This window comes from Bufo gargarizans, chromosome 1, assembly GCF_014858855.1.
Source record: "Bufo gargarizans isolate SCDJY-AF-19 chromosome 1, ASM1485885v1, whole genome shotgun sequence".
In the NCBI taxonomy this organism is placed as follows: domain Eukaryota; kingdom Metazoa; phylum Chordata; class Amphibia; order Anura; family Bufonidae; genus Bufo; species Bufo gargarizans.
Genome location: NC_058080.1, coordinates 382902388 through 383046566, shown reverse-complemented (window position 1 = coordinate 383046566; position 144179 = coordinate 382902388). Strand labels below are relative to the sequence as shown.

Genomic DNA, 144179 nt, shown 5'->3' with positions numbered 1-144179 from the left:
AGAAGTGGCTTCTTTGCTGCCCTTCTTGACACCAGGCCATCTTCCAAAAGTCTTCGCCTCACAGTGCGTGCAGATGCGCTCACACCTGCGTGCTGCCATTCCTGAGCAAGCTCTGCACTGGTGGCACTCCGATCCCGCAGCTGAATCCTCTTTAGGAGACGATCCTGGCACTTGCTGGATTTTCTTGGACGCCCTGAAGCCTTCTTAACAAGAATTGAACCTCTTTCCTTGAAGTTCTTGATGATCCTATAAATTGTTGATTGAGGTGCAATCTTAGTAGCCACAATATCCTTGCCTGTGAAGCCATTTTTATGCAACACAATGATGGCTGCACGCGTTTCTTTGCAGGTCACCATGGTTAACAATGGAAGAACAATGATTTCAAGCATCACCCTCCTTTTAACAGGTCAAGTCTGCCATTTTAACCCAATCAGCCCGACAATGATCTCCAGCCTTATGCTCGGCAACATTCTCACCTGAGTTAACAAGACGATTACTGAAATGATCTCAGCAGGTCCTTTAATGACAGCAATGAAATGCAGTGGAAAGGTTTTTTTGGGATTAAGTTAATTTTCATGGCCAAGGAGGACTATGCAATTCATCTGATCACTCTTCATAACATTCTGGAGTATATGCAAATTGCTATTATAAAAACTTAAGCAGCAACTTTTCAAATTTCCAATATTTATGTAATTCTCAAAACTTTTGGCCACAACTGTATATTGAAAAAAAAATCATCTTAAAATTCAAATTTTTGCACTGACCACCAAGTCTAATAGGCGACACTTCTTGAATCTTGACAGATCACTTTTCAGCAGTCATCTCATTATCACAGGCAAGATTAGAACAGATTCACCATTCACAGTAGGTGGTATGACAGCATATCTACTCCCTCCTGACCTCTGCACAGCTTCTGTCCATTGCGTCTACGGCTCATGTGGCTGCTGTAAAGTACGTTTCTAAACGCTGTCAACAGTTCAGCCAAGATGGCATCCCCCATGATCAGGAAACGGAATTAAAAAAAATAATGACAATCAGAAAATAAAAACAGATTAGAAAAAAGGATATATGTGTCATTATAAAATATAGGCGACATTCCTTTTGAAGCAGATTTTAAGCCTCAGAATTTAAAAAACAAACAATGAGGGGAATTTATAATTGTAGGTGTATTTGAGGTTAGTTTTTAGACTGGAGCTGCCATGTGCACCTGCAACAAACTTATTAAAAAAAAAGATGCGCAGTAATAATACATTTGGGAAAGCGCAATTTGGTTGTGCTTATTGAAAAGTATCAGCTGATTATCTCTAATCCATACAGCACTAGATAGCTGAGTGCACCCAATCTAAGCTTTTAATTGAGTATTCTTTATCCCTGGGATCCTTTCATGCTCCAATGGGAGCAAGATCTTCAGGCCACATTTACAACAGAGCAATGGAAGCAGGCCTTTAAATGGTCCACTTGTACCTCTGTGTGTTAACCAAAGAGGTAACTCACCCCAGATATAGCTCACTGTACATCGTGCTGCTCTTGCATACCTGGTGGTCTTGCCCTAAGGTTCCTTTCTGGAGGGAAATAGTCCAACTACTTTCCCATATTACGCAAGGCTAACTAGCCCCAGATCCAGCTTTGGCTCCGTTACATATAGAATTATCTGATATACCTCACCAGTTTAGATGGACATGTCCTTACTGCCGCAAGAGTATGAGGAAGTCCACTGACCCTCCTACACTAAGCTATTACCACTAGGGTGGATCTACATCTGCTAAACACTCAACTGCCCTATCTGAGAGATGGCTCCCCTGGACACTGTAGAGAAATGCTTCTGCCCGCATCCTTCCAAATGCTTTTAGGTCATCATTGTTATTCAAATTTGGAGTGTACATCGTTTGCTGTGCACACATCTAATTGACCGATACTAAGATGTACCATGTTTAGAGTTACCGCTCTGACCTACGTGTCAGATTCATGCTGTAAAATGTCATTTTATTTACATGTCTGTTGGTCACCCAACTTGGGCTACTTTCACACTGGCGTTTTGGCTTTCTGTTTGAGAGATCCGTTCAAGCGGTCCAAAACGGATCAGTTTTGCCTTAATGCATTCTGAATAGAAAAGGATCCGCTCAGAATGCATCAGTTTGTCTACGTTCCGCTTTGAAGGCGGACACCAAAATGCTATTTAAAGCGTTTTGGTGTCCGTCTGACGAAACTGAACTTTTTGAGTTCTGGCGTGCAGGGCTTGATTAATTCCCCCAATTTTTCTATTTACTGACAGTAAACATCTTGAAAAAGGTAAGAAACAGAAAAAGGTCTGGGTACCTTGTTTAACAGGTTTCCATCTATTGTAGAATTTTCAGTGCAAAATTGGAAAACTGACATTCCAATGACTTGCTGGCACATTAGGCTCCAGTGAGCATTCTCCAGCTACTAGCACCAGACCAGTCATTTTTAGTTTTTACAATGGTTTAAAAAAAATAAATAAATAAAAAAATATATATTTACTCCATTGGTCGTCTATCACCCTCTGGACTTTCATGCATAGTGCACTCACTTCCCAATTCTCCCTCTGCTTCTTCTTCCTCTTTGCTAGGATACCTTACAGCACAGTATGAAATGGGAAGCTAGAACTATGCAGCAACTGTTCTAGGAGCTTCGTGCCGTTTTCATTACAAACTTATCGGAGCGCTATGTGATCCATTTATGGCATAAGTATTCACATAAGACTGAACCACCTGCACCAAAAACTCACCACCTTTATAATAAAGGAGGAACACAATCGTGGTCAATGTTGTGCCGAGGGACAATCTATTGCTACAACACAAATGATGAAGTTTAATAATGGAGGAGGGTGGCGCGTGGAATGGTTTATCCTTAAGTTAGTTTTTAACTCAACGACAGAGACTAAAATAAAAGCTAAAGAGTAAAATATTTGAAAAAGGGTTATTCCGGTTATTAAAAGAACAGTGGATAACTATTAGATAGAGTGTCCTAATGCTGGAACCACCACTGATCACAAGAACTTGTACTGTGTGGCCCTTGGAGCATCCCAAAATGGACAGTGTGGCAGGTCTAGCACATGAACTTCTCTATGGGGAGTTCCTGAGCAGTGTACTCTGCTGTCTGCGGAACTTCTGTAGAGAAACAATGAGCGGCAGGGCGCATGCTTGACCTGCTACTCCATTCATTTTGGGGAGACTCCACTAGGGTACCCTTCTCATTATAAATCAGTGGGGGTCCCAGGAGTAGGACCCCCAACCAATCTAACAGCCACTATCTTGTGAATAGGGGATAACTTAACTGGAATACCCCTTTGACATCTGGGTGCGTCATGAACTAGATCCATACTGCAGCCAATAATGTTCTATACGTGCACCTAAAAAAGCTTTCATTCTTCTGCAAAGGCTTTCTACAAGATTTTGGAGCGAAGTCTGTGGTACTTTTTAAGGTTGGACACTGATGTTGGATGAGAAGGCCAGACTCTGTCTTTGTTCTAGCTCATCCCAAAGGTGTTCGATGGGTTGAGGTAAGGCCTTTTGCACAGACCAGTCGAGTTCTTCCACCACAAACTCACCCATCTATGCCTTCATGGACCTTCCCTTGTGCACTGAAGCAGTCATGCTGGAACAGAAAAGAGCCTTCAAAGTGTTCCCACAAAGTTGGAAGCATAAAATAGTCCAAAAAGTATGACCATGCTGAAGTATTTAGCTTCACTGAAAGGGAATCTAAGGGGCCTATGCCAACCGCTGTGAAACCACCCCATAGCATTATCCCTCCTACAACATTTCACACAATGCAGTCAGGCAGGTAACATGCTCCTGGCATTCCCCAAACCTAGACTCCATCAGACTGCCAGATAAAGATGCACGATTCATCTCGCCACAGAACACATTTCCACTGCTCCAGAGTCCAGTGGCAGCGTGCTTTACACCACTTCATCTGACACTTGGCGATGTAAGGCTACTTTCACACTGGCGTTTTGGTTTTCAGTTTGTGAGATCCGTTCAGGGCTCTCACAAGCGGTCCAAAACGGATCAGTTTTGCCCTAATGCATTCTGAATGGATAAGGATCCGCTCACAATGCATCAGTTTGGCTCCGTTCCGTCTCCATTCTGCTTTAGAGGCGGACACCAAAACGCTGCTTGCAGCAAACGGATCCGTCCTGGCACACAATGTAAGTCAATAGGGATGGATCCGTTTTCTCTGGCACAATAAAAAATGGATCCGTCCCCATTGACTTTCAATGGTGTTCAAGACAGATCCGTTTTGGCTACGTTAAAGAGGTTTTGCAGTTTGTTTAAACTGATCATCTATCCGGAGGATAGATCAGTAAACAAACTGCAGAACCCCTTTAAAGATAATACAAACGGATCCATTCTGAACGGATGCATGCGGTTGTATTATCTGAACAGATCAGTCTGTGCAGATCCATGACGGATGCGCACCAAACACGAGTGTGAAAGTAGCCCAAGACGTGCATGCAGCTGCTCAGCCATGGAAACCAATGCAATAAAGCTCCTAGGGCAGTTTTGTGCTGAGCCCTTAGAACTCTGCAGTTACTGGGGGAGATTTAACTAAACTTATGTTAAAAGAGGGCATCAGGTTATTTTTTTTCCCCCATCTTATTTTGTCCACAGTTGCAAGTCTTACAAGAATTGCATCATGATGTCTTTTTTCTTTACCAGGCAAGAGCTGCGCTCCCCAATCTAATACTGTTGCAGGCCCTTCCAGGATCACATGTCGTACATTGGGCACACTATCCTAGCCTGCTTTCAACCCACAATGTAGGGGTGGAGGTGGGTTTGCATCTGCATAGTCAGGCAGCCTTGGGCACTGTGAGCTTTCTACGCTTCAGGCACAACCCTCTAAAGAGTCTTTTTTCTTTTAGTCCCCTTTTCATAATGGACATTTTTGATACATGGGATAAATGGGTTATGGTTGCTGAGGTGGGGGGGGGGTAAAAGCTGCAGTACAGCATGAGGTGGCATTTACATTTAAATATTGTATGCCCATTTTACTTTAATTTTTTTAGTTTGCCGATTTCTCATAACTGGGGCTGACATATAAGGCTACTTTCACACTCGCGTTTGGTGCTGATCCGTCATGGATATGCACAGACTGATCCGTTCAGATAATACAACCGCATGCATCCGTTCAGAACAGATCCGTTTGTATTATCTGTAACATCCGTTTTCCATTGTGCCATATTGTGTCAGTGAAAACTGATCAATCCCCATTGAGTTACATTGTGTGTCAGGACGGATTCGTTTGCCTCCGCATTTGACCAGAGAAATGTCCTAGGCGCAAGAATCAAATCAGTTATGGCCTTGTTCAATCCACGTAAGCGCTTATGTCAAACATGAAGCTATAGTAAAAGTGTATATAAGCCTAAATCCCCTTCAGTAAAATGCTTTTATTAGGTGCATCAACATCCAGTAATAGGACACGTTTCAGCGCAGCCTGAGCCTCTCAACTGTAGTATATTGAGCAAAAAGGAAAGGTCTTTTAGCAACAAGTACATAGTGTGAAAACAATCTGAAAATTGTAGGACTTCTGTTCCACAGCTCAGCCCTGGGATGAATGAGGCCCCATATGCAAATTATTTCACGGCTTATATTGAAGATATATACACACACCAGACAATAAATACATGAAATATGCAAAATTATGGAAAATATTCACTGATAACACATTTTGCATGTGTGGTGTCACAAGAGACCCCCAACAGCTTTGACAATATTGATTCCATTTGGCAAGACTTAACCCCTTCTTACAGCTTCAATGCAAAATTAAATTTAAAATTAAATATGGCACCCGATAGCGCCATAGCCGCCGGATGCCTGATGTTTTGAACAGCAGGCACCCGGGACTAATTGATCGCATACGTTTAACCCAAGACGCCGTGATCAAAAGTGACACGGCATCTGTGAGGTTAAAAACCGGGAGCAGACGCTCCCAGCCGTGCACTGGCTCCCCCTAGCGAACATTGGGGGAGCTGGCTGTATTGTTTGGCAGCCTCAGTACTCCTGAGTGGTACAAGCCTGTGGCAGGGCTTTATAGGGACCCAGTGTAATCCTCACAGATATCAATGTTAATGCATTGGTGTCTGATTGCTTGTTAAAAGTTCACTAGGAGAACTATTAAAAAGTGTAACATTTAAAAATCTAATCAAAATTAAAAATACATAAACAAAACTAGTACCTCAGAACCGAAGCAGAGTTCAGTTTCAAGTTTTAAAAATACACTAACAAAAGGTTATTCAACGAAGTCACTTGCGACTTCACGAATAGCGAACTTTGGCTCATTGGAGCCCATACATTTTAATACTGTACGGAGACAGACCTCCATACAGTATTGAGCCGAAGTTTAAGACACCATAGAATTAATAGCATAGAAAATTAAATTTGAAAAACAGGTAGAATTAGAACATCTGTATATAAAGAGGTTTACCCTAAGACAACCGTAAATAAAGCTTTAGTGACTACTCACCTATATGAACATAATACGCTGGTCAGGCCAGCGGCTGACAAAACACGATTTCTTCCCAATTTAGTCAGATAAAATCAGGGCTGCAATTTGTAAGAACTGGTTCATGATCAAATCCGATAAGATACTATCAGAAGGAGCGGTGAGAAAACCTATTCTCTTTCCAGAGACGCAAAAACCTAAGTGACCAAAGGGAAAGGTCACTTTTTAAAAAGGAGAAAACCTACATGGTTACGCCTCAAGCACACGGCCGTGCCGCTTTTTTGCGGTCCGCAAAAAAACGGAAGCAGCTCGTGTTGCCTTCCGCAATTTGCGGAACGGAAGCTGGCAATATAAATGCCTATTCTTGTCCGCAAAGTGTGGACAAGAATAGGACGTTGTATTTTAAATTTTTTTTTTTTTACGTGGCCGCAGAACGGAGCCACGGATGCGGACAGCACACTGAGTGCTGCCCAAATCTTTTGCGGCCCCATTGAAGTGAATAGGTCCGCATCTGAGCCACCAAAACGGCGTGCATGAGGCCTTAAACCAAGCAGTACGGCAGGATGATTATAGTTGTGGAAGTTGTCCATGTCGCCCTTTAGTGCAAAAATAGAGGTTAGGACCCATTTTATATACAGTATGTGATCAATCTATTGTTTTGCCCAGGGCTGTGGAGTCTGAGGCAATTTTGGGTACCTGTATTTGGAGTTGGTAAAAAAATTAACCGACTTAGACTAGATTTAAATTGGAATAAAAATAAAAAAAAAAAAAAAAGTTTAAATTCCATAATTACCATATTTCGCCCTATAAGACGCACCTAGGTTTTTGAGGAGGAAAATAAGAAAAGAAAAAAAAAAAAGAAGAATAATTTAACCAAAAGGTGCGCTTTTAGTGGGTTTTGAACTAATGGTAGTCTGTGGATGGCACTGTTATGGGGGATCATCTTATCTTATGTATCATCCATAGATCCCCCCCCCCCCCCCCCCATAACAGTGTCCCTGTGTAGTGAATGGGGGCCAGCCTCTGTTTCTGTAATGGCAGCGGGGCCCGATGCCTGCTTCATTCATAAAGTGGGCAGAGCAGGCGCGTGACGTAGCGAGCTACGCGTGCCCACTCGGCCTCCTGACTGCCAAGAAGAAGTAGTAGAGCGCTAGATTTAAGATGATTGGAATACTTTAACAATACCCACAAGTTAGATATGATTACCGTATACATCAGTAAGCGGGGCCCGGTGTAGTTGAAAACGGTGACTGCAGTACAGAAACAGATGCCGGCCCCCAGCCCCTCCTCCCTCTCAGCCTATTCGCCGGATGGTCGCAGCATTCGCCCCATAAGACGCGCTGCTATTTTTCCCCCCACTTTTGCGAAAATACGGTACTTCTCTACTGTAAGAATAAAGGCCAATGCATGCAGTGCGTCACGTTACCGCAAAACTAACACGTTAAGTGACCGTGAAGAAGCAGGCTTTTCATATGCTTCACTATATGGCACGCAACGCACAGTTAAGGAGCGGCAATACTTATACTTTCCATTGTGTTGTGTTCTGATGTTATAGGGAACGCAACGCCCATGGTTAGCCTAGTCTCACTTGTATAAGTGAAGGGAATGGATAGTCAATAGTTCAAGACTGAAGCTGTAAACCATTTGAAAAACTGCTGTCATTCAGAGAAGGCTATAAAAACTTGTAAACTCAGATTGTTAGCTTAAACTTTAAACATGACTATGGGATTCTACTAGGGAAATCATGTTTTACAATAAATGCCCCTTCCCCGTCCTGGATCCTCCCACTGCCCATCTCCAGCAGAAGATCAGCACACAAAGGAGAAGGCAGCAGCTTCCTCGCCAGTAGTTCTGTGGTAATGACATGTATGTTGCCTTTCTTTCCTTCAAGGAATGTATAAAATACATTTGCATATTAAATACAGAGGAGTCGGGGTCAGGCAGTCGGAAGTACCAAAAACTGAGTCGGAGCATTCATCTACCGACCCCACAGCCCTGGTTTTGCCTGTGTGGATTTTAAGTGATAAAGCATTTTTTTTGTGAAATACATGATCTACGTAGTGATTTGTCCATGCACCCAAAGGGCAACCCAGCACATGTTCATATTGGATTGATAAATGTCACTGGAACTGGGTTTATAAGGAGAATGATTTGAGTATATGTTTATGAATATTTCCTTTTATGAAGGTCAAGGGAACGGCCGATTATTCTAATATATTTATTTCATGTTAAAAATAAACTGTTGTATGAAGATGGAACTCCAGTTACAGGAAGAAAGTGCATGGCACAAGACAGTCTGTCATCTGGAGCCATGTTTGCATCCACCTCGCTATACTGACATGTTTTAAACAACGAAATAAAGGAAACCTCGTGTTACAGACTGGCGAGTGCCATGCTGTTCCTCCTCCGTTATGTACCAGCCATCTCTCGTATAACCACTGAGCGCCCTGGATTTGACAGGGAAATCTGGGCTCATTAGGTGATCCGTGTACAATGTGGATCTACTTTTGAAGTACACTGAAAGTAAAAGGTAGTAAGGGGGGTAACTTTTTCTTTTACCCAAAATGAGTAAACTAAAAATAAAATTCTTGGAAGGTGTCCATAGCCTTTAATAACCCCTCATTGACTTGCAATAAGAAAGCTGGACATTTAAAAGAAATTGGTCCAGGCAGACACTGAAGGCATTTAAAAATTCAGAGAAAAACTTTCATAGCTTCTTGTAGAAATGAGATATTCCACAGTCGATGTTGAATGCAATGCTTAAAAAGTAATCAAAAGGGGATAGCCTTTACAACCTGCATACATTGTATTATACCTCTGAGTCCACAGAGGTCAGCAAGTGCCATGCAGCCTTCTTGTATGTGGGGGAGACAATCCAGCATGCAAAGAACCATATAAACACAAGCCCACCAAACATTGTTGCTAACCTCCTCCTCACAAAATCTATATAATATATATTTAAAATACATAATAATTGAGCAGAAAACACAACGAAGGAGAGGAGGGGACACTAAAATGGTACTACTACACAGAGAAGTCTTCTGGATCCATACATAGAAAACCCAGGAACCAGAATATGAGAGGGCCCTTAGGTCTCTCTCATAGGGCTGTGGCAGCAGCATACTGACCATTACATTGTATTAAACAGTTTTGTAACTTACCTGTATGTGGTCATTTATTACTTCCACCTCTATTACAGCCATTGCAAACAGCCATCCCCTCCTAAGACGATCACCTGTGGTACGGTGGACATCTGCCATCCAGCAGTGCCACTTATGGCTCTTTCACATAGTCCAGCACACCAGGTGCAGATCTTTCGAGGCTCCACTCTGGTTTTGGCTCATAGTCACTGATCAAACACGGATTGTGTGAAAGTGCTCTTATCTTTACAATTCAACCTGTGGACTTCTATTACTGGATGTTAATGCTCTAAATGAAAGCATGTCATGGCAGAGGAGCATGTGCTGGGATTTAGGTTTCTATTTTGACCAGAAATGCATCCTTTCCACGTCTACTGCCCGAGAAGCAACAATCTTTACTATAGTAACGGCAGAGACATCTGATGGAAACTCCAGCGGGAAGAGAAAAAAAAAATTAAAAATCACGCATTACATGGTTTTTGCTGCAGAAAAGCCAGTAGATTTCACCCTCTCCATTGAGAAGGGTGAAATCCACACGAGTAATCCCCCGTATAAAATTTCAAAAGCTTTCCTGCAGTTTTTTTTAATGCAGCATCTGGATCAGCTGTGTGGCCTCAAAGTAATTATTCTTTGAGTATACAGTTGATACAGCATTTTCATCCCTCTTTTTGCAGTACGCTTTGTAAACCTTGGTGACCATTCCTACCATGAACCCATTTAGAACAAAGTTATGGACTTAAAGCCAACACAGGGACTCCGTTAAAGTAGAACTCCCACAAAAATATATATTCTCTGACCTGTTAGAAAGGTGCCTGATGTAATCTGTAGTGAATGTAATCTTCTCATCAGTGACTGTGTTTGTGAGTTATAACCTCCCTTCTGATCCTCTGCTGTGTCATGTGACCAAATCTCTGATGTCCAATTGACAGGACAGGAAGTCAGTTACTTCTCTATTCGCTCCTATGAGACTGACATTAAGGCTCCCATAGGAATACATAGAGAAACTGACTTCTTGTGCACAAATAAGATGCCGTGTCAGTTGGAGCCTGATCGTTGGTCACATGACACAGCTGAGGATCAGAAGGGAGGTTATAACTCACAAATACAGACACTGATGAGAATATTACATTTTACACCTTTCTAGCAACATTGTTTGCGGGAGTTCTTCTTTAAGCAATTCAATTTAAACCCCCCTCTTAAATAACACCAAACTGTACACAATTTGTATTTTTTTTTTATTATGGTTTCCACATTTATATCACAATTTGTCCACTGATAGGACCAAAGTTAGCAAAGTTGCCCTCTTCTGCATATCAGAAACACAGAAGTCTTACTGTACATTCAACTAAGGCTTTTGTTTCTTTTCTTTTTGTTTTATTTTTTGCAAAAAGAAAAAAAGAAAAGAAAAAGATCACGTTTTTATCATGGAGATCCCGTAAGGCAGGTTACATCTAAAGGAATGATAGCAAGTATGTTTAAGTGTGTGTGGTTTTTATCTTCCCAGCATACAAGCCGGCCCTCTCTGTATTGTGTCTGAATAATTTGGAAGCTAGTAGCACCATCCATCACCTTGAAGTTTTGGAGGTGAGGGTCATTTGAAGAACTGACGTGACAGGTTAGGACCTGAAATCAATGAAAATAAAGTAATAAAATTTGCTTTTTAAAAAAAACACAAGGTCAATACCAAATCCAATTCAGTATTGGGATTCTGAACACAGTGGTTAGCAGCAGCTTTGGGATTGGTTTCTCACAATTACAGAGGCTTGTGGGATGTTAACGCAAATCATCTTTACAGAAAAAAGGTAAAACGTAGCGGGGGGAATGATTTTAAGACTCTTTCCCTGCCCATGACACAGGGACCAGTTGTGATGCTTGGAATCGCACACTTCAATGTGCGCCTCTACTTGAGACGTTTACTGTCAATTATATATATTTTTTTTAAGTGGAAATAAAATCTAAAAAAGGAAAAAAAACAAAGGAAAAATTCAAATAAATAAATGCATACTCTGTTAAGGTAACTTACTCTCAACTTAATTAAATCCTCTTTCACATAAGTTTTAGGTACCTGTCTCACATATATATATATATAATTTTTTTTTTTTATTCCAGCCCTTTATCAGATACCGGAAAATCCACTTTTTTGCATTTGAAAGGGTAGATTTGAACTTAACACTTGAATTTTTCACAGATTTTTTTTCTTTTATTACAGCCAACTATACAGCCAAGCTATAGGAGTTTCAAAACTCCAAACTTAGCCCCCCTTTGCACACCCTTCGATTGCATTTCTTGACCCTCTTCTTTAATCCTTTTAGTAAACCGGTAGCAGCATTTAGCACAAAAGAACGGGTGCGGCAGACTCATGGGGGAGCTCCGGCAGGGAAAGGTAATTCCCAGGATGTAGTGGACACAAAGCTTCTCCTCTTCCAGGTGCTCTACTACCCCACCCTCCACATCCCTTGAAACAGGGAACTCCTCTCTCACTTAAATCTTCCATGTTGAGCAGTGGTCGCCAAGCGACCCGTGGTTTGCAGTGACAACCGCAGATATGAGAAAGCAGATTTGGGACAGGTGCTCAGTCGAGGCAGACATAAGGCAAGATGTTTAATCTACCATCATCACCATGTGGATCCAAGGAGATGCACTGCGTCCAATCATACCAATTGCCCTGTGTATCATGACAGCCATTGACACCAGGCCAATGTTGATCATGTAGTCTTTCTACGTCCGCACTAGTTACTTCCCTGTTTTTTCCAGGCAGGTCACTAGGGAGGGCAAGTGGCACTAAAACATGAGTTTTTCTAGCTTCTCGCTTAGTGCATTCCTCCTGTTTTAAATATTCAGACATATAGTAATGTGCACTCTGCGTCTGTACACCAGAGGAAGACAACAAGCTGCTCTGCCGATTGAGATAGGACTGGATGATCTCATTTCGAGACAATTCCTTCCAGTTTGTCTGCTCAAAAGGACTTGGCAGACAGAGTTTGGGGTCCTGTTTGTCGGTCTCAGTCCTGTGCTGTTCTGAGGGGGCTGAACTTTCATTCTGAGCTGGATCTTTGTGTGTCAAGGGTTTTATTTGCCCAGTCATGAAATCAAATTTTAACTTCCGATCCTTTTTTACTCGTGTCTGTTTGCTAGTCCCATCTGTACAATACCCTTCTTGCTCACCCCGATTACGAGATTTCTTTTTCTTTCGACTATCTGAGCCAGATGTAGCATCATCGCTGTCCATTTTGGAGGGCTCTGGTGAAAAGCCACTGTGTGGTGTTTGAGGGTCTATATACGGTTGACTGCTCCTTGACGTGTGCTGTTGCGTTATCCTGGGAGACTGCTGGTGCCAGTCAGCAGGGAGTGGCTGCTCCACTGATCTGTGAGGTGAAGAGTTTGCCATTTCGCTTTTGGGAGATTCAAGTCTTTTTGCTATGGCAGGAGGTGTAGCAGGGTGCCCAGGGGATTGATAAGAGGGTGCATGTGCAGTGTCCACACCAGGCAGCCTTTGAGAGGGGCTGGGCGCAGAACCCTTTGGTGCATATGTGGTGTGCTGCCGTGCCACTAGCTCTGCTCTAGTGCCACGAGGGCTGAAAGAGGAACAGCGGGGACTACGTGGCTGATGAGACTGGGCATCTTCTAGCGCTACACTGTGCTGCTGCAGGACGGCCGCTTTCAACAAAGAGGAAGTGCTTGGGGGTTTTACAAGTCCAGGGGAGTTGGTGTGAGGCCGGACAGCATTTACAGGGATCTTGCTATGCTTATCATTCTCAGTCTCCAGGCGGTTAGTCTGTAAGCTGCCATCAAGTGCACCAGGCAAACTTTCAGGGGGACTTCCACCAATTCCATTTGTAGGTAGAGGTGAGGAGTTTGGAAACAGCTCATGACTAGGTTTGGCCACTTTGTTAGCTGGCCCCTGGGTACCTTCTCGAACATCTCCCTTCCTCTTTCTGTTAACCAACTTTTCAGTCTTGGGAGAATGTGCCTTCTGGATATCATTCCGGATTTTGAAGTCCTGAACAGGTTTTCCACTCAACAGTACAGCTGGGGTCGTCTCTCCCTTACAGTTGTGGGTACCACCTCCATTGGCAGAACCAGGTGGATTTGGAGTGCCCCTGGCAGATTGCTCATTCTGTTGTACGGGCTCGATGAGCTTTTGCCAGCTACGCAGCAGTTTCTTTGCACGCTTGGCAAGCTCCTCATTGCTGGTCTTTTTCCGAACATCATTGATTAATTTTCCTAATCTTGTTTCCTGTATAATAAATAAGGAAACACACATTAGAATCTCCAACCATGTTAAATGTGCAAGTGCATTTAAATGAAAAACCCTTAAAGTGTCCCTCCAATTCAATGTTCCCACCGAATCTGATATCAGGTGTGGAAAGGCTCAGGATACACGCTGGGCTTTAAACATGCCCTAATAACCTTGGTACAATGCCCAGGGACTTGTGCATGGGTCCTAGTGACTAGAGTAGGTCCATGCATGGCACTCAAGGTTTTGTATAGTTGCCTCAACAGTAGGGATGAGCGAACTTGTGTTTGAAGTTTGGCGTACAATGTTTGGGTTATCTAAGAATCCCGTTATGGATACTTACCACCATAGGTTATGGTCTGTGGTAGCGGAATCCATAACGGAATTCTTAGATAACCCCAACCTTGTACGCTGACCTTGAAACAGAAGTTCGCTCATCCCTACTCAGCAGCTATACAGCCCAGCACTAAACCCAAATCCCTACACTCCCAGTCAGATTGGCCAGGGAAACTGAACTGGAGGAACACCTAGTGTACCAATAAATGCAGAAAAGCTCTGCAACTTCCAAATTCCTCTACATTTTTGAGATCACTACTTGCTTTCAGTAAAGGAAACGTTCCCATTCAGAGACTAGAATGTTGGCAAGCCTTGGTCCACATTCACACCTGACGTTTACACATATTGCATGCCTGTCCAGCACTGTGTTCTATGGGATCATTTCTGGAATTTCCTACATTACTCTGGATGTCCTATTGCACTAGAAAAACAAAACAAAAAACGCAAGTTTGTGCTTTAAAATGTCCTCCCATTTCTGGCTATGGATGCTGGACCACCGCACAAAGAAAGGTAATCAGCCGTGTCGAGCTCAGGCATAATACTACTGGTCAGGAAAAACTAATATACGGGACCCAACCAATACACCATAAGGGGTAGGTTAACATTTGTTGCAGTAATTTCTGTAATTGTTCTGATGCTGCAGCATCAGGCTCACAGAACAGTTTCTTTTGCTTGAACATTTGTAACTTATCTGCCAAATAAGAAAATAAACTAAGGGCTTGTCAAAATCTGTTGCATATAGCGCACCAGAAATCGCTGCAGTTTTTAACCTTAGAGGCTGAGGACTCACTTGTGGCTTCAGGTGTGTGGACAGCCGCCACCTGAAGCTGCAAGTGCCTCCTTGGTCGCGGCTTTAAACTGCCGCCCTATGATCTTAAACGTTGTCTCCCATTGGAAACAATGGGAAGCAGGCCTAACACGACAGTCAGTGAAATTTTGGTGCAGTGTCTGCACCAAAATTCCGCTGGCTCCTAACATTCTCACCATCCTCTGAATGTTAACATTTCTTTCATTAACTCACAGCAGGCAGAAATCTTACGGATCCGTCTTCAAATGCTTTCAGTACACTTGCGTTTTTCCGGATCCGGCGTGTAATTCCGGCAAATGGAGTACACGCCGGATCCGGACAACACAAGTGTGAAAGAGGCCTTAATGCGGTCTCCGTTCAGCGCTGAAATGTATTTCTTCCAAAGTCATGCAGGATTTCAGTGTATTAATTTGGTATTCATTTCTGCATCTTTAATAACATTTGGTACCGAGGTAGCAAACCCGACTTCAGATTCTGAATTTTAAATTTCAGAAAGGAGTATCAAATTAATTCACCAAAGTCTCACGCAACATCGGGTGGAGTGAATTTTGCCTACACGGGGGCAATACATTTTAATGCTGTATGGAGACAGGTCTGACAGCTCTAAAACCGAAGTATGAAGAAATCGACTGAATCTGAAGCTTGAGTCGCTGAAGCCTACAAGTTACCTATTCTAAAGACTTGCATGCTTTCCTACATGTCTGCCATCGGGGTATTGCTGGGAGGTCATTCAATAGTCAGCTGACCCTTTCTTAATATGAAGGTAAGTGGTCACAATTGCTCACACATGCAAGTAAGGGATGAAACTTGGGTGTGTAATTTGGAGTACCACAAATGCCAAAAACGCCACACCTACCTCCAGTGCCTCTTTGGTAATAGGAAACTTCTCCAAGCTGGAGATCACTTCTAACACAGCCACCATGTTAAGAATCTGCAGAGAAAAAGTCTGACATCAATCCACAGATTTTAAAAAGTAAAATCCCTTAGGGTACTTATGCACACAGTGTAGATTACAAGCAGATTTTCTGCGCGGATGTATGTTTGGCAAACCCGCAGCGTAAAGGTATTCCTTCCCATTACTAGCGCCGATCAGCACATTCATGTTCCATTAAAAATGCCATTTAACATACTGGAAACCAGAGCAGGAGGAGCTGAGCAGATTGATATATAGTTTTATGGGAAAAGATTCAGGAAACTACCTTATTCATTGAAATATCTTCTCATTCTGGGATTAGGAGTCCAGTGGGCGATTTGCCTGCGCATACATACTTACTATAAGTTACAAGTTATACTGAAGCCATTCCCACAACTATATATCAATCTACTCAGCTTCGCCTGCACCATGTTTAACCCCTTGACACCTAATGCCGTACAGCATTAGCATGCAGGGAATGTATGGAGTGGGCTCATGTGCTGACACTCCCCAGCAGTGACCAGAATCTGCACAGTGAAATTGTGGGGCTCAGATCGGTCGCCATGTCCCAGTCCTTAAGGGGTTGTAGACATATTTCCTTTAAAAAAAAAAAAAAAAAAAAAAAAAAAAAAAAAAAAAAAAAAAGAGAGCCCGTCACCTCTCCAGAGACTCCTCATAATTCTGGAGCATCTTCTCCTGTGACTATGGTTTGCTATTCCTCTATTGCTGCAAGAAGTTTACGAATAGGGGTACAACTGTGTGCTCCTAGTTGGGTGGGTGACACTGGCAGCAGTGACTTGACAGTGTCAGACTTTGCAAAAACACACCACCCCAATTGGTAAAACCAAGGTGTACATTTATCCATAACCTTCTAGTAGGATTAAACGGGTTGTCCAGGTTCAGGGGTGAACCTGGACATATCCCCATCTTCACTCCTCTGGTCCCCCTGAAATGAGCATCAGCGCATTTCACTAAAGATGGCCATGTGTAATATACAAAGGCTTCCAGCCCCAACTATCACTGCTGTGTAACCGCCAGTACTGACATCTCCGAACATGTCTCAGTTACAGAGTATCGGGCAGAGAGCGGCACTGCCTGCATTCTCCACTGACGGTGTCAGAGCTCCAGACTAAAAAAAATATAACCAGGAGCCATTGGCTCCTAAACTAAAAAATTTAGGAGCCAAATTCAATTTTTTAGTTGCCAAAATTTTAAATGCATATAATAAAAAAAAAAAGCACTTGACAGAAGATAAGACACAGGTCACAGTAGTGAGCCACCACTACATACCAGTACCTCTCACATCCAGTGACATCTTTTGGGGGACAAGGTGACTAAAAATGGCGAATTGCACGGTTTTGAGTTTTTTTTCCCCTGTTACAACCTTCACCAGAGCGGAAATATATATTTTTTTATTCTTTGTAAATTTTTTATGTACAATTGGGAAATGGGGCTTTTTAAACTTTTAGTATTTTATTTTATCTTTTTATTTAATAACCATTTCCCCCCTTAGGGGCTATAACCTGGATCTTTTCATCCCTTGTCCTATTCACCCCGATAGAGCTGTATTAGGGTGACTAGGACTTCACACTCACCCTGCTGCCCTGTGCATAGTACACACAGCAGCTGGGAGCTTACCATGGCAGCCAGGGCTTCAGTAGCGTCCTTAATATGTTTTACATTCATTGGTGGTACAGTGGCCACAGCTCCTCCCCGCTATTTCCCCATTGTGGCCGTGGCTGTGCTAGTGTGGCTCCACTGTGCTAGTGAAGAGAACATGGATCATGCCATGTTCTTTAACTGATACTAGGCTGCGCAGACTAAAAAGTCTTGTCGCCATCGGCAAATTTGTAGGCGCATTGGCGACCGCTTGTCGCCATCTGGAGCCCCGAGTGTACAGTAATGCAGAACGCTGCAGCTACACTCCTGTGCATCTGCCCTAGTTAGATCAGGAGAGGAGCAGGGCTGTAGCTGTAATCCAAACATTTTAAAGACAGTTTTGCATGGTCACTACATAGGGGTTGGGGAGAAGCAGAACATATGGAGCTTTTCTCATCAGCAGTAATGTGAATATGAAATTATTCTGCCAGGTTCTTTTCCTACGAGTGCCCTGGAGGCGAAGAGTCAAAATCAAGTGCTCGTTTTCTCTGACTGACGGCTGTAGCACAGGGCACTGCACAGTGAAGCTCCGCCTCCAGTGCACTGGCAGAATAACTGATCATATTCACATTACCACGGATAATATAAACTGTACAGAAACTACCTTTGTACTGCTCGTCCTCATCCTTCACCCAGTGCTGCAAGCAGTTTTACATGGACAAAACTGCTGACCGATTTCCATTAAAACTACTAACAAATTCTAACAAGTGAGAAGTGTTTCCAGTGAAATTAGGCACAAAGCTAAAGGGAACCTCTGTGTTCCCCATAATTTAACAGTTCTATAGCACCTTTCTAAGACCATCCGTCCCTCTATAAGGGTGCTGCCACACAATCAGGTTTTTTATGCAGTTTTTGTAGCCAGAAGTTGTATCCATCCTTTATACTTTCTCTGTTATGATCCACAACCAATTTTGGCATCAAAAAGCCTGAACGTGTGACAGCACCCTTACTACTAGAATTATATGAATAAACTGGCAACTGGGCGATACCAGTTGGAGGGACATCCATACAGTCTCACACAGCCCAGTCAGTACCGACTGCTCCTTTGTCAAGGGAAATTGGTAACGTCCAGAGGTCAATCTCTTCATAAAGGTTTGGGAGCGATAACAGGAACAAAATGCCCAGTTCTGAGAAAATACATCTATTAAAACATGTCGGCAGGTCTACTAATTTGGAGTAATTTGGCAAAGATATAAAATTTTTTTTTTTTATTTCTGTGCCACAGGAAGGTTCTGTCACATGAGCCCGCTGGACACTTAAGATTTTCTTCGTTTACAGAGGGCACCAAATCGTTCGAAGCAGCCTGTCTGCTGAAAAAATGGATTACATGCGGATGTGTAACTAATGCTGTGCATTACCCATATACCACCCGGTATAATGCCAGGGAAGGATATGGTTAATCCTACTCAGGACACTGCACTTAGTCTGTTTACAGTGCAGGGCCTGCTGTCCCATCATGCCCTGGGTCCGTCCTCTATAAATAGTGAGCTGAATGCTATTCATAGGAGCGCGGGTCAGGTTATAAGTGATTAGCACACAGAGCAGGGACGCTACTCATGTCCTGCAGACACTACGAGGACCCTACAGACATGACTCCCCAGAAGGAGAACAGCCCGCTACCGCCTCCTGTACATGCAGTCTGCAAACCCTGCCACACAGCTGGGCACGGGCATCAGTGAACAGCTCGTACCAACAACCCAACATCGACTGATGAGGACGGGGGAAAACCTACTAGAACCCGCAAGAAAGGGTGACAACCTGAAGAATGACAATGTCACTAGAGGGCCCGAAGCCACAAAATCCCATCAGGAGATACACTTACAGAAAGAAACATACTTCAAGTCTATACAGTAGACATGCATGTAAATAAAGTGTAAAGTATGGAGGACTGATTTATAGCACGGCTAGGTAACATTATGAAAATGTAAAAATCCTTAAAACAGCATTTTACTGGTAAGAGTGTGTGCTCTGTGGCATTTGTGGATCCGCAATACACAGGCACCATTCCGTGTGCATTCCGCATCACGGATGCGGACCCATTCACTTCACTGGGTCTGCAGATGCGGAACGGAAGCAGGGAACGAAACCCTACGGAAGCACTACGGAGTGCTTCCATGGGGTTTCATCCCGCACTTCCGTTCCGCAAAAAGATAGAACATGTCTTATCTTTTTGCAGAAAGGCCGGATCGCAGACCCATTAAAGTGACTGCCCCACACGTTTGTGTGCAAGAGGCCTAAGAGTGGTCTGAAATGAGAAAAATAGCTCTTTATCCCCATAAACTAACATCTATCCATGACTCAAGTCCAATAGACTCAATCTCTATTTTCTGACGTGATTTTTTTAAAATCTATTTCCTGAACACGATTACGGGGGCGGTCATCTTGCCTGAGCTATTCCGATTAGCAGTTAGAAAGTATAAAGAAAATTGCTTTACAGCAGCCCCATGGGCCATAGACAATGGTCAGGAGAGGACCTCATTGACTTACATGGGACAGTTTTCTAGACATGCTCTATGACCAGTGCAGAGGTCATTGTACAAGGAAAGAATAGATAAGATTTGACAATCCGCTATTGTGAATGGTGGATTCTGGCTTACCTGGCATTCTAATCCTGCCTGTAACGATACCACCTCTGTGTACAGATAAGCAGGTAACTGCAGTAAAGTGATCTGTACAAACCAAGAAGTGGCGCCAATTATTCTTAATGGCCAGTGCAAAAACTGCAGGATTTTATGTTTAGTTTTATGTTGAAATCTATACCGTATATTGACATGGAGAATTAAAAATAACCACCGAAAATTCTTTAAAATATGTTAAACATAAAAACACGATTTAAACAATAGGTCCTTTTCTGATGACATTCCCTTTAAGGCTTATGCATTATGGCCCCCAATGCACGTAGACTATCCTTGTGGTTAAAACAGATGTATGCAGATCCATTCAACTTGAATAGGTCCGTGAACCATTGGCACAACAAAATAAATAAAATAAAAAGTAAAAGGAGCAAGTTCTATTTTTTTGTGGTGCGGTGGCACAGAGTGAAAACAAACGGAAGCGTTCCGTAACGCTTCTATTCTGCACCTTCCGGATTGCAGACCCAATTAAGTGAATGGTTCCGCATCCGGGATGTGGTGCACAAACAGCCGGTGCCATGTTTGAGGGCTAAGATACGGGCCCGGCCAGAGCACATTCGTGTGCATGAACCCCTAAAAAGGGTTTTCCCATCTGGGACAATTAAAGGGCATCTGTCAGCAGATTTGTACCTATGACACTGGCTGACCTGTTACATGTGCATTTAGCATGTGAAGACATCCATGTTGGTCCCATGTTCATATGTGCCTGCATTGCTGAGAAATATGATGTTTTAATGTATGCAGGTGAGACTGTAGGAACAATGGGAGCATTGCCAATACACCTAGAGGCTCAGCTCTCTCTACAATTGCTGCGCCCTCTCCACTTTGACAGGGTCAGGCAGAGATGACACCACACCTAGCCCTGTCAAGGTGCAGCAAGAGCAGAGTCTCTAGGTGTACCGGCAACGCCTCCATTGCTCCTAGAGCCTCATTTGCATACATTAAAACTTTATTTTTCTCACCAATATGAACATGGGACCAACACAGATTCCTTCCGCTGCCAAGCGCACATGTACCAGGTCAGCCAGTTTCATAGGTACAAATCTGCCGACAGGTGCCTTTAAAGCATATTAATAGGGTATGCTATAAATGTACAATAGTTGCGGGTCCCACCTTTGAGACCCATACCAGTCAAAAATGGGAATGTGGTCCATGTGTAGCCAGCCCATATGAGATGTCTGAAAACAGAAAAGCACCTGCTCAGCTTTTCCTGAAGTCCCAAAGCAGTGAATGGAGAGGATGTGTGGGCGCATGCCCTCTATTTACAGCGGGTCCCAGTGTTAGAAAGCACATTTATGGCATATCCTAATATAAACTGTGTGGTGTATGCCATTAGTCACCTTGTCTCCCCTACACACAAAATTTGGATAAAGAGAAAAAAAAAAAATAATAATGGTCTAATTAAAAACTAAAGTCCATCCCACAAAATCAAGCCCTCACACAGCTCTTAGACAGAAATATAATAAATAAAATTATAAAGTTATGGGCTATAAGAATATGCTTTGCAAAGAAAAGTTTAAAAAAAAAAAAACTTTTGGAAAAGTAGCAAGACACAAAAAATACATAAATTTGGTATTGCCGTAACTGTACTGACCCACAGAATAAGGTAGTCATGTTATTTTTAGTGCACAGGGAAGGCTGCAAAAATAAAACCCCCAAAAACTTGGTAGAATTTTATTTTTTTGCAATTTCACCTCAAATAAATTTTTCTCCCCGTTTTCAAATACAAACTATGGTAAAATAAATCATGCCATTAAAAAAACAAAAACAAAAAAAAAAAAAACACAATAATACAACCTTCTGCATCCGTTATGAACGGACCCGATATGCTGGCCATAGACTTTAATTATGACAGAATGCCTCCGTGGAGCATGCAGTCATAGAATTCCGTTATGGTCCGTGGTAACAGAATCCATTACAGGATTCTTGGATAACCTAAACGCTGAACTTGCAAAATTGCAAGTTTGCTGAACACTAGTGGTGACCTACAAGTCAGACCAACCCCATAGAAATCGTTAACTACAGACAGCCTTCACAGGTCAAATCATTGGTGCAAGTAACAGTGATCGATTTATTCCATCCAAAGTAATGTAAAGACGCTGGCCAACGTTTCGGTCTAACCTAGACCTTGTTCACGGCCTGCTCTTCAAAGCATATAACGAGCAAAAATTAGTAACATAAAATTCATTATCCAAACATTATATACATGATGCCATAGAAATACATTGAGGACAAATTGATAATCGTCCCCGGAGACGATAGTAGGGAATAGTAACATAAAATAATTCATGATGCCATAGAAACACATTGAAAACAAAAGGATAATCCAATATTAATAGTCGGTGTGGTCGCTATGTTTTATCCATACATCATACCTACATTTAGCCTACAGTATATAAACTAGGACCAGCGGCTAGTCTTGTATTACATTTCACATATCGACATACTCAAATGTCTTTGGTCATTTGGTGTGTTTGGTCTTCATTTCATTACCTACTATGTTCCTAGTGATATTCTGCAATCTGGCCTTACTATTCCCTACTATGGGCTCCGGGGACGGTTGTCAATTTGTCCTCAATGTATTTCTATGGCATCATGTATATAATGTTTGGATAATGAATTTTATGTTACTATGTTAAGTTTTGCTCGTTATATGCTTTGAATAGCAGGCCATGAACAAGGTCTAGGTTAGACCGAAACGTTGGCCAGCGTCTTTACATTACTTTGGATGGAATAAATCGATCACTGTTACTTGCACCAATGAATTGAGTGCCGTGGTTTTGACATTCGACCTATTGAACTATTTACCACTGAGCACCACTTTATCGACGAGGAGTGCCAACCAATTCCCCTTCTACCTTACTGTATTGCACCCACATACAGTGCTGCCCATAATTATTCATACCCCTGGCAAATTTTAACTTAACGTTACTTTTATTCAACAAGTAATTTTTTGATGGGAAACGACATAGGCGTCTCCCAAAAGATAATAAGACGATGGACAAGAGGCATTATTGTGGAAAAATACATCTCAGCTTTTATTTACATTTGAGCAAAAAGTGTCCAGCCCAAAATTATTCATACCCTTCTCAATCAATAGAAAAGCCTTTATTGGCCATTACAGCAACCAAACGCTTCCTATAATTGCAGACCAGCTTTTTGCATGTCTGCACAGGTATTTTTGCCCATTCATCTTTAGCAATGAGCTCCAAATCTTCCAGGTTGGAGGGTCTTCTTGCCATCACCCTGATCTTTAGCTCCCTCCACAGATTCTCAATGGGATTCTGGACTCTGGTTGGGCCACTCCAAAACGTTAATGTTGTTATCTGCTAACCATTTCTTCACCACTTTTGCTGTGTGTTTTGGGTCATTGTCATGCTGAAATGTCCACTGGTGCCCAAGGCCAAGTTTCTCTGCAGACTGCCTGATGTTGTCGTTGACAATCCTCATGTATTGCTCTTTTGTCATGGTGCCGTTTACTGTGATTAGGTTCCCTGGTCCATTGGCTGAAAAACACCCCCAAAACATTAGGTTCCCACCACCATGTTTGACAGTGGGGATGGTGTTCTTTGGGGTGAAGGCTTCTCCTTTTTAATGCCAAATGAAGGAAACATCATTGTGACCAAACAATTACTTTTTGTTTCATCTGACCATAACACAGAAGACCAGAAGTCTTCTTTGTCCAGATGAGCTTTTGCAAAGGCCAAGTGAGCTTTTGTGTGCATGGTCTGCATCCGTGGAACCCAGCAGTGTGCAGTGTCCGTTGGAGTCTGCCTTGAGACATTGCCACCAGCAAAGCCCTGATTCACCAGGATGGCCTTGGTGGTGATCCTTGGATTCTTTTTCACCTCTAACTATCCTCCTGGCCAGCACAGGTGTCACTTTTGGCTTCCGACCACGTCCTCTTAGATTTTCCACAGTGTTAATAAAGCTGAGAAATGTTTTTTTCCCACAATAATGCCTCTTGTACATAGTCTTATCTTTTGGGAGACACCCATGTCATTTCCTGTCAAAAAATTACTTGCTGGTTAAATAAAAGTAACTTTAAGCTAAAATTTGCCAGGGGTATGAATAATTATGGGCAGCACTGTATACCAAACAACACCAAAGACTGTACGCAAAAAGACACAGAGGGAGATTGCCTTATTTGCCCATAGCAACCAATCAGATTTCACCTATCATTCTCCAAAGGAGCTCTAAAAATGTAAGCTGGAATCTGATTGGTTGTTATGGACAACTAAACCAGTTTTAATAAATCTCTCCTTGTGTGCCAGACTGCAAAACCACAATGGTTTTGCACTGTGACTATTGGCCGCGTGGTTTGGAAAGTTTTAATAATCTTTTCCCATAAAACTTTATATCAATGTGCTCAGGTCCTCCTGCTCTATAATATGTTCCCTGCAGATAGGAATGCATTATATCCTACTGTCAAAAGGAGAAGAATACCACTGCACCGCAGTTGCACGCAGCTAATGGTAGGGGCAGTCAGTAAGGAACTCTCACTTTGACTGCTCTCCTCCTCCTGCAACTGTGCCACCCGTTTCCTCAAAGCTCCAGTACCAGAGATGGCTTGCGGCATCAAGTTTCAAGTTCTCAGCTGGAATCTGGGGCCACCAAGTGCTGTAAGCAGAGCTCAAGGTGTCCAAGAATGGGCATGTGCCAAGTTCAAAGACAATGCCAAGGACATGGCTGGGAGAAAGTCAATTACACTTCACAGCAGGGCATGTATGTGTGGACTCTGATGTGACCATGTGTTCTACATGATGCTGGGCTGTATTTTCTACTTCAATGGATAGGTCTAGTGCAACTGAGGTGCACTTTGCGCTACCGGGTGGTATTTTACACTGCACTACAGCATTTGGTGCTACGAGGTGGTGTCATATTTGCAGTATGGGGGTATCAGAGTGGCACTGCTGGGAGTAATATGAGAGCTATGCAGTGGTATTTATTTGGTGCTGCTATGGATGGAATACAACCACTATACAGTAATATTTGTTCGCTGGTTAGTAGGTCTGAAAAACCCTGTTCTAGATTATCCTAGGCGTGTTGCAAACTCATTACGTTCTGCCCGACGCTAGCAGAACATACTTAGGCCGATTGTTGGCCTAGTGAACACACTTGTCAGTGTAAATTGGCGTGTTTTGATTGTATTAGTCTAAATTGTAGGACTGACTTCAAAGGTGTCCACTTTTTGGATAGCGATAACATATCAACTGGTCAGAAAACCAATATCAGATCAGTGGGGTCCAACGGCCTTAAGCCCCAATTAGCCGGAAACATTACATTGGATGGAGCCAGAAGCAGAAGGTGCGGTCCGCCACGTAGGCATATTGCAGCTCAGCTCCCAATCACCTGACAATCTGATGCCCCAGGAGCCCAGGTAAGTGTACCAGGCAGGCTGCTCCTTGTATGCATGTGTCTTGCCCATGCGTGACCATTGGAAACCTGTTATATTTTCCACATTCAGAGGAGCTGGATAAGATAGTTCCTACTGCCTCTAGGAGCTGGAAAGAGGAGGGAGAATCTGTGGAACTACAGGTCCCAGCCAGTACTTCACATCGGTGCACGATTGATCTGTGGTATTTGCATTTACCTCAAGTGAAGATAAGTGCTCGACTTTACGCGGCCCGATTCAAAGTGAATGGTTGCTACGATTGTTCATCCCCCAATTCAGTCTGCACATTGTTGGCAGCACATTCCCCATTAACACAGGGCAACGTGCTACTGGCAAGCAATGATCTTTGGTGCCACGTGGAGGAGGCAATCACCTTACAAACAAGCAGGTGGGGTGATAAGCCACAAGCTTGGACTAGGCAATGATCGGGAACAGGCATTTTCCCTTCCCCATTTTCAGTCCATGTAAAAAAGCCTGCCTCACGATTACCTAACTGAAGGAATAGGCACTTTACATGGATAACCAGTTATTTATATGTTGACGTGTGAGGTCCAGGCCGGCCACAGCTCATTGGGTCATAGTACGGGCTTCTTCCCATCCGCTTTTAGCTTTCTGATCAATCAGAAGAACAGAAACACAAAACGGATCCGTTATTTTAAGCATCCAAAATCGGTTTTTATTGAACCACAGTTGGGAAATGTGGCCCCCATACAGACGGCGGTGATCTACAAGAAAGGTGCTGTGGTCTTACTACTTCAATATTAAAATTCCCTCCCAATAGCTTTGCATGGCTAGTACAGATAGAAATACTCTTATGGTGTACTCATATGGCCATGTTAGTTTGGCCAATCACGGATCTGCAAACATGGCTGTGCGCAACCCCTATCGTGGACTTCAATGGGTCCCCCATCTGCAAAACGCTGCCAAAGTTAGAACAAGTCATGTTTTGTGACGAGGTCACACGGAAGGAACCTAAATAGGTCCAAAATTTGATGACAATTCATTACATACCTCTCCGAACTATTATTCCGATCTCCATACCCTCCCCCTTCGCATAACCAGAGAAATTGAGGTTGTCTCCTGAAGACTACCGCTGTCAACTGAAGCTGGCCTCGTGATCAGCAGTTATTGTTGGAGGAAGTTGTGGGGGAAATCTGGCATTACAGACCAATTACATCATAAATGGAAGGGCAGAGTGTGCCAGACTCGCAGGAGGAGTCCCCTTCTGATGCCCAGTAGAATCCACGCTGGTAAAAATAAGCGCCAACATGGCATGGGAAAGTCTCACCTGCCTTCAGCCATTTTTGAAGAATTAACACAAACACACAGCCCAGCAATGCCTACAGTCAATATAAAATCTATGAAGTTTCGAGGTCGAAGGCGGGGGGTACTCTGGTGGAAAATGAACAGGTCACTGGATAGTAAGGCTAGTAGCCACAGCTTAGAAAAAAGAAAAAAAAAAACAAAAAAAAAACTGCTCATTTCCAGGTTTGAAACGTTTTATTATATTTCTACGTGCACCAAATATTCATAAAGCAGACAAAAGCAACAAACAGGCGACAGACATCACACACAACTTCAAGAGACTAGCGGCCAGCACTATGCACATCAACCAAGCACCCACAGACTGGTTAATACATGCTTGCGGTGCAGTTTCCGTTTCGTCCGAACTGGGCACTGCGCCAAAAGAGGCGTGAAGTAAACGACAACTCTACAGATGAAAAACCCACACCATAAATGCAAAATGTACACAGGCAGAAAGTCAGGAGGTTCCCAGCAGCAGACATGGACTACTCACGTGTGTTCAGTGTAGCAGTGACTTGGCGAAGTGTCTGGTACACAGGAGGCATGGTTACTTGGAGTTCCTAACAAATGATCCAACAAGCAGTCCTGCATTCCAGGGCAAAGGTTTCCAGGGAGCCAAACAGCAAAATTAAACTACTGCCTAACCACACAGCATGAGTGAAGCAAGACATCACCCTAAAGCATCACCATCTCAGGACGTCAAAGTGAAGTTCTGATCAGCAGGGGGCAGGTGAGACCCACCTACCAATCATTGTGCGCTCTGTGCCCTTCAGAAGTGATCACATAACTCTTTAATGGGGCAGGGTTAGTTGTATACTGGCACAGATGTTCTGTGGCAAACTAGTCTGAGGAAAAATGTGCCCTTACTGCATGCCATCTACTTACAGGTAGGTGGGCAGTGTACTGCACTCGTGTGAATGGCACAAGGCTGCAGTAGACAATGATGAGGCTATAAGGTGCTCAATGGGGCAAATAGACAATGACAGCCACTATTGAACTTTAAAGGGGTAATCCAGTTGGTAAAAGCTATCCCCTAGCCACAGAATACGGGCTCATGCACACAAACGTATTTTCTTTTCGTGTCATTTCAATGGGTCCGCAAAAAAAGAAAAAAAAAAAGAACTTGTCCTATTATTATCCGCATTACGGACAAGAATAGTACTGTTCTATTAGGGGCCGGCTGTTATGCTCCGCAAAATACGGAATGCACACGGACGTCATCTGTATTTTTGCCGATCTTTTCTTTGTGGAACGCAAAATACATATGGTCGTGCCCATGAGGCCTAAGGGATAACTAAGATGGGCGGGGTTCCTACCACCGATCACGAGACAAGAGGCCTCGTACCACCTGCTGCTCCCTACACCTAGATCTCACAGGGCTGACTGCCTGTATGGCTCCACGGTAAGGAGTTGAACAGCTACATGGGTTTCGTGTCCATGAATTCTTAAATTGGTGAAGTGCATTTGGAACATCCAGAGTTCAAATGGATCACTCCGCAGTTTTTAAATTTAAGAGAACTCCAGCCCCATTGACTATAAAGTCGTAGTTTTATTCCGGCCGCCTCTCAGCATGTTTGCCGTGCTGCGGCCGAACCTCCTGCCCGCCCCCATTATATTCAATGGGGCCGGAGCGGACTTCCAGTGGCACGATGCATTAGCGGCATAACAGAGCCAGCAGGCTGTTCCCCCGGCACAGCCTACCAGAGAAGGATGCTGCTCGTGTGGAACTCTGTGATGACCACAATTTCTGGACTGAACGCTGCTCCTCTGACCCTAATGACTTAATATGCTGTGAACTCCTGACCGTCTGTGGGGCTACTGAACTATAGTCGCACGTTGCCCTGAGTACAGTACAGTAGACCCACAGTCAAGAGGAGCAGGGTTCAGTCTGGGAAATAAGGCGGAGTGTTTTTCCCCAGACCAAACATGCTCATGTAAAACTGGCCCAACTGCATCAAATTACCTTTTTGTCAATTATTTTTATGAGAGATGGATGATGTGATTTTCAAGTCTCATAAGAATCATCTTAATGCATCTTGACGCATACAATGCATTTCTCATGAAAGAGTCAATGGCAGAGACTGAAGTCCACATGGCAAGTATATGTAATTGCATGAAGTAGGGCTGGCTGGACTTTACCCTGCTTTCCCACCTGGTACTTTATTGGTACCACATCTGAGGAGGTTCCATGTAAACCAAGCTGGTACCATGAAGGTCAAGTGAGCACACTGTTGACTGGTGACCGTTTCAAGAGAACAGTCACTCTGGCTTATCACAGTCAGCTGTACATACCACCAGAGGTCGTAATGACAACAGTACAAGCGTTAGACACCTGTTCAGGCCATTTTACTCTCACACGTATTAATACACATTACACTTTTCCTGACATTCATCAGGTACCTGAAATTACAGCAGAGGGCTTTGTTATTGGTGGATGTGGACAGGCTGCCGGTGTTCTGCCAGATTCCTATAACTTGGCAGAATGCGGTAGCCGTAAGCAACGCGGCCGCACCAGAATCAGCTGGAGGAGGGTGTGTGTGGACCTGCGCAAGCGCAGATCCACTGGATTCGTAAGAATAATTGCAACGCCGTGGGTGAAGCACCGACTTCACTTGCATGCGCGAAACCGTACACCGCGCATGCGCACTCAGCTCTGTTATGTGGTGACCCCACCACCCAAATATCCTGCACTCAGCTCTGCTATGTGGCTGAACTGCTCCAGATGATGTGTTGAATTGTGTTCACGCGTGCGCACTCAGGGGTAGGGAGATCTGATGGAACATTTTGCACTGAAAAATCTACATACCCGCACGGTGGTGTACGGTTTCGTGCATGCAAATGAAGTAGGTGCTTCTCCCACAATGGTGCAATTATTTTTACAAATCCAGTGGACCCTCCAGCTGATTCCGGTGCGGCCGCGTCACTTCCGGGTATAGCATTCTGCCAGGTATAGGAATCTAGCAGAACACCGGACCATACGGCACACCGCTCTGAAGGGAGACGTGTGCAGTCTGGCGGAGTAAGCGGCCTCCTAGCGGACGTTAATGTTGTACAGGGCGTCTGCAAAGAATGCAGGCAGGCTGTTATAGCCAAGTGATAAAGTACAGGGAAGATCCACTATAATGGACTGGACTTGATTACTTGGCTTATTAACCCAATCCTGGAGGGAGTAGAGTGATGTTATTTACATGGGACTGTATGTTGGGAAAGCTGACAGGAGAGCTATTATTTAGACTAGTGGTGGTTCCCTGCATGAATACCCACCTCTTTGTTGTTCTGCCATTAGCTGAACAGAACAATGAAAATTACGAAAGCAACAGATCGTGTACATAAATCACCCGAACACACTCCACTGACGATGGGATCCGTTCATTTTCTATTCAGGATTCTGTCTTATTACCAAAGACCTGCATACAAGGCTTTTAGGTAGAATCTGACAGAGGCCCCAACACAGATGTAAACAAGTCCTTAACATTACGTAGGCCTACGTATTATCTATTTGAAGTAGGGCTCTTGCACACAACCGTCGCACTTTGTGGTCATGTTCATTCTGCGGAAGGGAACAGCCGGCCCCTAATAGAACAAACCTATCCTTGCCCGTAATGTGGACAATAATAGGACTTATTCTATTTTTTGTGGAACGGCCATGCAGACATGGAATGCACAGTCATTTCCGTTTGTTGTGGCACCATTGAAGTGAAAAAACCCGGAACGGACATAAAAATAAAACCCCAGTCAAAAATGGTAAGAGTAGTTTCACTCCGTAGTGTGACCTCTGCATACTACGGCTCTCAGCAGCCCTATCAAAGCATACCCTTCATCAGACCCTGAAAAGAAGGATGCCTGAATAAAGCCCTTTAAATTCTAGACGTCTATGGGGCCCTAGTGAACCTCAGCATGACGCCAATTTCATGTCTGCCAGATTCTGCAAAAATACAAGACAAAATTAAAATTGCCATTAGGGCTGCAACGATTAATCGATGTAATCGATTATATTCGATAACTGGATTCGTTGTCGACGAATCCAGTTATCGAATAATCGCCGATTCGTTGCTATTCGGGCGGGCGGGCGGTCGCTGCATCTTTATTTTACCTTTTTACAATGACGCTCCCGCTCCTGTAACAGCCAGGCAGAGCGGACGGCGGCGTAACGTCACTCACTCACGTGACACGCCTGCTCCGCCTCCTTAAAGATGCAAGCATCGGGGCCGGGGCTGTTATGGGGAGGGGGTGGGGGGGGGAGGATCTGTGTATGGCACTGCTATGGGAAGGGGGGTCTGTGTATGGCACTGCTATGGGGAGGAGGGGGGGTCTGTGTATGGCACTGCTATGGGGAGGAGGGGGGGTCTGTGTATGGCACTGCTATGGGGAGGAGGGGGGGGTCTGTGTATGGCACTGCTATGGGGAGGAGGGGGGGGGTCTGTGTATGGCACTGCTATGGGGAGGAGAGGGGGGGTCTGTGTATGGCACTGCTATGGGGAGGAGGGGGGGGGGGGGGTCTGTGTATGGCACTGCTATGGGGAGGAGGGGGGGGGGTCTGTGTATGGCACTGCTATGGGGAGGAGGGGGGGTCTGTGTATGGCACTGCTATGGGGAGGAGGGGGGGTCTGTGTATGGCACTGCTATGGGGAGGAGGGGGGGGGGGGTCTGTGTATGGCACTGCTATGGGGAGGAGGGGGGGGGGGTCTGTGTATGGCACTGCTACGGGGAGGAGGGGGGGGGTCTGTGTATGGCACTGCTATGGGGAGGAGGGGGGGGGGGTCTGTGCACTGTTATGAGGAAAGGGATCTTAACAGTGCACATATCCCCCTCTCCATAACTGCGCCGTCCACAGATCCCCCATAATAGTGTCGTCCACAGATCCCCCTCTCCATAACTGCGCCGTCCACAGATCCCCCATAATAGTGTCGTCCACAGATCCCCCATAACTGCGCCGTCCACAGATCCCCCTCTTCATAACTGCGCCGTCCACAGATCCCCCATAATAGTGTCGTCCACAGATCCCCCATAATAGTGTCGTCCACAGATCCCCCATAATAGTGTCGTCCACAGATCCCCCATAATAGTGTCGTCCACAGATCCCCCATAATAGTGTCGTCCACAGATCCCCCATAATAGTGTCGTCCACAGATCCCCCATAATAGTGTCGTCCACAGATCCCCCATAATAGTGTCGTCCACAGATCCCCCATAATAGTGTCGTCCACAGAACCCCCCATAATAGTGTCGTCCACAGAACCCCCATAATAGTGTCGTCCACAATTTGTTTTAATATGGCCTTGGAACATAATTTTTCAAGTAAGATCATATAAACCTCTCTGTTTTGTAATTTTGTCGTTTTTCCCGATTAATCGTAGAAATTAATCGGCAACTAATCGATTATTCAAATAATCGTTAGCTGCAGCCCTAATTGCCATATTCCATTAGGTGCCATGCTGGCAACCTATCCTCCCCAGAAGAGGCACCATCCTGCAGCAGGTGCCCACAGCAAACTTCTAGGCACATCAGCTTCCTGGCACGTGGGGCTCATCTAACTGTAGAAAAGCTACTACTGTTGAGATTTGAGTGAGGGCTAGACAACGATCTGTATCGCCATGTGGCCACATGGTGACATCAAGAAAAATACAATCCCTACAATGCATGCCACGATAGACGCAGGGTCATCTAAGGTAACAGCAACTTCACCAAGAAGCTTACAACTGTGATTTACGGTGCGCCAATTTGCAAAACACGCTTACCGGCCCATGTGCACACCACATCGTTGACTTCAATGGGCCTGTGCTCCACATGTTGTGGCTATGTATAGGACATGTCCTATCTTTTGAGGAGCTGCCACACACAAGCACACGGAACAGCTTCCATGCCCAACGATGAATGTCACTCATGTCCCAGGCAAGGTGAAGACCTGCATACAAAATGCAAGCATCAAGCAAATGCCATCAGATTATGGACACCAATGGTGCCTGATGGATCTCACTGACTTGTAATAAGGGTTGTCGCGCTCCCGTCAGCTCTGTCACCTCCTCATCCTCTTGTTTTTAAGCAAATAAGGTTTTTCGGTGCACAGGACAACTGACTTCCTATGTAGCATCGCTACCAGCTCTCATGGACTGACAATCAAACGACATAGGGGGAACCTGGATGACATTATGGTGGACCATGAAACAGAGTGATCCTGCCCATAGAGCACTGAAGACTGCATTCTCAGGACAAGATTTTCACATGAAAGGTATGGTCATGTTTCTGGGCCGGGACCCTTCATATCAATATCCCGTAAAGTACAGGATCTCCAAGTTGGGATGTGCTGGATACAGTGAACTACGGAAGGATGTTCCTCCTCCAGATTTCATAACGTCAAGGTAGCCTCATGTCCCCGCACATGACCACAGATTGTCCACCTTCCAAGGTTACAGCAGGACAAGTCCACGAGAACATCCATCGCTAAAAACACCCAGCCATGAAACTGGAAGGGCTCCAGAATCATCCAAATACTAAAAGTAACCAGGCCATGACAGGTCCATCCATAAGCCGTATTTGGGTTAATCTGCTCCTATGTACAATACACAGCGCTCCCCACCCAATACTAGTAAAGCCGAGCCCCCACTAAACAGACACAAGCAGGCTGCACAGTCTGGTGTCACCAAGATTGGACGGGATTACAGGGGTCGCGCGCGGTCCCCTAAGAGAAGCTGCGCTCCACTTACTGGTCGTGTTCTCCTGCCCCGGCTGTCCATGTGTCTGAGGCCAACTTGTCGCATCTGAGTAAGGGCAGCATTTTACAGGTGGTAAGGGGGAAAAAAAAGTTAGCGGTCTGGCCACTTGGGGGGTCCCACAGATGCTGCATACCCAGGAGGGGCCCCTCTTTCAGAAGCATGCATGTGACATCACCTCTTGGTCTCCTCCTCCAAGGACAAGCCGCTTATGTCTGGCCACAAGCAGGCCGAAGCCTCGGTCTTTCCTGAAAGTTGGAGCCCGGCGCTGACAGCGTGTGCTGCTGAGGGCCTGGGCCTCATGTCTCCCCACAGAGTAGGCAACAAGTGCCCGGGCCGGAGCCTCACACGTCCGCGGGACCCCCGTCTCTCCCGTCCTGTCACCCCTTCACATCAACGGCCGGCTGTCAGTGCCACTTACCGTACAAAGTCCCAGCTACCTACCGGACGGCGCCGGTCACACAGCGGCAACTACTCTGCCCGGCCGCCTCACACTACACGCTGCCCTCCTTCATTCCGGAGCCTACGGCCGCTCGCGACAGCCCACACCGGTCCCGCCGCTCTAACGGCTAGCCGAAGCCTCCCGGTGAGCCCCTCCGCCGTAGCGCCACATCCCACAGCCTCCAAGCCCCAACCCCGGCACTCACATTGCTGTGCTTATCGATGGCCTGCATCAGCCTCTCCCTGATCTCCCGCGGGGATACCGGAGCCGCTGTCATTGCCTCTGTCCGGGGATCACTGCGGAGGGCGGCGCGGCATGTTCCCGGGGAGGGAGGGACACAGTGGCCTGGGCACCGGGAGCGCAGGACACCGGAGACTCCCAGGCGCGTCTCTCCTGCTGGAGTGGAGCGACCGGGAGCCCCGAGGCACGACGGGAAATCCGCCGCCGCACGCTTTGTGACGCCACTGAGGCGACGTCCTTGCGTCACAATTCCTCTGGGCAGCACGCACGTCGCGTACGGACGTAAGGACGCACATCTCCCCTCCCCCAACAGGAAGTGTTTGGAGCAGCATGTAACTGCTAGTTGGATAGTGCTTAGAGTGCATGGGTTCCTCCGAGGTTCGGGTCACGTGAGGAGATCATGTGACTAACTTTTGGTAAATTGGTGTGTTTTCCGGGTCTATGGGTACTTTTTTACTAGGTATTCTGTGCGTTCTCGTGCGTGTGAGGTCAGGGGTTAAGTGGTAAACATGCGTTCTGAGGATGAGGATGTTTATTATTATTATTTTTGGAGGGGAGGGTTTGTATTTTCGTACAGGCCCAGACACAATGCTGGCAGCAGTCATATGTTAAACGATATGACACCAGTTGTGTTAAAGCTATGACAAAAATAATAATAATTATATATATATATATATATAACCATTAAAAACATTTTTTATGCCAACTACATGATGTTACAGCCAGGTTCAAAGCCCTTTCTCAGAGGTTTGTCATGGAGACCTGCTGTGAAAAAAAATAGCGCCAAACACAACTGTATCCGTTCTGCGGTCTGCAAATCGCAGATCCACAAAATGTGGATGCTGTCCGTGTTCCATCCACTTTTTTGCAGACCCATTGACTTTAATTGGTTCGTGGTCCACATTTTTCAGCCTAGTATAGGATATATTCTATCTTTGGACATACAGATGCGGAAAGCACACTTCCATGCAAAAAGACAGAATAAGTCCTCAAAAACAATTGGTTCACAAATAAAATGCGGATGCAACACGGACTGCATCAATGCTTTGTGGATCTGCGGACCACAACATGGTTACAATGGTGTGCATGTGGTCTAAATGTACAGACTTTCATCATGCATACGGCATGGCCTGAAGTTTCTAGACCAACACTAATGATCAGCCTCAGACTTCGGTCATATAACTAAGTGGTCACATCTTACCATATAAATAATATAATACTAATAATATTTATTTATATAGCGCAACCATATTCTGCAGTGCTTTAATATGTTTTCTATTATTGACCATACAGTATGGGGCTTAAAAAAAACTACCATATTAAGGACATTTAAGAGGAACTTTCATCTGTTTTACTTATAGGAGCTAAAAACCTGCACTTGCGGGGTACCCCCCGCTGATGCTGCCAGCTGTTTTTTTTTTTTTTTAAACAAACATCACCCCCTACTCCCCGCTGCGACCTCCTGAAGTTTTTCGCGCTCAGTATGTTAATACTGAGCATCAGTACAGGGAGGAGGAGACGCCAGGGTTTCTTCATGGGTGTTTCCTTCTCCTTGGCTATGCCGCGATCCAATCACAGCAGAGAGCGTCACAGCCAGGGAGGGTGGCAGCGTCAGCAAGTACAGGTATTTAACTCCTATAAGTAAAACAGATGAAAGGTCCTCTTTGTCTTAGGATACTTTTACACTGGCGTTTTGGTTTCCGTTTGTGAGATCCGTTCAGGGCACTCACAAGCGGTCCAAAACGGATCAGTTTTGCCCTAATGCATAATGATAAGGATCCACCCAGAATGCATCAGTTTGGCTCCGTTCCGCCTCCATTCCGCTTTGGAGGCGGACAGCAAAACGCTGCCTGCAGCAAACGGATCCGTCCTGACACACAATGTAAGGCCTCTTTCACACGACCGTTTTTGCGTTCTGTATACGGAACCATTCATTTCAATGGTTCCGCCCAAAAAATGGAATGTACTCCGCATGCATTCCATTTCCGTTCCGTTAAAAGATAGAACATGTCCTATTATTGCCCGCAAATCACGTTCCGTGGCTCTATTCAAGTCAATGGGTCCGCAAAAAAAGGGAACACATACAGAAATGCATCCGTATGTCTTCCGTATCCGTTCCGTTTTTGCCGAACCATTTATTGAAAATGTTATGCCCAATTTTTTCTATGTAATAATTACTGTATATGCCATATGGAAAAACCGAACAGAATCTGAAACACAGTGGAAACAAAAAACGAAACAACAGATCCGTGAAAAACGGACCGCAAACCACTGAAAAAGCCATACGGTCATGTGAAAGAGGCCTAAGTCAATGGGGACGGATCTGTTTTCACTGACAATCTGGCACAATAGAAAACGGATCCGTCTTCCATTGACTTTCAATGGTGTTCAAGACGGATCCGTCTTGACTATGTTAAAGATAATACAAACTGATCCGTTCTGAACAGATGCAGACGGTTGTATTATCTGAATGGATGCGTTTGTGCAGATCCATGACGGATCCGCACCAAATGTGTGTGTGAAAGTAGCCTTATTTTTTAAGCATCATTTAGCAACTGATTTTGCACCTGTTTTGGAGGCATTTGCGCCTACTTTGAGTTTAAGACTCATTCAGAAGTTTTCAAACTTTTGCACCTATTTTCCAACCTATTTATGTAGTTCTGCCTTATTTTCCACCCGATTTAGACGTAACAACAGTCTAATTTCTACTCCACCCCAGAGCTGGTGTACTTTTCTGACTCTGTTTTGAAGGGTGAGTTGCACCACATTTTGCCTACTTTCATGGAGATGTGTGACAAATTTCAGCTCACTTGTGCCACATTTTCACACGCCCTGCAAAAAAGAAAAGTGGCTGGTCCTATTTTGAAGTAGGCACATTATACCACCCCAGTAGAGCCAAATACCACAGAGCATCAAAATACTGCCCCAGCAGCACAAATAACTAAAAAAAAAACTGCCCCTCTGTGGGGGACAGCACAAGCTGCCAGGTTCTGTCCTCCTGCTCCAGTTACCTTAGGATAGCAATACAGTTAAATTCAGAAGGTAAGCGTCAGATCATTACTTAACATGTCTGCCGGTTGCGTGGAGGGCTTAGGAGGCCCCCTGGCATCGGCCCACTGGAAAGTTTTCCTGTAGGGTCTATGGCCAGTCCATACCTTACTGTACGTGTCCCCAGAGGGATGGTAACATGGACCTCTGTGCATGTTATCAATCCCCCTCTCCCCCATCAGAGAGCTTACTTGCCCCTGATTGTCACATGTGGAGGGTCTTTTTTTCCAGAAATGAGCTGAATGCTTCATCTAATCACTCCTCTGTATCTAATTAGGTCATTCATTGATGCCATGCCCTAGATATTTTCCAGCATCCAGATCACAGCGGCAAATTGCACCAAACACAAAATCAACAATAAAGTTTTCATTTTACACTGTCAATAACCGATCTATACTGTAAAATATGAAGACCTGTTACATGCTGCTGTAGTTATAGCAACTATCACCAGACAGGAATCCAATATATTTATTTCTTTTATAAGTCTCCAAAAATAATTTCTGACAGTTTCTCACTGACTGTTGCCATAAATGATGATTTTCAATTTGTTTATAAAACTACTGGTATCACAAACGAGGGTAAGCTGGGCTCCGTTGTACAGGGGCAGCCCTTAAGTATAGGGGATTTTTCCTTTGTGGTTATTTGTTTCTCCATAAAAGCTCATTCAGTCACACGAGGCTCGTGCATCAGTTATGTAAAATTGGATTTTTTTTTTTCCTTAAAAAAAGAATTCTGGAAACTTAAAGTAGGAGCAAACCACTGGTACCAAATAGCACCCCATGTTTAACAGTGTCCCAAAACCAAACCCCCTTTTTACATCTGTAAACTTGTATGGTATTTTTTTGTTGTGAAAGCTGGCAGCCCTAGATACAACCCATACTATAAACTTAATACATTATTTATGGGTCACAGCAAACACACCCAAAAAATTTAACTGAATTGCAGTTTTCTATTAATCTCACCTATAAAAAAACAAATAAAAAGCTATTAAAAATGGTATCAATAAAACCTATAAATCATCCTACAAAACAAGCTCTCGCTACATTAATTATTATTATTATAGTTAATTTGGGAGTGGGGTATTATACCATAGTACTATTTATTTGTGGAATCACTAGGGCTGTGTCAGAGGCTATTTTCTATGCAGATTTGAGAAGCGTTAACATACAGTCCTGATCAAAAGTTTAAGACCACTTGAAAAATCCTATTTAGCATGGCTGGATCTTAACAAGGTTCCAAGTAGAGATTCAACATGCAACAAGAAGAAATGGGAGTGAGAGAAAACATTTTTTGAACATTCAATTTAATGAAAACAACGAATAAACTGAAACAGGCTGTTTTTCAGCTGATCAAAAGTTTAGGACCACACCCCCCCCCAAAAAAAAAAAAAAACACTAAACCCCCCCAAAACAAAAATCCAACTTCCAAACATGAACTCAGTAATAAGCAGCTCCGCCGTTATTGTTTATCACTTCCAAAATTCGTTTCGGTATGCTTGATGCAAGCATTTCCATGAGGGGAGTGGGATCATTTTTCCAAGTGGTGAAGACGGCCACACGAAGGCCATCTACTGTCTGGAACTGTTGTCCATTTTTGTAAACTTCCCTTGCCATCCATCCCCAGAGGTTCTCAATTGGATTTAGATCAGGGGAACACGCAGGATGGGCCAAAAGAGTGATGTTATTCTCCTGGAAGAAGTCCCTTGTCCTGCGGGCATTGTGTACTGTAGCGTTGTCCTGTTTAAAAACCCAGTCGTTACCACAGAGGAGGGCCCTCAGTCATGAGGAATGCTCTCTGCAACATCTGGATATAGCCATCGGCCGTTTGGTGCCCCAGCACTTCCTGAAGCTCCATTGTTCCACTGAAGGAAAAAGCACCCCAGACCATTATGACGCCCCCTCCACTGTGGCGCGTAGAAAACATCTCAGGTGGGATCTGCTTGTCATGCCAGTAACGTTGGAAACCATCAGGACAATCAAGGTTAAATTTTTTCTCATCAGAGAATAAAACTTTCTTCCACCTTTGACTGTCCCATGTTTGGTGCTCTCTTGCAAAGTCCAAACGAGCAGTTCTGTGGCATTCAAGGAGACGGGGTCTTCGAAGACGTTTTTTGTTTTTGAAGCCCTTCAGCCTGAGATGCCATCTGATAGTAAGGGCCTTAATTTGGATCGAGGATCGTCCAGTGTCTTGATGGACAGCCAATTGGATCCTCCGGCTCAGTGCTGATGACATTTTTTGGGGTCTTCCACTTGAATCCACATCTTTGCACAGATTTGGCCTTTTAAAGGCATGTGGTCCAAAAATTTGGATCAGCTGAAAAACAGCCTGTTTCAGTTTATTCGTTGTTTTCATTAAATTGAATGCTTAAAAAATGTTTTGTCTCACTCCCATTTCTTCTTGTTGCATGTTGAAGCTCTACTTGGAACCTTGTTAAGATCCAACAATGTAAAATATGATTTTTTGGCCATTTTTCAAGTGGTCTTAAACTTTTGATTAGGACTGTATGTCAAGTAGCATAGCATTTAAAAGAAAGCTCCCTTCTCACGTAAAGCAGTGTTACTAGTTTACATATTTGTTACCATGTTCAAAACATCTGTAAAGAGTCAAAATTTTAATTAGTAATTATGGCTATTAGTCCTTTTATAAGACTGACCTGTCAAAGCCCGAGTCAGCGCTGCAAGAGAGATTAGTCAGATGCTGCACGCTGCCCCTGCCTTGGGGGGATATTTGACAGGTTTCTTTCCTATGCGCATCAGGAAAGAAACTTCTCAATCATCGTCCGGTGGCATCAATCTCATCTCTCCCATGGGTTAGTACTATAAAAGTACTGAATGTCATCACAGCTAAAATCAGCAGGTCTGTCATTACACTATGGTGTCCTCAGTGACCTGTTACCAATTATAATTTATTCACCTTTAAATAAAAAAGAAAAATTTAATTGCATTGTACTTATTTAGGCTAAACAATAATTTCTTTAATAGGTCTTTGCCATCTGTTTTCAACTGGTTGTCTTCTGCAGCCTGCATCTTACCACATACATTCCAGGCTGCTCTGTCCCCTTCACAGGGAAATCCATCAAAGGAGACGTGTAACCCCCCCATTATCTCCTCTTCTGAGAGCTTACTCATTTATGCTGAATCCTGACCATTTATAAGAATAAACCAGTTTTAAAAATCTAACTTTTATTGTTCTGATGTGTCTAACAACAAAAAGTAGCAACTCAGCAAAGTCCTAATTAAAAAATATTCTATAGTTTTAAATCCACATCTATGCGTCTCTATGGTTACAGACTACAATTCCCATGTAGTCTGATCCTGCACTCATACACCATTCCATCAGCCCAATGCTTTTTCGTAACATACATTCAGTATGCAGTAGATTTCACTCAATGAATCTACGTGGTTTTTCTGTACATTTACTGCAGTGTTTTTCATGGCAAATCTCCATGAGTGAATATGGTCTTAAAAATTGACATGCCTCACAGCTTGGTAAAAGTGTTTAAAAGTGGACTTTCTTATTAATAATATTTAAACACGGCCATAGCCATTATTTGCAGTCTGCCGCGTGCCTTCCGCGTTTTGTGGAATGGAATGTCCGGCCCGTATTTGATCAGTCCTATCCTATTCCATAATGCGGACACGGACAATAATGGGACATCTTCTACATTTTTGCGAGTGTAACGGAACGGACAAACTGAATGCTGTCCTCATCTTTTGCTGCCCCATTGAAGTGAATGGGTCCACATCCAACCAGTACAAAATGCGGACAAAAACAACGGTGGTGTGCATGAGCTCTAAGGGTGTTCAGGGTGAAAAAAAAAAAACCACACATCTGTCTCCTTTCTTTTAACCCTTTAGTAACTGACATGTTTTGGGCCTTAGTGACCAAGCAATTTTTTCTCACTGTCACATTCCAAGAGCTATAACTTTTTTCCCCATCAACATAGACATATGAGGGCTTTTTTGTGTGTGTGTAACAAGTTGTAGTTTTTAACCACCATTTTTTGGGTACAAACTCTTACTAATTAATTCTGGGGGTATGGAAAAAAACACCAAGTACACCATTGACTTTTCAACACTGACTTCCAATCATAAATAACATTATAATTGTATTCTCTGGGTCAGTACAGATATACTAAATATATATATGTTAATCAGACTTCAGCTCACAGCCCCAGTCAGACCCCCAATGTTAATAAGACCTCAGATCAGACCCCAATGTGAATGACCCCCAATCAGATCTCAGATAAGAGCCCTATGCGTCTCTTATCAGCCCCCATGCCTCTCATGTGTGCCCCCATGCCTCTCATGTGTGCCCCCATGCCTCTCATGTGTGCCCCCAGCAGCCTCAGAACACCGCCGCTCCTCACCGCCCACGCTCTTCAATCCTTCTGCTGTCGGCTGTGCTGTGAACTGGCGCGCACAGCGTGAGGTCACAGAGCGCCCTCATGCTGTGCGCAGCCACTGCACAGCCCAGCGGAGGACCAGGAAGCGGCGAGTACAGAGCCTCATCGGTTCCCGGTCCTCCGGTGCTAGCATTCGCCTCATAAGACGCAGGTCCCGAAGTGGTGTATATACAGCACTGTGTATACAGATCAGGAAGCGCTATGCCGGGAGAGTGCAGGAGTTGTCGGGTCTTCCATAGACCACGATCAGCCCTGCACTGAGGCTGTACAGCCTCTCTGGGGGATGTATTTCCGCTGTTACTTGGGCTACTATGTCAGCCCCAGTTGCAGGAGAAATCAATAGTGGAAAAAAATAAAAAATAAAATTAAGTTAAATGTCTCCCAGAAGTCTTTTTTTGACCTTATGGGGAACACAAAGTGTAAAATAAAAAAATTAAGTGGTTTGAAAAAATAAATGTAAGAAAAGTTTCACAGTTGAAAAAAAAAAATATAATAATCCCCCCAAATCAGTTATTTTAAAAATGTTAAAAATAGAAGAAAAAAAATAAGAGACATATTTGGTATCACTGCATCCGCAACGACAGGCTCTAAAATAATATCATATGATCTACCCCATCAAGTAAAAGCCGTAAAAAAAAAAAATTGCACCAAAACACAATTTTTTTGTGAGCTTACCTCCCAAAAAACAATTACAATCAAAAAGTCGTATGTACCCCAAAATGGTAGCAATAAAAACTGCACCTCATCCCGCAAAAAATGAGCCCCCCACCCAAGACCATAGCCAGAAAAATAAAAAAAATGGCTCTATGAAAATTGCAACACAAAAACACGATTTCTTTCTAAAAATGCTTAGTGTAAAATGTAAAAAAAAAAAAAGAATAAAAAAATAGACATATTTGGTATCACCGCGTCTGTTACAATTGGCTCTACAAAAATATCACATGATCTACCTCATCAAGTGTATGGTGAAAAAAAAAAAAATGCCAAAACAGCTTTTTTAGTCACCTGACCAAAAAAAAAAAAAATCTATCAAAAAGTTGTATGTACCCCAAGATGGTAGCAATAAAAACATCAGCTCGTCCCGCAAAAAACAAGCCCTCACAGAAGACTATAGCCAGAAAAATGAAAAAAAAATAAAAATAAATGGCTCTAAGAAAATGGCAACACAAAAACATGATATTTTTTTTTCTAAGAATGGTTTTTATTGTATTTAAAATGTAAAAAAAATAAATAAAAATTTTGTATCGTTGCATCCATAATGACCAGATCTATAAAAATATATATCACATGATCTACCCCATTAAGTCAACGGTGTAAAAAAAAAAAAAAAATTGGAAAAATAACACCAAACTGCTTTTTTTGTGACTTCACCTCCAAAAAATAAGATAAAAAGCAACCAGCCAAATGTACCCCAAAATGGTGCCAATAAAAACTACAGCTTGTCCTGCACAAAATAAGCCCTCACACAGCTCATTCAACAAAAAATAAAAAAGTTAGCGGTCTTAAAAACCATGACAGAAAATTCCATGTTAGAAAATCCAGATGCTGCTCCTTCCCTTCTGAGCCCCGTCGTATCTCCAAATAACAGTTTACGACCACAATTGGAGTCTTACGCTGGGTTCAGACCTGAGCGTACTTGAACGTACGCTCTGTATGCGCGATTGTACGGGCGTTTGCAATCGCGCATACAGAGACAAGCGAACGCCCATTGTCGCGCGTTCCCGCTGAAGTCTATGTACGGGAACGCGCGACAAGACGCCCCAAAGAAGCTCCTGTACTTCTTGGGGCGTCGGGCGTTTTACAGCGCGATCATACGTGCTGTAAAAACGCTCAGGTGAGAACCATTCCCATAGGGAATCATTGGTTCTTGCCTGTTGAGCATTTTACAGCGCGTAGGAACGCTCTGTAAAACGCTCAGGTCTGAACCCAGCCTTAGGCCTCTTTCACACGGGCGTTGCGTGTGAGGGCCGGACAAGATGCGGGTGCGTTGCAGGAAAATGCGCAATTTTTTCACGCGAGTGCAAAGAGTTTTAATGCATTTTGCACGCGTGTGAGAAAGAGCGGCATGTTTGGTACTCAGATTTTATTATTTTCCCTCAAGCCACATTTTAGTAAGCATTCTGTATTAAGAATGCTATTTTCCTTTATAACCATGTTATAAGGGAAAATAATACAGCAAATTGACTTTTATCAACTATTACTTACATCATCTCCTAGCAAACATGTGTGAAAATTACTTGCTTGTGATTTTCACGCAGCTCCATTCATTTCTATGAGGTCTGCGTTGCGTAAAAAACGCAGAATATAGAACATGCTGCGATTTTCACGCAACGCACAAGTTATGTGTGAAAATCACCGCTCATCTGAACAGCCCCTTTGAAGTGAACGGGTCCGGATTTAGTGCAAGTGCAATGCATTCACCTCACGCATTGCACCCGCGTGGAAAACTTGCCAGTGTGAAAGGGGCCTAAATGAAAAATCTGCAAAAAAAATAAAAAAATAAAAATTTAATTTAGCAATTTCACCTCTCTATTCCTTTAATTCCTATGGTATACCTAAAGGGTTAACAACAATTAAAAAAATAGTTTTGAATAGTTTGAGGGGTGTCATTTCTAAAATGGGTTGGTTCTATTTTATGTAAGCCTCACAAAGCGACTTCAGAACTGAACTGGTCCTTAAAAAAGCTGACTAAATTCTAGATTGCTTCTAAAATTCGAAACCTTCTAACGTCCTAAAAAAATTAAATTACATTACCAAAATTATGCCAACATAAAGTAGACATATGGGTAATGTTAAGGAATATTTTATGAAGTATCACTATCTGTCTTAGGCCTCATGCACACGACCGTATGTATTTTGCGCATCGCAAAAAACGAATCCACAAAAATTCCGTATTTTGCGGAACAGAACAGCTGGCCACTAATATAACAATCCTATCCTTGTCCGTAATGCAGACAATAGGACATGTTCTATTTTTTGGCGGAACGGAAATATGGACATATGGAAACGGAATTCACACAGAGTAACATCCGTTTTTTTTGCGGACCCATTGAAATGAATGGTTCCGTATACAGTCCGCAAAAAAAAATAAAAAAAAATGAACGGACATGGAAAGAAAATACGTTCGTGTGCATGAGGCCTTAAAGTATAACTGTCATTTTTTGGGGGGAGTATTGGATTGTGGTGATTAATATCACCTTGGTGGCCCTATTTTAACTTTTCACTGTGTATGTAATTACCCCTTAATTCCACATTTGTGTTCCCTGTACTGCCTACTTTTACCTATACTGTTACCTAGGGTTGCTAGGCATGGTCCGTCTATGTGTTGGAGGACGGAGGACGCAGAAGCAGGCTGCGTGCAAGGTCAGATTACTGACAGCCGGGGACTGTAAGTAAATGATTAAAGCCAGGTCCTCCCCAGCAGCTGATAACAGTGCCTGGGCTGTGTGCACTTCTCCCTGTCCCTGCGCTTGGCGGACGCTCCCTCACTCAGCAGACTGGGACAAGGCAGAGCCGAAGCAGCGCAGAGCAGGGAAGGGAGATCTGCCGTCTGCTCAGTGTATAAATGAAAGCAACATGTGGTAAGAGGACCCCTTTGTGCAGGAGATTAACCCTTTAGGGTGGAGGGCTCTGGTTACTGACACTTTTGGGGGGCTATTATTACTGGCTAGTGAGGGCAGGCTGGGATTAGCCTCAGGGTGAGGGCAGTGGCGGCCATCTTAACTGAATAGAGAAATTGCAGTTTTATGCAGACTGGTTGCTAAGGGCTGAATCTTATTAAATATGGGGTGAGTCAGTCTAAGGCTACATTCACACGTCAGTATTTTCCTATATCCCGATTTTCGGTCCGTTTTTTGCGGATCCGTTGTACCTGAAAATGTTTCCGTATGTCATCCGTTTTTTGCGGATCCGCAAAAAACGGAAACATGTATAAATTTCAATAATCAAATAAAGTTTTGAAAAAAAATTGAAAAAAATAAATAAAAATTTGTTATGTGTTTCCAGGAACGGATTCCGCATAAAACGGATGACATACGGAATGACATCCGAATGTCTTTCGTTTTTTGCGGATCCATTGACTTTGTATTGTACCAGGATCCAAATTTTGCGGAAAAGAATAGGACATGTTTTATATTTAAACGGACATGCGGAACGGAACAACGGAAACGGACAGCACACATTGTGCTGTCCGATTTTTTCCAGGACCCATTGAAAATGAATGGGTCCAGATCTGGTCCTGATCTGTTCTGCAAAAACGGAACAGATCAGGAAAGAAAAAACGGACGTGTGAATGGACCCTAATAATAACTGATTCTGGAATATCATGTTATTAGTAACTACATATATGAAAATTGAAATTAGGGTCTAAGTGTGACAGTTATACTTTAAAAGCAGAGAGATTCCAATTTAGAAAACAGTGAATTTTTTCATATTTTATAAATAAAAGGTAAAACATATTGACTCAAATTTACCATTAACATGAAGTACAATTTGTCACGAGAAAACAATCTCTGAATGGCTTGGATAAGTAAAAGCGTTTGAAAGTTATTACCACATGTCAGATTTGCAAAATTAGGCCTGGTCAGGAAGGGAGTAAATGGCCCGATCTAGAAGTGGTTAAATCAATGTTTTTGCTTCGCCACATCCCAAGATCCTTAACTTACTATTTTTCTTTTGACAGAGTTGTGGTAAGGCTTGATATCTGCAGGTTCACTTTTTATTTTTATTGTTACCATTTTCGGTACATAAAACATTTTGATTGCTTTTTATTAATTTTTTTTACTTTTTGGTCAGATAAGCAAAAACAAGCAATTCTGTCTTTTTTATATACTGTGCTCACTACAGTATAATTAACATGTAAGCAAAAAACTGTTCTGAAATAGTGTTATTTTTATGACATTCGCTGTGCAGGATACATTATGTGATCATTGTATAGTTTGAAACGATACAGATGCGCCAATACCAAATGTGGTGGGGATTTAATTTTTTCCATTTTTTTCCCCCATTTAAAAAAACTTTTTCAGAGTAGAAAGTTGATTTTTATTTTGTTGTTGCCATTTCTCTGACTCTAGCCGTTAGAGCAGTTGGGCTAAACCTGTACTGCTGTAAAAAGGCTTACGGTATATGCAGGTTCAAAGCCCAATAGTGACCACTGTAAAATACTTCTGGGCAGTCACTAATGGGTTAACATTTGAGATCACTGACTTGTAGCATCGTAAGGTGGACTTCTTTTATAAGACAAATACATAAGACATGTGGAGTAATGTCGGAAACATAAAATGTATGACATCAATGCACGGAAACAAACTAGTTGTGTCCTGGCATCACCATTTACTGCCATCTTCAGGAAGACCTTCACCAGTGGTTAAGATATGGGAAATGTTGGTGCTTCTGAAATACACTTTCATATATCACTTGTATATATCATATCCGTTACTGGCAGCAGTTGAAAATACTATTATATTTAGCAATGGCCAGAAATTCCATATATTGTCTCTATTGATATTTTGGTGCTAATGTCACGGAATAGTCCAATATAGAAATCTACAGATCACCATTATCTGGAAAGAAACTAGGCGGAATGATATCTATGGAGTCTGAGGGCGAGTATCGGAGCTTGTTGAAGGTTATAGGGTTGAAAAATCCACATATATTCCTTGGTCCACAATGATTATTTAGGAACCAAACAACCTGAAAGGAAGAAAATAAGAATTAAAAAACGGATGTGTAATATATGTACCGGTATATATACAGTATACACACACACTACAGATGAGCAAATCGATTCTTACGGGTAGGGTGTCTGGCCCGGTCAATTATACAGCAGGTGGGCGCTTCTTACCTGTGTGGACAGTCCCCCACAGGAGAAGTCTGACTAATGAGACTAATTGATTCATTAGAATCAATTTGCTCATCTCTAATTTACACATAGTGCATCGCTGTGCCCAGAAGCCATGGGGCTTGTAACCTGGCTACAAAGCGAAGACGTATAATTTACAGTAAATTACAGGATGGCCGGCTTTTGTGATTGCCATTAATGACAGGAATCAACTGATTGGATAAGGTAAAGCGGTGAATATATTTTACTTCCTTATATAGCACTGACATATTCCGCAGCACTTTACAGACATCATCATTGCTTGCTGTCTCCAATGGAAAAAAAAAGTCTGTTTTCACATTAAAGGGGTTATCCAAGCTTTATAATGACCTCCAGAATGCCCGGGACCATCTTCTAGAGCAGGGGTACGCAATTCGGACCGTGGTTGCCAGCTGTCCGGACCCCTGCAGTGGGCCCTGGGTGCCGCAGCCCAGAAGCAATGAGCACTTCTAGCAATACAGATGGAAGTGCTCATTGCTGGAGCGCTGGGAGCTGCGGTCCTGTCACTCACCACTCAGCTCCTAGCGCTCCTCCCCTCCTTCAGGCCGGCGGTGCTCTGAATGGTGAAGCAGGAAGCCTTCTCCCCGCTGCACCATTCAGCCTACAGGCACAGATTGCGCTGCTGGCATGTGTGGGCGGAGCCTGTAGCACAGAAATCTGCATAAGCCCCGCCCACCCAGTGCTGCAGAGCGATCCGTGTCTGCAGGGGAGAGAGGACTGTGAGCTTCAGGAACGGGACAAGGTGAGTTACTGTGTGTTGTTTTTTTTTTTTGTTTGTTTTTTAAACACAGGGGGCACAATGGGCATTACATATGTAAAGGGGGAACAATGGAAATGTCTACTCTGGAGGGGGCACAATGGGCATTGCTAATGTGAAGGGGGCACAATGGGCATTGCTAATGTGAAGGGGGCACAATGGGCATTGCTAATGTGAAGGGGCACAATGGGCATTTCTACTCTGGAGGGGGCACAATGGAAATTTCTACTCTGGAGGGGGCACAATGGAAATTTCTACTATAGAGGGGGCACAATGGAAATTTCTACTATAGAGGGGGCACAATGGAAATTTCTACTATAGAGGGGGCACAATGGAAATTTCTACTATAGAGGGGGCACAATGGAAATTTCTACTATTAAGGGGCATTTTTACTGTGAAGGGGGCACAATTGGGATTATTACCATTAAGGGGGCACAACGAGGGCATAACTACTGTGAGGGGGCACTTAAGGTATTCAAACTCTGTGGGGAGGAACTAAGGAGGCATCGCAATGTGTCAGGGGCACTAAGAAGCCTCAATGTGTGGGGGCACCAAGGGATTACTCTGCTGTGAGTGTGCACTTAGGGGTATCATACTCTGTGGAGCACTAAAGGGATATCATACTGTCTGAGGGAAATTAAAGGGGCATCATTATTGTAAGGGGGCACTGAAAGGACATTCTTACTGTTCGGTCAGCAGAAAGGAGATTCGGTGGGCTTGGAGATGTGGATTATTGTAAAAAATAATGCAGCGCTACACGCCAATGGTGTTGTCCCTCCTTAAATATTTGTTTTGCAGCTCGGACCTTCATCCTACAGCAGACTCAGGTATATGGAACTTTACAAAAAGTACTTGAGTACCCCTTGCCCTAGAGCATACTTGCCTGCTCCCCGGCACCCACATCCCTCCAGATCCCTGCATGGCCACCGCTGCATCTCCTCGTCGTGCTGATCAAAACATCCAGGACAAGGGTAGCAGCCAATAGCAGGTCGCAACGGTGACCAACCTCCCTAGCATCGCGGGTGATGCAGCTGTGGCTGTGCTGTGTCGGGGAGCAGGCAAGTATGCTCTAGAGGAGGGGCCCAAGCATTCTGGGGGTCATTATATGGATTGGATAACCCCTTTAAATTAAGCTTTTAAATTGTGTCCCCTTATCTGTTATGGTCATTTTGATATAGGGTGTAATTAAAAGATGACATTACTGTATGTCACTGGCCACAAAATTGTAAATATCTGGAGGAAAGTCAATAAATCTCTGTGGGGAGAGTTATCAAAACTGGTGTAAGGGAAAACTGGCTTAGTTGCCCATAGCAACCAATTAGCGTCAACCTTTCATTTTTCAGGGCCCCTCTGGAAAATGGAATCTGGTCGCTATGGGCAACTAAGCCAGTTTTTCTTTACACTAGGTTTGATATATCCCCCTGTAGGTGTGTGTTGGACCATGTGGTCCGAGTTGTGAGGGGTTCATCTCTTGGCCAGTATAAAGTGTTACATATGACAGCCAAGCCTGGTTTCCGTTGCCTTTTAAAAAATAGCAAATTGAGTTTTGTTTGAAGCATAGCGCTCACCAACCAGTTAAAATCTCCACTCTATTGAAGCATCCGGATAAATCTAGGCCGACGACCATTTGCTGACTGCACTATGGCCTAGATTTATCCACATCTTGTACGGCCTGAAGTGTCAATAAAGTGGAGATTTTTTTTTTTTTTTTTTTTTTTTTTTTTTTATAATCTCTTTATTGAAATGAGAATTTCCATGCAGTACACATGCAGTCAGCAAGTCATAAATGGCATTTCGTTACAAAACATCATTTTACAACTAGATGTCTTTACATGGTTACATGTCATTTCTTTGCTCGTACAAGTTTACATCATGCCGTAAGCTTGAATCTCCCTTATATCTATCTATGATTCCAGCTTCCCCAATCTATTCGCTAATTGCGCTTCCAGATACCACTTAGTCAGTTTGAAGGGGGCCATAAGTTCCTTCCATTTTTTGATAAATCAATCGTTCCTCATCTTGTTCTACCTCTAATCTTTCAAGCTATAGTACATTCCTCATAGTCCCTACTACCTCATCCCATGACGGCACCTCAGCTTCCAGCCAGTGACGTAGAAGAGATTTATTTACGGACATTAATAGAATATGTACTCCTCCCTTCGCTACCACAGCCCCCAACTTCTCCTCTTCCTGTTTTTTAGGTATGTAATGAAAAATACATTGAGGTGTTAGTCCCACTATCTCTCCCCAGATCTCCTTTATTGCCTCCACTGATCTTTGCCATAGCTGTTGTACCTTTGGGCATTCCCACAAAGCATGAAGAAGTCCAGCTTTCGGGAGGACACATTTGGGGCACTGCCATAGGTAGTGGGCAGGAGCATCCCGGTATGATAAATTAAAGGCGTACGTCGCCCTATGCATAAGCCTTAGTTGTGTCTCTCTCCATTGTTCGTTGTAAACTGCTCTCTCACTAATTCGAGGCCTTCTCTCATTTTTTTGGCTACGTTTTGGTCTTTCAGTTCCCTTTCCCAGGGCTTAAAGGCTCCTTTTACCAAGCCTATCATCTGAATGTTATGCAACTTTTGATGCAATTCTGAGAGGGACATGTGCGTGCCATCTCTGCCCAGTAAAGCCGCGAACCACGCAAGCCTTTCCGGGTCACCCAAAGAGCCTGCCTGTACTTTGCAGTAGCTCCTAATCTGCTGGAAAGGGAGATAGTGCGCGTCAGTTAGGTCATACTTTCCCTTCAACTGTTCCCATGACAGTAATTGATGGCCATTGGTTTCCATTAAATCACTGAGTTTCGTAATGTTTTTATTCCTCCAGCTTTGGAACAAAATGTTTTCCCTGCCCTGTGGGAACGCAGGCAGCGACCACAATGGCATCCTGGGCGATATATAGTAGGGAAGTCCATAGATCTTCCTAATCGACTTCCACGCCATTATGGTGTCTTTTAGCAAAATGGACGGTCTGATAAGTATGGGGATATCTCTTAGCCTTGAATGTAATAGAGCTTTTAAGTTCCCCAGGCCGGCCAGTTCCTGCTCTATAGTAACCAGTCCCCCACACCCAATCCCTTACATGTCGGAATAAGGCCGCTAGGTTATAATGGCGAATATTTGGCATTTGTAGCCCTCCTCCCTTAAGCATTGTCAGTTTCACATAAGCAATGCAGGGTCTTTTAGTTTTCCACAAGAAGCGGTTAAAATCCCTCTGCATCCTCATAGTATCTGAATGTTTTAGTAGTAACGGAATCGGTTGAAGCGGATAAAGTAACTTCGGGAAGCTTATCATTTTAATTAAGTGTGCTCTACCGCACAAGGACAAGGGCAACTTCTGCCATTTTTCCAATTCGCTCTTTATCTTTAGGAATAGAGGGGGGTAGTTCAGTGTATAGATTGACTGCGGGGTGCGTCCTATTTTGATACCCAGGTAAGTTATATAGTCTTTCTGGATTTCAACCCTAGTTTGTATATGACGTTTCTGGTAGGTACTCCGTCCCAAGAGCAACAGTTGGCTCTTGTCTACGTTAATCTTATGTCACCTTGGCATATGCGATTAGTGTATCTAGAACCCAATCTAAATGAAGCTCTGGAGCTCCTAGGTATATCAGGATGTCGTCCGCAAAACAACTCACTTTCAACTCCATTTTACCCACTGCAATTCCTTCAAAGGTATCGGATTTTATCAACAATCTCGCTAGGGGTTCCATTGCCAGATTAAAGAGCAATGGAGACAAGGGACACCCCTGTCGCGTGCATTTGCTGAGTATAATAGTTTTAGATAGAAAGTCCGGTACATAAACTTTCGCTTGAGGATTTTCGCATTGCGCCTTCAAGTAATTTCTAAAGTAGCCCTCGATATTGACCTTATCCAGCACCATATCGAACCACTGCCAGCGATTATCGAAAGCCTTCTCGGCATCGATTGCTAGTAGCGCTGGTTTGTAATCACTTTTACTAGTTTTGTCAGCGCTTAAAACTGCTAGGACCTTACGAATATTGGTAACCGATGACCTACCCCTCATGAATCCCACTTGATGCTGGCCTATTAACTCAGGCACACATATGGCCAACCTATTAGCTAAGATTTTGGATAGAATCTTAATATCCTGGTTAATTAAGGATATTGGCCTATATGCGCCCGGCTGGGTTAAATCCCTTTTTTGGAAGTATCTTTATATAAGCTACTTTGCCCGTGTCTGGCAGACCCCTCCATTCATGATGGTATTAAATAGACTAGTCAAAGTCGGGGACAACTCCTGATTCATTACTTTATAAAATTCCGCGGGGAACCCATCGGGGCCCGGCTCCTTGCAGTTCGCAAGAGTTTTTATGGTCGCCACTAACTCCTCCTCACTTATGACGCGATTCAGCGTTTCCAACACATCTATAGAAAGTTGTGGCAGGTCTACCTTAGCCAGGAGGTCCTTTGCTCCCTGGGTATCAAAGGGGTCATTAGTATATAACGTCTGGAAAAATCCACCCAGTGTTTCTATTATATCCTTCGGTTGGGTACACAATCTTCCCGACTTATCTTTTAAGGTATGTAATGCTGACTGTTTGACAAACGGGCGAGTTAAGTTGGCCAACAAACGACCTGCTTTATTGCCATGGCCAAAAAATTTCGCCCTTTGATAATCTCCAAACCATTTTTCCTGTCTCTCCTGGTGGTAATCAAAATTGTGTTTAGCGGTTACCCAGAGTATTTTATTGGAGTCTGTGGGATTCTGCAGAAAATTTGTGTAAGCCTCCCGTACCTGGATAGTAGCCTCTTCATACTTTTTCCTCGCCTCTTTTTTTTTTTTTCCCCTATCGTGTGTGACATTATACGACCTCTTAGTACTGCTTTGGCCGCATCCCAAAATAGAGCCTGATTGGTTATGTGTTCTGCGTTATCTTGTGCGTATTCCCACCACCACACTTTCATCTTGTCAATAAATTCCTTGTCCTTGGACAAGTGCTGAGGCATTCTCCATATATATTCCTGTCCCCTGGGAACAGTATCCATGATCTCCATAACCACTGGGGTATGGTCAGAGATTAACATGTCAGAAATCTCAACCATTTTAACGCTGGTTAACAATCTTGATGACGCTAAAAAAAAAATAGTCAATCCTTGACCATGATCCCTGGGCATGTGAGAAGTGGGTGAACTCGCGGTCCACTGGGTGGTGGTACCGCCATACATCCAACAAACCGGTGTTCTGTATTAGGAGGGAGTAATGTCTGGGCACGACCCTGTTGTTGAATTACCCCAGAGACCCCTCGTTTCCTATCCTCCTGCTCATTATGTACTCTATTAAAATCTCCCGCCACCATTATCATTTGTGAATCTTCTTTCAGAATATCCATCTCTAATCTCTTATAAAAGTCTGCCTGGGAAGTGTTGGGGGTGTAGACGTTGTGTATGACCATCTGGCCTGCGGGAGAAATCTATACACACACCCATCCATCTCCCCTGCTTGTCCGTTGACGTGGACTTGATATCATATCGTAAACGTTTATGCAACAGGACAATGATTCCCGTCTTTTTGCCCACCGAGGGCGATCCCATTACCTGTCCCACCCATAATCTTCGCATCCTCCAAAAATCCGCCTCTTCCAAATGGGTCTCCTGCAGAAATGCTACATCAATATTGAGTTTTTTAAGATGGCGTAAAACCGCCATATGTTTAGCGGGGGACCGGAGGCCTTTAACATTCCATGTGGCCACTCTCATAGTTTTTTCTCTGTTTTATAGATCTCTGCAGGAGAAGCCACTCGGAACAGACAGCCCCAGTATCTCACATAATGTCGCCGAGGCATCATAACCCTAACCAGTCCCAGCTTAGTGTTCAAACCCTCCCTACCCTCCCCCCCTTTCCCCCCAACCCGTACCCCCCTATCCAAACCCACAACATTAACATCCATTCTGTTGACTTCACTTTTTTCGCACATCTTATAGTGTAGCTGTTGTCGCTACAAACATTTAACTGACTCATTGGCAATCTTCCACATCGCCAAACCCTCCAGCCCTGTACTACTAGGTATAACAAGTAACTATATATTCTAATATGAATAAACCATGAGTCCACTGTAATCTCACGTGTCCCTTCAGGGAATCCCGGTCAGAGTCTGCCAACACACAGTGTTGTCCGCCCTCATTCAGGATCAGCCTCCTGCTCCTCCGGTCCCATGGGTCTGGACACCGATCTTCCTAGCTTCTGTCTGGACCCTCTTCCTCTGGTCGAAGCTGTGGATCTTTGGGAAAGTGGGGGGACCATATCCGAACATAACGGATCCGACTCCAGTGCCTCCCTCGCTTCTCCTGGAGAATGAAAGGTGTCGATTGTCCCATCCTGGCGAAAAATCCTCAACGTTGCAGGGTATAATAAAGCAAACTTGACTTTATTCTTTGCCAGTGAGGAACAAATCAGAGTGAACTCCCTCCTGCGTTTCGCTAGATCAGCGGAGTGGTCACTGAATAATAAGATTTAGTTGCCCCGAATCAGTAGGGGTTGCGTGCTGCCCCTGAATTTCGCCAATATGGCCTCTTTGGCAGCATAGTTTAGGTATTTCACTATCGCAGCTCTAGGTCGCGTGTTATTGGAGTGCCCTCCCGCAGACATCGGCGGTCCCAGACGATGCGCCCTCTCCACTGTGCATGTGCCTCTCAGCCCCAGAGCTTGCGGTATCTCTACCTCACAAATGTCTGCCAACTGGTTCAGGGGAATCGATTCTGGCAATCCGATTATTCTTAGGTTGCTCCTTTGGGAGCGGTTTTCCAAGTCGTCGATCTTCTCCTTCAAATACTGGTTGTTGCGTAGGAGATCACTGATGTTGCTTTGAGCTTTTTCCAGCTCTTCCTCAACCAGCATTAACCTCTGTTGTACTTCGGTGATTTGACTGGGAGGTGTGTTGCGCCACCTCTGATTGTAACTGCTGCAAGGCCGATGACACGGTAGCCTCCAGTGAAGCTTTAATATCCGGGGCCAGGAGTTTGTCCACTTCTATAGCCATAGTTTTACACAAAGAAGTTAAATCTTCCTTCGGATCTGTACCGCAGTCCACCTCTTCCGAACAGGAGGCTTCCGCACTCCTGTGTGTGGATTGAGAAGTCGAGCGGGTAAGTCTTTGGCGTTTCTCGTTTGACGGCGCCATCTTGCCCCTGGTTCTCAGCTCCTACCTTGACGGGAGTGATGATTGGAACTCTTTCTGAGAGCCGCCTCTGACCATGAATTTCTCCATGAGTTAACCCCAACACTCCGAAGGGCCTCTGAGGGTACTTTACAGTCCCGATATGCGGCGGTTCTCCGAATTTCGGGCCGGTCGAGCAGAGCACCTTTCACTAGCGGCTATCCGTGTGCGCGCCGGAACCGGAAGTCAAAGTGGATATTTTAACAGGTTGGCAAGTGCTATGCTTCAGATTTTCTGGATGAACTGGTTATATATATTCTATGCATAGGGCACTACCATTCCTATATGGATGCAGGGGTGCGAGTGTATCGCAGTAGTGTCAGCTCCTATTGCTTATTGTTACAGAACAATCTGCTAGTTAATATTCTAGGTTCTCCTTACCCTAAATTAATTACTGACCAGAAATAACCCATGGTTATGACTAAAGAAAATGCTAGGAGTTTCTGAATACTGAACCAAAGGATGAAGGTACAAAACATGAGTGAAACCATAAATCAGGTCAGTAAAGACTAAGGGCTCATGCACATGGCCGTTCCCGTATTGCAGTCCGCAAACTGCACCCCGTATCACGGAAACAATCAGGTAGGTCCGGTGTGGATGGAGGAGCGCTAGGGAGCTACATGTTCTATTTTTTGCGGTGCAGATGGATCACGGACCCATTCAAGTTGAATGGGTCTGAATCTGTCTGAGGAATCCGCACGGATGTTGCCCGAGCCGTGTGCATGAGCCCTAAAGGAGAGATTAATCATAACTGTCTCTTTGTGCACTGGTCTTGATATCCCCTGCACTTCCAGAGGATGCATGTAATTTATGACAAGGCACATAAATCCGGCACATCTGTCAGCAGTCCATGTGCTTGAACAGAAATCTATATTTATTAGTAAAAGGGCAACAAGTTGTTTTTTTATGGTTTGTTTTTTTAAATTTGCACTTTGCGTGCCTCATAACATTATTCAAGATCTTCTGGGGGTGGGGGACATTATAACAATCTTTTTTATTTTTTATTGTGGATTTCTCCTGTAACTAGGACTGACTAGCTCCAGTTACAGGGGGAATACAGCCCCTGGATGGTTTAACAAGACGGCTGAGCCTCACTGCAGAGCTGATCTGGGTCTGCTAAGACCCAGTAACATGTGCAATTAAAGGAGAAACAAAAGTCATGTGATTGTTGGGATCAGAGCATTAAGTGGTACTGCCTAATACCTTATTGGGTGCTATGTAGGGATGAGCAAACTTCAGTTTTTGAAGTTCGGGCTTATTCCGAATTGCGTTATGGATGCAGTTACCACGGAACATAATGCAATTTAATGGCGGAATTCTTAACGTAATGCCTTTAGAAGCATTCTATTATGCATTCCGTCATAATAGAAGTCTATGGCCAGCATAACGGATCCGTCCGGTTTCCATTATGCAGGAGAGGACACTAAAGGCATTCCGTTATGAACTCCGTCATTTAATTGCGTTATGGTCTGTGGTAACGGAATCCATAACGCAATTCAGCGTACACCTGAACTTCAAAAACTGAAGTTCGCTCATCTCTAGTGCTGTGTATACAGAGGCAGAGAAGGTACAGCTCTGCCTTTAAGCTAAGCCCGGCTTTCACCGAGAAGGAGCTCCCAGCATCTGCACAATTAGAGTGCAGCTGCCATCTCTGTGAGGACATTCAGGAACATCCTTGCATAGGTAAAAACGGACAGCCTGGACATATATAGTATACGGGTGGTCTGGTACAGAATAACAATTTATCCATACTTACACAATCATACAAAACATCATAAAAATGTTCCACATGGCGATAAAAATCCTGAAGTAGCGTAAGCTGAGCAGAAATTCTCGAATATTGTCACCTGAAAAAAAATACACCAAACTGTTAGCTGAGGTGGAACTCAACACACACATTATGCAGTACCATCAGGTAGGCATCTGATTAGCTCCAAATTTGTTCTGCAAAAGGAAAATGGCCCCAAACATACTGCCAATGTCACTAAGACCTTTCTTCAATGTAAAGAAGAATTAGGAGCCCGGAAAGTGATGATATGGCCCCCACAGATCTCTGATCTCAGCATCATCAAGACTATCTGGGATTACATGGAGAGGCAGAAAGATTTGAACAGACCTACAACCACAGAAGATCTATGGTTAGTTTTCCAAGATATTTGAAACAACCACTCTGCCAGGTTCCCTCAAAGACTGTGCAAGTGTATCTGGAAGAACTGATCCTCTTTTGAAGGCAGAGGGTGGTCACACCAAATATTGAAGTGATTTAGATTTCTCTTTTGTTTATTCACTTTGTAATTTTTGTCAACAGATAATGATGGGGACGCTTCAAGTTAGAATATACTAAGAACTGTGTACATAACTGCCCCCTGCTGCCTGGCAGCACCCGATCTCTTACAGGGGGCTGTGATCCGCACAATTAACCCCTCAGACCCCCCCTCCCTCCCCAGTATTAAAAGCATTGGGGTTAATTGTGCGGATCACAGCCCCCTGTAAGAAATCGGGTGCTGCCAGGCAGCAGGGGGCAGTTATGTACACAGTTCTTAGTATATTCTAACTTGAAGCGTCCCCATCACCATGGGAACGCCTCTATGTTAGAATATACCATCGGATTGGAGAAAACTCAGATCCGATGGTATAATAGGGACTCCTGACTTTACATTGAAAGTCAATGGGGGACGGATACGTTTGCAATTGCACCATATTGTGTCAACGTCAAACGGATCCGTCCCCATTGACTTGCATTGTAAGTCAGGACGGATCCGCTTGGCTCCGCACGGCCAGGCGGACACCAAAACGCTGCAAGCTGCGTTTTGGTGTCCGCCTCCAGAGCGGAATGGAGGCCAAACGGAGCCAGACTGATGCATTCTGAACGGATCCTTATCCATTCAGAATGCATTGGGTATGAACGGATCCGTTTGGGGCCGCTTGTGAGAGCCCTCAAACGGATCTCACAAGCGGAACCCCAAACCCAAGTGTGAAAGTAGCCTAACTTTACAGCATTTTTCCAGACCTGCCTAAAACTATAATCTTGCAGAGCTGATCTAGAGTAAGGCAAATAAAAATTCCTTCCTAGCTATAAATAAGAATAATGTACTGGATCAACTGGTCATCTCCAGGAATCCAGAACACACAAGTCATTGTTTGCTCAAAGAAATGCATGCTTATACTTATCACACCCTATGCTTGTGCAACAGGGATGCCATACTTCAACCCCAGGGTGTTTTGGATCTTCGGGACCTGACACAATTAGCCATTTTGATATGTGTTCGTTTAACAGCTGTTACTTTTTAATTTGTACAGCTATCAACATAATTTTTGTGACTTTTTTTAATGACTTCAGGGACATCATGTGCAAGCATGTGTGACCTCTGAGGCCACAGAAAGGCAGACGCTTACGCATTTTAGGCAGATACCACCTTGCTTTATGACTCCGGACCTCATCAGCCTAAAACGCGTAAGATCCTGATGTTGTGTGTCATTATGGGAACATTAATAAAGCTGTGATTTGAATGCAATATTATCCTTCTGTTGTGTTCATGCAAGGACCAAGTAGGCTCCAGCATTGCTTCAATTCTGACCCAAACACCAAAATTGAGGGACCAGGAAGGATTCATTTAAGAATGCTGACTAGCAGCAAAAGGATCTCTAGGCGCACAATGTACAAAGCCTGCATTGGTAGGTGGTCTAGCCAGAGGAACAGAGGCCAGCAATAGCTGGGAGAGAAATAATTCCACACCTCTGGCATTTCAGTCACATGGACATGCTTACATACAAGGCTGCATTGCTTCCACCTCGGAAAGGTCTGAAGAGCAACATGGATGTTGTCTTGACTGCACTTTACCCCAGGCCAAATGTGCATAATAGGATAAGCATGAAGCACAGGTTTATCAGAAAAATAAAGTGATTACCATCCCCTCATGAGTAGACGGGATAGGTTCCCAATAGGATTATGCTAAGCATGCTTACATCTTATCTGTGAGCATCCACTTAATGCTGCAAATGAAAACCACTTTTCAGCTCTTTAGCCAGATGCAGAAAGGTAGCCACAACCAGGGTTGCCAACCGTCCAGAAATTTCTGGACAGTCGTAAAAATAGGCGGCTTTTTTTTCCCGTGTCCGTAATAAAAAATAAAATAAAATGTACACCGTGGTAATAGTCATAATTTCCATCAATGACATAGAAAGATAGAAAATACGATGTTCAAGTTTTCCTGCGTCGTATGTAAGGGACGCAAGACGCGTCCACTGGTTGTTTCAGGACCTGGAAGAGTCCAGCGCATTCACAAGCTTTACCTGCAACCCCTGTCTCCAGCCAAGTTCCTTCCAACATCTTCAATATGTACTATGAAATCTTGCCTGCTAATGTAATTCTAGATGTACAGTGCATTGTTAGTTGGGATTAAGGCTACATCCACACAGCTGTGTGATGGCTGTTTTTAGAATCAATTGAGGTCAATGGGGCTATTCACATGACCATTTTTTTTTATATTTTTTTTTTAACAGCCAGTGAAGGCCAGACAGACCCCATCGAAATCAATAGGGCGGTTTTTAACAGGAGTTTAGACAGGAGTGCACACGTCTAACAACTATGTTAATCACAGGTACACTAGGTCTTTCAGGAGTTAAATTAGTAATAATTGTAAAATTAATACTTACCTCATCCACTTGCACGCACACTCGCTCTTCACAGGATGCAGCAGGACCTGACATTCCCAGCATGATGACATCACCACGCTGGGAGCACAGCTCCTGCTAACTCTAGTGCAAGTGGATGAGGCAAGCATTATTATTATTTTTTTTTTTTTTTAGCACAAGCAGAATGGGGTTAAAGTAGGGAATACCGTGAGCCACTATTGGGGGCATTAATAATAATAGGGGGCACTAATCGGGTGTAAATCATACAGGTGGCGCTAGTGGGGGATTTGATGTTCAAGGGGCACTGCAGGGGTTGGGATAAAACCCAAAAAAAAAAAAAAAAAAAAAGTCATTACAAAGACTGACAGAAAATTGTTGAAAAACGGCCATGACAGTGTCCATTTTTCTAGGCATTTTTTCCACTGCTGTGTGAATGTAGCCTAACGGTAAGTACTGACAGCAATCTGTCCGCACAGGACAGGGATCTGGCCTGTTTCTGGCCAAATTCCAGCACTAATGCCAGAAACAGGGAGGATCCCCCCCGGGTCCCATTACAGTCAATAGGCTCCGACAGGGAAAGGTAGTATCCGGCTATGCAGGATACCATGAACTAGCCCTACAGTTCCATATAATTACTCAGCTTTCTCGGGATTCTGAATGACAAATCTGTCTGGCTGTGCTGCAGTTTAGAGGATTTGTCATGAGATTCTTACCCGGCTTTTCCAGGCACATACTGTAGCTAGCAAATCCAGCTGTGTATTCTATAATACTGGGGATCTACCAATTCATAAGTAGGCTGATCTGGCATTCTGCAGTCTGGAAAAGCGGAGTAGCAATCTCAGTGAGGCGAAGATGTGGTGAATCCATATCTATTGTGTGAATCTATTATAAACGGTACTCGTCTGTTGTCACCAAGGCAGTTTTACAGTGTTTTCACCCAGCTTTTCCAGGTCTGGTTATATGAAGGGATTCGTCACTACATAACTGGGTAAATTTGGAATTCAGGATCTGGGAAATCTGGGTAACAACCTCAGCAGAGATGTAATAGAGGCCACACATTCTGTATACACTATGGGGGTCATTTACTATCAGATATACACCACCTTTCTGGCTTATATCTCTTGCAGAAGCCACAATCTGCAACTTTTCCCCACTCATGCCAGGTCTAAAAAAGGAAGCAGTTTCTCAACAGCTGGAGTGCAGTAGGGTTGCATACCCCTGCCTTAGTGTACTGTCGACCAAACATGCTGATGACCTAATGTGTATGGGAAGCTCCGGACTCTCCCAGACAGATGATGTCCAGGAGAGAAGGATCGGGTGAAGTAGAGATTTTCGCTCAATCATTTTATTCTTCCAGGTGATAAGCCCCACCAGAAGTGTCTCTCTCTATTGACAACACATTTTCCCAAATCGTATGTGTATGTGCATGGGTGTGTCAGCTGAAAGCTATTGCATGTGTACGGCCAGCTTTACTACTGGGATCTCCTTGTTGAGTTCCACATATTGTATTTTATTAGTGAACATTATATATCGTAAGGGATCGCTCTCTCAGGGGGTCACAATCACACACTTCTCCTCTGACAACGGGGTTCAAGTCCAAAAGGTGCTTTATTTTGGCACTTCAGCACCATCACACACATAAACATAAAAAAAATAAACACCTGCCCGTCTGGGCTCTACCTAATACATGTGTTGCCTCTACCTCACCTATAGAGTGACGTTCACACACGGGATTAGATCCGGCTTCCTCAGCCATATACGGTCCAGCAGACTCCAGGCCGTGACCACACCAGCACCCTTGTGGGGGGGGGGGTCCATAGTCCTCCCGACTCTGACCGCCCGACCCTCTTTCCGTAGGCGTCGCTGGGCCCCCTAAACTTCAGGCTTTACAAAGCCTCATGGCCCCTCAGCCCTCCTGCCTGAGACCACCTAGAGCCTCTCAGGCTTCCTCAGCCTTTCTCCCCCCAAGTCATACACAGATGGTTGTTTTATCCCGCCTTCATTACAGCAGCAGGCCTCACCTGCGATCACCTCTGGCAAAGGACAATACATGTAGTGGAAGGGTGTGGACTGGCAGATCCCATTATCAAACCTATCCCCCAATCCACATAAAATCCAGCCCATGACAACATCTAGACAAAACGGTCTCAGCAAACTACACTTTGCTGAAACCACTGCAGCTTTCTGAATTTCAGTTCTTTCACCCAGCTGAGGTGGGATATACACGCCTCCCAGCCATTATACTGTACACATCACTATAAAATATATATATATATATATATATATATATATATATATATATATATATATATATATATATATATATATATATATATATATATGTATATGAAGTCCTGAACTCATGGACATCACCAGACGCTGTGTTTCTTCCTCCTTAATGCTCTGCCAGGCCTTTACTGCAGCGGTTTTCAGTTGCTGTTTGTTTGTGGGGCTTTCTGTCTGAAGTTTAGTCTTTAACAAGTGAAATGCTCTGATGCAGTGATGGTGAACCTTTTACAGACCGAGTGCCCAAACTGCCACATAAACACACTTATTTATCGCAAAGTGCCAACACAGCAATTTACCTTGAATCCTACAGTCCAATATAGAATATCTTCCATGTACTTTATCATTTATCTACAATAGCCTGCCTGCATTCAGTGCGCCCTGCGCTGCTGAATGACAGGAAAAGTCTAAAGCATATTGGTACACCATAGACTTTTTCCAGGGTGTTGGTGCCCACAGAGAGGGCTCCGAGTGCCGCCTCTGGCACCCGTGCCATAGGTTCGCCATCACTGCTCTATTGGGTTCAGATCAGGTGACTGACACTACTTTCACACTTGCGGCAGAGGATTCCGTCATGCAAACTGAGGGCATTTGTCAGACGGATCAGGATCCTGAGCCATAAGACAAATGCATTGAAATGACGGATCCTTCTCTCCGGTGTCATCTGGAAAAACGGATCCGGCATTTATTTTTTTCACATTTTTTGCAGTCTGAGCATGCGCATCCGTTTTGCCGGAACACTCGGCATTAATGCATGTCAAAGGGAAAAAAAATGAAAACCCCAGAATTCATCCGGCTGCTTCTGTCCTGTGTCACATCATCAATAAACACTAGGGACCCAGTGCCACTGGCAGCCATGCATGCCCAAGCCATCACGCTGCCTCCGCCGTGTTTTACAGATGATGTGGTACGCTTTGGATCGTGAGCTGTACCATGGCATCGCCATACTTTCTTCTTTCCATCATTCTGGTAGCGCTTCATCTTGGTTTCATCTGTCCAAAGAATGTTCTTCCAGAAGTGTGCAGTTTTTTTTAAGTCTAGCTTTCTTATTCTTGAGGCTTATGAGGGGCTTTCACCGTTCAGTGAACCCTCTGTATACTTTCATGCAGTCTTTTCTTTATGGTACATTTGGATATCGATAGGCCTATATTCTGGAGAGTGTTGTTCACTTGGTTGGCTGTTGTGAAGGGGTTTCTCTTCACCATGGTAATTATTCTGCGATCATCCACCACTGTTGTCTTCCGTGGGTGTCCAGGTCTTTTTGCATTGTTGAGGTCACCAATGCTTTCTTTCTCAGGATGGACCAAACTGTAGATTTTGCCACTCCTAATAGTGTAGCAATTTCTCGGATGAGTTTTTTCTGTTTTTGCAGATGCATGTTTCACCTGCATGGCGAGCTCCTTTGACCGCATGTTTACTTCTCAGCAAAATCTTCAAAATGCAAGCACCACACCTCAAATCAACTCTGGGCCTTTTATGTGCTTAATTGAGAATGAAATAATGAAGGAATTGCCCACACCTGACCATAAAACAGCCTTTGAGTCAATTGTCCAATTACTTTTGGTCCCTTTAAAAACAGAGTGCCGCATGTAAAGAAGTTGAAACTCCAAAACCCTTCATCTAATTTATATGTGGATACCCTCAAATGAAAGCTAAGTCTGGACTTTTTTATGTCCATTATATAACTATAACTTGAATGTGTTTTAGTAAACAGGTAAAAAAATAAAAAATCGTGTCAGTGTCATATATATATTATGTATTATTATACTGAACATTTTATCATGTGCTATTGAACAAGGAATTTTGGCACACTTTTTGTTCCCTTGGTGTTTGGATGTCACATATCTGCACTTTTCTGTGTGGCTTTCACAATGGTGTTATATTTCCATGTGTGGCACAATAACATGATCTATCAGACATACCTGCTGACTTCTGAACTACATACTTATGTACAGCTCCCTGGATTTGGTTTTTATGTTTTCATCTGATAGTATTATTTTCAAATAAAGTGGTACACTTCATTATCTTGCGGTATGTGCACTGTTTATGGGTAGGCTGTGTATTTAGTTATTTAAACAGGCCAGGCCTAGCCAAGGCCTTCTCTCACCTCTATAGAAGGCCGTACACCTTCGATGCTTGGCTGAGCATGCACATATTCTCAATGGGCTTATTTTCCTTGAGAACAAAGCATCTTGCAAGTTAAAAATCCAACATGCCCAAGCCTTTGTATCCCAGACATCAAAGGAAAGTCGGGACCCCTTACACCAGACATATTAGATTTCGGCAGGTTCGGCTGACATATGGCCACCTTTAGACTTTAATGAGGAAACTACTATTCCCCTGTTTGATCCTGGTTTTTAGAAAAGCTTCTAGTCATCAAAATTTCATTAAAGATTGTAAATTACCATATAGTTTATCAAAGATGCAACAGTTAAAGTTGATTATTAGTACATTCATAATAGGCTATGTTAATGAATGCGTAACCTATTGTAAAAGAGTACACCGTCCAAAAACATAAATAAGTATTAGTCCCGGCCAAACGTGAAACTGGTATAATAAACGCTCCACCAGGAACCGAAGCAGTGTCACGTGGTTCGGTGAGGTGAGAAATGCTTCTGCTTTTATTTGGAAAAATCCCCTTAAAACAAATGGAAGCTATTAGTCTTTCAAATCCAAACAACATCTAGATATTATCACTGGGCAATTTCCAGCCCTGTACTGCGCGTGCGCTGAGCCCACTGCCCTGAGATTTCAGGGACAAGCTTGAGTACATCTACACTGCATTGCCCAGTTATTCAAAGTTGTGGGGGCGAAGCCTGTGTGCAACGGCAACGCGAACAGAAATGAATGATTGCACTTTATTTCAATTAATAATTAGTACATAGGATATTTTGTGAGCTAGTACACACCTGCAGTGGCCTCCGAAGGGTCATCTCCAAATCCCTGGGATTCTTTTTTCTTTCTGTGAAAGAAATTGGTGCAAAAACATTAGGTGTTAACATCAAGGTAAATGTCACTATTTTGTCAGAGACCCTCAAAACATTGTGGTGTATGGATATTAGGCTAAGTAGATAACTCTGCTTTCACAAAAAAGTTCAACAAAGTGGGCACATTTTTAAGCGGCCGCCTTAGGACGCACCCTGGGGGAGGGCGGAAAAATGTGACATGGAGGGGGAGAAATGTGACATGGGGGTCTGATGGCCGACATTGGGGGCTGATGGCTGGGGGATGATGTCTGACATGGGGTTCTCATCTGAGGTCTGATTAACATTGGGGGTCTTATTGGGGCTGTGAGCTGAGGTCTGATTAACATTGGGGGTCTGACTGCTGGTCTGACCTGAGGTGTAATGGAATTTTTTTTTTTCCTCTTATCCTCCTCTTAAACCTAGGTGTGTCTTAGAGGGCGAAAAATATGGTCCTTAAACCAGCCATTGTCTGAAGCAGAGAGAAGATACCAGGACCACACAGAGGAGAAGCGTGGGGGGCAGGGGGGCGCCAAAATGTAGCTTCGCTTGTGTTGGCAAAAATCCTTGCACCGGCCCTGATGAGAGCCTGTAGACAAATACACCATATTAGGCTGTATTCACACGTCCGCAATGTGTTTTGCGGATACACGGAGACACGGATCCGCAAAACACGGAAAGCGGCAATGTGCGTTCCGCATTTTGCGGACCGCACATTGCCGACATAATAGAATATGCCTGTTCTTGTCCGCAATTGCGGACAAGAATAGGACATGTTCTATTTTTTTGCGGAAACGGAAGCAAGGATGCGGAAGTGCGGATCCACAAATGTGGATGCGGACAGCACATTCCGTCCCCATAGAGAATGAATGGGTCCGCACCCTTTCCGCAAAATTGCGGAAAGGATGCGGACCCATTTTGCGGACGTGTGAATGGAGCCTAAAGCACTGGCCCTTAAATGCAATGTTCATTTGTCCTTCAGCAGATCATGCCATGTGTTGGGGAAGATGGCACTTCTACAAACACAATTCCCTAGAGAAAGCTCACCAGTTCTAAACTGTTGTAAGCAGTGTTCACCTAGATTGGTGAATCTGCTAGATCCCAGCAATCGGACCCCCATTGATGTGATCCTGCACACTGACATTCCATTCAAAGTCTATGCGACTGACTTTGAATGAAGTGATTCCACCGATCCAGCAGTTATTCACCAGTCCAGCAAGTGAACGAGAGAGGAAGGTGTAATTACACTGCACCACCACTACACTAAAGAGAAAGCAGCCCCTTTAAACAGCTGATTGTTGGGGTGAAAAGAGTCAGACATTCGCCGATCTGATATTAATGACCCATCAATCCTGAGGACAGGTCATCAATATCAAAAAATCTGAATGTAACCCCTTTCAGACGAGCCAGTGTCCCGTCCTGAACTTCCAGCACTGCCAAGGTTGCATTGCATTAGATTAATGATTTCCGATGCTGTGTGACCCTTACAGTTCTGGAATGTATTGCATAACACTGACATAATGCTGTCAGTGTTATCTTATACATTACAGACCTCTAAGGATGTATCTTATACATCTGTGCTCCTGATGGCTGGCTCTCAAGCTGTGCAGCTGCTAGAGATATTCACCTGGGCTTGTTTTAGAGCGGACAATGTAAGCTTTAGAAGACCAAGACTGCACCACCTGCCACAATACATTGGGAGTTACAGCCCTTGGAAACGGGTCCCAGTGAGAGCTGTATATGGCCTCACGCACACGACCATTGTTGTGTCCGTTGTTCCGTTTTCGGCTAATGCACCGTTTGTCATCCGCGTCCGTGAAAAATATTTTTTTTCACGGACAACGGTTCGCGGACCCATTCAAGTCAATGGGTCCGTGAAAAAACACGGAGGCACACAAGATTGGCATCCGTGACCACAATGTACATATCCCTTAAAAAACTAAGTAAAATCCAATTAACACACCATATACTATAATGCTTGACCTATCAAAGCTGATTCATAAAAAATAAAAATAAAATGGGAGATAAAAATACTAATATTTATAACCACTCTCAATATTAGTTTTGTATGTAGTGTGTGGACGACAGGCTTTCAGACGGCTGGTATAATATCCAGTTGTCCGTCAGCCGCACAGTACATGCCAATACTGGAATACCCACCATGGTGGTAATGGAACCAACCAATAATAGCATTTCCTTAACCTCTATATATGTTCATCCATAGATGTTACATAGGCTTTCTCTTTAGTCCGCTGTGATACTTAGTAAGCGAAGCAGGGTCAGTAATCCTGTGGTTAAAACACCTATAGTGTGTCTGGAATTAGAGATCAACCCCAGAATAACCGCAGAAATAAATGTCCAGTTGGTGGTTAACTTGAATACACTGTATAGGTTCTTGTGCAACAGTGTAATAATCATGTTTCAAAGGAGGTATCCGTTCTCAGTTGAATATTAGTGTCATTAGAACAGAGCGTCTACCTACCGCTATAGCGTGGCGTGCCACATGGCGGTAAGTTACAGGATGTTGAGTGCCTATATTAATGTAAGGTGATTGGGTGAATCATAACGGTAGTACACCTAACCCATATCAGTGAACGGGAGAGCCACCTGGGCATATATCTATTGTAATCAGGATTACAGTTTGTATACTATAGGGGAACAGATTATCACATACTACTTACCTCCCAATAAATGCATGCAAAAGTTGGTTGCTTAATTCCTGTGTTTTTTTGCATTTCGTAAACGTATGCAGCACTGACCATCTACATGTGGCATGTGTGAACAACTCACCTCCCGCACTATTTTGCAGTCTATATTTTATTTGCATAAGGTCTATTCTAGAATACACATTTTAGTAGCAAATATTACTATTTATTAGCACAATTTGAACAATCACTGTTTGCTGCAAAGTTGCACGAAGTTAGTTGTGTATTAATTAGTGGGTTATATTTTTATACACTGCACGTTTTCCACTCTCAAAAAATGTAGACTATGGTAACATGGCACCTGTTTGCCCTATGCAGTGGATGATGACCACATACTATGCGGCCTCTGTTCCGGGAATATATGATATTTGTACAGCTAAATATATTATTTTGACATAGTTTTTATGTGTACAATTCTGCTTGGATGTAAGCTTAAGTGTACTTTCACACTTGCGGCAGGACGGATCCGACAGGCTGTTCACCCCGTCGGATCCGTCCTTCCGCTTTTTAGTCCGGAGGCCTCTGACCACGAACTGCCGTACTGCGCCGGAGCGCCACCCCGACCCTATTATAGTCAATGGGGACGGAGCAGCGTTCCGGCGAAACAGCGGAAGGACGGATCCGACAGGGTGAATAGCCTGTCGGATCCGTCCTGCCGCAAGTGTGAAAGTACCCTTAGGCTACTTTCACACTGGCGTTTTGGCTTTCCGTTTGTGAGATCCGTTCAGGGATCTCACAAGCGGTCGAAAACAGATCAGTTTGGCCCTAATGCATTCTGAATGGAAAAGGATCCGCTCAGAATGCATCAGTTTGGCTCCGTTCCGTCTCCATTCCGCTTTGCAAGTGGACACTAAAACGCTGCTTGCAGCAAACGGATCCGTCCTGACACACAATGTAAGTCAATAGGGACGGATCCGTTATCATTGACACAATCTGGCACAATAGAAAGCAGATCCGCCCCCCATTGACTTTCAGTGGTGTTCAGGACTGATCCGGCTTGGCTATGTTACAGATAATACAACCAGATCAGTTCTGAACGGATGCATGCGGTTGTATTATCTGAACGGATGCATTTCTGCAGATCCATGACGGATCCGCACCAAACGCGAGTGTGAAAGTAGCCTTAGTTGGAAATGTTTGGATACATTTTTTTTATTCCTGTTTGTCACAAAATTACCTGAAAGTGGACATGGTTGTCAACAGTCCTTCAAGGAAACTGCAATCATCAGGCTTTGGGGGTGCACTTACTTTTTAAGAAATGCAATCCCTGTATTTTATAGGCTGCTACTTGTTTTGTTATTTTATTATTCCAACTTAGGGCTACTTTCACACTAGCGTTTTTGCTAGATCCGGCAGGGTTCAGCAAAAACGCTTCCATTACTGATAATACAACCATCTGCATCCGTTATGAACGGATCCGGTTGTATTATCTTTAACATTGCCAAGACGGATCCGTCATGAACGCCATTGAAAGTCAATGGGGGACAAATCCATTTTCTATTGTGTCAGAGTTAAACAGGTCTGTCCCCATTGACTTACATTGTAGGTCATGACGGATCCATCTTCCTCCGCATCCCGTGACAGAAAGAAAACCGCAGCATGCTGCGGTTTGCTCTCCGGGTACGAGAACGCAACCAAACGGAATGGAATGCATTTAGGAGCACTCCATTCTGTTATGTTTTGTCCCCATAAACAATGAATGGGGACAAAACCGAAGCGTTGTTTTTTTGCATTGAGACCCTATGACTGATCTCAATACCGGAAAATAGAAACGCTAGTGTGAAAGTAGCCTTAAAAAATCTGATTTTTAATCTTTTAAATGGTGGTGATTTTATAAAGATATGTGCATAAAATGTCACCCCTAAGTCGTATTTATGAAGTCTGCACATCCTGAACCTTGAGTTGGTGTGGTGCATAAAACTTTCACCCACTAATCTCAACTTTGCAAAAAAAAATTCTAATTACATCTTGACACAGTTACATGATGGGGTCTGTGTGTATAAAGGACTGAGTGGCATTTTGACAATGTCCTAACCTCTCAGAAAATATATGGGTATGGGTATTGAGGAAGGGGGGGTATGATTTTTATTTTTTATTTTGTAGTTTATGTTTTATGTCAAAACGGTGAATCTTTTTCTGGCTACCATAGGTGCAAAATGTCCAAACACCCCTGGCAACAAAAGGGTTAATGGAGAGTAGTAATTATACAGTCAACTCAGTCAGCACTAGACGCTCACAGAATCAGTGGGAGTCACACATCTGTGCTACATCAAATCAATAGTTTAAAGCAGGCATGCTCAACCTGCGGCCCTCCAAGCTGTTGAAAAACTACAACTCCCAGCATGCCCGAACAGCCTACAGAAGGGTATTGTGGGAGTTGTAGTTTTACAACAGCTGGAGGGCCGCAGGTTTAGCATGACTGGTTTAAAGGGTTTTCTCATGTGAGGCCTACCTACCACATCGCGACATGCCAAAATCCTACACCAACAGGAATATGTGAGCGGAGACTCCTTATCTACAATTTAAGCTGACTGCTTACCTGACTCCCCATTAACAATACTGGAATGTTTCCACAGTCCCAAAGGTGGATTTGCCTGGCCCAATTATCTGGAATGAACGTTCCTATGAAGCTAGTTCCCAATAACCTGCCCGTCTAAAGGTGATGCAGATCATGACGTTCATCGGGTGAAATGATCAGAGGTGCGGACGCCTCAATCATTGTTCCCGGGCAGGAGATTGTGTAGTCTAAACAGCACTCTCTTGCCCAGCGATCGCTCAGCCTCATACTGTGAAGGTGATCGCTGCACGTAAATGCAGTGCATCACCTCCACTTAAAAGGGGTTGCCCAGGTTCAGAGCTGAACCCGGACATACCCTTATTTTCACCCAGGCAGCCCCCCTGAGGCTAGCATTGGAGCATCTTATGCGCCGATGCACTCCCTTGCCCTGCGCTAAATCGCACAGGGCACAGGCTCTTTTGTTTTCAAGAGCACACAGCCGAACGGGCACTTCCGCCCGGTAGTGCGTTCGGTGACGTCTCCAGCTCTGATGGGCGGGCTTTAGCACTGCCCTAGCTTTTTTACTGGCTAGGGCAGCGCTACATCCCGCCCATCAGTGCCAGTGACGTCACGGGGGTTCCTGGCAGCCCCATAGAGAGCCCATTTAGCGATTTAGCGCAGGGCAAAGGAGAACATCGGAGCATGAACTGCTCCGATGCTCAAGTCAGGGAGGCTGCCTGGGTGAAAATGGAGGTATAGCTGAACCCGGACAACCCCTTTAAAGAGCAGCTGACTGTCGGGAAGGAAGGAATATGAAAATTTTGTATGCAGATGTATGCCACGGTATTGACAGTCAATCCATTAAATGGCCATTCCAGGCAAATATAAAAAGGGTGGCAGTGGAATATAAATGGTGTAAAAAAATAACACAGCCCATACTGACCTCAGCAAACCCCCCGCTGTCGCCATTACAATGTTGCCCAGTTCCTCGCTGTGCTCCACTTCCTGGTGATATCCCGACACAGCAGGAAATGGCTGGGAATGTTGCTCAGCCAATCAATAGCTGAGGTGGGTCATCACTGTAGCCTGTGATTGGCTGTGCAGCATTCGTGTCATTTCCTGCTGTGTCGGGATATCACCAGGAAGTAGAGCACAGCAAGGAACTGGGCACCATTGAAAAGTACTAAAACAACATAAAAACTATACAAGTTTAGCATTGCTGCAAAATAAGGACATCATGTCATTTTAAGCTTAGTGCACAGTACACAGTAAACCCCAAAAATCTTAGAATTGTGTTGTTGTTTTTTTCAATTTTACTCCACAAAGAATTTTATTCTTATTTTCCAAAAAAAGACAAGGTAAATTAAATGGTGCCATTAAAAAAAATGCATCTTGTCCTGCAAAAAATAAGCTTGCATATGGCTATGTGAACTGAAAAATAAAAAAGTTATGGCTATTGGAACATGGGAAGGAAAAATCCAAAACGCAAAAATGAAAATTGGCCCGGTCTTTAAGTGATTGAGTTTTCTGGTAAATAATATTATTACCTATTAACAGGTCACACTGGCGGAGGTCCGAGTCCTGGCACCCTCACCGATTAGCCGTTTTGGGAAGCGGTGGTTCTTACCAGAGTTCTGGCGAGTGTGGCGACCTCCCTGATGCTCACCTAGCGCAGTGATTTACATTGTATAGTGGCTGTGCTTGGTATTGCAGCTCAACCTTATTGTCAGGACCCCGCTGATCTGATATTGATGACCTATCCAGAGGATTCTCCGTTCCCGCTTAAAGGGGTATTTCTATCAGAGACATTTGTGGCAAATTTTCAGTAGAACATCAGGTGGAGAGAAGACCGGAGCACTCAATGTCTTCACAATATGCAGTTTTAGTCACCAGGCATGTGATGTTTTGACTCCTAAAATTCTCTCAAGCTTGAGAAAGACTCTTAGGGCCGCTTCACACGAGCGGATGCCTTGCGTGGCATCCGCTCCGTGACAGAGTGCCAAGACCCGCTGCAGACTGCAGAGGCACGGAGCAGTAACATGACTGTTAATGCTCCGTGCCTCTCTGTGATCTCTTTACTACGAAATCACAGTTGTCACTGTGATTTCGTAGTAAAGAGATCACAGAGAGGCACGGAGCATTAACAGTCATGTTACTGCTCCGTGCCTCTGCAGTCTGCAGCGGGTCTTGGCACTCTGTCACGGAGCGGATGCCACGCACGGCATCCGCTCGTGTGAAGCGGCCCTTAGGAGTCAAAACGTTGCACGGTTGGTGAATAAAACCCTGCATATTGTGAAGACATTGAGTGCTGCGGTCTTCTCTCCATCTTATGATCTCTTGGAACTCGACGGGCTAGGGTTTAACACTGCGGGCACCGCCATGGATTGGATCTAGTAAAAGTAAATCTGTAAGTGGTGCTGTCTCTCCCTCAAACAAATTTTCAGTAGAAGCCATAAATGTCTGATGGGTGCACGTTCCACTTCTAGGACTTCCACTTAGGCCTCTTGCACACGACCGTATGTATTTTGTGGTCTGCAAAAAAACAGATCCGCAAAAATAAGGATGACATCCGTGTGCATTCCGTATTTTGCGGAACGGAACAGCTGGTCCTTCAACGAACTGTACTATCCGTGTCTGTAATGCGCATAATAATAGGACATGTTCTATTTTTTTGCGGAACAGAATGCACATGGAGTACCTTCCGTTTTTTTTGCAGACCCATTGAAATTAATGGTTCCATATACGGACCGAGAAGAGCACACACATACAGCCACCTCTCTCCTTATCTCTTCCTCTCTACAATGGCAGAGAGAAGTCTCCAAACATGAGGGTGCCAGAAATCGCTTGGTGGGCACACAGAACAAGGGCTTGTGGGGCTCTTTAATAAAAAAAAATGGATTTTTTTAATTAGAACAAGATTTCTGCTGTCGCTTTTTTTAACCTACAGTAAGTTTAGACGACAAGTTTACCTTGGGATGTAATATTCGGTACTTTCCACAATATAATTTTATCAAACAAAACCGTTCCTGCCCGCAAGCGGGACAAGTAATATTGGACACTGACGATGCAAGTCCCACATTTTATGGTGTAAAGCCCACAGCCGGCTGATAGCAGTGACCCTTCTGGTTGCCCTGCTTTATCTGATATCAGGTAGCCGGTATTTAAAGGGGTTGTCCAGGATTTGCGCATATTTAATAAACAGCGTAACACTCATCCACAGGTTGTGTGTGGTATATTGCACTTCAGACCATTCATTTGTACTGCAAACCAGACACAACCCATGGACTTCAAAGAGCAAAAGATCTAGAGGCTTAAAGGGGTTTTCCAACACTTTAATACTGATCAATTATCCTCTGGATAGGTCATCGGTATCTGATCGGTGGGGGTCCAACACGTTGGGACCCTGGCAATCAGCTGTTTGAGAGGGGAGCAGGGCTTCTCTCAGCTTTACCTACACCAGTGACGTCACATTCATCCATCACGTGGCCTAGGAGCAGCTCAGCCCTATAGAAGTGAATGGGGCTGAGCGCGATATCAAGCACAACCGCTATACAATGTACGGTGCTGCGCTTGGTAAGTGGCGAGAAGGCAGCGGCGCTCACAGGCACACCTCTGCCTTCTCAAACAGCTCAGCGGCAGGGTCCTGGGTGTTGGACCCCCACCGATCAGATACTGATTACTTATCCTGAGGACAGGTCATCAGTATTTAAATCTCAGAAAACCCTTTTAAGGGCCATCTATGAGGAGAACTTACAGTTTGAAGTTCAGCACAGCTCCGGCATTCACCAGCAGTGTCCTGTCAGAGGAATGAAGAGAACACAGGTCACGTAATACATCATAAAAGCTCATATTCTGGTCAAGTCTAATAAGTCTATAATACAAGAGATGAAGGGTCTCTTAATAAATAAGGCACATCTCCGGCATTCAGAGCGCCAGAAACTCAAATCTACGCCAGCTAGGGGCTAACTTGAGAATAAGGGTCCATTCACACGTCCGCAAAATGGGTCCATTCGTTTTCAATGGGGCCGTAATGTGCTGTCCGCATCCGCACTTCCGTTCCGCAAAAAAATAGAACATCTCCTATTCTTGTCCGCAATTGCGGACAAGAATAGGCATTTTCTATGAGTGCGCAGGTGATGTGCGGTCTGCAAAATGTGGAAAGAACATTGCCGGTGTCCGTGTTTTTGATCCGCAAAACACATACTGACGTCTGAATGGACGCTAACTTACTCCTGTTTGTGACGTAAGTTATAGCAAATCTGGCGGGCAAATGAAGCCCCGCCCCTCCCATAAAAACCTCACCACTTCTCTTACTGATCTGGAGTTACAGCCTTTATTATAGTCCAGAGCTGCTTCCAACATTCTTCAGGCTTCAGAGCTGAAATCTCCTGCAGCATTTTTTGTAGCTCAATGTTTGCACAGAGCCTGCAGTGAAGTGTCATCTTTTCATCAGGTATTGTGCAGTAATCTGGAAACACTAAGGGCTGTTTCACACGAGCGGATGCCGTGCGTGACATCCGCTCCGTGAAAGAGTGCCAAGACCCGATGCAGACTGCAGAGGCACGGAGCTTTAACATGACTGATAATGCTCTGTGCCTCTGCAGTCTGCATCGGGTTTTGGCACTCTTTCACGGAGAGGATTCCACGCACGACATCCGCTCGTGTGAAACAGCCCTAAGGGGGCCATTTATCAAACTGGTGTAAAGTAGAACTGGCTTAGTTGCCCATAGCAACCAAATTAGATTCCACCTATCCTTTTTCAAAGGAGCTGTCCAAAATGAAAAGTGGAATCTGATTGGTTGCTATGGGCACCTAAGCCAGGTCTACTTTACACCAGTTGATAAATGACCCCCTAAAGGTATGCACACAGTGTAGTTTTTTCCCCACCAAAATTCACGCGTTACTTGCAGATTTTGACATGGATCTGCACTGAAAAGCCACATAAATGCTGCACTGTGTACATGGGATAAGAATCTCATCTACTAGCTGGTTCTGTATTCCCCTGCAGATTTTCTGCACCGTGTGCACGTACCTAGCCCACTGCAGGATCAGAGCTAAGCACTGGGCGTGCCATTGTCAGCGCAGCACTGAGAACTGTAACTGTGATGGGGGGCAACCTCTAGTTGTTATCTAGAATGATCCAGTCACTGACAGCAAGCAGAGATCAGCTAGATTCACATCTGGAGAGGAGGTTCAGATTTCGGCAAAAAAAAAAAGGACAAAGGTACGGGACAATGCTGGTAATGATAGTCAATGGGATCCGACAATCGCTGTGCTGTGTCTAAAAAACTGGACACGGCACTGCTGAGGCCAGTCATTGGCAGCAGCAGCACATGCCTGGCTGTGATCCTGAAGATGGAGGAAGGGGAGCCTGCCAGAGCACTTTAGTTACATAATTATTCCCCAAAAACCCTTTAAGGATATTTTGTACTCCTTTTTAAGTGCTCTACACACCAACATAGGGAATGCAGAGGTGGAAATGAAGCAGCCATGATGACAGTGTAAGCAGATTACGTCATCACAACAGCACTAAGGTGACGTAATACGTAGACGAGCGTCCCTGTCTGCTCGCGTCCACACGCCCGTTCTTACCCGAACAGCAATAGGTCCCCGATCATCCTGCCACAGCAGCAGCCAGCTCACCGGTAAACACACGCTTCCGCTTTCCGGCTGCCGGGGGAGGAAGGCAGCCAATCGGCGTCAGAGCCTCAACAGAAATGGCTGCCGCTGACACGGAGGGAGGAAATACTGAGTGTTATCTACGGGGACTGTTCCCACTCTGGCCTCTAGAGGGCAGTGTGCGATAGAAATTTCCCGATAGGAAACCTTAGAATCAACAGCCAATCGGTTTACTGCTTTCTGTTCTAAAGGTGGAATCTGATTGGTTGCAGCAATAAAGATGAATGATGTCACGTGTCATGGATGCCTCACAACACTCACTTTTGTGGCAGTATTTCATGAGAATTATAGGTCTATGCAACTTGTATGAGGTCTAATTTTTACCAAATAGAACTACAATTGTCAATGAGTTGTGTGAGGTATTGCAGCCCAGCACCCTTCACTTGAATGAGGCTGAACTGCAATACCAGACATGCCCTATGGGCAACAGTGGCGCTGTTTCTAAGGGATAGGCGCAAACCTTCTGATTTCAGGCAAGCATTTTTATTAATGCACGTACCCGTTTTTAACCCCTAACTGATGCCGCGATTTTCCTTTGTTGATTAATAGCATTCTGAATACTATTCGGCATCGCCTTCTGTCTTTATCTTAGCTGTGTGCAGTAACAGGACCTGTGGTGACGTCACTCCGGTCATCACATGATCCATCACATGATCTTTTACCATGGTGATGGACCATGTGATGGACCATGTGATGACCGGAGTGACGTCACCACAGGTCCTGTTACTGCACACAGCTAAGATGAAGACAGAAGGAGATGCCGGCTGCGCGATCAAGTGGATTAAGGGGAGTTAAATTATTTTTTATTTATTTTCTAACCCCTCCAGCGCTATTGTACCATTCATACTGTATTCAGAATGCTATTATTTTCCCTTATAACCATGTTATAAGGGAAAATAATAATGATCGGGTCTCCATCCCGATCGTCTCCTAGCAACCGTGCGTGAAAATCACACCGCATCCGCACTTGCTTGCGGATGCTTGCGACTTTCACACAACCCCATTCATTTCTATGGGGCCTGCGTTACGTGAAAAACACAGAATATAGAGCATGCTGCGATTTTCACGCAACGCACAAGTGATGCGTGAAAATCACCGCTCATGTGAACAGCCCCATAGAAATGAATGGGTCGGGATTCAGTGCGGGTGCAATGCGTTCAACTCACGCATCACATCCGCGCGGAATACTCGCCCGTGTGAAAGGGGCCTCGTTCAGAAGGCTGCAATAGAAATCAAACAGCTCTTGTGATGTCGCGGCATGGGAGCCGTTTGGTCCCCGGGAGCTCAGCGCTGACAGTATTTGACCTCTAAGATGCTATGATCACATTTGACCACAACATCTTAGGTGTTAAAAGTCCATGATTGGCGTTTCTGCCGATCATGGACACTGCCAGCAGATGTCTGTTGTGTAAAACAACAGGGACCTGTTGGCTATGGCGCCCACTTAAATCCTGGGTGCCATCTTTAAAGTCTTGACTTCTGCCGTACATCTACGGTGAGCGTCGGGATGGGGTTAATTAAAAACTCAATGCAGAATAAGGCCTCATGCACAAGACCGTATGTATTTTACGGTCCGCAAAAAATACGGATGACGTCCGTGTGCATTCCATATTTTGCAGAAAGCAACAGTACTATCCTTGTCCGTAATGCGGATAATAATAGGACATGTTCTATTTTTTTGCGGAACAGAAATATGGACATACGGAAACGGAATGCACACGGAGTAACGTCCATTTTATTTGTGGAGCCATTGAAATGAATGGTTCCATATACGATTCGTAAAAAAACTGAACGGACACGGAAAGAAAATATGTTTGTGTGCATGAGGCCTAAGGCATGAAATTAGAGCTCTTTGCTTTTATTCCTAACATATGTTTGTTGGAAATAAGGGAATTGCTTTCAAGGGGTTCTCCAGGCTTTAAAAAAAACTTGGCTTCCTTCTGCCCTGTTGTGGTAAGAGTTTGATCAGTACTTACCCCACCGCAGGGGCGCCGATTCCACTGTGTTCACATTGACTGCGGTCTGTTTCACTACGTTCCTGACTGGATGTGTTTTTATGCACAGTAAGGCCTCATGCACACGACCGTTGTGTGCACCCGTGGCCGTTGTGCCGTTAGACGTTTTTTTCTGCGGCTCCATTGACTTTCAATGGGGCCGTTGAAAACTCGGCTTGTGCACCGTTTTTACACCGTGCCCGTGACCCGTGTTTCTAGGCCGTGAAAAAAATATGACCTGTCCTATTTTTTTCACGGCCAACGGTTCACGGGCCCATTCAAGTCAATGGGTCCGTGAAAATCACGGATGCACCCAAGATTGTCATCCGTGTCCGTGATCCGTGTCCGTTTTTTCCTATCATTTCAATGGCAAACTTGACTTAGAATTTTATTTCATTTTTCATGTCCGTGGATCCTCCAAAAATCAAGGCAGACCCACGGAAGAAAAAACGGGCACGGATCACGGTACAACGGAACCATGTTTTGCGGGACGTTAAAAAATACGGTCGTGTGCATGAGGCCTAAATGCCGCTGAATAGGAAGACTCGAGAACACATCCCGTCAGAACCCGAGCGGAGGAGACTGCAGCCAGTGAAGACGGTGTAATTGGCAACCCAATGGCGGGTTGCGTAATGACCAACCTCACTTCCCACAACAGGGCAGAAGGCGGACAGAATTTTTTTAAAAGCCCAGAGATCCCCTTAAAGCTGCAACCCAGCACAGTTCAGTATCTGCACTGTATTCTTCAGTTGATATCTGCCTTCTTGTTGGGGTAAATAAATTCAGGAGGTTATGCTGGCGCTCTAGTGCCACCTATTGGATGGCTACCCTATAGGTCACTGTCTGATGGAACAATGGCTTGGGCAATAAGCCTAAACCAGACTCTTTTCCATAAGGATATGAAAAACACCTATCTGCAGGCAGCTTTTTGCACCTCGTCGGTGCAGAATACTAGTTTGGCTGGGTGAGAGGCCTTTAATGTGGGTCTAGGGCAGGGATCAGCAACCTTTGGCACGCCAGATGTTTTGAAACTACAACTCCCAGAGTGCTCAATGCACTTCTATGGAAGTTGTGAGAACAGCCGATCATGTTTGCATGCTGGGAGTTGTAGTTTCACAGCAGCTGAAGTGCTGAAGGTTGCTGATCCCTGATCTAGGGGAAATACTTTGATTACACACGCAGTATTAGGCTACATGCACACGAACGTTGTTTGTTTCCGTGTCCGTTTTTTTTTTTTTGCGGATAGGATGCAGAACCATTCATTTAAAAAAATGCGGACAGCACACCATGTGCTGTCCACATCAGTATGTCCGTTCTGTAGCTCCCCCCCCAAAAAAATAGAACATGTCCTATTCTTGTCCGTTTTAGGCATTGTTACAATGTATCCGCCCAAAAAAACGAAAGGCATACGGTTGTCATCCGTTTTTGTTTGCGTTTTTGCAATTTACGGACCGCAAAAACATTCGGCCGTGTGCATGTAGCCTTAGTAAATTGGTTTCATATGTATTCCTACAGTTTGCTTCTGTTGTTTTCACAGTTGACGCAGTAAAAAAAATAAAAGACTGTAAAGCCTCTTTCACACGAGCGATGCGGATTGTGTCAGGATCTGTTCAGGAAAAAACCTGAAGGTTTTGCACACATGTTCAGTCAGTTATGTCTGCAATTGCACTCAGCGTTTCAGCTTTTTCCATGTGGATGCTATCAGTTTTTGATGCATTTTTCACGCATGTGAAAAAAATGAAGACTAGCAATCGACATCTCCTAGCAACCATCAATAAAAAACGCTTTGCATCTGGATGTAATCCGTTTTTCATGGAAGCCTCATGGAACCAGAGCTGCTTGAAAACACAAAATATAGAACATGCTGCAATTTTCCCTGAATGCAGAAATGATGCGTGAAAAACGTGTGCATGGACCCATTAAAATGAATGGGTCAGGATTCAATCCACATGCTATACATTTGCTTCACGCATCGCACCTGGATGGAAAACTCGCTTGTGTGAAAGAGTCCTAGGCCTTAAATGGGCCATGCACATTAGATATCTGCCAGCACCAGAAAATGTTCCAAACACTCCACATAGTAGACATAGACTCATCTCCCCACTTACAAAAAAATACCGCACCCAGATTGACATGTCGGATTGCTGCCAAACTCGTGGTGGTCTGATTAGACATATGGTCTTGCCACAAGAGGGTGTAAAATTGCTTCCCCTGCTGCCCTATAAAAAGGTTCTTAGAGGCTACTTTTGGGTGGAGTACCTCCTCGTTAGAGATTGATGACTACTAGACATTGCCTCTATGACGAAATCAAAGATATTTGCCCAGTTAAAAATGTGGATAGAATGCGGACCCATTCATTTCAACGAGTCCGCAAAAAAATGCGAACAGCACACCGGGCAGCCTTAGGCAGGGCTCGATAGTTACGCAGCATTTTTCCTAAATGAAAACCATTGCAGTCTATGGTAGACGCAATTTAATCTCATGTTCAGGTTAAAAATAAGGTAAACAAATATAATTTAATATTTAAAAAAATTCAAATCACCACCTTTTCATGTTTTGTATATAAAAATAAATAGCTAAATAAGTGGTGTTTGCATGTCTGAAAATGTCTAAACCATCAAAATATAAAAGTATTTATGCGGTTAATTGTATAATGGGAAAAAAAATCTAAATGGTAAATCACCATTTTTTGATCACTTCATCTCCTAAAAAAATTGAATAAAATGTGATAAAAAAAAGTCATACTTACCCCAAAGTAGTATCAATAAAAACTACAGATCACTCTGCAAAAAAAGAGCCCTTAGGGTACTTTCACACTAGCGGCAGGACGGATCCGACAGACTGTTCACCCTGTCGGATCCGTCCTGCCGCTATTTCGCCTTGCTGCCGAACCGCTGCTCCATCCCCATTGACTATAATGGGGACGGGGGCAGAGAGGCCGCTGGACTAAAAAGTCGGACATGCACTACTTTTAGTCCGGCAGCCTTTCGCTGTGCTGCGCAGGAGCTCCGCCCCCGTCCCCATTATAGTCAATGGGGACGGAGCGGCAGCAAGGCGAAATAGCAGCAGGACGGATCCGACAGGGTGAACAGCCTGTCGGATCCGTCCTGCCGCTAGTGTGAAAGTACCCTTACACAGCGCTGTAGATGGAAATATAAAAAGATTGAGGGTGCCAGGATATGACGAGGCACATCTTTGTACATAGCAGATGTGTTTTAGGGTACTGCACACATTTGGGAATTGCTGTGGAAATTTTCTAACACAATTCTGCAATAGTCATGCAGATTTGTCTGCTGAATTCACCTGCGGAGAAAAGGCATACTGTGGAAAAATGTAAGAAAAGAATACCCCCATCTAGAGTGACTCAATTTGCGCAATTCAATTTATCTATCAAACAGAGTTCTTTAGCTGTGAGGGACTTTCCCCGCTGCCAAAGAATTGATTGATAATGTTGGGCATCTCGGCTGACACTGACAATCTCACGACTGGCCGCTGCTCCGAGTAACAGCGCAAGCGCAGAAGCTCTGCTTCCTGTGCTAGAGCAGTGACTGTTTATGTTCCGCTACCTGGAAGTGTAAATGGTTACGGAGCTGGAACGGCACAGCTCTGTACTCCATATAGTAGCCATTCTCAGATACTACAGCTGATGCTCCTATTCAAATGAATGGGAGCTGAGCTAGAGTACCTGAGAATAGCAGCTACACAGTTTCCAGAGCTGTGCTGTTCCGGTTCCATACCAATTTTTTTTCTAGTGCCTACAGCTGCCGCCTACCATATCTCATTAGCATGTTGGTCCCAGAAAACCCCTTCTAGGGGTTCTCATGAAGACAGAAAGCCAAGACTACTTTATCTGTCAGAGGAGAGAGTCACTAACAAACAGCAGATCATACTCTGGAGCAGTGTTCCCCAACTCCAGTCCTAAGGGCCCACCTATCGGCCATGATTTGGGAGTATCCCACACAATGAAGACCTGTTGTAAGTCCTGATGCATTAATTATATCACCTGCCAGTCATGTTTTCAGGATATACCTAGTATTGAGCAGGTGATATAATTAATGCATCAGGACTTACCACAGGTCTTCATTGTGTGGGATACTCCCAAATCATGGCCGATAGGTGGGCCCTTAGGACTGGAGTTGGGGAACACTGCTCTAGAGGGCTTGAGTTATCCATATATTTCTATATTGCTGTAGGAGGAATGCATAGCTGATGACAACCTCCCCCAGCAAACTAACTGTAATGACCGGTGTCACACACAGGGAGGAAAACAGGGAAAGCCCTGCCTAAGGGAGAGGGAACGGTCGTGACCCCTAACTCACCTTACGGCTGGCACCTGACTGCCCTGACGTCCCTAGACGGGTTCCTCACCCGTGCGGCGATCACGTGCCTAAACCCTGGCTTTCCCTGAAATGAGCCCTAGATAGTGAACGGGCCGGTGGGATCGCTAGTCCTCACCACTGCACTAAGAGGGAAACACCAGGGAGAGGACAGACAAACACAAACACCCAGGTGGACGACAACAACTGTCCACAAAGGTCCAACAGGGATCCGGAGGGTAGCGTTCTGAATCAACAGTCAGAGAACGCAGCAACACAGCTCCAGTGGGTCAGGATAGATGTCCAGGCAGGAAGCTCTATCTCTGGCAACCAGAGAAGTGTGAGAGAGGAATATAAGGAGGTTTGGGAGTGCTGGACAAGGAACAGCTGAGGAGAAGGAGCTACGGATCCCTGAGTGAGCCAAAAGGGTTTGCAAAGCAAACCCAGAAAGCTACCATAAGGAAAACAGCCCTATCTTAAATAGAGCGTGCAGCCAACCGCTGCGACTTCCTGACCCCGGGTATAACGAAGTCAGGCGTGGTTCTCGATACCCTCGTGACAGTACCCCCCTCTCTACGAGGGGCCTCCGGACACTCAGGACCAGGTCTCTCAGGATGAGAGGCATGAAAAACCCGAACTAACCTGTCGGCGTTTACCTCAGACGCAGGAACCCACATTCTTTCCTCAGGACCGTAACCTCTCCAATGCACCAGATATTGAAGAGAGCGGTTTGGATATCTGAAATTCTAGATTACCATCCACGACAACAGGAGGGGGTGGCAGCGGTGATGGTTCTAGAGGTGGAACATATTTTTTGAGTAACGACTTATGAAAAACATTATGAATTTTAAAAGTCTGAGGTAACTCCAGGCGAAAAGCCACGGGGTTGATGATGGCTACAATTTTGTAAGGGCCAATAAACCTAGGACCCAGTTTCCAAGAGGGAACCTTCAATTTAATATTCCTAGTAGACAACCACACATAGTCATTCACTCCTAGGTCCGGACCTGGCGACCGTCTCTTATCAGCCATGCATTTGTATTTACCTCCCATATTTTTCAAGTTAGCTTGCACCTTCTGCCATACCGATGAAAGAGATGACGAAAAACGTTCCTCTTCGGGAACCCCAGAAGACCCCCCCTCTTTGAAAGTACAGAATTGGGGATGAAAACCATATGCACCAAGAAATGGTGACTTGCCAGTGGATTCCTGACGACGATTATTTATGGCAAACTCAGCTAACGGTAAATATGATGACCACAACTCTTGGTTTTCAGACACAAAACATCTTAGATATGTCTCAAGGTTTTGGTTGGTTCGCTCAGTCTGTCCATTCGACTGAGGATGGAAAGCTGAGGAAAAGGACAAGTGTACCCCCAAACGGGAACAAAAAGCTTTCCAAAATTTAGAAATAAACTGGATACCCCGATCCGAAACAACATCGGAGGGGACCCCATGAAGCTTCACGATTTCACTGACGAATACCTGAGCAAGAGTCTTAGCATTAGGTAGTGCGGGTAACGCAATGAAGTGTACCATTTTGCTAAACCTGTCCACTACTACCAAAATCACTGTTTTACCCGCAGACAAAGGTAAGTCAGTGATAAAATCCATTGACAGATGTGTCCACGGTCTATTGGGAATGACGAGTGGTAATAGAGACCCTGCAGGACGTGTATGTGAAACTTTTGCGCGCGCACAGGTAGAACAAGAAGACACAAAATCCAATACATCCTGACGCAACCTTGGCCACCAAAAACGACGAGACAATAGCTCCAAGGTTGCTTTACTACCCGGGTGCCCAGCAAGTGCCGAATTATGATGTTCCTTTAATAATTCGAAACGTAGGTTCAACGGTACAAACAATTTCTCTGAGGGGCAAGAGACCGGGGCGTCCCCCTGGGCCTCTAACACCTTCCCCTCCAAAACAGAGTGTACCGCAGAGACAACCACTCCTCTTTGTAGAATGGGCACCGGATCACTCACATTACCCCCTCCAGGGAAACAACGAGATAGTGCATCAGCCTTGGTGTTCTTTGCCCCAGGACGATAGGTAATAACAAAGTTAAACCTGGTAAAAAATAGCGACCACCTAGCCTGTCTAGGGGTGAGACGCTTAGCTGATTCGAGGTACAGGAGATTTTTGTGGTCCGTAATCACAGTGACGGGGTGGACTGCCCCCTCTAAGAAGTGGCGCCACTCCTCAAACGCAAGTTTAATAGCTAATAGTTCCCTATTGCCAATATCGTAGTTCTTTTCTGCTGCAGATAGTTTTTTCGAAAAGAAAGCACAAGGACGCCATTTGCCAGGAGACGGACCCTGAGACAGCACCGCCCCCACTCCCACCTCTGACGCATCGACTTCAACAATAAAAGGCTGAGAGACATCAGGTTGGACTAGTACAGGTGCTGAGGTAAACCTCTCTTTTAGAGAGGAAAAAGCAACTTTAGCGGCGTCAGACCATTTAGAAAAATCTGTCCCCTTCCTAGTCATGTCAGTAAGCGGTTTTACAATAAGTGAATAATTTTTAATGAATTTCCTATAGAAATTCGCGAAGCCCAAGAACCGTTGTAGAGCTTTGAGGTTCTCAGGAAGATCCCAATCTAAAATTGCCTGGACCTTCCTAGGATCCATACGGAAACCTGAAGCAGATAAAAAATAACCCAGGAATTGTATTTCCTGAACGGCGAAGACACATTTTTCAATCTTAGCATATAATTCATTCGTCCGTAGGACCTGCAGTACTTGTCTGACATGCTCCTCATGTGTTCTCAGATCAGACGAATAAATTAAAATATCATCTAGGTATATTACCACAAACCTGCCGATTAGATGACTAAAAATGTCTTTAACGAAATGTTGAAAGACGGCAGGAGCATTGGTCAGACCGAAAGGCATAACTAGATTTTCATAATGCCCCTCAGGGGTGTTAAACGCTGTCTTCCACTCATCCCCCTCCTTAATACGAATCAGATTGTAGGCCCCCCTAAGATCAAGTTTGGAGAACCACCTAGCACCCGCAATCTGATTAAACAGGTCAGAAATGAGAGGAAGAGGGTGTGGGTCTCGGATGGTTATCCGATTTAATTCGCGAAAATCTAAGCAAGGACGCAGGCCCCCATCTTTCTTTTTAACGAAGAAAAACCCTGCAGCCACGGGTGAAGAAGAGGGCCTGATGTGTCCCTTAGCCAAGCTCTCGGAGATATAATCTTTCATGGCTTGTCTCTCTGGACCCGAAAGATTATATAACCTGGTCTTGGGTAATTTTGCGCCGGGAATAAGGTTAACCGGGCAATCATAAGGACGATGAGGTGGTAACTTCTGACAACCCTTTTCAGAAAAAACATCCTCAAAATCCGAAATAAATGTAGGTAGGGTAGTTATGGAGGCGACTAAGCAATTGCTATTTAAGCAATTTTCTCTGCACTGCTCACTCCACTCCAATATCTCCCTGGCCTGCCAATCCACTACTGGATTGTGCGCTACCAACCAGGGAAGACCCAGCACCACCGGAGTGGGAAGCCCCTCCAGAACATAACCTGAAAGCATCTCGTTATGGTGGTCCCCTACCCGAAGGTGTATATTATGAACAATGTGGGTGAGGTTTCTCTGAGACAGGGGAGCAGAATCAATAGCGAATATGGGAATGGGTCTCTGTAACGTACAGAGAGACAAACCCAAAGTGCGGGCAAAATGGGCATCTATCAAATTTACCCCTGCTCCACTGTCTAAAAAGAAAGAAATAGTCTCCGTCTTATCACCAAAAACAATAACCGCTGGCAACACAAATTGCGATGTACGTATGGAGGAGACGTATACCCCCCGGCTGACATCCTCCACACAGCCTGGGGTTAGTAGTTTTTCCGACGGTCTTTTGTTTCTGAGTAAAGAAGGACAGACATTAATGAAATGACCCCTCTCCCCACAAAAAAAACAAACCCCACGCCTACGGCGAGCCTCAGGAGGACGGACCTGACGAGTAGTTCCTCCTAGCTGCATAGGCTTGTCTAAGTCCGTACAGACTAACTGCTGCTTGAGAGGAGTTACCAATTTCTCCGGTTCTTTCAACCTGTCCCTAAGGCGTCTCTCTATATGGATAGAAAGGGACATAACCGCATCAAGGGAAAAGGGGGTCTCATATAATGCAAGCGCATCCTTAACCCTTTCGGATAACCCAGAGCAGAACTGACTCCTGAGAGCCGGGTCGTTCCATTGGGTATCCGTAGCCCACCTACGGAATTCAGAGCAATACTCCTCTACCGGCCGTTCTCCTTGTAAGAGTCTCCGTAATCTTGATTCAGCCAGTGCTACTCGGTCAGGGTCGTCATATATGAGACCCAAGGCCCCGAAAAACTCATCCACTGACCGAAGAGCCTGGGAATCAGTAGGTAAAGAGAACGCCCAGGACTGCGGGTCCCCCTGCAGCAGGGAAATAACAACCCCCACCCGCTGATCTTCATTACCAGAGGAGTGAGGGCGCAGTTTAAAATATAACTTACAGGCCTCACGGAATGCCAAAAACTTGTCCCTTCCCCCAGAAAATCTGTCAGGGAGAGGGACCTTGGGTTCCGCAACAACCTGGTTACCAGTAGCAACCGCTGGGCTTGCGGTCAGTTGTAATTGCTGCTGTTGCTGGAGGACCGACGCCTTCAATCCTACCACCTCCAAAGACAGGCCATGAAATTGTTTGGACAGAGCAGCAATTTGATCCATACTGGATTCTAAGTAGGTAAAAAAAATATATATATAAATATATATATATATATATATTTTTTTTTTTTTAGCTACACAAAATAAGGGCCAGAGATAATGTAATGACCGGTGTCACGCACAGGGAGGAAAACAGGGAAAGCCCTGCCTAAGGGAGAGGGAACGGTGGTGACCCCTAACTCACCTTGCGGCTGGCACCTGACTGCCCTGACGTCCCTAGACGGGTTCCTCACCCGTGCGGCGATCACGTGCCTAAACCCTGGCTTTCCGTGAAATGAGCCCTAGATAGTGAACGGGCCGGTGGGATCGCTAGTCCTCACCACTGCACTAAGAGGGAAACACCAGGGAGAGGACAGACAAACACAGACAAACACAAACACCCAGGTGGACAACAACAACTGTCCACAAAGGTCCAACAGGGATCCGGAGGGTAGCGTTCTGAATCAACAGTCAGAGAACGCAGCAACACAGCTCCAGTGGGTCAGGATAGATGTCCAGGCAGGAAGCTCTATCTCTGGCAACCAGAGAAGTGTGAGAGAGGAATATAAGGAGGTTTGGGAGTGCTGGACAAGGAACAGCTGAGGAGAAGGAGCTACGGATCCCTGAGCGAGCCAAAAGGGTTTGCAAAGCAAACTCAGAAAGCTACCATAAGGAAAACAGCCCTATCTTAAATAGAGCGTGCAGCCAACCGCTGCGACTTCCTGACCCCGGGTATAACGGAGTCAGGCGTGGTTCTCGATACCCTCGTGACACTAACCAGTTTGCCAGAGGTGTGAGAAACCAGATCAGCTGAAAACCATGGAGTTATCTCTAGGAGGATATTTCTACTCAGATCAGATTAATCCATTAGATTTGCAGCTCTTCAAGTCCCATTTAAATGAATTCAACACATTTCTTATTTGTAAATTCATCTAAAAGTGAATGTATAGTCAAACATGTTCATAAAGTTTAACCCTTTTCCAGGGTAACTGTACGTCCAAGGTGCGGGAAGTGATCCTGCTCCATATGCAACGGGTGCCGGCTGTGTAATACAACTGACACCAAGCCGCAATGATAACTCTGATCCCAGTCATCTTTACACATCTGATGACATGGTCAATACCAACCATGGCAACTAAATAAATAGGGGGGTGAGTGAGGGGCCCCCTCATAGTAAGTCACCTGTTAAGTCGTAAGGCAGAGCTTGGCAGTAAGAATCCCATAGACTACAACAGCAGTCTAAAATTTAAAAAGTAAAAAAAAAATACCCTTTTCACATTTTACATATAACAATAAACAATAAATATAATAATTGGTATACAATCTATGTACACTCACCTAAAGAATTATTAGGAACACCTGTTCTATTTTTCATTAATGCGATTATCTAGTCAACCAATCACATGGCAGTTGCTTCAATGCATGTAGGGTTGTGGTCCTGGTCAAGACAATCTCCTGAACTCCAAACTGAATGTCAGAATGGAAAAGAAAGGTGATTTAAGCAATTTTGAGCGTGGCATGGTTGTTGGTGCCAGACGGGCGGTCTGAGTATTTCACAATCTGCTCAGTTACTGGGATTTTCACGCACAACCATTTCTAGGGTTTACAAAGAATGGTGTGAAAAGGGAAAAACATCCAGTATGCGGCAGTCCTGTGGGCGAAAATGCCTTGTTGATGCTAGAGGTCAATGGGCCGACTGATTCAAGCTGATAGAAGAGCAACGTTGACTGAAATAACCACTCGTTACAACCGAGGTATGCAGCAAAGCATTTGTGAAGCCACAACACGCACAACCTTGAGGCGGATGGGCTACAACAGCAGAAGACCCAACCGGGTACCACTCATCTCCACTACAAATAGGAAAAAGAGGCTACAATTTGCACGAGCTCTCGATTTCTGTTGAGACATTCAAATGGTAGAGTCCGAATTTGGCGTAAACAGAATGAGAACATGTATCCATCATGCCTTGTTACCACTGTGCAGGCTGGTGGTGGTGGTGTAATGGTGTGGGGGATGTTTTCTGGGCACACTTTAGGCCCCTTAGTGCCAATTGGCCATCGTTTAAATGCCACGGGCTACCTGAGCATTGTTTCTGACCATGTCCATCCCTTCATGACCACCATGTACCCATCCTCTGATGGGTACTTCCAGCAGGATAATGCACCATGTCACAAAGCTCAAATCATTTCAAATTGGTTTCTTGAACATGACAATGAGTTCACTGTACTAAAATGGCCCCCACAGTTACCAAATCTCAACCCAATAGAGCATCTTTGGGATGTGGTGGAACGGGAGCTTCGTGCCCTGGATGTGCATCCCTCAAATCTCCATCAACTGCAAGATGCTATCCTATCAATATGGGCCAACATTTCTAATGAATGCTATCTTGTTGAATCAATGCCACGTAGAATTAAGGCAGTTCTGAAGGCAAAAGGGGGTCCAACACCGTATTAGTATGGTGTTCCTAATAATTCTTTAGGTGAGTGTATATTGTAATGCAAAGCAAATTATTACCTATATAGTAATAACTATATACATTTGGTATCACCACTATCATACTAACCCTCAGAATAAGCTTGTCATGTCATTTTTAGCCATAATGAATGCCATAAAGACAAAACCCCCAAAAACATGCTGACAGAATTTTTTCCCCGTTTTCAATACAAGATACAGTAAATTAAATGGTGCCATTGAAAAAAACTACTCGTACTGCTAAAATATAAGCCCTATGTAAACGGAAAAGCAAAACAGTTATGGATCTTGGAAGGTGGGGATGGAAAAATGAAAATGCAAAAACAAAAAAAATGGCCTAATCTTTAAAGAAGCACTTCCACAAAAATTTGTATCCTCTGACCTTTTAGAAAGATGTGTGATGTAAACTGTAGTGAAGGTAATCTTGTTACTGGTAAATGTGTTTGTGAGTTATAACCTCCCTTTTGATCCTCAGCTGTGTCATGTGACCATCACTCTGATCTCCAACTGACACAGGACAGGAAGTCAGTTACTTCTCTATTCATTCCTATCAGACTGATATTGAGTCTCCTATAGGAATACATAGAGAAAATGGCTTCTTGTTCACACATAAGATGCTGTGTGTTAGTGTTGGTCACATGACACAGTTGAGGATCAGAAGGGGGGTTATAAATTAGAAATACAGTCACTGGTAAGAAAATTATCTTCACTACAGTTTACATAATTTACCTTTCTTACAGGTCAGAGAATACACATTTTTGTGAGAGTGCTTCTTCTAAACTTTTTGTATTTTTCCATTCACATAGCCGTATGAGACAAGTTGTACTTTCCAACGCCACCATTTAATATTGCATAGAATGTAGTGGAAAGTGGGTAACAAAATTCCAAAGGTGGTGGAATTGAGAAAAAAAGCGCAAATGAGCTGTATGAGGGCTCATTTTTTGCGGGACGATCTGTACTTTTCATTGATACCATTCTGAAGTGTGTACAACTTTTTGATCACTTTTTATTAAAAATTTTATGGGAGGAGATGTGACCAAAAAATGGCAAAGCAGCCATTTTGACCCTTTTTTTAATTTCGCCTTTTTCCATATGTTTCTGCACGTGACAATACCCATCATGTGTATTTTTTAAATATTTTTTATTCTCATTTTGGGGAAAGGGAGGGTGATTTAAAGTTTTATATTTGTTTATTTGTAAAAGCTTTATTTTTTTACACTTTTTTTTATAGTTCCCATAGGGAACGATAATAAGCAAGATTGCTATTATCATAGACTCCAATGCGCTAGCATTGGAATCTATGATGATTTTACTAGTTTCTATGGAGCCCTATTACAGGCAAGGGCTCTATAGAAAACACTGTGCAGCAGCCTTGTGTCATTCACTATGGCGCCATCTTTAACCCCTTAGTGACCAAGCCTGTTTGGGCCTTTATGACCAAGCGTTTTTTCTTCCTTTTTTCATGGTCTCGTTCCAAGAACTATAACTTTTTAATTTTTTCGTCTATATAGCTTTATGAGGGCTTGTTTTTTACGGGACAAGTTGTAGTTTTTAATGGCACCATTTTGGGGTACACATAACTTTCTGATTAACTTTTATTAACTCTTTCTGGGAGGGAGATGGGGAAAAATAGCAATACTGCCACTGTGTTTTTACATTATAAATTTTACGGCGTTAATTTTTCGGTACAAATGACATAATATATTTATTCTCTGGGTCAGTACGATTACAGTGATACAAAATACTTATAATTTTTTTTAAGTTTTACAATTTTTTTTCCAATAAAACCCCTTTTATTAACCCAAAAAATGATTTTGCATTGGCATTTCACAAGACCCATAACTTATTTTTTTTCTTTTTATATGGAGTTGTGTGAGGGCTTGATTTTTGAGGGACAACTTGTATTTTTCATTGGTATAATTTTGGAGTAAATGCCGCTTTTTGATCGCTTATTATTACGTTTTTTTCGGTGGAAACTGAGAATAAATTAGAAATTCTGTCTTTTTATTTATTTTTATTTTTTACGGCGTTCACCATAGGGGATAATTTATGTAATATTTATGTAGTCCGGGTCGTTACGGACGCGGCAATACCAAACATATGGGGGATATTTTCTTTTTGCAATTTTTTTCATTATGGAATTTTTTTATTTAATAAAAGTGTATTTTTTTCTATTTTTTTACTACTTAAAAGTCCCACAAGGGGACTATAATATACTGTATTTTGATTGCTTTTAAAATGTAATGCATTATCTCTAGAATGCATTACATTTCAATAGCATTGCTATTCAAAGATTGACCAGCAGGCTGCGCCAGAGAGGCACAGCCTGCTGGAGATAACTGAAGACAGGCTTGGGGCCCTGATCGGAAGCGAGGTAAGCTTCTCAACACATCAGCACCCCGCAATCGCATTTTCGGAATGCTGATGGGAGACAGAGGGAGTCCCCTCCCTCTTTCACCACTTTACATGCAGCTGTGGCGCCTGGCATGTAAAGGGTTAAACAGCCCGGATCGGCATTTCTGCCGGTCAGGGCTGTTAGAGCAGGGCCCCGGCTCTCATGTGAGAGCCGGGTCCGCGCTCCCCGCTGCACGGGGGAGCCGTGCAGCGCTTAGACTGGGCTGCCGTAAAAAAAACGCGGCGGCCCAGCCTAAGGCCCCTTACTAACCGCCGTAAAAACACGTATAGGGTGGTCACTAAGGGGTTAAAGACATGTGATGTAATAGTACGTCACATGTTGGGAAAGGGTTAAAGGGGCAAATCAAGTTTTCATGATAAACATATTTTATCTAAAAACATTTTGTGGTGTTTTTTACAATAGGCTGTCATTTCCTTTTCTGTAGAGATCTCTTCTCAGCTTGTGCTATGTACACTGGGAGCTGTTCAGGGGTTTTTCCAGAAATTTTATATTGATGACCTATACTCAGGATAGGTCATCGATATCGGATCAGTTGGGGTCTGACTCGGGGCACCCATGCTGATCAGCTGTTTGAAGAGGCTGCTGCGCTCACCAGAGCTCCAGTGAATGCTGTTGTCTCTTCACAGCTTATCAAGTATGGTGCTATACATTGGACAGCGGCCGTGCTTGAATGGAACTTAGGGCACGTGACCGTGATCAGTTGTTCAGTAAATTAGGTATATTAAGAAATGTATCCAATGAGTTATGGAATGTGTAAATGCTTTGGGTATAATGTTACTACATAATGTAAATTCCTCCAGACTTACAGGCCTACACTACATAATGCCCAAGGCTGCCCTGTGCCCAGACTTTCTGCGTCTCTGTAATGCTGCGCTCTGCAGAACACTTAAGCTTCTGCCGTTCTTGTAACTCTTGCTTGAGTGTATTTTGATCCAGGCACCTGTTCTGGTCAATAAGAATGAGCAAAAAAAGAAGATCACTTGGAATTCACAGCTGGAGATTACAATCCGTTCTTCGCTGTCTCTTTCTCAACAGAAAATAATTATGTCGGATTTACTTATGCGTGTCTTGCAAGTGGCCTTTACACATGCACAAAAGTATAGCCACTGTCATAGGAAAAGTCATCAGGAGTAGGATGATGTAGGTACATTAAGGACCCATTCACACATTCTGGATTTCATGCAGATTCCACACCAGATTCTTCCTTATATCCACTCACAATCTGCCTCCAGTCCACATAAATGAAGTTTTTTTTTATTCTGTTCACATGCACTGGAAAAAAAAAACTTTGCAAATTTTTGGGTATGAGGATGATGTTAATTCTTTTCATGGATTCCAACTGAAAAATTCTCAGATTTCTTCTGTGAATGCCATAGACAAATCTGTAATGTGTTAACTTAACATACATTTGCAGTAACCCAGGTACTTGCAAACTGTTCTTGTTATGTAATGCTATTTCATGTTATTTAATATGTTAATGTATTGTAATGTACCAGCATATCTCTGTATGGCTTAGTCAGGGTAAACAATCCTGACTCTGCCCCTGTATAAAGTTAAAAAGAACCTCTCACTACAATAAAAAATCTAAACTAAGCATACAGACATGGAGAGCGGCGCCCAGGGATCTCCCTGCACTTACTATTATCCCTGGGCACCGCTCCGTTCTCCCGGTATAGGCTCCGGTATCTTCATATGTTCGGCTCAACTGGGTGGAGCCTACTGGCGTCTCCTTCTCCCAGGCTGTAGCACTGGCCAATCGCAGTGCTCAGCTCATAGCCCGAGAGAAAAAAACATCTCAGGCTATGAGCTGAGCGCTGCGATTGTCTATATGCTTAGTTTAGATTTTTTATTGTAGTGAAAGGTCCTCTTTAAAGGGGTTTTCTCATCTCAGACAATGGGGGCATATCGCTAGGATATGCCCCCATTGTCTTATAGGTGCGGGTCCCACACCTATATCGCAAACAGAGCCCCGAAAGTGAAGGAGCCGCCCTCCATTCATTTCTATGGGGCCGCCGAAAATACCCGAGCGCTGGCCCAGCTATTGCCGTCTGCCCCATAGAAATGAATGGGGGCATGGGCCGCGCATGCGGTAGGACCCGCACCTATCACACAATGGGGGCATATCCTAGCAATATGTCTAAGATGGGAATACCCCTTTAAGTGTTGGACTTAGATCTGCTCCTAGCTTAGTTAGAAAACAACAGTCACAAGAAACACATAGATTTGCGTTCACTTTTAGTGATCCTATGTGATGGAAAGTACCCTATATAGTGAGATACCCACTCAGTGTACAAAAGCATACACGAACAAAAGATAGACTGAGACTAGACGGATATAGTAGCAAATAATGTACATATACTTTATTAAACGATGCATAAAAAATTCATATTTTATTGTGTGATATATCACAACAGATAAAAAGGTGGACTACACCTGAGGGGACATAACATGATTACATACAAAAAAGGGGCAATGAGGTCAACACTCAGCTATGCCTCAGCTAAGGTTCACAAATAGCCAGAAAAAGTGCAAGTGCGTGTCTCGAAGCTTGTAACATATATATATATATATATATATATATATACACAGGCATGGGACCTGTGTCGCATGCCAAAAGGTTCTCCACAAACATCCACAAAAAAATACAATTTATACTGATATATACGCATGTATCTCCAATGCCAGTGCATCAAATTAGGACATACATGTGTATAGCACACGGACCCATCCCCTCGTGGGAAGAGGGACTAGTGCCTTAAACTCAGCAAAAAAGTGCATATGTGCATATTATCATCCATTGTAAGAAGTAGAAACAGAATCCCATAAAGATGCATGAACGTGCATGTGCATGTCGTCTCAAGGGCAGATGAAAAATGACAACTGATGCCCCAAAGGTAGAACAGTGCATGGACATGCACATACAAATACATGCACCCTAGGAGTCGATCAACTAAGTGACTATATCTAGATAGATACAATCAATGCATCAAAACATCACAAAGATCGATTCCTGCACTAAAAAAGAAATAACTAAATCATGCTACAGAACCATTAGCGGACAGAGCAAAGAGTAGCCTCACACTAGGATATTACATACCCATATAATAAAGACAGTCCAAACTCAGGAGAACCACGTACCCCGACGCGCGTTTCGGCTAGGATGCCTTCTTCTGGGGGATGTGGCTCAACCTGCAATGTGTCTGTATTTAAAACTCCCAGCTCACCTGTATTCAATCGAGATTAGATTTGCAGACTGCTGCGTCTGGCCTTGACGTTACTGGTTAGAAAAAGACTCCTAGCTTAGTTAGTAGTGTGAGGAAGTGAGAGGATGCTACATGTGCTCATTCTTCAGAGAACTATGCCTTCATCCCAGAGAATAACTATCTCTGAGAGATCCAACGTGAGAAAGCCATCTCTACTCTCCAGTGCTCCAAGAAAACAGAAAGGAAAGAACCAGAAGGTTCAGAATCTACAAGGATGAGCAATGGAGTCAGTCAGTTAGGTATTTGCTGTTTAAGGCTGATGGAAACTTTACTGCAGTAAGAGGGACATTGTTAAAACTTCACTCTTGGACATGGTCTGGACAGCCATATCGTAATCCTGTACCACTCAACTGGGAATTACAGCCTCAATTGCAAGAGTATTATTGCCATCCTTAGATATTAATCACCCAAAAATGAAACTGACTTACGTATATATGAAAATCCAAAAGACTTTATTATAAAGTAATGACTGGGATATATCAATACCAGGGTTCTCTCTATACAGGAAAGACAGAGAAGGCAAGAAGGGGGAGGGGTGGCCCTGTATGTGAAAGAAAGCATAAAATCTAATTTGATACAAGTTAGCGAGAACAATTTAGAGTCAGTTTGGGTTACCTTGCAGCTTAATAATCATAAGGTAACTCGTGTAGGTGTGATATATAGACCACCTAGCCAAGTCAAAGAATTAGATGATCTACTAGTTGAGGAAATAGCTAAAATGACATTGAATGGGGAAGTTATCATTATGGGAGACTTCAATCTTCCAGATGTAAACTGGAAAACCAAATTAGCTAGTTCTGCCAGGAGTACAGATATTCTAAATTCCCTACTGGGATTATCTCTACAGCAAGTAGTGGAGGAGCCAACCCGGAAGGAGGCCATTTTAGATTTAGTATTCACAAATGGGAATTTGGTATCTGATATTACTGTAGGGGAAAGCTTGGGATCTAGTGATCACCAGTCAGTGTGGTTTACTATAAGTACAGTGACTGAGTCACACCACACAAAAACAAAAGTTTTAGATTTTAGAAAAACTGACTTTTCTAAAATTAGATTAGTGGTATACGAGTCCCTATCAGACTGGAACAGTTTCATTGGAGTCCAGGAGAAATGGGACTACTTAAAAGTGGCACTATTGAAGACAACAGAAAATTGCATTAGGCTTGTCAGTAAAAGCAAAAAAAGGAAGAGACCACTGTGGTACTCAGCAGAAGTGGCCAAAATCATTAAAAACAAAAAGATAGCATTTAGGAATTATAAAAAAAAAAAAAACGAGGATGACAGACAAATTTATAAGATTAGGCAGAGAGAGGCCAAACAAGTTATAAGAGCTTCTAAAGCACAGTCAGAAGAGAAATTAGCTCAGTCAGGGAAAAAAGGCGATAAGGCATTCTTCAGATACATAAATGAAAAAAGGAAACTAAAACAAGGAATTACCAAATTAAAAACTAAAGAAGGAAGGTATATGGAAGAAGATAAAGAACTAGCTGACTGCCTCAATGAATACTTCTGTTCAGTTTTTACAAAGGAAAATGAAGGAGAAGGACCTCAGTTAGGAAAGAAGACTAATGAATCTTTTGACGCATGTGTCTTTACAGAGGAAGAGGTTCTAAGTCAACTGTCTAAAATTAATACAAATAAGTCACAGGGGCCTGATGGGATACACCAAAGCTATTAAAAGAGCTCAGCGGTGAACTAGCAAAACCATTAACAGATTTATTTAACCAATCACTGGCAACAGGAGTCGTCCCAGAAGATTGGAAATTAGCAAATGTTGTGCCCATTCACAAGAAAGGTAGTAGGGAGGAATCGGGCAACTATAGGCCAGTAAGCCTGATATCAATAGTGGGGAAATTAATGGAAACCATACTTAAGGAGAGGATTGTGGACCATCTAAAATCCCATGGATTGAAAGATGAAAAACAGCATGGGTTTACTTTAGGGAGATCATGTCAAACTAATCTTATTGATTTTTTTGATTGGGTGACTAAAATAATAGATGGAGGAGGTGCAGTAGACATCGCTTATTTAGACTTTAGTAAGGCTTTTGATACTGTCCCACATAGAAGGCTTATCAATAAAGTGCAGTCATTGGGCTTGGACTCCTATATTGTTGAATGGATTAGGCAGTGGCTGAGGGACAGGCAACAGAGGGTTGTAGTCAATGGAGTATATTCAGACCAAGGTCTTGTTACCAGTGGGGTACCTCAGGGATCTGTTCTGGGACCCATATTGTTTAATATCTTTATCAGCGAAATTGCAGAAGGCCTCAATGGTAAGGTGTTTCTTTTTGCTGATGATACAAAGATTTGTAACAGGGTTGATGTTCCTGGAGGAATACACCAAATGGAAAAGGACTTAGGAAAACTAGAGGAATGGTCAAAAATCTGGCAACTAAAATTTAATGTTGATAAGTGCAAGATAATGCACCTGGGGCGTAAAAACCCAAAAGCAGAATATAAAATCAGTGATACAGTCCTAACCTCAGTATCTGAGGAAAGGGATTTAGGGGTCATTATTTCAGAAGACTTAAAGGTAGGCAGACAATGTCATAGAGCAGCAGGAAATGCTAGCAGAATGCTTGGGTGTATAGCAAGAGGAATTACCAGTAGAAAGAGGGAGATGCTCATGCCGCTCTACAGAGCACTAGTGAGACCTCCTTTGGAGTATTGTGCTCAGTACTGGAGACCATATCTCCAGAAGGATATTGATACTTTGGAGAGAGTTCAGAGAAGAGCTACTAAACTAGTACATGGATTGCAGGATAAAACTTACCAGGAAAGATTAAAGGACCTTAACATGTATAGCTTGGAAGAAAGACGAGACAGAGGGGATATGATAGAAACTTTTAAATACATAAAGGGAATCAACAAGGTAAAAGGGGAAAGAATATTTAAAGAAGAAAAACTGCTACAAGAGGACATAGTTTTAAATTAGAGGGGCAAAGGTTTAAAAGTAATATCAGGAAGTATTACTTTACTGAGAGAGTAGTGGATGCATGGAATAGCCTTCCTGCAGAAGTGGTAGCTGCAAATACAGTGAAGGAGTTTAAGCATGCATGGGATAGGCATAAGGCCATCCTTAATATAAGATAGGGCCAGGGGCTATCCATAGTATTTAGTATATTGGGCAGACTAGATGGGCCAAATGGTTCTTATCTGCCGACACATTCTATGTTTCTATAAGTATATATGAACAATACATACATGCATAATAAAAGAAGGCAGCACAAGGCAGGACACACAGATGAGGAGCAGGACCCAAGGAGAGTCCAGGAGATCAGTGCACGAAAATAACAACAAGGAAAAAAAGAATGCTAGCTAAAAAAGCGTACCTCAAAACCTCATGACAGCAACGCCCCAAACAAAGTGCAAAGGAGGCAATTGTAGAGATTGAGGTTAGAGTACAAGGACAAGATTAAACATACCCTGAGTGGTGCAAAGATCTCTCGGCCGACTCCTGACCCAACACCGTTTCGCCAGTAAACCTGGCTTCTTCCCGGGATATGGGAAGAAGGAGTCGGCCGAGAGATCTTTGCACCACTCAGGGTATGTTTAATCTTGTCCTTGTACTTTAACCTCAATCTCTACAATTGCCTCCTTTGCACTTTGTTTGGGGCGTTGCTGTCATGAGGTTTTGAGGTACGCTTTTTTAGCTAGCATTCTTTTTTTCCCTGTTGTTATTTTCGTGCACTGATCTCCTGGACTCTCCTTGGGTCCTGCTCCTCATCTGTGTGTCCTGCCTTGTGCTGCCTTCTTTTATTATGCATGTATGTATTGTTCATATATATTTATAATAAAGTCTTTTGGATTTTCATATATACGTAAGTCAGTTTCATTTTTTGGTGATTATTATGACTCCTTGTGGGTCAGTTTTTTCAATTTATTTGATACTTATTCTGTCCGGTTAATATCGGTTGACCAGCCTTAGATATTGCAGGGAGAGATGGCAAAAAGGAGTACTACCCTATTCATACATTGCTATCTGGCAAGATCTGCACCATCTTTTGTTTGGAACTGTATTTTGATATTGTCGAATGTACTACTACTTTTACCATTCTGCACTTTAGTAAAGAGAGACATTTATCTTCTACAGTTGGCCTGGTTACTGGCTCCAGCACTATTCGCCCGCCTCTACACCTAAATCTCCTGCCTTGCACCCGCATCAAACCCACCACACCAAGGGCACCCCAACTACCATCAGGCAGGAGCCCCAATATTAGGGTGTTTTCTTCCAATGAAAGAAATTGTGCACCAAGAGTATGGCACTGTGCCTGCTAAACATTGAAGGTGACGTGCCTCTTGCTGCAGCATTGTAGTCCGGTCAATCAGCTGATTAGCAGGGATGCTATGGGTAAGATCTCAACTGATATTATAATGATGACCTATTGTAAGTATGCCTAATAATTTTGTAGTCCCATAGTGCCCCTTTAATAAATAACCTCCACTGTCAGACATACAGCCACCTGGTTAGCTCTACCTATGTAACTGTCATCTCAGCTCCTACAATTCATCCTTCTCCGGTAATAGAAAAAAAACTGCAGAATTCAGAATGTAGCTTAAATGGGTTCCTGGGAATTTTCATATTGATGGCCTATCCTCAGGATAGGTCATCAGTATGAGACTACAGGTAGGGGGTGACTCCAAGGACCACAGCTGATCAGCTATTTAAGGAACCTGTGGCGATCACTGGAGCTTTGATAAGCACTGCGGCCTACTTGCAGCTTACGAAGCACAGTGCCGTACATTGTATGGCGGCTGTGCTTGGTGTCGCAGCCAGCGCCATTCTCTTCAATGGGACTGAGCTACGCCTAGGACATGTGACCGAAGAACGTGACACCATATGGCGTAGGAAGAGGCTTAAGCGCTCATGCAGCTTCTTCGAACAGCTGATCGGTAGAGTCTGCCAAAAGTCGGACCCCCACTGATCTCATATTGATCACCTATCCTGAGGATAGGCCATCAATATGAAAATCCAAGAAAACCTCTTTAAGTGAAGAAAACAAACTAGGTCAGATCTATGAATTTATCTAAAAGCAAAACTCTCTTCTCCATAGCAAGCAATGACAGCACTGCTTTTATTTAGCATTTTGCTCTTGAAGAGGGAAAGCTACACTGTTTGGTAGCTGGTGGTGTATCCCAATACTTTTCTCCATATAATGTATGCTAGCAGATGGAAAGGAGTATAACTGTTGGATCAGACTATTCAAGGTTTGTAGTTTGTTACCATGGAGACACGTAGGTCTGTATAAGAACTGTAGAAACAGAACAAAACCTATTGCAAAGTTATTTCCTGTTTAATTACTGAAAATAAAATTGGTTGTGAAGGTGGACATAGCCTTAAAAAACATTGGGGGTCATTTATTAAGCTGAAATACTTCTATATTAGGCGTATTTCAGGCGCAGATTGCGCCGCAACTTCTCCTCGCTCACGCCAGGTGTAAAAAAGTGGGTGTAGCGAGGGCGGTGCTCAGTGCTTTCTGCTTCTTAGCTCAGCTAGAGCAAAACTGCGATCTGTGACTTCAGCTTAGGTAGTCTAAGACACACCTTCAATCTCTTCATTGGTCTAGCTGCTGCTTTCCTCTGCAGTTTTGCCTCCTCAGATTGGCTGCTGTGTATAACACAAGTCTAGCACAGACCCCCCTCAGGATGTCCGTGCATGGAGAGTTTATTTCTATGAGAGCATGGGTGAAATGATTGAAAAATAGAGATGAGTAAACCACCCAAAAGAAAATTAGGAAATTGCGTCAAAGGTCGCCTTAAAGGGGCTGTCCATGATTATAAAAAGCAGCCTGCTTTACTAACCAATGTCTGTTATTGGTATTGTAGTTTTCAAAAAGCGTTTGCTATGTCAGAAAAAGTCTTGATCAGTGAGGGTCTGAGAGCTGAGACCCCCACCGGTCACTAGAACAAGAGGAGAGAAGCTCTCACATAACACACTCTCCTCTCTGGAATTGAGAAGGACCCATAGGCTTCTATTGAGCTTGTCTCCTGCAGTGAGGAGCGTAATATGCGAGTGCTTCTCTCGGCTAGTTCTAGCAATGTCTCTATGAGATATCAAAAGTTTTGTAAAAACTCAGTGACCCCTCTGAAGAGGACCTTTCATTACAATTAAAAATATAAACTAAGTATGCTGACATGGAGAGCGGCACCCAGGGATCTCCCTGCACTTACTATTATCCCTGGGTGCCGCTCCGTTCTCCCGGTATAGGCTCCGGTATCTTCAGATTTTCGGCTCCTCTTTAACCTTTATGGGGATGAGCTACAAAAAATGACAAGCCCATAGATACGAGTTGTGCCGTTTCTAGCTAAAAAGCAGACTTTATAATGATGGACATCCACAATAGACATAACGAAATTACCGCAGCGTAACGTATGCTCCAAATCAGATAAACTGCCCACAAACTGGCATTGTTGTCTTCACTTTCTGGCGTACAGGAGGAAATCATGAGTGTACATAATAGAAATGGAACTGACGAGAAGGAAGTCCTGCAACGTTCTAGCATTGTGCCTTCGCCCTCCCATGCAGGCAGCACAGAGGAGTGGCTTCTTGCAGTCAGCTAAATATAACATTCACAACGGTGGTTTATTTTAGCAGTGGTGGAGGTGGGAGAGGGGATCCCACACAAACCCACTGTCTGTCATCCCCCTGCACCCCTCCCCATAGATCCCTTGTAGAGTCAGTGCGGTTTGCTGTCACTATCAGCAAGGACAGCGTGGGAAGCTGAGCCACCACCATGGAGCTGCTGTCATCTCTCAGCTTGGAGGACCTGGCAGTATCTTTCTCAAAATTACCTGTCTTCCCACTCTTTGATGTGGCTTATTATATTATATCCATCCTATACCTCAAGTATGAGCCAGGTGGGTCATTTCCAAAAGTACTCATAGTATTCACTATTGCTTGTGTTCAGCATTCATAGTTCTGTTTGAAGGGGTTAACTGTTTGAGCCTGTGACAACTGCATATTTGCCTTTTAAGGTGACAGGAATTATAGTAAGACAAGGAATGGATGAATTGTTGGCTGGAATATAATAAAGCTTCAGGAAAAAAGATTTAACTCTTAGTAAACTACCTGACACAACCTCAGTGTGTAAGCCCAGCCATAAGTCGCTAAATATTAGTCTGTACCAGTTATAAAATACTGTGTAGTAATAATATTCTAAATATTCTTGATAGTAGGTCCAAGCTTGGTAGTTCAGTTAAATTGACCAATAAAGTAAAAACGTAATTTTTAATAATAACAGTAACATATAATAATACCATGAATATGCACAGACAAAAAGTTCATTAGTGCCCGTCCACACTGAGTTTTTTTTGCAGATGGAATTTGGCATGGATTCTGCACCAAAAAGCCTGCTGAAGTCATGCGGAAGCTAACTCTCACTCTTTTTAAATGGAGGCCGTGGTTTATAGTCTCAAATGCACCAAAAAAGTACATATCCATTCTTGGTGTGGTTGCAGCAATAAACCATGGGTGCTTGACCAGCTGTGTGACCTCCCAATGAAAACAATTGGAGCTGGCTTCCAAGTGACCACCCAGCAGCATTTTGGCGCAGAATCCACTCCAAATTCAGCCTGCAAAAAACCTCACGTGGACAGGCCCTTAGGCTAAATTCTGGTCTTCTGTTACGGCATAGGTACAGAAAACTAGATGTAGTACCCTCACAGCTCCTGACAGAACCTATTCGCTATCATGTCCTTCTTTTGCCAGAATCTGCAATGGAGGATCCTGTCGGGACCTCCACCGTAGATGTGAACCTAGCCTTACATAAACTGAATCTCAGCCTGAAAGAGTTATCTAGAGCTAAGCATATAAACTCCAGTTAAATCCACACAGCTCAGTCCATGTGTTGGCCACCTGTTGACTTCAGATGACAAATAGCAACCAAAGTAGCAAGTCCCAGGGGGCATCAGTGCAATTCAGCACTTAGTTTAAAGGGAAAATCAACACAAAGTGATCTTTTGAAATGTCATGTAATTTTTAGAAGATCTTTTTGGTGACTGACCACCACAGATGGACAAAGAATATATAGAATAATCCAATCGATTTCTTTATTACACTTTGTGCAGCAACGTTTCAACCTAATGGTCTTTATCAAGACCATTAGGTTGAAACGTTGCTGCACAAGGTGTAATAAAGAAATCGATTGGAATCCCTCTGGAGTGCCGTGGCTTATTCTATATATTCTTTGTCCACTACGGGAATCCTAGGACCAGGATTCAACGCTGCAGGCACCACCACGTATTGGAATCACTACAATAATAGTGAGTAGTGCTGGCCTATTTGTTATTTATGACCACCACAGATGCCACAGAAGAAACCATATTTTCTGCTATAGGAATGCCATGTGCACAAGATGCTCATGAAAAATTCTAATCCACTGCAACTTTTCTACATGTGATTACTCCAAAAAAGAATGTGAACCCTGCACAAGTATTCTACAACTCAACTTGTGCTTTATTATGTGATAGGCTGGAGACATCAGTGGTTATCTGCTGGTCTAACTGGTAAACAGAAGTATTTTGCTGATAACACTATACTTCTACCATCAAAAACATGGTAGAGCTGATATGTAATATGTAGAGTATCCTAACTGTGATATGTGACATTTACAAAGTCATTGCATTGTGAAGTAGAGCCACCTTTGCCTGGTAAAATGCCGAGCCACATTGTGGAAATCCAGTGGTTCCCATTTTAGTCAATGGGTTCAGTTGAATTGCCATTCTTATATCCTTTTATCCTTTATACTCGGGATCCGACACTTCCGGTTTCACTGTTCTGCTCCTATAATGAAACAAAGCCTAAATAAATTCTGAACTATTCCCTAATCCCCTTGGTGCTCTCTGCAGTAAAATGATGCAGATTACCATAGTCTATTTTCCATGAATGACATTCTCAAGAGGGCTCTCTCTTTGTACTACAACCAGGGGCGTAGCTGAAGGCTCATGGGCCCTGGTGCGAGAGTTCAGCTTGGGGGCCCCCCTTCCCTCAGTGCTTTGTGGTCAGGAGCAGGGGAGCACATAGCCTTCGTGCTCCCTGAGGCAAAAATTGAAACAGCACTTCTCCCATGTCAAATTCTTGACCTATCCTCTTCCCTCCAGCCAGAGGTGTAACTTGACCAGCATGCACTTTCTATAATACCGGTGTCTTCTTATGTGGCAGAAGGATCTTTGGACCCCCTCAGGCTCCTGGGCCAGGTAGCGACTGCTACCTCTGCACCCCCTATAGCTACGCCCCTGACTACAACAGTCCCTGTTAGAGGATGAGTATTGACTAGTCACGGGCAGGGGCGGATTGGCCATAGACCTTACAGGGTTTATGCCCAGGTGCCCACTCAAGCCATCCTCACTGCCACTGGCCGGGTACATAATGAGCTCTCAGGGGTAATTAAAGCCTTGAGAATCAGTTACTCATGTACCCGGACAACGATCACACATGCCCTACTGAATTTAACTGTGGCCCACATCTCACTTCCTATGCCCCCTGCTCCATATCCTAATCAGAGACAACTGGAGGAGAAGGACAGAATATGGCATCTATTGATGACCACCACAAAGGGATAGCTTCTGGGGCAGTATATTGTGCCGCTCTCTGGTATATGGTTCTGCTGGGATGGTATTTTGTGATATGGTGATGCTAGGCACGCCTACTTGTGTTGCCCGCCTTCTGTTAATTTGGATCCGCCTACAACATGAGGCCACTTTAAAAAAAAAATCCAGGGTCACTTTAAGTTCCCAGTCCGCACCTGTTCATGGCACCCTGGCTTTGACAGCTTGCTTGGCAGTGCTAGTACTGACATCAAGTCAATCATGGTAGAATGGGCTTGCTAAAAGCCAGGGCACCATGACTAGCCACCACTGATGCACCACTCAGGTGGCTACTGGTGAGTGGTAGACTCTGTTTTATAACTTCCATTTCTTCCTAAAGGCGTGTTTCTTCCTCAAAATAAGCTCCAAAAAATGCCTCAAAACAGTCTCCTATTTATTTATTTTCCACGTGGAAAAAAGAAGCAGCATGCCCTATCTTGGGTCAGAATCCATGCTGAATCTCCCATTGAAATGAATGGGAAGCGTAAAACAAAAGTACCCACCTGTTTTTTTCCATGTTTTTGGTGCTGGAAGTAAAAACATTTATGGATTTTGCTTAAAATTTTCTAGGAGGAGTTTCAAAATCTGTCGTGTGAACATACCCTAAAAGTAAAATGAGTGTTTTTAGGTGCATGTCTAGAGAGGTATTCTCAGCACTATATCAGATCTCCTCCACAAAAATAGCAACTGACATAAGGAAGGATTAGTGATCCCTATAGAGATAAGAAATACTAGAGACCTGTAAATAGAAGAAAGTATTAAAATGACTGATGGATGGTGTTCTGGGTGTTCCTTCTCTGCTGTTGTCTTACGTTCAGCTCCCATATTTTCATGTGTTTCCATCATCTCATCTGTACAAAATAGATGCAAATATCCAATCTTTTAAATATACTCAACATTTGCATATGATGCCATAGGTTGTATTCCTTCTGGCATATGCTTTCATATAGACAAGCACTGGAGAACTGTGCAGTATTTATTTAAAGGAAGACTTCCTTCAAAAATATATATATTTTTTTAACTAAATGGGGGTGATTTATCAAACTGGTGTAAGGTAGAGCTGGCTTAGTTGGTGGAGTCAAGGAGCTGTGAAAAATGAAAGGTAGACTCTGATTGGTTGCAATGGACAACTAAGCCAGTTCTAATTTACATCAGTTTGATAAATCTCCTCAAATATTCCTAAAAAAAACCATTTTTTTGGGCTGTTTTTGCACTGGCCACCAATTAATTTAATACAGGGGGGGAGGGAGGGGGGCCGGACTGGCCACCAATGAATTTAATACAGGGGAGGGAGGGAGGGGGGCTGCACTAGCCACCAATGAATTTAATACAGGGGAGGGAGGGAGGGGGGGCTGCACTGGCCACCAATGAATTTAATACAGGGGAGGGAGGGGGGGCCGCACTGGCCACCAATGAATTTAATACAGGGGAGGGAGGGGGGCCGCAGTGGCCACCAATGAATTTAAAACTGGGGAGGGAGGGGGGTCTGGCCCCTGCTGCCTGTCAGCACCTGATCTCTTACAGGGCGCTATGATACGCACAATTAACCCATCAGGTGCGGCACCTGAGGGGTTAATTGTGCAGATCACAGCCCCCTGTAAGAGAACAGGTGGTGACAGGCAGCAGAGGGCAGTCATGTACACAGTTCTTAGTATATTCTAACTTGAAGCGTCCCCATCACCATGGGAACGCCTCTGTGTTAGAATATACTGTCGGATATGAGTTTTCACGATCTAACTCAAATCCGATGGTATATTCTAGCATAGAGGCGTTCCCATGGTGATGGGGACGCTTTAAGTTAAAATATACTATCGGATTGGAGAAAACTCTGATCCGATGGTATATTAATAGGGACTCCTGACTTTACATTGAAAGTCAATGGGGGACGGATCCGTTTGGTATTGCACCATATTGTGTCAACGTCAAACGGATCCGTCCCCATTGACTTGCATTGTAAGTCTGGACGGATCCGTTTAGGTCCGCACGGCCAGGCGGACACGAAAACGCTGCAAGCTGTGTTCGGGTGTCCGTCTGCTGAGTGGAACGGAGGATAAACGGTGCCAGACTGATGCATTCTGAGCGGATCTGCATCCACTCAGAATGCATTAGGGCTGTACGGATCCGTTCGGAGCCGCTTGTGAGAGTCTTCAAAAGGAACTCACAAGCGGAACCCCGAACGCAAGTGGGAAATTAGCCTAAGACTGTGATAAAAAAAAAGGTCCAAACAGAGCAAATTAATGAGACCGGGCAGGAAGTAGAATACATAGTGTAACGTCAAATATGTAGCTTCAGAAAACCATCCATACATATCATTTTCACATAGGTTGTTGATAGGTGATTAAAAACTTTTGATGGAAGTGTCCCTTTAACAATCCTGTTGAGTTACTGAGTTTCAGTTAGGAAGTTTCTCTTACCACATTTATTTCTGCTTCTTTCCTATAACAAGAAGAACATACACCGTAATCAGAGCCACGATCAATCTACGATCTACCACGATCAATGTATGAGGCATGACGATAATATATTAAGCAATTCTATATTTTAGGTGGTTTTAGTGAAACAAACGATAGCATTTTAGCACATTACACACTTCCTCTCCCGCAAAGCACTGTTCTGATGGATCACAGAAAACACTTATATGGCGTTGTCCTCTACTCGTACATATAGTGTAACAGGTCAGGACAAGGTTGCATTTCTTTTTAGGGTTGCCAGAAACAAGGGCAAGCCTGTGACAACCTAAAAGTTGTTTAATGAATAGGGAAATGGTTGTCACAGTTGATGGACTAAACAGCTGCTAATGGCCACTTTCCATTTGTGTACAAATATGGGTGATCTACTATCCACATAAATATAAGAATGAGAATCCAGTGAGCACACCTTAACCACCTAAGGGACATTGGGAAAAGGAGTTAACTGTTCTGCCCAAGCCGGGCTCGGGCAGAAGGTGGAGGGCTGCTTTAGATACTGCTATCTCCGGAATAGTAGCAGCTAGAAACATGCAACTGGTCTTGTTTGAAAGCTGACATTCCAGGCTAGAATGTCAGCTAAAGTCCAAGCAACAGAGGAGCAATCACTGTTAGAAATCGAGTCCAGAATAATCGTGGTAAAACCTACTTTTACTTTCACTTTCAGCTGCAGTAACAGCGTCCGGATTTCTGTTTCAATAGTTTTTATTGAGTTTTTCATTTCGAACAGTTAAAGAAAGTGCAGACAGTTTCATCTGTTACAGTGTCAAGCAGAATAGGTAATCAAAGGAGAATATAAGTTTCAATATAATACAATTATTCAGATAACATTCCTTATTTTATGTAAAGCGTCATCCTATTCTTTATTGTGCTTCGATTAAGCAACCTTCTATTTGGTACTTGCTTTGTGTGTACTGTATGTAAAGTGTAGAAGAAGAAAAAAAATAACTGATACATGAGGATAGAGATGAAATAAACAAAAAGATAGATACAGTCATGGCTGTAAATGTTGGCACCCCTGAAATTTTTCAAGAAAATTAAGTATTTCTCACAGAAAAGTATTGCAGTAACACATGTTTTGCTATACACATGTTTATTCCCTTTGTGTGTATTGGAACAAAACCAAAAAAGGGAGGAAAAAAAGCAAATTAGACATAATGTCACACCAAACTGCAGAAAAGGGCTGGACAAAATTATTGGCAACTTAATATTTGGTTGCACACTCTTTGGAAAAAATAACTGAAATCAGTTACTTCCTATAACCATCAATAAGCTTCTGACACCTCTCACCTGGAATTTGTGACCACTCTTCCTTAGCAAACTGCTCCAGGTCTCTCTTATTGCAAAGTCGCCTTTTCCCAACAGCAATTTTAAAGGGAACCTGTCACCGGGATTTGATGTATAGAGCTAAGGATAAGGGTTGCTAGATGGCAGCTAGCACATCTGTAATACCCAGTCCCCATAGCTCTGTGTGCTTTTATTTTGAAAAAAAAAAAAAACGATTTGATCCATATGATAATTACCCTGATATGTGTCCTATCCCGGATTTGAGTCCAGTGTGAAGGAGCCCAGCACCACCCCGCATCCTCAGAATATCCCCCTTGCTCCCCAACGTCAGACAGCCTGAGCGCCGTAAACTCGCGATGCGCGAGCTAGCGCTTGCACAGTTCCTTCCCTGAGGCTGATGCCAGCACAGGGAAGGAACACTATGAGAACACTGTGCATGCGCTAGCTCGCGCATCGCGAGATTACGGCGCTCTGGCTGTCTGACGTCGGGGAGCAAGAAGGAAATTCTGAGGATGCAGGGCTTTGCTGGGCTCCTTCATGCTGGACTCATCTCCGGGACAGAACACATATCAGGGTAATTTGCATATGGATCAAATTGTTTTTTTCCCACAATAAAAGCACACAGAGCTATGGGGACTGGGTATTGCGGATGTGCTAGCTGCCATCTAGCAACCCATGTCCTTAGCTCTATACATCAAATCCCGGTGACAGGTTCCCTTTAAGATCTCTCCACAGGTGTTCAATGGAATTTAGATCTGGACTCATTGCTGGCCACTTCAGAACTCTCCAGCGCTTTGTTGCCATCCATTTCTGGGTGCTTTTTGACATATGTTTGGGGTCATTGTCCTGCTGGAAGACCCAAGATCTCAGACGCAAACCCAGCTTTCTGACACTGGGCTCTACAGTGCGACCCAAAATCCGTTGGTAATCCTCAGATTTCATGATGCCTTGCATACATTCAAGGCACCCAGTGCCAAAGGCAGCAAAGCAACCTAAAAACATCAATGAACCTCCACCATATTTCACTGTAGATACTGTGTTCTTTTCTTTGTAGGCCTCATTCCGTTTTCGGTAAACAGTAGAATGATGTGCTTTACCAAAAAGCTCTATCTTGGTCTCATCTGTCCACAAGACGTTTTCCCAGAAGGATTTTGGCTTGCTCAAGTTCATTTTTGCAAAATGTAGTCTTGCTTTTTTATGTCTCTGTGTTAGCAGTGGGGTCCTCCTGGGTCTCTTGCAATAGCGTTTCATTTAAATGTCGATGGTTTGCGCTGACATTGATGCTCCCTGAGCCTGCAGGACAGCTTGAATATCTTTGGAACTTGTTTGGGGCTGCTTATCCACCATCCAGACTGCGTTGACACCTTTCATTAATTTTTTTCTTCCGTCCACGCCCAGGGAGAGTAGCTACAGTGCCATGGGTTGCAAACTTCTTGATAATGTTGCGCACTGTGGAGAAAGGCAAATCTAGATCTGTAGAGATGGACTTGTAACCTTCAGATTGTTGATATTTTTCCACAATTTTGGTTCTAAAGTCCTCAGACAATTTTCTTCTGCTCTTTCTGTTGTCCATGCTTAGTGTGGCGCACACAGACACACAATGCAAAGACTAAGTGAACTTCTCTCCTCTTCATCTGCTGTCATGTGTGATTTTTATATTGCCTACACTTGTTACTTGCCCCAGGGGAGTTTAAAGGAGCATCACATGCTTGAAACAATCTTATTTATCCACAATTTTGAAAGGTTGCCAATAGTTTTGTCCAGCCCATTTTTGGAGTTTGGTGTGACATTATGTCCAATTTGCTTTTTTTCCTCCCTTTTTTTGGTTTTGTTCCAATACACACAAAGGGAATAAACATGTGTATAGCAAAACATGTGTTACAGCAATACTTTTCTGTGAGAAATACTTAATTTTCTTGAAAAATTTCAGGGGTGCCAACATTTACGGCCATGACTGTAACTAGAGAAAACTTATTTGAGTCCCTTATGCAAAATTTACATCACAACCTAATTTAGCAGTTTAATAATGAGAAGTACCTCGATATAGACATGGTGTCCAATTTTTTGTGTGTTTATTAAGTGTATTGTTGCTTCTGGCAATCATTTTCTTCAAAGTTACAATTTACATTTGCCTTCCTTATTATTTGAGACATGTGAGGAGTTGATGAGGATTTCCAATTTTGCGCTATACATTGGAGAGAGGCTGTTAAAATATGATGGAGAACAGTCCTTTGGGAAACCGAGTACCTATCAATATCAAGTCTTAACAAAAAAGTGTCAGGGTTAAATGGTAGATTGATGTTAAGTGAAGAGTAGATTAGAACGGCAGTTTCTTTCCAGAAACCTGTAATGATTGGGCATTCCCAAAATATATGTAGTAATGTGCCGACCTGATTACAGCCTCTCCAGCATAGATTGAGGGAATCTTTATATATTTTAGAGAGCCTTATGGAGTGTAATACCATCTGAAGATTAGTTTGGAATAAGCCTCATGATGGTCTGCGCATTAAAGTTAAATAGGCTTTTTTCCATTTTGTCATAGGGATGTTTGTGTTCAATTCTCTCTCCCACTTTCGAATGTTAGAGATGTGTGAGTCCAGATAGGGTTCCGCTAGTTGTAGATAAAAGGTTTTTATCCCTTTAAATGATTTAGTTATTTGATTATTCAATAATAGATATACTTGGGGAGGGGTTTTAGGAGTGAGAACACCTTTTTTTTCAGGAAGGTACGTATTTGGAGATATTTACAGTATATAACTCTGATCTATCTAGTCTGTATTTATTGCTCAAGAATAGAAAATTATGAAGAATTGGGCCTTTGTAAAGGTCTTGTATGGTCTTAATACTTGATTGTATCCATGAGGAGACTGATATTTCTGGGATGAAAATATCTAGGACTTGTAGGAGAATTTCCATTGTTTTAAGGATTGGTAGATTTGAGCATATTTTGATGTAAGATTTCCATGTTTGAAGAGTGGATTTGACTGTCGGCAGTAAGTTGGTATTATTTATACTGCCCACATTAGAGGCCAGTAAGAGAATGTCTAGTCTGACTAGTATGTTTCTCTATGTTTACCCACAGTTTGTCAGATTGGGGAGCCCACCATGCTGTCGATTGAGCGAGTATCATATTATATAGTCAACAGTACAAAATCCCAACTTCTAGGCATGAATATATCCCAAACAAATAAAATAATAATACAGTCAGGTTTTCCCTATAATTGTCAAGAACATCGCATTCCATACCTAGGTATTCAATTATCATATCCAATCTCAAATATGGTTAAGGAGAACATCAATCTCAACTTACCAGACACCCTAGACTTGCAGCTGGGGTACTGACCAGACATAAAAACCATGCTGGCTTGGGCCTCCCAGATATTAACGCACAGCATCCCAATTTCTATCAGTGATATCTTCCTCTGAACTGAACATATTGCTGTCATACTGGCATTGTCTAAAAGCTTGGAATGTCAGCTTTCAAACAATACCCATATCTCTATCTGGTACCAAACCAGAGATATGAGCAGATAAAGCAGCCCCTCCCCCTTCCCTGTCAGTGAGGAGGAGAATGAGGGAGCAGCTGCAGAGCTGACCGGAGGAGAGAAAAATAATGAAGATATATAGAAATTTTACATTATCATCATTGTAGTGACCCAGATAATATAAATATATTATTTTTACCACACAGTGAACGCCTTAAAAAAATTCCACAAAATAATATAAAAATTGCAGATTTTTTATCTTTCCCCCTAAAAATAAAATAATAAAAATTATTAATTACACTATATATACCCCAAAATGGTTCCTAAAAAACCTACAACTAATCCCGCAAAATGAAAAAACATTTTGAAGAAAAAATTAAAAAGTTATGATTTTTAACACTTTCATAAATTTGGTGCACAGACTGTTACCTTAAAGGTACATTCATATGATGTGTATGTATTTTGTGGAGCGCAAAACGTGGATCCATAAAATACATAAACCATTCTTGTGATGTCTGGATTTATTGCAGACCCATTGACTTCAATGGGTCTGTGGTCCGCATTTGGGGGCAAGAATAGGACATGTTCTGTCTTTTGTGGAACGGATATATAGATGCGGAAAGCACACAGAAGACATCAGTGTGCATATTTTGTGGATCCACTATTTGTCGACCACATTGGGCCTTAAGATGTTTTCCTTAAAGGGGTTGTCCCACGAAAAATATTCTATAGTTTTTAAACCAGCACCTGGATCCGAATACTTTTGTAATTACATGTAATAAAAAATTTAGCATTGCCACTGAGTTATCCAATAAAATGTACCTCATCTGTATAGTGCCACCTGCTGTTTTTTTCTTCTTATTTCTTTAACCTGCTTACTGAGAAGGCCGCACATGCTCAGTTTCATCCTTTATCTGCCTCCTGAGCTGTGATAGGGAGAGCATGGACACGCCCCCTGAGCTGCAGCATAAAGGACACTCCCCTTGAGCTGCCGGCTTGATATAAATCTATCAGATTAATGAATGGGGAGATCTCTGGATCCATGTGAGGTACAGGGCTGGTTCTAGCTTTGTCAGGCCTCTTGCACACGAACGTTGCGTGCCCATGGCTGTATTGCGGCCCGCATACGGCGGGTCCGCAATACACGGCACTGGCCCGTGTGCACCCCGATTCCCTTGAATGGGTCCGCAATCACGGCGATGCGGAATGGAAGCATGGGTCGTAACCCCACAGAAGCACTACGGAGTGCTTTGTGGATGGGTCACGGACCCATTCAAGTTGAATGGGTCTCGATCCGTCCCGGCCGCTTTGCGGTCCCCAATGGACGGAGCAGAAAGAGGTTGTCATGTACTATATGATGTCTGATTTTCATTTTTTACATTAGTCATGGAATAACCCCTTTAATTGATTTTAATGATATGATAATCTCACATAAGTAACAGGTGGGGGTCCAGCAACTGGGACTTCCATCAATGTCAAGATCAATGAGAGACTGATGGGAGTCCTCACATTACTCACATGTTCCTGGACCTCTCAATGAGCTCACTTGCACAGCTGCTGTAGTTCTTTGGTAAACCACTTCATGTGAGTCTGTTCCAATGTGATCACCCGAAACTCAAACTCAAAGAAGTCTGTTGTACAATATAAACGACAACTATTTATGATGAATCTAACATATATTTAATCTAAATGAACTGCACTGCAAAACTTAAAGGGGTTGTCCCACAAATAAATATTCTGCAGCACCAAGATCTGAATACTTTTGTAATTGCATGTAATTAAAAATGTTGTATAGTGAATCAAATATTCAATAAAATCTGTATAGTGCCACCTGCTGTTTGTTCTTTTCCCTTTTTCAATGTCCACCTTCCTGAGATGAATGCACATGCTCAGTTGCATCCTTCAACTCATTCCTGAGCTGTGATAGGGAGAGAGCTGCATCTGAAAGGACACGCCCCCTGAGCTGCCAGCTTAATATACATTTAGCAGAGCAACTGGAACAATGAATGAGGAGATCTCTGAATCCATGTGAGGTACAGGGATGGTTCTAGCTTTGCTAGAAAGAGATTTTTTTACATTCATTTTTAACATTAATGATGGGATAACCTCGTTAAGATACTGCAGCCTTGGGGTTCATTAATGATATCGCTGCAGGATGAAACATCACTTTAAAGAGGACCTGCAACTCTCCTGACATGTCTGCTTTACAATCACGTGAGAACAATTCTGGGGCACATATTGTTATGACTCTGTATTGTGTCTTTACTATATTATTCATACTAGAAGTTTATGAATGATTTGCCAGCAGTCTCCAGTAAAGGTCCAAATAAGTGTTACCAATGGGAGGTTGTGTCCTGGCACAATCGGACACTATCCAATCAGTTTACAGTGGCACGCTGTGCAGGGACACAGTCTCAACTGGTAACACCCAGATGGACCTTTATTGCAGGGAATGAATTTACAAACTTCTAGAAGGAATAATAGAGGAATGGCACAGTATACATAGGGAATGCGATCAGACATGTCATCAGTTGACTGGTCCTCTGTCAACCAAACAATTATATGAAGCACATTTTATTAGCTATGCTACTAATCTAACTGGAGTTGAAACAGAAGCAAAGTGAGTTATATAGTAACACAGCTGGCACTAACTGCCCATGATATGGATCTGGCACTGGTGCCAAGTTTCAGCCATGCCCTTTCTTGTCTTTTGGGTGGATAATAGTATTTGCCGTTGCCAACATCTAGGTTAAGGGACACTAGGGAACACTGATTCTTTTCTACATTGTGTAGTCACCTAGAAAACCTGATAGGATTCAGCTGAATGTGCCTCCTCCCTAGTTAGGTAAATACTCAATGTCAATATGTGCATAGGCCTCTGTGTATGGCCATCAACCGGAAACATCTGAGCATGTGCCTGGGTAGATGGGGAACGTTGCATATTTTTCTATGACTTCAGTCATTATTAGGGCTTGTTCACGCAAATTGCGGTCCGCATGGGGCAGCCGCATGGGGATCACAGACCCATTCACTTGAATGGCTCCGCGATCCGTCTGTTCCGCAACAAGATAGAGCAAGTTCTATCTTTTTGCGGTGCGGAGGCACGGAACGTTCCGTGCTTCCGTTCCACATCTCCGGGTTTGCGGACCCCATGAAGTGAATGGGTCCGCATCCGTGATGCGGAATGCACATGGGACGGTGCCTGTGTATTGCGGATCCGCAAATGTGGTTCGCAAAATGGCAACGGGCAGCACACTTTCGTGTCAATGAGCCCTTAGTTACATGAAACTGAATTAGGGTACAGCTACACAACTATCTCCTTTTTTACAGTGTAAATGTTAGTAAATTTAACATATCTCTGGCCTGGCCCGCGCCACTCCTTCGCCTCTCCCAAGTGGCAAGGCTGGCGTACAAAAACAGATGTGCAACAAAAAGTTGCAAAAAGGGCTCTTGTGTCTTTTTCAAACCAAAAACTGGCACAACAATGTAAGTAAAAATGGCCGTTTTTGTTTACGTATCCTTTTATAGGATTAGTAAATCAGCCCCATTGACTTTAATGTGTCTCTACATGGTTGCCGCTGCATCTCTCAGTCGTGTGGATCAAAACATCTGTCAACGGGGGTTCAGCCCTAAGTGGCCTGCTATTAGTCGCACCCCACTGTCGGTGGATATTTTGATCTGCATGACAGAGAGATGCAGCTGCGACCATGCAGGGATCCGGAGGGACGTGGGTGCCGGTGACCGGGTAAGTATCTTCCATAGGAATGGCACATTGTGGGGGGTGTTTATACTGTTGGATAACCCCTTAAATTTTTTTAAAATGCTATGTAGAATCTTTTATAAAAATGTATTTAGAATCTTTTATAAAAATCAGTTTAGTCCGTCCATTTATTAGACAGGTTTTAGTCTAATTTCACACGAGCAATGTTGTTTCTGCCTGGGTGCTGTCCGTATTTGAACTGAATACTAACACATTAAAGCCAATTGGGCAGATTTACTAATCCTGTAAATGTAAAAATAGGCGGGCATTTACTAACATTGTTGTGCCCGTTTTTGGCATAATCGACAGGATCATTCGTGCTAATTGTTATATCTGTCCCTGGGCCTTCATGTTTCTCGCAGGCCAGACTAAGACATGTTCTTCTCTCTTATTCCATAATGACTTTGATGGTCCCTGACAGGTGCCCCTCAACCTCTGCTGACCTATTGACTATATTTAGTTCTGGATAGCAGATCAGCTGCCTGCCATCCGATATCACTTTCCCACATTGACATTACACTAAGGGTGTCTTCTGTAGATTTTGTTGCAGAAATGTTTTGTGATACCCTTAGGGTACCACCATACAGCGCGGTCACGACGCGGCTGTGCTGTAGATGAGTACCGCGGCAGTTGTACGGGCTGCAGCAGGCTCTAATTAAACTAATGAGACTGTACTGTTTAGTGGGTCTGTACTGTAAATGGCCGAGGGGCACCTCGTAAGTTTAATTAGAGGCAGCTGTGGCCCCGAAAACCGCACAGGTACTCAACCGCAGTATGGCCATGCCACAGTCATGACACTACTGCGCCGCGTGGTCGTACCCCTTAGGCTGCATCCACGTGTGCAGGTTTTTGAAGCTAAAATCAGGTGTGTATCGTGAAAAAGAGAGAAAGTATAAAGCACAGATACTACTTCTCTTTTTTTTTTTTTTGGAAGAGAAGCGGAATAGCTGGACACCGCTAGGACCCATCGAATCTCCATTCACTATAGTGGGATCTGTCCTGTTTCCAACATGAATGCCAGCTTTCTGCGGCTAACGCACAAAAATCTGCACAGAAATTTGTGTGGATCTTCTGCGTGTGTATCCGCACCCGTGTGCAGGTACCCTCATGGGTACAAACCAGGCTGCATGTGGCTAAGCCAAACCCACCCGCAACAACCATTGGTTGAACAATTTTGCGTTAAAAAAAACCACAGAACTTCGGCCCCTGCAAATTTACTAACAGGCGCAAAAGTTGGCAAGAAACTTCTCCAGTACGGGGCTGGAGTCGTATTTATGCCTGGCTCAAGGACTGCCGGAGGTGCGCCTAATTTATACATAAAACGCCGGTCTTTGTAAATGACCCTCCAGAGCAATCACAGATTGCATCAATATGAACAAGGCTTATAACTGGTTTGGACAATTATTGCTTCTTCACCTTTTCTGTAAGGTAGGCATTATAATAATAATCTTTATATATAGTAGCGCTAACATATTCCGCAGTGCTTTACAATCAGTTATAATAAATGACATGCTGTTTGCAATGTAAATCATCAGTTGACTGTGTGACGGATAATGAATACATTTGTCATGTCTGAATGTTATTTGTGTATTATACACTGTTCTCTCCCTTTTCTCATGTAAAGGTGCTGTGGCCCTTTCTAGGCGCAGTCCGGTAGCCTCCTGGCTGTGTGCCATGCTCTACTGCTTTGGTAGCTACATACTTGCAGATGTTTTGCTTGGAGATTCTCCCATCCATTATTTCAGCAACAATGCCAATATACTTCTAGCATCCGCTGTCTGGTAAGGATTTCTGTGTCACAGCATGTCCTATCAAATTTACTATAAGCCAGTACTACCAAAACCTGTAAAAATCACCTAAAATTGGGTTAAAGGGAAAAGGCCTATTGTTTAAACTGCCTTTTTATGTTGAACTATTTTTGGGGGAGTTTTGGGTGATTTTTGTTTTAATTTTCCATGTCACTATTTCTATTTCCAAAAATACCTAAAATAATGCAGTCTCAAAACGGATCACTAGGCCTAATAATATGTCAAGACTTCTTAAAGGGAACGTGTCATTAGAAAATGACCTGCTGTTTAAATCACTTTTTTATGTTTAAAATATTTTAAATAATATTTGATGACGTTATTTTTCATTTTCCATGTCACATGTTATATTTAAACCAAAACCAAAAATCCTGCTGCAGTTTTTGCACTGGCCACTATGTCTAATAATTGGCACCACTTGTTGGTTTATACAGATCACTTTACTGCAGTTAGCTCATTCTAATCCTGCCTATGATGATATCACCTCTGTGTATAGATAAGGCAGGATCCACCATTCACAATAGCTGATTGTCAGAGCTTATCTATTCTTTCCTTGTACAATAACCTCTGTACAGGTCACAGAACATGCCTAGAAAACTGTCCCATAGAAGTCAATAAGGTCCCCTCCTATCCATTGTGTCTATGGCCCATGCAGTGCTACCAGGTAGCACATACCTCTTACATCCAGTGACATTCATCATCCTCTGATGTAGACATTCTCTTTTCTCATCTTCCCCATTCAGACCAGACAGCCATGATGATTTCTTGTCTTTCGAGAGTGTGACGAACAGACATCTTAGTTTCCTACTTTTTCATCATAGTCCTCACCTTCTCAACACCACATCCTGCCCCCCAAATACTGTGCCCACTGTGCCCCCCATTACTATACTGCAGAAACAGACCCCCTGCAAATACTAGTACCACAATCACAGATAGTGTCCCCTTCAATAGTTTTTGGAACACAGTGCCCTATGATATAACTGCACCCAGGAAATAGTGTCCCTGAAACTAATAGTGCTGTAAACATAGTGTCCCCCAAAAATAATTCTGCTAAGCCGATACTGTGCCAGGGTGCCCCCTATAGTAATAGTGCTCCCCAAAGTCTCACTAATATTAATAATTATCTGCCAGAGTGCACTTAGTGTTAACAGTGCCCCCAATAGTAATAATGCCCCCCTTGTGCCCATACTAGTAATAATGTGCTCCATAGTTCCCCAGTAGTAATCATTTTCCTTATAATGTATGCCAGTACAAAAATGCCCCCTAATGTATGCCATTATAAAAACATCCCCTTATAATGTATGCCAGTACAAAAATGTCCTATATTTTACGATGTGGAGGCACGGATTGGAAGCCCACGGAAACACACCAAAGTCATTCCATTGGCTTCCAGATCCGTGCCTCTGAACCGCAGAAGATAGGACACGCCCCATCTTTCACCACATCTTGTGGATTTCAGAGCCATTGAAGTCAAAGGGTCCACACCGCAATGCGGAGTTCACATGCCTGGTGCCCATGTTTTGCGGACCTTGCGGATTGCAGTCCACAACACGGGCAAATCTACACCACAGTTGTATGAATTCAGCCATAACATGACCGATATTCATTGTGATTGCCACAAGTGTCTTCTCACAGACCGATATTATATTCTTCTCGTCTCTGCAGGTACCTTATGTTTTTCTGCCCTCTGAATCTCTTCTACAAGTGTGTAAGTTTTCTGCCGGTGAAACTTGTCCTTGTTGGTATGAAAGAAGTAGTCCGTGTACGGAAAATTGCTATTGGAATTCACCATGCTCATCACCACTACCATCATGGTTGGGTTATCATGGTTCTTATTGGATGGGTAAAAGGTAAGCATATGCTTAGGGCTGGGTTCATTATACTTGTTACAAGAATATGTGAATGAGGCTTTGTTCACTCTATCATTAAAACCTAAATTGTGTGTCGATATATAAGTGTTAAAGGAGTTATCCCATAAAAATACTTAGCACTTATCCACAGGATCAATTATTAAATATTGGATTGAGGGGTTCAACTGATGGAACTCCCAGCAATGATAAGAACGGAGGCTCTGTGAGTCCCCTTTGTGATTGGAGCAGTGGTCCACCACTTTAATGATGGAATAAAATGGAATTGGGCAGTAGTTCACATTTCGGTCTACCTCTCCATATCGGTTTGACTGATGGGGTGCCATCTATGTCAGTTGCATAGAAGAGAATGAAGATAATCTGGGACCCTCCGTTCTCAGGATTGCTGTTGGTCCCAGTGTTATGACTCCCAGCAATTCAAAACTTTTTACCTGTTTTGTAGGTGATAAATACTTTTCAAGGAATAACCCATTTAATATATGTGCCGCAAGCCCATCAGGGGGTGGAGCAGAGGACAGGAGTGGTAGTGGCTCTGGCTGAAACAATCAATCAATCACAGTGACAATCCTCACATGATGTTCCCTAGGGCTAGGACACTAAAAGGAGGGTGCACCCTTTCTTCCCTTAGGGCACACCCAGATGTTGGTGCTCCTGCCTGATGGTAGTTGGGGTGCCTTGATGGTAAAGGTTTGGTGCGGGTGCAAGGCTGGAAGTGTTGGGTGTAGTGGCTAGCATATGGTGCAGAACTCAGTAACCAGGCCAGTGATAGAAAATAAACGTCTCCCTTTACTAAAGTGCAGAATGGGAGTTGTAGTACATCCAACGGTATCAAAACACGGTTCCAACAATTTGCATGAATAGCATTAAATAACACTATAAAATTATAAAACAAGGACAGTTTGGAAGTACCCTGCCACTGCTATGATAAAGAGAACCTCAGATTGTTTTAATACCAGTTAATAATGACCTATTTTAAGGATAGGTCATCAATATTAAACACCCAGACAACCCCTTTAAGGGTTTGTCCACATAATATTTTTATTTCTGGAAACTGCCTGGGCCTTGATAAAATAATAAAAACCACTTACACTTTTCTGTCTGGGCCTCTCCTATCCAGCACCATCACCCCATCCTGGGTTCCAACCAGTGACATACTGTTGTGACTGCAGCCATTACATCCCAACACTGTGAATGCGCCACCACTTCTGGGTTCAGTGACTTGATGGTGACTAGACATATTCACAAGCTGGGAAGGAAGGAAAAGATCCTGTGCGTATGCGCCGTTAAGGAAACGAGTGTGCAAGCGCTGGATCTCACAGGTTTAGCACTGTCAATCAAAAGGCATGGGGGTTTTGATTAAGTGGAGAAGGCCAGCATTAGGAAGGAACGGAGGCGTCACTGAAGCTGTGCTTGGGCGGCATAAGCCTGCTTCCAAGGGCTCAAATACCTAATTTGCATATTTTTTACGTTTATTTTTCTTCAACACCGGACCGCCAACATGAGAAAGAAAGGTATGGCTTTTGTCAGCGTCATCAGCCCTACCAGGCTTTATGCTTGGTAGGGTAGGCTTGATCCGGGTGACAGAGCCTCTTTAACCTTTTGGAATTACCATATTTTACGGCTTGGTTTTCTCATAGGTTCTGGCGTAGCACTGATGTCTAATTTGGAACAGCTCTTGCGTGGTGTATGGAAGCCAGAGACCAATGAAATTCTTCACATGTCCTTGTGAGTGCACAGTTTATTATATTTGCATGTATCTTGGTGTTCTCACTAGGCATTTAGATATTACTTAAGGTTCTAGCTAGCAGAATGACCATGAGTGGGTGACCTCTTCTGTTAGCTCATTATTCTATGTATGAACACACCCTTCAAAGTATCATATATTCCCCACTTCTATTAGTGTAAATTAGAATTTAGAGAGCCTCTGTCAGCATGATGAACTCTATTGCCTGGTAGGGTTGATCATGTTGATTAAAACAATACATTAAGGTGGGTTTACATGGCCCGTTTGTCGGGAAGATTATCGGGGACAAATGTTCCTGTGAATGCTTGTTCCTAACAATCTGCCCGTCTAAAGGCGCAGCCGATTATCCGATGAACGAGCGTTTTGTTTATTTATTGGGGGAAACTGTTGTTCCTGTAGGCACCTAAATTATCGCTTCTGGCAGAAGATCATTCTGTCTAAGGGTACTTTCACACTTGCGGCAGAGGATTCCGGCAGGCAGTTCCATCGCCGGAACTGCCTGCCGGATCCGGCAAAACGTATGTAAACTGATGGCATTTGTCAGACGGATCCAGATGCGGGTCAGTTTGACAAATGCATTGAAATGCCGGATCCTTCTCTCCGGTGTCATCCGGAAAAACAGATCCGGTATAAATTTTATTTGCATCCGTTTTACCAGGACACTTAATGCCGGATCCGGCACTAATACACTTCAATGTAAACTAATGCCGGATGCGGCATTCCGGCAATTGTTCAGTCTTTTTGGATGGAGATAAAACCGTAGCATGCTGCGGTATTTTCTCTTTCCTGAAATGGCAAAAAGACTGAACTGAAGACATCCTGATGCATCCTGAACGGATTGCTCTCCATTCAGAATGCATTAGGATAAAACTGATCAGTTTGTTTCCGGTATTAAGCCCCTAGGATGGAACTCACTGCCGGAAAAGAATAATGCTAGTGTGAAAGTACCCTAAACGGTGATCTGATGCCCAGAAACAATGCAGCTCTATGAGGACAAAAGGTAGCAATATCGATCACTCGTTCTCATACTGTAAATGCAGCACTTCACCCCCACTGAACGAATAGCCAGTTGTCAGTTAGTAATCGGTTACTCCTCGGCCCATGTAAACCTTCCATAAGTCATCTTTGTATGTAGCAGCATTCCTGAGATATCAGTATTTTTATTATTATGCTAATTAGCTATTTGGCGCACCAAGGGGCTGGGCAGAAGGCTTTGAGCACTGCTATTCTAATGCCATCTCCTCTCTGCATGCCCACTTCCCCTTTGATATGTGGTTCAGCCCTGTATTCAGACATTCCCAATATCATCCTTATGTAAAAACCTTGAGCCTCTCAAAAAAAAAAAAAATTATAATCCCCTTAGTGGCAGAGTGGTCTTATAATGTAAGTATAATGTATTGTGTATACTATATGTATGTACTATATGTATAGTGTAATTAATGCTGAATGAGTCATTGGTGTGTGCTGTGGATTACATGCAGGTCCCGGCACTTATTGGTGGCAGCGGAGCATCAGGAAAAAGGGGGAGTGGGCTGTATGGGCAGGAGAGAATACTACCCTCGTGATCCTTCCAGCAGTTGGGCTCCTCCACTCCCAGTGAAGCTGCAGCACCTCCACTTCTGAGAGCAGAGGAGCCCAGCTGCTGGAAGGATCACGAGGGTAGTATTCTCTCCTGCCCATACAGCCCACTCTCGCTTGTCTTGATGCTCCGCTGCCACCAGTGAGTGTCGGGGACCACATGTAATCCTCAACATACACCAGTGACTTATTTGGTATTATTAGTGGTTCCACCCCGCTTTTTGGAGGATCTCAAATTTTATTTTATTTTTTTATATAAAATATAAAGCTGATTGGCGTTGTCTGAATTTAAAGCTGATTAGGGTTGACTGAATCCCAGGGGACACAAGGCATGCATAGAGGAGATGGGCATTAGAATAGTGGTGCTCCCAGCCTTCGGCCTGGACCCTTGTTGCTCAAATGAGCTAATTAGCATTAAAATAACAATGCTGATATCTCGGGAACGCTGCTATGTACAAAGATAACTAAAGTATTGTTTTAATCAGCATGATCAGACCTACCAGGCAATGTGGCTGGTTTAACCCCTTAAGGACATAGGACGTACTGGTACGCCCTATTTCCCGAGTCCTTAAGGACCGAGGACGTACCGGTACGTCCTGACTTAAAAATGTAATTCCGGCGCCGCGGGGGTTAATCGGAACGGGATTTCGGCTGAAATCATTCAGCCGGCATCCCATAACAACGCAGGGGAGGGTCATTGGACCCCCCGTATCGGCGATCGCAGAAAACCGCAGGTCAATTCAGACCTGCGGTTTTCTGCGTTTCCGGTCCATTCGGGTGTCCTGTGACCCGATGAACCGGAAAAAGACTGCGATCGGTGGCGTAATTTTACACCACCAATCGCAGTCCGAGGATTTGAGGAGGCGGTGCTGGCCCTGGTGCTGAACACTGCTGTCCAGGGTGCTGATTGGTGCAGGGGAGAGAGGCGCGAGATTCAAACTTCCTGCGCTCCTCTCTCCCCTCCTCTTCCTGTTCTGCACGAGCACCCGGCAGCATCGTCCAGCACCAGCTCCTGTGTCCCCCTAATCGCCATCCATCACCCTCCTGCACCCATCGCCACCCAGGTAGGTTAGGGTCAGTGAGGGAGAGGCACCGTTAGGCAGGGAAAGAAGGGAAAAGTAAGTTAGGAAAAAAAAAAAAAAGTACTTTTATTCCAAACTTCCAAACTTCCATCTATCCATCTAACCCTAACCCCGACCCCCCCCCTGCCACCAGCTCCCCCCCCACCCCCACCAGCCCCCCCCCCCCCCCTCACCACCACTTTTTTTTTTCTGCGTGCGCTGACTGGCCGGCACTTTTTAGCGTCCGTCCACTGTTAGCGCATCGCCCGCCCCACCGCTGATCAGTGTTGTACCGCTGATTAGCAAGTATTAACTTTTTTTTTTCCTATCACTTGCCCTTTTTTTCTTGCCTTTTCTAGTACGCGAACACCCGTTGCCCCCACACACACGCACATATAATAAAGTTTGCCACACACGCACACACACCCATGGCCCGCCGGGTGTTCTCGGCCGAGGAGGCATACGCCCAGATTGCCTCCGACTCCGAGAGCCCCAGTGAGGATGAGGATGACCCCACATTCCTTTTATCATCCGCATCCTCCTCATCATCATCGGATGACGATGAGCCACCAAGGCGGCAGAGACGCCGCCAGGCGGAGCCAGGGGCCGCACATGCTAGGGATCCTGTGGCCCACCCTAGTACGAGCCGCCCTGGGGTTCGTACTGGTTTCCCGGCCCACCAAATAAGTCCACCGGAGCCCCCTGCCGATGAACTTAGCTGGTGTCCCCCAGTGGACTTTGAGCCTGAGATTCCGGATTTCGCTGGCAATCCTGGAATCCAGATTCCCACAGTGGGGTTTACTGAAATAGACTTTTTTAGTTTTTTTTTCAGTAACCCACTGGTGAATTTGATGGTGGAGCAGACGAATCTGTACGCCCAACAGTTCGTCGCTCAAAACCCAGGCTCAGTTTTGGCTAGACCCGGTGGCTGGACGCCGGTCAGTGCAGCCGAAATGAGGACATTTTGGGGCCTCGTGCTGCATATGGGTCTAGTCCAAAAACCCAGTGTCAGGCAATACTGGAGTGGGGACGTCCTGTACCAGACCCCACTGTACAGTATGGTCATGACACGTCACCGGTTTGAGGCCATCCGGAAATGTCTGCATTATTCCGATAATGCAGCATGTCCCCCCCGAAGTGATCCTGCCTATGACCGGCTGTACAAGATACGGCCGGTCATCGATCACTTTGGGGCCACATTTCAGCAGGCCTACGTACCTGGAAGGGAGGTCGCGGTTGATGAGTCTCTCGTTGCGTTCAAGGGGAGACTCAGTTTCCGCCAATACATTCCCACAAAGCGGGCGAGATATGGCGTGAAGCTATACAAAATTTGTGAGAGTACCTCAGGGTACACTTACAAATTTCGTGTGTACGAGGGGCGAGATTCCCGTATTCAACCCCCAGAATGTCCCCCCACTCTGGGTGTTAGCGGGAAACTCGTGTGGGACCTTATGTACCCACTGCTGGATAGTGGTTACCACTTGTACGTGGATAACTTTTATACCAGCATTCCCTTGTTCAGGTCCCTTGCCGCCAGATCCACGTTCGCTTGTGGGACCGTGCGGAAAAATCAACGCGGCCTCCCTGCCTACCCCCTCCAGGTACCTATCCCCAGGGGTGAGACCCGTGCACTTACCAGTGGAAACCTGTTGCTGGTCAGGTATAAGGACAAGAGGGATGTCCTTATGCTGTCCACAATCCACGGTAACAGCACCACCCCAGTCCCTGTGCGAGGTACCGCGGCAACGGTCCTCAAGCCCGATTGTATCGTCGACTACAATCGGTATATGGGAGGAGTTGATCTCTCTGATCAAGTCCTCACGCCATATAATGCCATGCGCAAAACCCGGGCATGGTACAAAAAAGTTGCGGTCTACTTGGTGCAGGTTGCCATGTACAACTCTTTTGTACTATCCCGAAGCGCTGGCAGCACAGGGACATTCCTCCAATTCTATGAGGCAGTCCTCAAGGACCTGATCTTTTCGGACCGGGAAAGAGCAGGCCGGAGTACCTCGGGAACTGGAGGCGCCCGGATCGTCCCTGGCCAACACTTTCCAGGTGTGGTCCCCCATACTGGAAAGAAGGGACGAACCCCAAAAAAGTGCAGAGTGTGTCACAAGAGGGGGATACGGAAGGACACCACCACTCAATGTGACACGTGCCCCGATCATCCGGGCCTCTGCATTATCGATTGCTTCAGGAAGTATCACACTTCCATAGAGTACTAAATTTTTATAATCCCCAACAGTTCACTAGAGAACATAAAACACTATGGCTCTCAGACTTTGCAGACACGAAAACAATTTTTCTTTCCCCAAAAAATATTAGTTTTAGTGCAGGCATCCTCAAACTGCGGCCCTCCAGATGTTGTAAAACCATAACTCCCAGCATGCCCAGACAACCTACAGCCATCATCAGGGCATGGTGGGAACTGTAGTTTTACAACATCTGGAGGGCCGCAGTTTTAGGATGCCTGCTTATTGTCTCCAAAGTCTGAGAGCCATACATATTGGGCATCATCGCGTGCATAAAAGTCGCCGCCTCGGATGAACAGTGTTAAAAATATAAAATAAAAACGGTGCCAAAACACCTATTTTTGGGCAAAATTTAAATTTAAATCCATTTTGCCGGTAATAAAGCAAGGGTTAACAGCCAAACAAAACTAAACATTTATTGCCCCAATTCTGTAGTTTGCATAAACACCCCATATGTGGTCGTAAATGGCTATATAGCCGCACGGCAGGGCATAGAACGAAGGGAACTCCATACGGTTTCTGGAAGGCAGATTTTGATGGACAGTTTTTTTTTTTACACCATGTCCCATTAGAAGCCCCCCCTGATGTAGCCTAGACTAGAAACTCCAAAAAAAGTGACCCCATCTAAGAAACTACACCCCTCAAGGTATTCAAAAGTTACTTTACAAACTATGTTAACCCTTTAGGTGTTCCACAAAACTAAATAGCGAATGTAGAAACAATTTTAGAATTTAATTTTTTTGTTACATTGCCTCAAAAAAGAGTAATATAGAGCAACCAAAAATCAAATTTACCCCAAAAATAGTCCCAAAACAACAACCACCTTATCCCGTAGTTTCCTAGATGGGGTCACTTTTATGGAGTTTCTACTCTAGGGGGGCATCAGGGGGCTTGAAAGGGTACATGGTGTAAATAAACCAGTCCAGCAAAATCTGCCTTCCAAAAACCATATGACGTTCCCCTTCTTCTATGTCCTGCCGTTTAGCCAAATAGTAGTTTACCACCACATATGGGGTGTTTCTGCAAACTACAGAATCAGGGCAACCCATTTTGAGTGTTGTTTGGCAGTTAACCCTTGTTTTACTCCTGGAAAAAACTGATTATATTGGAAAATTTTCCAAAAAATAGAAATTTCTAAATTGTTTCTCCATCTGCCATTAACTCTTGTGGAACACCTAAAGGGTTAACAAAGTTTGTAAACCCAGTTTTGAATACCTTGAGGGGTGTACTTTCTTAGATGGAGTCACTTTTTTGAAATTTCTATTCTAGGGGTGCAACAGGGGGCTTCAAATGGGACATGGTATAAACAAAACCAGTCCTGCAAAATCTGCCTTCCAAAACCCATATGGTGTTCCCCTCCTTCTATGTGCTCCCGTTCGGCCAAACAGTAGTTTACGACCACATATGGGGTGTTTTTGCAAACTACAGAATCAGGGCAACCCAATTTGAGTGTTGTTTGGCAGTTAACCCTTGTTTTACTCCTGGAAAAAATTGATTATATTGGAAAATTTTCCAAAAAATAGAAATTTCAAAATTGTTTCTCCATCTGCCATTAACTCTTGTGGAACACCTAAAGGGTTAACAAAGTTTGTAAACCCAGTTTTGAATACCTTGAGGGGTGTACTTTCTTAGATGGAGTCACTTTTTTGAAATTTCTATTCTAGGGGTGCAACAGGGGGCTTCAAATGGGACATGGTATAAACAAAACCAGTCCTGCAAAATCTGCCTTCCAAAACCCATATGGTGTTCCCCTCCTTCTATGTGCTCCCGTTTGGCCAAACAGTAGTTTACGACCACATATGGGGTGTTTTTGCAAACTACAGAATATGGGCAACCCATTTTGAGTGTTGTTTGGCAGTTAACCCTTGTTTTACTCCTGGAAAAAATTGATTATATTGGAAAATTTTCCAAAAAATAGAAATTTCAAAATTGTTTCTCCATCTGCCATTAACTCTTGTGGAAGACCTAAAGGGTTAATAAAGTTTGAAAAAACAGTTTTGAATACCTTGGGAGGTTTCTATTATCTAAGCCTCACAATATGACTTCAAACCTGAACTGGTCCATAAAAAGTGGGATTTTGAAGATTTCTCAAAAATTTCAAAATTTGCTTCTAAACTTCTAAGCCTTGTAACATCCCCCAAAAATATCATTCCCAAAATGCTACAAACATGAAGTAGACATATGGGGAATGTAAAGTCATCACAATTTTTGGGGGTATTACTATGTATTACAGAAGTAGAGAAACTGAAACTTTGAAATTTGCTAATTTTTCAAAATTTTTGGTAAAAAATTTATTTTTTTATGCAAAAAAATTAACTTTTTTGACCCAATTTTAGCAGTGTCATGAAGTACAATATGTGACGAAAAAACAATCTCAGAACGGCCTGGGTAAGTCGAAGCGTTTTAAAGTTATGAGCACTTAAAGTGACACTGGTCAGATTTGCAAAAAATGGCCTGGTCCTTAAGGTGAAAATGAGCCTGGTCCTTAAGGGGTTAATAGGGTTGATCATGCTGACAAAGGCTCTTTTAATGATCATGTAGTTCTTATATTTAAAGAGCACCTGGTATCCTCTCCTGACATGTCTGTTTTTAGCAATTACGTGCATCATTTGTAATAACAATTCTGGATACTCTGTTCTTATTACTCTTTGATAAGCCATTCCTTTATTATTCCAGCTATAAGTTATGAATGAATTAGTAGCAGTTTGCAATGAAAGTCCAGCTGGGTGTCACCAGTTTGGGACGTGTCCCTGCACAGTCTATTATCCAATCAGTGCTGCCAGAGTCAGTCTGTCCCGGGACACCCCCCCAACTGGAAACACCCATCTGGACCTTCATTACAAACTGCTAGTAATTTATTCATAACCTCTAGGAGGAATAATAAAGAAATCACACAACAGTCATAAGAATAGATGCTCCAGAATTGTTATTACATGGGGAATGCAATAGTTACTAAAACAGACACAAGTCAGGAGAGGTTATAGGTCCTCTTTAAGTTCCACAATCATAATCATGTGGTTGGACAGCCTGCAAATATAAAAATACAATAAAAATGCAAATATACTCAATGATTACTCTTTTTTTTTTTTATTATCTATAAGTCATATACATAAAAAATCTGAAAATACCATACTTACTATGTTTTTCTGTATTATTTTATTTATTGAGGTCTAATGTTCCTTTTTTGTTCCCTACAGCCCAACCAAGGCCAGTTTATACGGTGCTATCTTGTTCACTGTGCAGCAATCGCACTGGTTACCCATTTCCAAAGTGAACCTCATCTTTTTCTTTACTCTGTTTATGGCTACTTGCAAGGTATGACCTTAGTCTGTTAATTCAGAATGTTACGTTTTTCATGTCCAGTTAAAAATGTTTCCCCATAGAATGGTTGATCATAAAGTGGTCATTCCATGTAGACAAACTATTTCCATATGGTCCATTAGGGCTTAAGGACAGGGTTCCCCCCTCTGAATGTCTTTTAGGGTGCATTCAAACGACCATAGGGCGTCGTGCCCATGTTGCTGACTGCAATGGATCCGCGATCTGCAAGATGCAGCGAAAGAGGGCACATGTTCTATCTTTTGCGGCACAGAGGCATGAACCCAGAAGCCCACGGTTTGCAGTCCACAACGTGGGCGCGGTGTGAATGTGGCCTAAAGCAAGTGTTGTCCTTATGGAACAGCCCCTTTAAAGCTCTTAAAAACTTTAATGTTGTTTTATGTTGTATATAAATGTCTAAAGACCTGCCCTATATTCATTCTCTCTGTGTGTAGTGTTAGGAAGGATCTCTTTCTTGTATGAGTAGCTCTAAAAATATGTAGGCTATCTATAACAGCTATGTTCACCTCTGCAATCCTTTTTTTATTCATCGAATGCATCTGAAATGCAAAATGACGCAAATTTACAAATTCATTACAAATGTGCTACTGATTTGTGCCTATAGCTCCTATATATAATTATGCACCTCCATATGGTGACAGATCACAGACAACCACAATGTAGCCTGGTCCTGCAGTCTATATGTGCTTTCTCTCCCTAGAATGGTTACCATTTACTGGACGTGTTGTAGTTAGTGTGCTCACGCCTTACTCCTGTTGAACTGATAATTACATTTTCATGAACATTAATGTTGCACAATGGTAACCACATGCCTTGTCGATTCCCTTTTGCTATAGTTTATTCATTGTAATTCCTTGCAAGCACCAACATTTTTTTTTTTTAACTCATCTTCTCAAGCTACCACTGATCCAGCAGTACCACTTGGGTCTCTCTGCCAGGGCAGCAGCCATATAATACTGAGGCCAGTGATTGGCTGGATGAGTAGTGCGATGCCCATGCCAGCATAGAGAAGTCGGGCAGCAGTGAGCATGGGAAGCCGGAGCATCAACTATTTAAGGGCATGTAAGAACAAACCACAGAGTAATAAGTGCAATGTGCCACCCCCCAGGGCCCATCGTGGTTTATCGGAATGCTGAGTGGTGTGGTGCGGCCACAATAATTTTCTGTGTGTGTCACGGTGCTCCTACCTAGACACTGTCACTCCCCAGGGTTAGGCTCCGAAGCAATAGAGGCGAGAGTAATGGTGGAGGTGGAGTAATAGTCGTGTCCAGGCTTTCATAAAGTTTAATAGCTTTACTTGAATCAACTTGCATTCGTACAAGAAGTGGTGTTTCTCTTAGTTTCAGCAGGTTTTTGCATAAACTGGCAGGCAGTCTTGAATATTCTGCTTTCTCTCCCTGCTGTGCTAAACTCGTCTTTAGTCTGGTCGCTGGACTTTATGGCTGTTCTGGTACCTTTGGAATGGGGTGCCTTTGGCTGTTGACCCCCTCACAACACTCTGTCGGTTAATCTGTAAGGAGTCAGGGTGATTCTGATTGACTTCCAACTCTAGACTAGACTGCACTCAGACTTACTGAAAACTTCCTGCAACCCCTCCCTTGGTAGTAAACGGGACTAGCCCACTTCTGCCCAAAAGGGGGTAATGGAGTGGTAAGGTCCATTCTATCTAAAGATCTGTCTGCCATATATCCGCTGCCACATGCTGGTGAACCAGGCTTAGTACATGTACAAAACAGTTTCATAGCAACAATTTCAATGCACAGTGACAAATCTTGGAATCCATGCACAGATGGCATTATGGTTAGCAATAAAAGACAGTAGCAGGGTATAGGAATGGTAATACCACTCTGGGGTATTACATAAGTATGAGTTATAAGTATGTGTCAGTGGTAGTTTGGGGCAATAAATATTGGTTGAAGGGTTGTCTCACTTCAGCAAATGACATTTATCATGTAGACAAAGTTAATCCAAGGCACTTACTAATGTATTGTGATTGTCCATATTCCCTCCTTTGCTGGCTTCATTCATTTTTTCATCAAACTCTGCTCATATACAGGGGTTATGACCACCCTACAATCCAGCAGCGGTGGCCATGCTTTGCACACTATTGTAGAATGTGCCAGCCTTTCTAGTGGCTGGGACAGCGGGGGTGCGCATAGGACGGAACTTTTTCCTATAGTGTGCAAACACGGCCACCACTGATGGATTGCAGGGTGGTCATAACCATGGAAACGAGCAGTGTATAATGTGAAGGAAAAATGAATTCAGCCAGCGAAGAAGGCAATATGGACAATCACAATACATTAGTAAGTGCTTTGTATAAACTTTGTCTACATAATGAATGCCATTTGCTGAAGCATGACAACCCCTTCAAAGGGGTTGTCCAACCCCTATAATGACCCCCCCAATGCCCAAGCCCTGATATAGGTTATACTTACCCCACTCCCCAGTACCCGCGTCTCTCCTGATGCCCCCACGGTGGCCACTGCATCTCCCCGTCGCGCAGATCAAAACATCAGTGACGGGGAAGAGCCCCCTTAGCGTCACCTGCAATGGTGTTGGATAACCCTATATTTAAATATTAAGGACTGTATTTTTTATACTTTCTGATATTCTCACAACATAAGTAATAGATCTTTTATGTTTTCTGCATTGATGTCATGGATTCAGCAGACAAGCTATTCTAATTCTGTATTTGATGTATTGACTACCATTATATGTTTCCCTTTTCCTCCATGCAGATCTACATGACAGCAACTCACTCTCATGGATCACCTTTTGCTCTCCTGGAGAACTGCATCTGCCCGTTCATTTTTAGTGCTGCAAACGGTGACCATAATGGCCATGAGGACCATCATCACCATCATGATGACCATGAGGTGTCCCATTCAAGTGCAAAATCCAAAGAAGAGCTGAATGAGGGTACTCGCAAGAGAAAAGTGAAAAAGGCTGAGTGAGGGGCTCTTGATTGGGTCACCATGACTTACAATCAATGTGTCGTAAACCTCAGCCTTTTATTTAGATTTTTTTAGTTTGGTCAGAATGGGCATCCTGCAAGGTAATTACTAGATTATTTTTGCCTCAAATGACAACAATCAATGAACAAATGGACTGGTAGAGAGATACAGGGACATTTTATTTGCATATTATCCTTTATGTATCTGTTTAGCCACCTTGCAGTGTGAGATCTTAAGCTGAATACAACACAAAAGATCCCATTCCTTTTAATAATGGCCTCATTTGGGATTTAGCAATTTCCATCCATCCATTATTCAGATATTAGTGTTCTTTAATGTGAAGATCACTGAATAATCTAATAATTTAGAGCAGATTAAATAATCACTTGGAGCTTGGAACATCTTTAAAATTCCTTTTTATATGTTATGCTTTCATAAATTCTATTTTGTGAAAAAAGACAGAAAATGTGTTATATTTATTAAAACTACACTAAATTAATGGCAGATTATTGTTTTTAAATTAACATAACATTTTTCTCATATATAATTGAATTTGTACAAACCTTCATAGCTCCAGGGGAGGAAGTAACATTGTTTCATACTTTTTGGTCTTTTAAGTTAAATCTATAAACTTTTGTAAAAGTCCAGCATTTGGTGACTCAAAATGAATAAAGATGTTTTAACGACTGAATATACATTCTTCTAAGGGTAACTAAGTTTTAGAGCTTCTCACAAATTAACTTCTGCTTTTGGGAACACTGTGAGGATCCAGTCCAGCCTCCCACAATGCTCTGGTCTGCTTATATAGACTTCTAGCTCTCCCAGTATGCTGATCCTGCATGAAGCCTGGGGATGTGTCCTAATACAGGCAGTCTGCCAGTACTATACTGCTCTAGACTTCCTTTGCCATACTTCTAGACTAATCACCAGCGAGCCCTAACCTGATCCATGCCCCTATCGTCAGCATACATGGTGTGTAGGAGACAGTTTATAGCACACAGATCTAATATACATTATTCATGCCAGCATAATCATTGCAGGTCACAGAAGTCAGTTTATTGTGGAGAGGTAGAGTTTATGAAGGGAAAGATTCAGAACACAAGGACACTTATTGAGTACAGCACAGGCAGGGCAAGGACTATGTAAAATGATGCAAAGTCAGTTCAGTAAGGGATGATGACTAATAAAAAAGCTAAAACCAACACATATAGAGGCACTCAAGCATTTCATAAATTCATTCTATTATGTATTCTATTATGTATGGTATAAGAAATGTACTTACCATGTACTGGAGGGAAGATGTGATGTCATACACAGAAAACGCAGTCTCAGATGCTGAGAATTCTGTAGCATTCAAGCTCAGAGACCTGGATGGGGAAGAGGCCTCTGCACTGAGCTCTGAAGCCAGCCAGTGACTGACAGACCCACTTCCTTCAGTTCCTCTAGGCAGCTAGATTCACCTAGCAACAGTAAATAGAAAGCAAAATTGCTAGAAGGGAGACCCCTAGTAGCAGAGATTTCAGAAGTGTCTTTAGGATGGATAACATAAAAATATGTAATCAGGAGAAAGGGAGTGTTCCATAGGATTGGCGCATAGCAAATGTGGTGCCAATATTCAAAAAAGGTCCAAAAACAAAGCGTGAAAACTATAGGCCGGTAAGTTTAACATCTATGGTGGGTAAACTGTTTGAAGGTTTTCTAAGAGATGCTATCTTGGAGTACCTCAATGAAAATAAGCAACTAACGCCATATCAGCATGGCTTCATGATTGTTGGTCATGTCAAACTAATTGAATTAGCTGCTATGAGGAGGTAAGTTCTAGACTTGACCGCTGCGAATCAATGGACGTATATCTGGACTTCTCCAAAGTATTTGACACCGTACCACATAAAAGGTTAGTATATAAAATCAGAATGCTTGGACTGGGAGAAAATGTCTGTAAGTGGGTAAGTAACTGGCTTAGTAATAGAAAACAGAGGGTGGTTATTAACGGTACACACTCAGATTGGGTCACTGTCACTAGTGAGGTACCTCAGGGGTCAGTATTGGGCCCTAATGTCTTCAATATATTTATTATTGATCTTGTAGAAGGCTTGCACAGTAACATATCAATTTTTGAAGATGACACTAAACTGTTTAAAGTAATTGACATGGAAGAGGACAATATACAGCTACAGAGGGATCTGGTTAGATTGGAGGCTTGGGCAGAGAAGTGGAGATGAGGTTAACACTGACAATTGGAAGGTTATGCACATGGGAAATAAATAATTCAAGTCACCTGTACATACCAAATAGTAAAACACTGGGTAACACTGACATGGAAAAGGACCTAGTAATTTTTTTGAACAGCAAACTTAACTGTAGAAACCAGTGTCAGGCAGCTGCTGCCAAGGCCAATAAACTAATGGGTTGCATCAAAAGGGGCATAGATGCCCGTGATGAGAACATAGTCCTACCCCTTTACAAATCAAAGTCAAAGCACACATGGAGTACTGTGTTCAGTTCTGGGCTCCTGTGAACAAGACAGACATAGCAGAGCTGGAGAGGGTTCAGAGGAGGGCAAGTAAAGTAATAACTGGATTGGGGGGGACTACAATACTCTTAAAGATTATCAAAATTAGGGTTATTCACTTTAGAAAAAAGACGACTGAGGGGAGATCTAATAACTATGTATAAATATATCAGGGGTCAGTACAGAAATCTCTCCCATCAGCTATTTATCCCCAGGACTGTGACTGTGACGAGGGGACATCCCCTGCGTCTGGGGGAAAGAAGGTTGGCACACAAACATAGAAGAGTATTCTTTAGGGTAAGAGCAATGAGACTATGGAAATCTCTGCCTGAGGAGGTGGTGATGGTGAGTTCACTAAAAGAGTTCAAGAGGAGCCTAGATGTATTTCTGGAGTGTAATAATATTACAGGCTATAGCTACTACTGATGGACGAACATCGGCCGAGACGATTCGCGAATGCGATCAAATGTTCGCGAACTGCAAGTTTGCGGCGGGCCCCATTCACTTTAATGGCAGGCAAACCTTCAGGTCATATTTGCAGCCACCAAATACTTACAAGAATTGCACAAATCATCCCACAACATGGACAGGGACATACCAGAGAGGGATCAATGGCAAAAATTCCCACAAAAAATATGTTTTTTAATCAGGGGCCATTTTTATGCGTCTTAAAGGGAAACTTAAAAATGGGCCATGCTGGAGCCTAGAAATTTTTTATCTTAGGCCACGTGAGTACAGGCCCCAAACATTAGGCATTCACCGGACAGAAAACATCAAGTGATTATGTGGCTGGAGGTATATTAGATGGTCATTAGATATCAATTTTACTGCAGGCCAGTACAAATACATGTCAAATACATATGTTTAAAAGAACTAAAAATATAAAATTGGATTAAAAACATGGCTAATGAAACCCCCTCTCTTGAAAGACCCCAAATGATAATAGGTAAAATTCGATAACACGTGGTCGTCACAGGTGTTGAATTCCTCCGAGGCCCCAAAAATTAGGCATTCACCGTACATAAAAGATCAAGTGATTATGTGGCCGGAGGTATATTAGATGGTCAATGAATATCAATTTTACCGCAGGCCAGTGGACTACAGGCCCCAAAAATTATTCATTTGCCAGACAGAAAATAACAAATGATAATGTGGCTGGAGGTACATTAGGCGGTCACCGTATAACAAATTTACTGTTGGCCAGTTAGATTACAGGACCCAAAAATTATGCATTACCGTACATAAAAGATCAAGTGATTATGTGGCTGGTGGTATATTAGACGGTCAATGAATATCAATTTTACTGCAGGCCAGTGGACTACAGGCCCCAAAAATTATTCATTTGCCGGACAGAAAAATCAAGTGATTATGTGGCTGGAGGTATATTAGACGGTCATTGGATATCAATTTTACTGCAGGCCAGTACAAATACATGTCAAATACATATAAAATTGTATTAAAAACATTGCTAACGAAATCCCCCCTCTTGAAAAAAAACAACAAATGATAATAGTTGAAATTCGATAACACGTGGTTGTCACAGGTGTTGAATTCCTCCGAGGTCCCAAACATTAGGCGTTCACCGGACAGAAAAAGCCTTTTATGCCGCTGTATTTGCATAAGACAGGGACCATTATTTGTTCTGGGTGGTGGCGGATATGTGTGGGCTAGCATGAGGAAATTCAATTAAACGTGGTCGTCACAGGTATTGAATTCCTCCGAGATCCATGCCTCATTCATTTTTAGAAATGTGAGGTAGTCCACACTGTCGTGAGCTAGGCGAGTGCGCTTATCGGTCATGATCCCCCCTGCTGCGCTGAACGTCCTTTCGGACAGGACACTCGACAAGGGGCAAGCCGAGAGTTCCATGGCAAATTGTGCCAGCTCTGGCCACAGGTCAAGCTTGCACACCCAGTAGTCAAGGGGTTCCTCGCTTCTCAGAGCGTCCACATCGGCCGTTAACCCAATGTAGTCGGACACCAGTCGGTCTAGGCATTCCCTGAGGCAGGATCTGGAGGGCGGCTGTTGATGGGTTGCTTGTAAGAATGATCTCATATCCGAAGTGACAACACATCTTCTTGAATGCGCTGTAGGATTGGTACTCGCAACTGTTTCTCTGTGGGTGGAAATTCCTCTGCCAGCACCCGCAACAGCAGAATGCAGTATCTCTCACAGCAGGGCATGGAAATCCTTCATTCTGACTGCCCTCTGTGATGCTGGTAACATGTCCCCTATTTTGTGTTTGTACTGTGGGTCTAAGTACATTGCCACCCAGTACTGGTCCTTTCCTTTTATGCTTTTTATACGGAGATCCCTCTTCAAACACTGGAGCATGAAGGCTCGCATTTGCACTAAATTGGAAGCGGTGGAGCGGCCTGGCTCCTGCTCATCGTCCAGGAGAATGTTGTCCTCGGTCTCCTCCCCCCATCCACGGACAACACCAGGGATCCCAGAAAAGTTTAAAACCTGATCTTCTTGCTACTCCTCCTCCCCCCATCCTCCTCTGACTCCTCTTCAGACTCCTGCTGACTTGTCTCAGATGGAGTAGCCCCTCCTGGGAATTCATTCAGCATTGCGACTTCCTCATCTTCCAGCTCCTGCTCCTCGACCGCTTGATCAATGACACAATGCAATGTACGCTCCAGAAAGAAGGTGTAAGGTATGATGTCACTGACAGCGCCCTGGCTGCGACTGACCAGATTAGTGATCTCATCAAATGGCCACAGAAGTCTGCATGTGTCGCGCATGAGCAGCCACTGGCGCGGTGAAAAAACCAAGCTACCCAGAAGTGTCCTGCAGCAGAGTTTGTACAGGTAGTCGTTAACGGCATGTTTATGCTGGAGCAGTTTTGAATACCTTGAGGGGTGTAGTTTCTTAGATGGGGTCCCTTTTTTGGAGTTTCTACTCTAGGGATGCATCAGGGGTGCTTCAAATGGAACAAGGTGTAAATAAACCAGTCCAGCAAAATCTGCCTTCCAGAAACCATATGGTGTTCCTTTCCTGCTGCGCCCTATCGTGTGCCCGTACAGTAGTTTACAACCACATATGGGGTGTTTCTATAAACTACAGAATTAGGGCAATAAATATTGAGTTTTGTTTGGCTATTAACCCTTGCTTTGTTACTGGAATTTTTTTTATTAAAATTGAAAATTTGCCCAAAAAATTTAAGTTCTGAAATTTCATCTCCATTTACCAATAACTCTTGTGGAACACCTAAAGGGTTAACAAAGTTTGTAAAATAAGTTTTGAATACCTTGAGGGGTGTAATTTCCAAAATGGGGTCATATTTGGGTGGTTTCTATTATGTAAGCCTCACAAAGTGACTTCAGGCCTGAACTGGTCCTTAAAAAGTGGGTTTGGGAAAATTTCAGAAAAATTTCAAGATTTGCTTCTAAAACTTCTAAGCCTTGTAACGTCCCCAAAAAATAAAATGGCATTCCCAAAATGATCCAAATATGGGGAATACATATGCAGAATGTAAATTAATACGTTTTTTTGGAGGTATTACTATGTATTATAGAAGTAGAGAAATTGAAACTTGGAAATTTGCAAATTTTTCTAATTTTTTTTGTAAATTTGGTATATTTTTTTAAATAAAAATGTTTTTTTTTTTTACTCCATTTTAACCGTGTCATGAGGTACAACATGTCACGAAAAAACAATCTCAGAATGGCCTGGATAAGTAAAAGCATTTTAAAGTCATTCACACATAAAGTGACACTAGTCAGATTTGCAAAAAATGGCCTGGTCCTTTAGGTGAAAATGAGCCCGGTCCTTAAAGGGTTAAATCACTTTAATGTTTAACGTATTTTTAAATAAATTTTTGATGATGTTATTTTTAATTTTCCATGTCACTTTTTATGTTTAAACTAAAACCAAAAATCCTGCAGTTTTTGCACGCACTGGCCACTATGTCTAATAACTTCTTGGTTTATACAGATCACTTTACTGCAGTTCATTCTAATCCTGGCTGTATTGATATTACCTCTGTGTATAGATGTCCCACCGGTGACAGGTTTTAGAAGGTCTGAAAGATTATCTGCACATTAGTGATCTGACAGCATCTTTTGGTTTTGGTTTCACTTTGTCTGTGTGCTGCTTGTATGTCCACACCTCCTGTTCAGGTGTGGATCATGTGACCTTTACCTCCCCCTATTTAGCCTGACTTTACCCATCACTCCTTGCTCTGATAGCTTCATTTGGTTTTTGGAAGAGCTGGAGTGTGGTTCTAGTTGAAGTCCTGTTCATCCATCATCCATCAGCCTCAGAAGTTAAGTGTTCCGCTTGTTGTATTTTGTATCCCCCCCCACCTTTGTTGTTTGCTAGGCCTCAGCGAGACGCTGGTTCCTTCACCAGGGAAGGAGCGGGTTGTCTCTGCCCTGTCATTACCATTAGGGCATCCGAGGGCCACCAGGGTTTTCTAGGTTCCTGTGTATGGGCATCTCTACCATCGGGAGGTACCCATACGGATAGGAGTTAGGGCCAGGAGCAGGGTTTTATAGGTGGTGACCCTTTTCCTTCCCTAGCGGTGAGGCCTAGTGTCTTTTCCATTCCTTCTTGTTGTCTTTTGGTGTTCTCCCCTACTACATCCGTGCCAATCCACCATTCACAATAGGTGATTTTCAGCGCTTATCTATTCCTTGTACAATGACCTCTGCACAGGTCACAGAGCATGTCTAGAAAACTCCACCATAGAAGTCAATGAGGTCCTCTCCTGACCATTGTGTCTATGGCCCATGGGGCTGCTGTAAAGCAGTTTTTTTTTTATGATTTCTAAATGCTGTTAAGAACAGCTCAGGCAAGATGTCTTCCGCCATAATCCTGTTCAGGAAATAGAATGAATAAATCTGCAATAAGACAATAAAAACAGAAAGAAAAAAAAGTGTTACTATCTGGTTTTAACTGGCAGAGAAATCTATTTAAAGTGACCCTACTTTCTAATAAAGAGATTGAAACACATTTGAAAATAAGCAGTCAAGGGCATATGACTTACAGGCAGACGTCTTTGGTCAGGGGAGTGCAGTCCCCTCTCCCACTTAAAAGGGTTGTCCCACGAAAAATATTCTACAGTTTTCAAATCAGCACCTGTATCTGAATACTTTTGTAATTGAATGTAATAAAAAATTTTGCATAGCCACTGAGTTATTCAATAAAATATATCTGTATCGCGCCACCTGCTGCTTGTTTTTTTTCTTATTTCTTTGACCTGCTCACTGAGATGGCCGTACATGCTCAGTTTCATCCTTCATTTTTTTACATTAGTCATGGGATAACCCCTTTAAGAACACACCAGTATTACTATATGGCACATGGTAGATGTGGGACTGTTACATATTTTGCAACTGAGACCCCAAATTTATACAAAACCTAGATCAGCTCACAAAGTTTATATAGGCTACTATCATCCTGCTACTACTCCCAATACTGTGCTCACTGTGCTCCCCCATGCCCAGAAACACTATACTGTCAGAAATAACAGTGCCATACAGATAGTCCCCCCATAGTAATAGTGCTCCTAGACTGTCCTGATTAGTAATAGTAACCCCAATAGTGTTAGTACTCATTAGTAGCAATGCCTACATATAGTGCTGAATAATAATAATAATAATAATGCCCCTACAGTACCCCCAGTAGTAATAATGCCACCATAGTGCCCCCAGTTTTTATAATAGCCCTCCTGTAGTGCCCCATTTAGTTCTAATACAAACACCATAGTGCAGCACAATATACTGTCCCAGCAGAGTCAAATACCAAAGTCTAGCACAATATACTGTCCGAGCAGAGTCAAATACCAAAGTCCAGCACAATATACTGTCCCAGCACACCAAATACTTTAGTGCAGCACAATATACTGCCCCAGCAGAGCCAAATACCAAAGTCCAGCACAATATACTGTTCTAGCTGAACCAAATATCACATTTAGCATAATATACTGCCCTAGCAGAACAAAATACCAAAGTGCAGCACAATATACTGTCCCAGCAGAACAAGATACCACAGTGCAGCACAATATACTGCCCCAGCAGAGCCAGATACCACAGTCCAGCACAATATACTGTCCCAGCAGATCCAGATACCACAGTGGAGCACAATATACTGCCCCAGCAGAATCAGATACCACAGTGCAGCAAAATATACTGTCCCAGCAGAGCAAGATACCACAGTGGAGCACAATATACTGCCCCAGCAGAATCAGATACCACAGTGCAGCAAAATATACTGTCCCAGCAGAACAAGATACCACAGTGCAGCACAATATACTGCCCCAGCAGAGCCAGATACCACAGTCCAGCACAATATACTGTCCCAGCAGAACCAGATACCACAGTGCAGCACAATTTACTGCCCCAGCAGAGCCAGATACCACAGTCCAGCACAATATACTGTCCCAGCAGAACCAGATACCACAGTGCAGCACAATTTACTGCCCCAGCAGAGCCAGATACCACAGTCCAGCACAATATACTGTCCCAGCAGATCCAGATACCACAGTGGAGCACAATATACTGCCCCAGCAGAATCAGATACCACAGTGCAGCAAAATATACTGCCCCAGCAGAACCAGATACCACAGTGCAGCACAATATAGTGTCCCAGCAAAACCAGATACGACAGTGCAGCAAAATATACTGCCCCAGCAGAACCAAATACCATAGTGCAGCTTAATATATTGTCCCAGCAGAACCAAATACCATAGTGCAGCTTAATATAGTGTCCCAGCAGAACCAAATACCATAGTGCAGCTTAATATAGTGTCCCAGCATTGTGCGTTAAAACTGCTTGCTTACACACAGCACCATCACCTTTTTTTTTACTGCTATTGCGCCCCCAGCGTCTGCATGAGGAAGGTGAGCTGTCGTCCCTTCACCCACATGAACTTGGGTCTCACCTGTGATTTATTGTAAGCCTGCTGATTTGACTTAGGGCTCATGCACACGACAGTATTTTGCGTTCAGTATACTGGACGTTTTTTTAGCTCAGTATACGGAACATATACTGAACCATTCATTTCAATGGTTCAGCAAAAAATACTGAAGTGTCTCCGTGTGCATTCCGTTTCAGTATTTCAGTATTTCCGTGCCGTGAAAAGATAGAACATGTCCTATTCTTGTCTGCAAATCACGGTGCTTGGCTCCATTCAAGTCAATGGGTCCGCAAAAAAACCGGAACACATACGGAAATGCATCCGTATGTCCTCCGTATCCGTTCCGTTTTTGCTGAACCATCTATTGAAAATGTTATGCTCAGCCCAATTTTTTCTATGTAATTACTGTATACTGTATATGGCATACGGAAAAACGGAACGGAAAAACGGAAAGGAAACGGAAACACAACGGAAACAAAAAACGGAACAACGGATCCGTAAAAAACGGACCGCAAAACACTGAAAAAGCAATACTGTCGTGTGCATGAGGCCTTATTGTATGCTTGCACAGCTCCTTTCTTGTCTCCTCAGTGCTTAGTGGGGCAGATTTATCAAACTGGTGTAAGGTAAAACTGGTTTAGTTGCCCATAGCAACCAATCAGATTCCACCTTTCATTTTCCAAAGAAGGTGTGAAACATAAAAAATGGTTCTACTTTACACCAGTTTGATACATTTTCCCCAGTATGTCTCCACTCCTTCTGTTAAGTAGAAATAGCCTGTGCTGTTCTCACCTCCATCCTCCACATCTGCTCCTCACTCCTCAGCCTCTGCATCACACAATCTTCACTTTCTGAAGATTCCTCGGCACTTCTCACTGGAGACAGGGAGGACCTCCTAGCTTCCTCCTCCTCTGCTGAGCGACCATGTGGAGACGACTCCGGCATTATCATGATAATTACTGCGCAGCCCTCAGTAATACATATCGCAGGCCGCCCTGCTGTGCGCTCATTATCATATGTGTGACAGCAGAGGGCTGCGCTGTCATTATCATTACAATGCAGAAGCCACCATTGGGAAGGGAGGGAGGGCACTGGCACCCATTGTGTAGTAAAGGCAATCGGCCCACCGGGAATCTTCCCGATGAGGTGAATTGCCAATTTGCCCCTGTCCATTATCTTCTGGGTGACATCACAAAGATCATCTTAACCGCCATAGGAATGAGGTATAACCACTACATCTTGGTCCGACCCCCACCTGACTAAAGAAACAGGGTCCGCTGAACTGCATTCTGAATGCCAGAAAGAAATATTTAAAGGCCAATGTCAATCAGATGAATGCCATCCTGTAGGAGAAGGTTGCAGTAATTACCTTCGAGTAGCCTGTGTCTAGTGACTACCTCTCCAAGAGCACAAGCATTGCACATTGAATGCAAATTTAAAGTGGTGTGTTCTCTCAATTCCATCTAGATTACGAGCTCTGAGCCAATTTCACCTTGGTACTATCTCTGACCATACAAGAACCAACTGAGGATAAAAGGAGGCAAAATGACTAAAATCAGAAAGGACAATGGCAATGAAATTCATCAAATGAGTGGAGCATATATCATTTACACCGGCATGTGTGACCAGTACAGTCAGAACACTACAATTAGTGTTAAGCAAATCAAAGTTAAACAAATTGACTTCGATCAGAATTTTTGAAAAAATTGGAATTGTCACGAAGCCGAATTTCCTGGAGCTTTGTAGTATATAAATCAAGTTTTCCTGAAATGGCAGTAAAAAATAAAAAAAATAAAAAACATACTCATCCATTCATCCATTTGCTTGTAGAGGTGCTGTCGCAGCCATCTTGATTGAAGAAAATGTGCGAATCTTGTGCACACTGATGTGTGACGTCACCATGTCATCAGGCTGGCCAGGTGCGGTGACGTCATCGATGATGATGCCACCGCGTCCACCCAGCATGATGACATCATCACATCACTGTGCGTTTTCTTCAATCAAGATGGCCACGATGGCCTCTCCGCATGCAAATGGATGACCGCTCTGTAGTGACGGGGACTCAACTGGTGCGAAGGCAGCCCGATGCCTAGCAGAGGCTGCCCAATCGGGACCTGCCTTCTACAGAAGCCGAGGAGATCCAGCCCCAGA

At 43.6% G+C, this 144179-nt stretch overlaps 3 protein-coding genes across 5 annotated transcripts; 1 reads left to right on the top strand and 2 right to left on the bottom strand.

The window, feature by feature from the left end:
• Nucleotides 1–10818: 10818 nt before the first annotated feature.
• MED26 (mediator complex subunit 26) lies at nt 10819–34504 on the bottom strand. Of its 3 annotated transcripts, none has more exons than XM_044270334.1 (3): nt 34245–34504; nt 15840–15914; nt 10819–13839 (listed from the first exon to the last, which is right to left on the bottom strand). In XM_044270334.1, the coding sequence occupies exons 1-3, from the start codon at nt 34314–34316 to the stop codon at nt 12175–12177; spliced, it is 1812 nt and encodes a 603-aa protein (XP_044126269.1). In that variant the 5' UTR covers nt 34317–34504; the 3' UTR covers nt 10819–12174. The 3 variants fall into 3 exon arrangements, with proteins under 3 accessions (XP_044126269.1, XP_044126279.1, XP_044126288.1); XM_044270344.1 differs by lacking the exon at nt 34245–34504 and adding an exon at nt 34019–34231; XM_044270353.1 differs by lacking the exon at nt 34245–34504 and adding an exon at nt 27382–27964.
• Nucleotides 34505–46801: 12297 nt separating this feature from the next.
• SMIM7 (small integral membrane protein 7) lies at nt 46802–76374 on the bottom strand. The gene is made up of 5 exons (XM_044285416.1): nt 76224–76374; nt 74386–74427; nt 65376–65428; nt 57302–57392; nt 46802–47423 (listed from the first exon to the last, which is right to left on the bottom strand). Exons 1-5 carry the CDS (start codon nt 76247–76249, stop codon nt 47408–47410), a joined length of 228 nt encoding a protein of 75 aa, XP_044141351.1. The 5' UTR covers nt 76250–76374; the 3' UTR covers nt 46802–47407.
• A 25673-nt stretch (nt 76375–102047) lies between these two features.
• On the top strand, nt 102048–133338 carry TMEM38A (transmembrane protein 38A). The gene is made up of 6 exons (XM_044285407.1): nt 102048–102320; nt 117669–117825; nt 119515–119699; nt 121355–121442; nt 129553–129670; nt 132436–133338. The coding sequence occupies exons 1-6, from the start codon at nt 102197–102199 to the stop codon at nt 132649–132651; spliced, it is 888 nt and encodes a 295-aa protein (XP_044141342.1). The 5' UTR covers nt 102048–102196; the 3' UTR covers nt 132652–133338.
• The last annotated feature ends 10841 nt before the right edge of the window (nt 133339–144179 follow it).

Excerpts from the sequence above, each read along its gene's own strand:
- MED26 (XM_044270334.1), bottom strand. The coding sequence starts at position 34,316 with ATGACAGCGGCTCCGGTATCCCCGCGGGAGATCAGGGAGAGGCTGATG. Across the intron at positions 15,915-34,244 it reads CCATCGATAAGCACAGCAAT|ATTCTTAACATGGTGGCTGT; the intron begins GTGAGTGCCGGG and ends TTTTCTCTGCAG. Across the intron at positions 13,840-15,839 it reads TTACCAAAGAGGCACTGGAG|GAAACAAGATTAGGAAAATT; the intron begins GTAGGTGTGGCG and ends TTTATTATACAG.
- SMIM7 (XM_044285416.1), bottom strand. The coding sequence starts at position 76,249 with ATGATCGGGGACCTATTGCTGTTCGG. Across the intron at positions 74,428-76,223 it reads GGGGACCTATTGCTGTTCGG|GACACTGCTGGTGAATGCCG; the intron begins GTAAGAACGGGC and ends TTCCTCTGACAG. Across the intron at positions 57,393-65,375 it reads CCCTTCGGAGGCCACTGCAG|GTGACAATATTCGAGAATTT; the intron begins GTGTGTACTAGC and ends ATTTTTTTTCAG.
- TMEM38A (XM_044285407.1), top strand. The coding sequence starts at position 102,197 with ATGGAGCTGCTGTCATCTCTCAGCTTGGAGGACCTGGCAGTATCTTTC. Across the intron at positions 117,826-119,514 it reads CTTCTAGCATCCGCTGTCTG|GTACCTTATGTTTTTCTGCC; the intron begins GTAAGGATTTCT and ends TCGTCTCTGCAG. Across the intron at positions 119,700-121,354 it reads TCTTATTGGATGGGTAAAAG|GTTCTGGCGTAGCACTGATG; the intron begins GTAAGCATATGC and ends GTTTTCTCATAG.